The 144,179-nt window shown below is 41.6% G+C and overlaps 3 protein-coding genes across 14 annotated transcripts in view; all 3 read right to left on the reverse strand.

Moving 5' to 3' along the window:
• The window catches only part of LOC121280474, a 27,339-nt gene extending 6,916 nt beyond the window's left edge, over window positions 1–20,423 (reverse strand). The window contains exons 1-7 of one of the 7 annotated variants that reach the window (XM_041192511.1): window positions 20,105–20,423; window positions 14,520–14,657; window positions 10,704–10,924; window positions 8,364–8,506; window positions 3,344–3,500; window positions 3,119–3,193; window positions 1,201–1,340 (exon numbers count right to left, since the gene is read on the reverse strand). In XM_041192511.1, coding sequence (XP_041048445.1) covers window positions 1,201–1,340; window positions 3,119–3,193; window positions 3,344–3,500; window positions 8,364–8,506; window positions 10,704–10,767 — 579 coding nt within the window. In that variant the 5' untranslated portion in view covers window positions 10,768–10,924; window positions 14,520–14,657; window positions 20,105–20,423. Of the gene's footprint in view, window positions 1–1,200; window positions 1,341–3,118; window positions 3,194–3,343; window positions 3,501–8,363; window positions 8,507–10,703; window positions 10,925–14,519; window positions 14,658–20,104 lie in introns of those variants that run through there. The other 6 variants (XM_041192512.1, XM_041192516.1, XM_041192515.1 and 3 more) reach the window with 6 other exon arrangements.
• Window positions 20,424–38,544: 18,121 nt separating this feature from the next.
• On the reverse strand, window positions 38,545–93,294 carry card19 (caspase recruitment domain family, member 19). Of its 6 annotated transcripts, XM_041191334.1 has the most exons (10): window positions 90,473–90,844; window positions 89,439–89,541; window positions 88,838–88,909; window positions 82,667–82,740; window positions 69,291–69,453; window positions 59,783–59,919; window positions 48,926–49,079; window positions 48,146–48,214; window positions 45,148–45,219; window positions 38,545–41,936 (listed from the first exon to the last, which is right to left on the reverse strand). In XM_041191334.1, the coding sequence occupies exons 5-10, from the start codon at window positions 69,295–69,297 to the stop codon at window positions 41,821–41,823; spliced, it is 555 nt and encodes a 184-aa protein (XP_041047268.1). In that variant the 5' UTR covers window positions 69,298–69,453; window positions 82,667–82,740; window positions 88,838–88,909; window positions 89,439–89,541; window positions 90,473–90,844; the 3' UTR covers window positions 38,545–41,820. The 6 variants fall into 6 exon arrangements, with proteins under 6 accessions (XP_041047268.1, XP_041047265.1, XP_041047269.1 ...); XM_041191331.1 differs by lacking the exons at window positions 69,291–69,453; window positions 90,473–90,844 and adding an exon at window positions 93,264–93,294; XM_041191335.1 differs by lacking the exon at window positions 69,291–69,453 and having other exon boundaries at window positions 45,148–45,191; window positions 90,473–90,845.
• Window positions 93,295–116,032: 22,738 nt separating this feature from the next.
• LOC121279681 lies at window positions 116,033–136,369 on the reverse strand. The gene is made up of 4 exons (XM_041190909.1): window positions 135,716–136,369; window positions 126,245–126,392; window positions 125,211–125,372; window positions 116,033–117,126 (listed from the first exon to the last, which is right to left on the reverse strand). Exons 1-4 carry the CDS (start codon window positions 135,798–135,800, stop codon window positions 116,901–116,903), a joined length of 621 nt encoding a protein of 206 aa, XP_041046843.1. The 5' UTR covers window positions 135,801–136,369; the 3' UTR covers window positions 116,033–116,900.
• Between the last annotated feature and the right edge of the window lie 7,810 nt (window positions 136,370–144,179).

Genomic DNA, 144,179 nt, shown 5'->3' on the forward strand with positions numbered 1-144,179 from the left:
TTTGAACACTTGTAAATAATCTTTCCCAGTGGGTCAGCTGGTTTATTCTGTGCAAACATGAGTCATACAACCGGGAAAGTCCCAAATTCATGTCCAGTTTGTACTGAGTTAATGGAGCTTAACTTTGCACTGTAAATTGGCCCATGCACGCTCAGTGAGATCATCTGTGGCTGGCCTTGGGACCTGAGAGTGGGGGAGGTGCATTAGGGGAATGTAGGACAACTGAATAGTGCAGTCTGAGAGGATTGGAGTGTGTGACCATTATCAGTTGGGTCTAAAACTAGTGAGGGGTATGAAATGTGGAGGTTCTTGGGAGTCTGAGGTCTGGCAACCTTTTGATGGATGGGTTGCAGGAGAATGAAAATTATAAGTTTTCATTAATTTCCTGCTTGCCATCCTCTCTCCAAACGTTTCCAACAGTGAGGTTTCTCAAATTTTGCTGGGAATTCAATCACGGATTTTACGATTAGAGGCTCCTGGGCCAGGTCAACATTAAGATGGAAAATAATCATGGCAGGCATCCCAGAGTCCTATTGGAATTCCAGAATATTGCATAAAATTGGAAACATTCCTTTCCCACCAAACCTCCCCCACCTCTCCGGCCACTCCCAGCCCACCACCATTTTGTTTTCTTTCTTCTGGAACTTGTACATGGCAATGCTCGGACAGCCACAGCACAGAACTCCAATGCAATCGGAAGGTGCATTTCTCCCACATCCATGTCATTTACATTCACCCACATGGAACTGGGAGAGCAATTTTCCATTCTGTCTGTCCTAGATCCAGTGAGAAAACATCTGGAGCTAGCCAGAAAATATAGCCATCTTAGTCCAATTAGTGTATTTGGACTGTTCTTTAACTACAAAAGCAAGGCTTTTTAATGCTGAGAAAGCATTTGATGTCCATTTACCCTGCTCCTATAAAGGCATAAATAGCTCTTTTTAGGCCAAGACATCAGGAACCGGCTATTTTTTTCTTTAAGTGTTTACTTTACTTTCTTTCAGTTCCTGGCTCACAACCAACACAAAGCAATGTGCAAGTATAGGGCCAGTGGAAACCTGAATTACTGAGCAGGGAGGAGGAAATGGTACTAGCTCTTGAGAATAATGCTCCTCTCTTTATGAGCATTGCATCTCCTGATTTTCTGTGACCAGTAGTACAGGAAATTCACTAATCCATTAGTTAAGGAAAGTTTTGTACCTTGTCAGCCTCGGTTCTATTAAGTACTGGTGGTTTGTGATTTCGAAGTTCATTTATCACTTGAAGCAAGTTTTCCTCACTGAAGCACCCATCATTTGTAAAATGTAAATGATCAGCTTTTAATTTTTTTATGTAGATGTCTAAATAAAATAAATAACAGACAGCAATGTATTAGCATCGAGTTTCATTATTCAAAGACACTAATTTTACATTTCAGGTTGAGGAGACCCATTGGGGAACTGTGTTATGTCCGCTATCTTTGGCAAGCATGTTTTTAAAATATCTGAACAGGCATCTCCCAACCCAGATAGTGTCAGACAGAGGCGTGAAGGATCATTCAATAAACTTGTATCATCTAATATTTTCTGTTTTCCCTTTGATGATGCTTTATTAGCAAGGTAACACTTTTTATTTATCAAAGATAGGGATATTTGTTCTGGAGAGTAATATACATGACTACTTTAACATCTAGTGTGAGAATCAGCCACTGCCACACTGGGAAGAACATAACCAGATCTAACATACTGGAAGAGCCCTACACCTGTCGGACACTCCAGTTGCCCACGCCAATCCTCTTTGCGCCAATCATGACCAGTGTGGTGTGATAGGCAGACAGTTGTAAGGAACTAGATTAAATTTTGGGCAAATCAATTTACTTTGGGCCTTTCCAGCCTTGGAACACTGAGAAGGTTTATGAATCCAATGACAAGGCCAGCTCTTCATGGTGAATTGATCACTTTTTTAATCTACATAAATAATACTTTGAAAAAAAAAGTATGAATATAGGTTGGCATCTCATCTGTCTATTATATTAAAAATGATGAGTGGCCCAAAGGTGCTGTGCCTGTAGTTAATGCTGTGAGTGTAATACTGTGTACCTAATTTAGAATAAAGTGACAGCAATTAACAGAATGTGACAGTGCCAAAAAGCAGCTTTGGCAGTCCCAGGAAATGACTAGTGACAGAAGAGAGTGGCCCAGAATTTCCTGAAACAGCATAACCAGCACACTCAGCCAAACTTTATGCCAGTCTGTACATCAAAATCTCTACACCACACTTATTGGATGGTATATCTGCTAAAATTTTCTATCAATCTAATTAATTCTGGCAAAAACATAAAAATCAGTGGAAACAACTGTGATCTGAGGGAAAGCACTGAACTTACACCTTCATTAAAAGCATCTTTATATATGAAAATTAAATTTTGAAGCTATCAAACAATCCTTTATGCACATTGGAAACTTTCAATTTTAACACAATTCTTTCATAAAAATGCAAAGATGCAAAATATAAAAAGCAGATCTTAGTGACCAAAAAAATCAGTACATAGCACCAGAAATGTGACTGGATCCCACTGCACCTAATGTTTTGAGGGTAAATTTACAGCCCTTTTAGGATGGTGTAAATACAGGAAATTCTCATTCTCTTGTCTTCTGGCTTCCTTTTGCGCCATAACAATTCTGTGATACTGCATGGGGAGGGGCTATGCTAATGAGTGGCTTTAAAGTTTTAGGCAGATTGATCAATGCAAATAAGGTCAAGGAAAACATGGCATAACAAATGGCAGAAGTTATTCAAGTGTGAATTTCCTGTACCTTTTCACTGAAAATCAGCATTAAGTCACTGTTTCAATGTAAGTTTCATAGAAATATGAGGCTAATAAATCCAAGCACTTTTGCACTACAGCCATCATGTTTACTACAAATCCTAAAGGTTGTGAATTTGTGTTACGTTCCCCTACATGTCACATGCAGTAGCAGACCGAAAAGTCTAGTAGAGACAGTGCAGGTTACCAAATCCACTTTGACCAAATAGACAAACCAAAGAACTGACTAGTATGATTGATCGAAAAATTCTGTAAAATGTGTGAAGCTACCATAAAGGATCAAACTTACAAAGACAGCACAAAATCAAGTACCTTCTCTTTGCACAGGGTGAGGAAATTTTTCAATTTCTGCTGCACTTCGCTTAGTGACATAATGAAGCTCATTACCTGCAATGACATTGGATGACCAAGAAATAGTTTTTCTTTAATCCCCACAATTTTCAAATACAACAGATAACATTTCCACAATAAATCATGCCCTTGAACAGTATGTTAAAAATAAATATAGTTTCTTGTTCAACATTAAGAGCATTTTACCTGTCTTTCTTTGGCTTGGAAGCTGCTGGTACACATATGAATCATACATTTTTAATGCTGTGTAGAAATGACCACAGCTTTCTTCACCTTTTTGTGACAAAAATTGGAGGAGTGTGGCCGAGCGATTGTGCTTTCCCATTTTACTTTTCCCATGTAACTGTAAAAATACAAGAAGAAACTTTACAGGTCACTTGTTAAGTTACTTAATATCATTCATACTCACTTCCCCACTCACCTTGGGGACAAGCAGTTGGAGAGGCGAACACGCAGGAGATACACAGAGCGGGGAGAGAATAAATACATCCCGGGGACCTGTCAGCTGATCGGAACCAGCCCACGCTGAGTTCCAAAGGAGAATGAAAAAAATATTGTGACATCACAGGAAAGATTGGTTGAAGAAGAAGCCAGCTATTTGGTGAGTATCTAATAGGTGTTTAAGGTTCATTCTAATACTAAGGCTTAGAATAAAGTAAGAACTGTACTTTTTGGTAAGGTTTATTGAATAGGATTTAAAAGTTTAGGGTTAAGGCATGGCAGGACAGCTCAGCCAAGCGGAATGCCCATCCTGTGGACACTTCTCGTGACCCAGACTAGCCCATGTGCAGGAAGTGTCACCAACTACACAAGCTTGAGCTCTGTGTTTCAGAGCTTGAGCAGTGGCTGGAGTCACTGAGGTGCATCCGTGAGGCAGAGAATGGCATGGATAGCACGATCAGAGAAGCGGTCACAGCGCAAGTTAGGAGAAAGCAGGCAGATAGGGTATGAGTGACTGCCAGGCAGTCCAAGAGAAACAGGCAGGTAGTGCAGGAGTCCCCAGTCAGGAGTCCCTAACCTATCTATTCTGGATATCGGTGAGGGTGATGGATCCTTGGAGGAGTGCAACAAGATCCAAGCCCAAGACACCAAGGGTGGCCCAGCTGTACAGGAGGGGAGGAAGAAGAGTGGGAGGGCAGTACTCACAGGGGATTCTTTAGTTAGGGGAGCAGACAGGTGTTTCTGCGGCTATCAACGTGACTCCGGGATGGTTTGTTGCCTCCGTGGTGCTTGGGTCAAGGATGTCACAGAGCGGCTGTAGGATATCCTTGTGGGGGGAGGGGGGGATGCTGCGAACAGCCAGAGGCTATGGTCCACATTGGACTACTAACAACATAGGTAACAAGGGGGATGTAGTCCTGCTTTCGGAGTTTAGGGAGCTAGGTAGAAAATTAGAAAAGCAGTCAACTCTGGATTACTCCCAGTGCCACATAAAGTGAGTACAGAAATAGGAAGATAAGATGGATGAATGCTTGGGCTGGAAAGGTGGTGCAGGAGGGAGGGATTTAGATTCCTGGGACATCAGGACTGGCCCTAGAGGAAATGGTGCCTGTACAAGCCAGACGGGCTGCATCTGAACAGAGCCAGGACTGAGTTCCTTGCGGGGCATTTTGCTAGTGCTGTTGGGGAGGGTTTAAACTAACTCAGCAGGGGTGTGGGAACCAGGAGGGAATATTAGAAAGTAGCACCAGGCTGCACGGAATGTTGGGAGAGGCAGATAGCACTAAAATAGAGAATAGTAAGTTAATAGATGCAGTCAGAGTAAGGGAGCAAGCAATGAAGTCTAAATCGGGATCACACTGCATGTATTTGAATGCACAGAGTATAGTTAATAAAATTGGAGTTACAGGCACAGATTACCTTGTGGGATTATGACATTGTGGCGGTAATGGAGACCTGGCTTAAGGAAGGGCAGATCTGGGTGTTAAATATTCCTGGTTACAAGGTGTTCATAAAAGATAGGAAAGGGAAAAAAGGAGGAAGGATGGCGGTTTTGGTTAAGGAGTGTATTGCAGTACTGGAGAAAGAGAATGTGTCAGAGGATTCACGGATAGAATCAATTTGGGTGGAGTTGTGAAAGAAGAAGGATGAAATTACATTGCTCTGTGTAATATACAGGCCACCAGCTAGTGGGAAGGATATAGAGGAACAAATCTGCAAGGAAATTACAGAGAGATGTAAACATAGAGTAGTTATAATTGGGGACTTAAATTACCAGCATATAGACTAGTAAGTGTAAGGGGCAGTGAGGGACAAGCATTCCTAGATTATGTTCAGGAGTATTTCCTATAGCAGTATGTGTCCAGTCCAACAAGAAAGGAGGCACTGCTGGATCTGGTTATTGGGAATGAAGTGGGTCAAGTAGATCAAGTGACAGTAGGGGAACATTTAGGGGACAGTGATCATCATATCAGAAGGTTTAGGATTATGGTGGAAAAGGATATTGGTCAGTCCAGAGTAAGAATAATCAATTGGCACAGAACGGACTTCAATGGGGCAAGAACGGAGCTGGGCCGGATAGGCTGGATCCAAAGGTTGGCGGGAGAGACAGTAGCTGAACAATGGGCTACCTTCAAAGAGGAGATAGTTTGGGCACAGTCAAGGTATGTTCCCTCAAAAGGGAAGGGAAGGACAAGCAAATCCAGAGCTTCCTGGATGACGAAGGAGATAGAAATTAAGTTAAAGAAGAACAAGTGTGCTTACGAAAGGTATCAGGTAGCAAATACAGTTGAGAACCAAGCTGAATACAGAAAGTTCAGAAGGGATGTGAAAAAGCAAATACAAGAAGCAAAGAGGGATTATGAAAAAAGACTAGCAGCTAACATGAAATGAAATCTCAAAGTATTCTATAAGCACATCAGTAATAAAAGGGTGGTAAAAGGAGGAGTAGGGCTGATTTGGGACCAAAAAGAGGATTTACCCAGAGAGGCAAGAGGCATGGCTGAGGTGTTAAATTAATACTTTGCATCTGTCTTTACCTACGAGGCAGATGCTGCCCAGGCCATGGTGACAGAGGAAGAAACTCAGTCACTAGAAAGGTTTCAAATTGATAAGGAGGAGGCATTCAATTAGCTGTCGGTATTTAAAGTTGATAAGGCACCGGGACCAGATGAGATGTGTCCAAGAATATTGAAGGAAGTGAGAGTGGAAATTGCAGAGGCACTGGCAATAATCTTTCAATGCTCCCTGGGTTCGGAGGAGGCACTGGAGGACTGGAGAATTGCAAACATTGCGCCCTTGTTCAAAAAAGGCTGTAAAGATCTGCCCTACAATTACAGACCAGTCAGCTTAACTTCGGTGGTGGGGAAACTTCGAGAAACAATTATTCAGGATAGAATTAATAGTCACACGGAAAAATGTGGATTGATTCAGAAGAATCAGCATGGATTTGTTAAAGGAAAATCGTGTCTAACCAATCTGGAGTTTTTTGAAGAGGTAACAGAGATGGTTGATGAGGGAAAAGCTGTTGATGTGATGTATATGAACTTTTAAAAGGCATTCGATACAGTGCCACACAACAGACTTGTGAAGAAAGGTCATGGAATAAAAGGGACAATAGCAACATGGATACAAAATTGGCTGAGGGATAGGAAACAGAGTAATGGTTAATGGGTATTTTTTCAGGCTGGAAGGAAGTTTGTAGTGGAGTTCCCCAGGGGTCAGTATTGGGACCCTTGCTCTTCCTATATTGTGAGGAAGACAGTGTAAAACTTGAAAAGGACATTGACATACTGGTGGAGTGGGCAGATAGGTGGCAGTTGAAGTTCAGTGCAGAGAAGTGTGAGGTGATACACTTTGGTACAAAGAACCTGGAGAGACTGTGTAAAATAAAGGACACTATTCTAAAGGGTGTGAAGAGCAGAGAGGCCTGGGTGTGTATGTACATAAATCATTAAAGGTGGCAGGACAGGTAGAGAGAGCTGTTTCTAAAGCATACAGTATTCTAGGCTTCATTAATTAGGGGCAAAGAGTACTAGAGCAGGGAGATTATAATGAACTTATATAGGACACTGGTTAGACTTCAGTTGGAGTATTGTGTACAGTTCTGGGCGCCACACTATAGGAAGGATGTGAACGCATTGGAGAGACTGCAATAGAGGTTTACGAGAATAGTACCAGGGATGAGACACTTCCGTTATGAGGAAAGATTGGAGAAGTTGGGACTGGTTTCCTTGGAGATGAGAAGGCTAAGAGGAGACTTGATAGAAGTTTTCAAAATAATGAGGGGCCTGGACAGAGTAGATAGGGAGAGCCAGATGGCACAGTTTTAAAGTGTTTCGCAAAAGAAGCAAATGTGAGGTGAGAAAAAACTTTTTCACACAGCAAGTAGTTAGGGTTTGGAATGCACTGCCTGGAAGTGTGGTGGAGTCAGGTTCAATTGAGGTATTCAAGAGGGCATTGGATGATTTATTTAAATAGAAACAATGTGCAGGGTTACAGGGAAAAGGCAGGAGATTGGCACTAAGTTAAAATGCTCAGAGAACCGGTGCAGACACATGGGCCAAATGGCCTCCTTCTACACTGTAACAATTCTGTGATTCTGTCAATCAAAGGTAAAATTAATCCACTGCATCTGATTTTTCTTAATCAGTTTCTCTATCAAAAAATGAATTGAGTGCATACACAATTCTCCTTTACTTATAATCCATAAAGAGAATTTTTACATAGTCAGGTTGCTTATACAGCATTCCACATAGGACACCTGACACTACACTGCTATTAAATAATCAGTGTAATGTAGTATTGTTTTTTAAATATTAGCTGGATTAACATAAGTGCTAAATGGTATGATTATACTGAGTTGGATTTTGTACAATGAAGAAATGTGACAATGTTTTATATTTGAATAATCAGGTAAGTAAATAATTTATGTACAAATTTATTTTCAAATGATCTTAAGTTTAGTGTACAAGCAACCGGGTGGGACTTTAAACACAAGTAAAATCAGACACAAAGCTGGGTTCTGTTGGGTCCTTATGCAATGTACAGCACAAGAAATAACATAATGTAAAATAGCACTAAATCTGAAATTTCTAAAACAATAAGCTTCATTTTCTTAGTATATTTTAGCTCAATGAGTTTAGTATAATATTTCACCCAAGGATATGGCTTAAAAAGTGGTTACACTGACCCTTAGTGCATCAGTGTCGCACAACAACAACATCCGGGAAGCGGTCAAAAAGGATATAAAACTGATGTATCTTACCATGTCATATTCTCTATTGTTCAGAACAGGGGGGTCTGTTTTAGCCAAATAAATAACAATATGATTTAACAAGATTTCGTAGAGACCTCCCTCATTTGTAAAAAATAATCTGTCATTTTTTAGTGCATCTTTGCAGCTTTTTCCTACAACAGAAACAAAATAAATTGAGATTGTACAATAAACGACATTACATTCCTGGTCATCAGCAGACAATTAAATGTCATGTGATTATCATTAGCTCCATTGTAAAATATCTCACCTTCACTAATCACCAATTAGTCAAAATATTTTCTATTAATTGCTGTTAGACCATATGTAAAATATATGCCACAGCTATGACTTGACAGCTGTTTACTGAAACATATTTTTAAATGATATCTCAAGAAACATTTCCTCTCATTATCACACCATTCTAATGTAACAAACGTGTAAAATTGCACTTTCATTCTTATTTCCATCTTCAGCACAATATAAAAATTCTTCCAGAGAGTTCTGACACATGGTGGTGATTTTTCAACTATTGCCTCCCATTTCACACAAGACAAACGAGCATCCGGCAATTGAAAATCGGGATGGCACATCGGGCACTCTGCTGATGCCCAAAGCCCACCTGACATAAGCCTGTAAATGGACAAGCAGCTGGCCTGCCTTCCTGAAGCAGGCAGGGGTGATTTATATATGCAGGTCCGGGACCTTAACCATTGCAATAGAACGTTGATTGCAATTTTCAAGTACAAATGGGCAGTGTGTAAGCAGTAGTCCTCAGAGACTGCTGGACACAAAACAGACCAGGAAAATAGCAGGAACGCTTTTTCTGGCCCACAAAATCACCCCCTGCTTGCTGTGCCCCATTCAAGGCAACCCTTGTTGGTCGTGTTAGCATGCAGCTTGACGATTTCTCACCATCCAACAACGCATTTGGCGGCTGTCAAACAAGGTCTGCACCAAAAATGATTCTGCCATTCTGGGCAAAAATTGAAGCGCAGCCAAAATTTCTCAAAACTTCTCTCAGTTTCAGTCTCCATATTAAATTTGCAAGGTTGGTGAATGTGGTGGCGCAAAATATCTTTCACTTCACTGACCTAGGTTTGAATCTTTGTATTTTTAAGCATTCTAAGTAAAATATGTGCCAGCAGTAGCTCACCTCCTGTGGAAGAGAACCAATCCTGGTTCCACTTTACTACCGGTCTGAGATTAGCAGGCACAGAGTGCAATTCTCAGAAGGCATGATCCCTGATTGCAATGCCTCAATGCAAACAGGAACATAGCTCATCAACTCCACCATCCAGAGAGATCTCAGCTGATCTTCAACTTAACTCCATTTACTAGCCTTGGCGTCATAACCCTTAGCAAAACATCTATCAGTCTCTGATTTAAAATTAATTCAGCTAGCATCTCCTGCTTCTTTGTGAGAGAGAATGCCACACTTCTACCACCCTTTGTGTGAAGAAATGTTTCCTAAATTCTCTCTTGAATGACCAAGCTCTGATTTTAAAGTGCAAAGCCAAAATACTGCAGATGCTGGAAATCTGGAATAAAAACAGAAAGTGCTGTAAATATGCAGCCGATCAGGCAGCATTTGTGGACAGCAGAACAGAGCTAACATATTCTATTTTTATTTTTGGTTTTAAGGTTATGTTCCCATATCCTAGATTCCCCCACTAATAGAAAAAAATTCTATCTATCCTTTTCCTTTTCCTTTCAACATCCTAAAAACAAAATCAATAAAATTACCCCTTAATTCTCCATATTTCAGGACTACAAGATTAGGTTATTTAATCCCTTCATAATTTAACCCTCAGAACTCTGATAACTTTCTAGTGAAATTACGCCGCATTGCTTCCAAGCCCAACACAGTAATTCCTCGTTGAACATTGCAGTTGTGTTTTGACTCCCCTCTTTCCTCACTCTTCATTTGACCGCAACAGTTTTTTTAAAAACAGGATATGCTTGCCAGTTCAGTGAATGTTTATCTGTTTACATGCGCTGACTAAAAGTCTCAGACAGGTTGCCTGGAGTTTTTTTTTTATAAAGGAACAAGAGGATAGTTTTTAATGTACTTAACCTGGCCTAAGAAACATAAAAATGCTCCACCCTTTACACACACACTCACAGTTACCTGAAATCTCTGCAAAGTTCTTAATTAAATGACCCTGGGTGGATGTGCATTCCCTTGAATGAAAATGCTGAGATTAAACCAGTTGTGGAATTTACACTCATATTGTCTGTGCACTTGCACAAAACTCAAAGTCTAGATTCTGCGCCTGTGCGCAATGCTCAGCAAAGAGAGCTACAGAGGAACCAGTTCATCATATATAGGTGTGAACAGCCACCATCTACCCCATTGTGCAGCAACGGCTTCTAACTTCAAATCATTTATGTGGACAATGGAAGGATTAATCATGTGGCCACATGACCAAAACTGGCTTCAGACACGCTGACACGTAAAATGACGCATGATGATGTCGAACGAATGTCCCAATGCCATTGCGAAGTCCCGCAAATTTCATCTGCTGGGCACACACCAGAATTGGCTGCACGCCTGCTGAAATGTAAATGGCCTATTAAGGCCATTAAGAAATTAATTGAAGTACATGTAAACGTTGCCCATCCAACCTTAAGGTTTGCGGGCAGGCAAATAGCCCAAGCGGCCTTCACATTTTTTAGGAAACCTCATCCAAGAGCAGGATGAAGTTTCCTAAAGCTTTTAATAAATAAATACATTTTCATAAATATAGAAACATGTCCCAACTCATGTGACACAGTCACACGAGGGGACATATTTAAATAAATTTTTACACCTTTTATTTAATAATTTTAATATCGATTCAATCTTCCTGAGGCAGCTCCGTGCTTCTGGGAGATTGAAGCGCTGTTTTGTGTGCATGTGTGAAAGAGCACTGGCCCCGACTCTCCCTCCTCCTCCCGCCTGCACAGGTAGTGCTGAGCGCTACCGGTTCCGTCTTACACTGGGCGGGCCTTATTTTTGGCCCATCTTCACAAAATGGCAGCGTGAAGCCAATCGCGGACGGTGTTTGGCTCCGCACCCAACCCCACGCTCCCATTGAGCCGCCAGCCAAATGGAAAATTCTACCCAATATCTGCTGTTTTTGACTACCATGTGCCACAGGCGGAGATTTTTACAGAACTCAACCCAGCAGCTGCTGCCTCCAGAAGGACAGATAAATCGTCCATCTACATCTTTACACCACCTCTACGCTGGAACCAAAAAGATCACCGAGCTCAGCCTCAATCAACCCAAGTAATAACCTCTCCTTTTGAAAACACTTTAATCAATGTATTTTTGGTACAGAATGGAGGGCCTCACACTTGCAACCTATATCCATCAGCTCTTCCTACTCACTTAATTAGTCTCTGTGTAACATTATGCTCCTGTCCAGGCTACATGCTATATCACCTCCCTTTGCATAATCAGCAAATGTGAATCTTTTGCTCATGTGTGTCATCTAATAGTGAATATTGAGGCCCCAGCAGATCATGGTGGAACACCATTAGTCACTTACTTCGATTTAGAGTAAAAACAGACATTGTTGCTAATTTTTTTTGGAGTGCACGGGCAATTTATTTAGGTGCATTGTCCCTTTAAACCTTTGCACAACCATATATGCCAGCAACTTAAAAGGGCCAACTTGAATATGGCCTTTGTGGGAATTTTGAGGTTGTTGTGTGCTTACACAGCTTAGGAGGAACATTGCATACAAATTATCCCTGACCAACCAATCTTCTAACCAGGCAAATTACTTGCACTCAATTTCATACCCCTAATTTAACATCTGTCATAGGGAAAATGTTAGAAACTATTATTAAAGATGTTATAACAGGGCGCTTGGAAAATTCAAGGCAATCAGGCTGAGTCAACATGGCTTTGTGAAAGGGAACTGATGTTTAACCAATTTTCTGGAGTTCTTTGAAGGAATCACATGTGCTGTGGATAAAGGGGAACTGGTAGATGTATTGTACTTAGATTTCCAGAAGGCAATTGATAAAGTGCCATATCAAAGGTTATTGCAGAAAATAAAAGCTTGTGGTGTAGGGAGCAATAATAAGTGCTTGCAGAAATAGTGGATACATTGGTTGTAATCTTACAAAATTCTCCAGATCCCAGAAGGTCCGAGCAGACTGGAAAACTGCAAACAGAAAATTTTTCAAGGAAGTGGGGGGGGGGGAGACAGAAAGCAGAAAACAATAGCCCAGTTAGTCTAACATCTGTCATTGGGGAAAATGTTGAAATCCATTATTTAGGAAGTAATAGCAGGATACTTAGAAAATCATTATTCAATCAGGAATAGTCAACATGGTTTTGTGAAAGGGAAATCATGTTTGACAAATTTATTAGAGTTCTTTGAGGATGGAACAAGCAGGGTAGATAAAGGAAACCAGTAGATGTAGTGCATTTAGATTTCCAAAAGGCATTCAATAAGGTGTCACGTAAAAGGTTCCTCATGGGGCAGCATTTTCCCCCCCATTGCGGGGGTTGGGGGGGGAGTGGTTGTGTGAGTGTGGGCAAGCAGATTTCCAACCATTTTACGTGGGCGGGCCAATTAAGGCCTGCCCAGCATGACGTCTGCCCAGAAGCTCTGTGCGCTCCCTGTGCGGGTGAGTGGGGGAAGGGGGGGGATTGATTCCCTTAGCCGGGAGTGGGCTCTTTCACGCACATGCGCAAAAAAGCGCACAGAGTGCCGCCTCAGGGAGCTCAGCTCAAGTTTGAAAACTTTATTAGGGGAGGAAAAAATGTTCCTGACAAGTCCCCCTCATGTGACACTGTCACATGATCAGGGACATGTCAATTATTTTTATTTTAAAACTTTATACACATTTTAAGTCCCTCATGAAACCTCATCCCACCCACGGATGAGGTTTCATGTTTTTTTCTGAAGGCCGCCTGGGATCTTCGCCTGAACACCAACCTTAAGTTTGGACGGGCAGGTTCATTAATTGGTTTCATTACTTTTTTTAAAGGCCTTATGTGACCGTTGACAGTTTGGCGGGCACGCAACCGAGTTGGCTGCCCACCCGCTGAACTGAAAATCTAAATGACGCGTGGTGATGTCGGGACATGCAGCCGACATCACTGCGCATCATTTTACATGTCAGCGAGTGAGCCCCACACCCCCGCTCGTCGACGGAAAGATGCTGCCCTTGGTATTCGGGGTGATATGTTAGCATGGATAGAGAATTGGCTAAGTAACAAGATAAATGGGTCATTTTCAGGTTGGCAAACTGTAACTAGTGGAGTGCTACAGGGGCCTCAACTAGTTACAATCTATATTAATGATCTGGATGTAGCCAAATTTGCTGACCATACAAACATAGGTAGGGAAGCAAGTTGCGAGGAGGATACAAAGAGTCTGCAAAAGGAAACAGATAGGCTAAATGAGTGGGCAGACAAATTGGCAGATGGAGTATAGCGTGGGAAAATGTGAGATTGTCCATTTTGGCAGGCAGAACAGAAAAACAGAATCTTGTTTCAAGGCTGTATTTGCTGCCAATGCGGTGCATGTGCAGTTGTACCGCTTTACTCAGTGAAGTCATTGCAAGCAATGGAGATCAGAATCAAAACCAAAAAGAAGTTAAGCCGATTTTCCAAAATAAAAAAAATCAAGCACAGTTTAACAGAAATAAGTTTCCAAAAAATAAAACTTGACACAGAAGTGAGCCAGAAACTTGGTGCGTGTATCACATTCCTCTCAATCTCCAAATCAGTTCAATGCAACAGGCTTGTTGCAGCCGTATATACACAGCCTGCGTCATTCAGGGTTTTTTTTTTAAACTCTTTGCTTATGTTATCGGGAAGGGAAAACAACATTTCATTTATTGTTTTAATATTCCCCTCCCCTCTATCACAGAAGTTTTTCTAGGATGGATTTTGCTGGCACTGTGTCTCCAGCCAAAGACATCATTGGTTTTCAGCTGGAGTGTTGTGTTGGCAGGTGACCCAGTGTTGTTTAAATTGAGAGAGGCTGCAGTACAGAGGGATCTGGGTGTCCTGAACATGAATCACAAAACATTAGCATGCAGGTACAGCAACTAACTAGGAAGGTAAATGGAAAGTTGCCCTTTATTGCAAGGGTAATGAACTACAAAAGTAGGGAATTCCATCTTGCTACATCTAAACAGGGGATTGTTGAGACCCACCTGGAGTACTGTGTACAGTTTTCGTCTCCTTACTTAAGGGCAGATAATCTTGCATTGGAAGCAATTCAGAGAAGGCTCAGTGGCCTGAGTCCTGGGATGAAGAGTTTGTCTTACGAGGACAAGTTGAGCAGGTTCAGCCTATACACATCAGAGTTTAGAGGAATAAAAAGTGTTCTTATTGAAAGATATAAGATTCTGTGGGGGCTTGACAGGGTGAAACAGAGAGCGGGTGAGCGCGGACTTCGTTTGAAGCAGAGAGCGGGTGAGCGCGGACTTCGTTTGAAGCAGAGAGCGGGTGAGCGCGGACTTCGTTTGAAGCAGAGAGCGGGTGAGCGCGGACTTCGTTTGAAGCAGAGAGCGGGTGAGCGCGGACTTCGTTTGAAGCAGAGAGCGGGTGAGCGCGGACTTCGTTTGAAGCAGAGAGCGGGTGAGCGCGGACTTCGTTTGAAGCAGAGAGCGGGTGAGCGCGGACTTCGTTTGAAGCAGAGAGCGGGTGAGCGCGGACTTCGTTTGAAGCAGAGAGCGGGTGAGCGCGGACTTCGTTTGAAGCAGAGAGCGGGTGAGCGCGGACTTCGTTTGAAGCAGAGAGCGGGTGAGCGCGGACTTCGTTTGAAGCAGAGAGCGGGTGAGCGCGGACTTCGTTTGAAGCAGAGAGCGGGTGAGAGGGTGGACTTTATCTAAAACAGAGCAACGAGACTTCATTTAAAAAGAGCGCGGAGAGCAGCTGATTGGTGAGTTGGATTGGTGAGTATTTCTACTAGTTAGATTAAAATTAAGGTCTATAGTAATTGTTTAGATCTCTAGTCATTATTTTCTCTTTCTTAAAAATAACTTAAGTATAAGATTGATACTGGTGCAAATAATTAATTTCAATAAAGTGTAAAGAGCAGGGAAACTAGAGTAATTAATGATTAAATTAAATAAGATAGCAATGGCAGGACGGACAATGTGCAACTGCTGCAGCATGTGGGAGCTCCTGGACACTAAGGTGATCCAGAGCAAACACATCTGTTTTAAGTGTTTGCAACTCAAGAAACTTCAGATCCAAGAACTGGAGTCTGAGCTGCAGACATTGCGCCACATCAGGGAGGGGGAAAGTTACCTGGACACTTTGCTCCAGGAGATGGTCACACTCCACAGGTTAGACAATTCGAATTTAGTCTGTGATCAGGGACAGGAGGGTGTGACTGCAGGTGAGGCAGGTGTGGAGATCCAGGGGGTTGAGTTCAAAGAGCCTTAGCCCTTGAAATTGTCCAACAGTTACAAGGTTCTTGCAAACTGTAGTCCAAGAGCAGGGATTGCAGGGGGGATGAACGAACTGACCATGACACCGTGATACAGGGATTCATTCAAATGGGGGAAGGAAATAGGAACATAGTAGCGGCAGGGGACAGTATAATTAAGGGGATAGATACTGTTCTCTGCAGCCCTGGGCATGAGTCCCAAAGGCTGTGTTGCTTGCCCGGTGCCGGGGTTAAGGACATCTCCTCAGGACTGGAGAGGAACTTGCAGTGGGAGGGGAGGGATCCAGTTGTCATCGTCCAAGTTGGTGCCAACGACCTTGAGAGAACCAGAAAGGAGGTTCTGCTGAAAGAATTTGAACAGTTAGGAGCCACATTAAAAAGCAGAACCTCCAAGTTAATAATCTCGGGATTACTACCTGAACCATGGTCAAACTGGCATAGGGTAAATAAAGTCAAGGAGTTAAATGCATGGCTCAAAGATTGGTGTGGGAGGAATTGGTTTCAGTTCATGGGACACTAGCATCAGTACTGGAGTGGAAGGGAGCTGTTCCGGTGGGATGGGCTTCACTTGAACCACGTAGGGACCAGTGTTCCGCGAATCAAATAGCTAGGGCTGTAGAAAGGGTTTTAAACTAAATAGAGGGGGGGAGCGCGCGAGGGGGTGGGGGTACTGGAGAGGGGATAAGTAGGCTTACAAAGCAAAGGGATATGGTGGCATTACAGAGCAGGTGCTTAGGTAATGATACCCAGAGTGTGACAGGAAGGGGCAGAGTGAACAAACATTAAAAAAAAAAGCAGCAAATAAGGTCAAAGGGGGAAAAATGGTAAAAAGACAAAATTAATGGCTCTTTACTTAAATGCACATAGTATTCAGAACAAAATAAATGAATTAACGGCACAAATAGGGGTTAATGCGTATGATCTTATAGCCATTACGGACTCATGGTTACAAGGAGATCAAAGCTGGGAACTAAATATTTAGTGTTTTGTGACTTTTTGGAAGGACAGGCAGGCAGGAAAGGGTGGTGGGGTAGCTTTATTAATACGAGATGGAACAAGTACAATAGCAAGAAATGATCTTGGATTGGAGGATGTAGAATCCATTTAGGTGCAGGTAAGAAATAACAAGGGGAAGAAGGCACAGGTGGCAGTAGTCTAAAGGCCCCCTAACAGTAGCTATACTGTTGGACAGAGAATAAATCATGAAATAATGAGGGCACATAAAAAGGGCAGTATATTAACCATGGGTGACTTTAATCTCCACATAGATTTGGAAAATCAAATTGGCAAAGGTAGCCACAAGCAAGAATTCATAGAGTGTATTCAGGACAGTTTCCTTGAACAATATGTTGTGTATCCAACCAGGGATCAGGCTATTTTGGATCTTGTAATGTGTAACGAGGCAGGTTTAATAAATGATCTCAGAGTAAAAGATCCCTGAGGAAACAGTGACCATAACATCATGGAATTTAGCATTCAGTTTGAGAGTGAGAAACTTAGTTCTGAAACAACTGTGCTAACCTTAAGTAAGGGCAATTACAAAGGAATGAGGGCAGAGTTGGCTGGAATGGACTGGGAAAGGAGTTTAGCAGAAAAGGTGGTTGATGAACAATGGCAGCCATTTAAGAAAATAGTTCATAGCTCACAACAAAGATATATCCCAGTGAGGAAGAAGGATTCAAGGAAACAGATAAATCAACTATGGTTAACCAAGGAAGTTAAAGATAGTATCAAAGCGAAAGAAAAAACATACAACATGGCAAAGAATAGTAGTGAGCCAGAGAATTGGGAAAGCTTCAAAAACCAACAAAAATGACCAAAAAACTGAGAGAGAAAATAAACGTTGAGGGTAAACTTGCAAGTAATATAAAAACGGACAGTGAGAGCTTCTTTAAATATATAGAAAGGAAGAGAGAAGCCAAATTCAATATATGCCCTTTCGAGAATGAGGCTGGGGACATAATAATGGGGAACCAGGAAATGGCAGAGGAGTTGAATAAATACTTTGCATTAGTCTTCACAGTAGAAGACACTAATAGCATACCAAAAATACTAAATAATTATGGGACAAAAGTGGGGGGAGGGGAGGAAATAAATACAATAACTATCACGAGAGAAAAAGTACTAGGGAAACTAATGGGGCTAAAGGCCAATATGTCACCTGGATCTGATGGGTTGCATCCTAGGATATTAAAGGAAATAGCTGCAGAGATAACGGATGCACTGGTAGTAATCTTCCAAGAATCCTTAGATTCTGGAAAAGTCCCAGAGGATTAGAAAAATGCCAATGTAACACCCTTATTCAAAAAGGAAGGGAGACAAAAGGCAGATAACTATAGGCCAGTTAGCTTAACATCTGTCAATAGGAAAATGTTGGAGTCTATTACAAAGGAAGTAATAGCAGAGCATTTTAGAAATGCATAATATAATCAAGCAGAGTCAGCATGGCTTCATGAAGGGGAAAACATACCCGACAAATTTATTAGAATTATTTGAGGTAACAAGTAGGATGGATGAAGGGGAACCAATAGATGTAATATATTTGAATTTCCAAAAGGCGTTCAGTAAGGTGCCACACATAAGGCTACTATGTAAGATGAGAGACCATGGTGTTGGGGGTAGTATATTAGGAAGGATAGAGGACTGGCTAACTAATAGAAGACAGAGAGTTGGGATACGGTTGGGTGGGGGGGGGGGGGGGGGGACATTTTCAGGTTGGCAACCTGTAACTAGTGGAGTGCACCAGGGATTAGTATTGGGGCCACAATTATTTACAATATATATTAATGACTTGGATGAGGGAAATAAATGTACTATCGCTAAGTTTGCAAATGACACAAGAATAGGTGGGAAGACAAGTGGTAAGGATGACACAAAGAGTCTACAGAGTGATATAGACAGGTTAAGTGAGTAGGCAAAAACGTGGCAGATGGAATATAATGTGGGAAAGTGTGGGGTTATGCACTTTGGCAGGAAGAATAGAAGAGCTGAATATAATTTAAATGGAGAATGACAGGAGAAAGCTGCAGCACAGAGGGATTTGGGGGTCCGCGTGCATTATCCCAAAAAGCTAGCATACAAGTTCAGCAGGTAATAGACAAGGCAAATGGAATATTGGCCTTTATTTCAAAGAGAATGGAGTATAAAAATAGGGAAGTCTTGCTAAAAATATACAAGGTACTAGTTAGACCACACCTAGAATACTGTGAACAGTTTTGACCCCTTATCTAAGGAAATATATACTGGCATTGGAGTCAGTCCAGAGAAGGTTCACTAGGTTGATCCCGGGGATGGAGGGATTTTCTTATGAGGAGAGGTTGACTAGGTTGGGCCTGTACTCATTGGATTTTAGAAGAATGAGAGGCGACCTTATTGAAACATACAAGATTCTTAGGGGGCTTGACAGGGTACATGCTGAGAGGTTGTTTCCCCTTGTGGGAAAGTCTAGGACCAGAGGGTATAATCTCAGAGTAAGGGGGCGCCCATTTAGAACAGAGATGAAAATGAATTTCTTCTCTCGCAGGATAGTCAATCTGTGGAATTCTTTACCACAGAGGGCTGTAGAAGCTGGGTCATTAAGTAAATTCAAGGCTGAGATAGACAAAATTTTAATCAGTAAGGGAATCAAGGGTTATGGGGAAAAGGTAGGAAAGTGGAGTTGAGGATTAGCAGATCAGCCGCGATCTCATTGAATGACAGAGCAGATTTGATGGGCCGAATGGCCTGCTTCTGCTCTTGTGCCTTATAGTAGATGCTGGGAGAATGTTTCCTCCTGTGGGGGAATCTAGAACTGGGGGCACAGTGTAAAAATGGTCTCCCATTTAAGACGGAGATGAGGAGGAATTTCTTCTCTGAAGGCCATCGTTTTTGGAATTCTCTTTCACAGAGAAAGTGGAGAAGGGGTCATTGAATATATTCAAGGCTGAGTTGGACAGATTTTTGATCAGCATGGGAGTCAAGGGTTATGGGAGGCTGGCAGGAAAGTTGAGTTAAGACTAGTCAAATCAGCCTAGATCTTGTCAAATGGTGGAGCAGGCTCGATGGGCTGAATGGCGTACTCCTGCTCTGACTTCTTGCTCTCTCAGGGTGCTGACATACACCAGAGCTGTGTTTCTGCTGTATTAATGTATTCTCTCAAGGCGTTGACGTTCTACCTGAAATACTCGGGGATTTGATCGAGCCCAGAGAAAGGGGGCTCTTCACAAAGAGAGACAGAATATGATCTAACGACAATTAGAATCCCAGTCAAACGTTTCAAACATTGTTTACGGTACAAGCATCAAATGGCAGCAGGAATAAAATTTCTGCCCCTCTACCGTGCACCTATTTTAAATTTCATACCTGCCTTAGATCAGAGCAGTCGTGATCTGATGAACATTGCATTTAACCGGGCTTTCTACTGGTGTGTACAGATAAATAACTTAGCCTTGATGTTTCCAGTTCTTACCCTCCATTTGTTCCACAGCCTCTGGTAAATTTCCCCCGCTTCCTGCTTTTCACTTTAGCCTTCGGACCGCCCTCAATCCCCAAACAGAGCAATCCGTACACAGGCTCAGCCCGAGTGACAGCTGAGGAGGAGCGTGTCCGGGAAAATACAGACATTCCGGCTCAGATGAAGCGGAATTTGGGGCAATCCTCGCGGGCGGAGAATTCCTCTTTGCGCCCCCAGTGGAGGAAATGCGAACGGTTTCTTGTTACTCCGTTTTTGTTAACCTCCCCAGCAGATGAAGTCTCTTCAGACTCATCCCCATTGGTAAGAATTCATGCCACTTTAAATTACCTCTCAGCATTTAAATCGGTTCAGGTAAATTTTGTAAATGCTCAGGAGGTCAATAGGGAAGGGGGAAGGGGGGGGCACACAAACTTTTTAAACTGTGTACGAAATGCAATGGGCCGAATGGCCGGCGCCTGTGCTGATTCTATGAAAATGCTTTCTACCCCCATAGGGCCCTTACTCTCCAGGATCAGGTCAGACGTTGATAGTAAAATTGCAGTATGACATACAGTCCTTAGTTATTTCAGTTGGTGAAACAAAAATAAGAAATAACTTGCCTTTAGCACCATTTACGTCCCCAGGCTGTGCCAAAGTGTTTCACAGCCAATTAATTAATTTTTAAATGTAATTGCTGTATTTTGCTGATGGGCTGCTGCAGTAATTATGGTTTATTTAGTGCGCAATGTACCTTTAAGAATAATATGGCAAGATCACATGATCTGTAATCACCAATAGGAGAGTGGCGTGGGCTACCACAGCAGCCAGTTTAAGTTGGAGTTGAAAGCATATGTGTTGTTGCTGGTGAGTATATTGTAAATAAGTTTAATGTTTCCACGTAAGACATGCCTGTAGATCAACCCTATCATTAATAACACAACTAGGCCACCCCACAACAAACTGACAACAGGGATAAAACAGAAGAAATCAAGTTAGAAAGAAATCGGCTCTGTACCTCACCCAGTGATTGTAAGTAGCCAGCTCTGTCAGAATTGAAGAAGTAATCCTCTCTCAAAATGCCACAATTTGGGAGAATTCATCCTTTTGAACCTACCACTCAATACATAGAACGACTCGTTCTTTTTTTCAAGCAAACAAGATTAAGGCGGAAGAGAAGAGGCGAGCGATCCTCTTGAGTACTTGTGGGAGCAAAACCGACAGTCTGATTTGTAGTTTGATGGCACCCAATGCCCCAGATTTGAAGAATTTTGATGAATTGGTGGATCTTGGGAAGGGTCATTTTCAACCCAAGCCCTCAGTCATGATGCAGAGTTTCAGGTTTAATTTGCGAAATAGAGCCCGAGATGAGACAATTGCATGCTATGTGGCAAATTTGAAGCAGCTAACAGAACATCGTGAGTTTGGTACAACTCTGAACGACATGCTTAAAGATAGTTTAGTGTGTGGTGATGTGAAAGAAGACACTATTCAGAAAAGATTATTGTCTGAAGTGAATCTGGATTTCAGTAAGGCACCAGAGATAGCGCTGGCCATGGGAAGTGCAGTAAGAGATTCAAAAGCAATACAGGGTGCGCAAAATGGCACCGTCCTCCACACCAGGTGGGCAACTTCAACCGAAAAGGGTGCGAGAAAGCGAGACTCTGCCAAGAAGCGGGAACCAGTCCCCTCTAGCTGATGAATAAAGAAAAATAACTTAGCAGCAAAATTGAAGAATAATTTTAAAAGGGGTGGAAACAATCGGACTTTTTGTGATTGGCAGTTTAAAAAAATCAAATGCTACTACTGTCACAGAAATGGAAATATGATGATGTAATGCAAGGAAAGATTCAAGCAGGCTTGTAAATAAAAGAAGAAGCCCAATGAAACCTACAATGTAGAAGAGCCTGAAACAACAAATTCAGGCACTTACTCGTTTAATCTGAAAGTTGGAAAGACAGAACCAATATTTGTCACAGTGAAAGTAAATGGCAAACCTGTTAGAATGGAAGTGAACACAGGAGTTTCCACTCCTGTAATTGGGGAACATACCTTCAGATATTTGAATAATGGTGAACATCAATTAAGTTTAGAAGAAAGAGCCACCAAGCTAAAAACATATACGGGTGAAGACATTCAAGTAAAAGGCATAAGCAGAGTAACTGTATTATGGAAGCCAATCGGCAAAGACACCCTTGATGGTGGTAGCAGGTGAAGGACCAAGCCTCCTGGGACAAAATTGGTTAAAGGAGATTAAGTTTGGCTGAAATTCACCACTTGAGAGCAAGTGGGCTATCAGAGCTACTTAGAAAGTAGGTTACCGTCTTTAAGGATGAACTGGGGAAAATCCAGGACCTGCAGGCCAAGATTCATGTGGATCCGGAAGCAACCCCTCAAGTCATGAAGGCGAGACCGGTGCCATATGCCCTGCAAGAAAAAGTCGACATTGAACTGAACAGACTAGAGAAACTGGGCATTATACAATCTGTTCAGCTCTCAGAATGGGCAGCACCCATAGTCCCCGCCCTTAAACCCGACCAATGTGTCCAAACCTGTGGAGACTACAAACTGACAGTTAATAAAGTAGCTAAAACAAAAACAGAATTACCTGGAAAAACTCAGCAGGTCTGGCAGCATCGGCGGAGAAGAAAAGAGTTGACGTTTCGAGTCCTCATGACCCTTCGACAGAACTTGAGTTCGAGTCCAGGAAAGAGCTCTTTCCTGGACTCGAACTCAAGTTCTGTCGAAGGGTCATGAGGACTCGAAACGTCAACTCTTTTCTTCTCCGCCGATGCTGCCAGACCTGCTGAGTTTTTCCAGGTAATTCTGTTTTTGTTTTGGATTTCCAGCATCCGCAGTTTTTTTGTTTTTAATAAAGTAGCTAAGCTAGACAGGCACCCCACTCCAAAAATCGAAGCCCTATATGCCAAGCTGGCAGGAGGGACAACGTACACAAAGCTTGATATGAGTCATGCTTATCAACAACTAGAGTTGGATAAACCCTCCCGGGAATTTGTCACAATTAATATCCACAAAGGGTTGTACCAATATACACAACTGCCTTTTGGTGTCTCCTCTGCTTGTGCTATCTTTCAGAGAACAATGAAAAGCTTACTGCAGAGACTTCTCCAGGTTGTAATCTATTTAGACGATGTTTTGGTGACAGGATTCACTGAAAAAGAACATTTGGCAAACTTAGAAGAAGTCTTAAAACATTTCTTGCAAGCTGGAGTGCGTTTAAAAAAAAAGTGCACGTTCCAAGTGAGGGAGGTAATCTATGAGTCACCGGGTAGATTCACAGGGCCTCCATCTGGTTGAGGAGAAAGTAAGAGCCAAGAGAGAGGCACCTGCACCAAAGAACGCCCCAGAGCTCAAATCATTCCTAGGAACGATCAACTATTATGGGCGGTTCTTAGCCAATTTGTCTGCAGTGCTGGACCCCCTGAATTCTCTACTCAAAAAGTACCAATGTTGGTTTTGGGAGGCACCCAAGAAAGAAGCTTTCATAAAGGTGAAACAATTGTTGTATTTGTCCAATCTGTTAGTGCATTATGACCAGACGAAAGAATTGATGCTGACATGCGATGCATCTCCCTATGAAGAGCGAGCAGTGCTCTATCATCGGATGGATGATGGCATGGAATAGCCAATAGGTTATGTATCAAGAACGCTCACCACAATGGAAAAGGGATACTGCAGTACATACACGGCAGCCATTTTATAATTGTTTCAGACCACAAGCCATTTCTAGGATTGTTTAGTGAGGACAAGGCTATACCACTCATAACCTCAGCAAGAATACAATGATGGGCTTTAATTCTGGCAGCATAATGAATACACTTTCGTACATAGACCTGGCAATCAAATCTCAAACACTGATGCTCTTAGTTGTTCACCTTTACAAGAAAATGTTGAACAAGTTCCACAGGAACTTGTTTTACTATTAAATTTCTCAGATTCCTCACCGGTATGTGCTCGACAGATCAGAGACTGGACATGTCGGGACCCAGTCCTATCTCAAGTACGAGTATAATGCTATATGGTTGGTCTCAGGAGCCCATATCTGACTAAATTAAACCCTACTTCAACAGAAGACACAAAGTAACCAGCCAGGATGGCATCTTACTGTGGGGAACATGAGTGATAGTTCCTCTAAAGAGGAGGGAGCCACTTTGAATTGAACTACACAGTGCCCACCCAGTAAATTCCCGCATACAGCTATCTATGGTGGCCTGGGATGGATGGCAAAATAGAGAGTTTAGTAAAGCACTGTGTGCAATGTCAGCAACTGCAACAGTTGCCAGTGACAGCTCCATTACACCCACGGGAGTGGCCAGATAGACCCTTAGTGAGGTTACATATTGACTACATTGAACCTTTCCTGGGAACAATGTTTCTGCTCATTGTCAATGCCCATTCAGAAAGGTTGGATGTATATGAGGTAAATTGACCAACATTGGGTGCTACAATTGAGAAACTACGTCAAAGTTTTGCCATTCACAGACTGCCAGAAGTAGTCATTTCCGATAATGGCACGGCATTTACGAGTGCTGAGTTTCAATGGTTTATCAGCCTCAATGGTATCACTCATGTGAAAACTGCACTGTACCACCCTTTCTCAAACAGACAGCCCAAAAGGTCAATTCAAACATTCATGGCAGGCATGAAAAAGCTAACTGGCGATTCCTTGGCAACCAAGCTAGCACATTTCTTTTTCATTACAGGACTACCCCTCACACAACAACAGGTGTCACAGCTGCGGAGTTATTGTTGAAACACTGTCTCAGGACAGAATTGAGCTTAATAATGCAGAATTTAGAGTGGAAGTTGGAAAGGAGTCAGGAAAGTCAGAAAACTAGACACAATTGGCTTGGTTGCGAAAGGAAATTTACCTTGGGAGAGCCGGTATACGTGAAACATTTCAGAGAAGGTTACCGGGTGAAATAAGTGCAGTGACTGGACCTCTATCTTACCATGTGGAGTTGGAAGGCCAGATCTTTCGTAAACATGACCATTTAAGGAAGAGAGAGACAAATCATCAAGACACAAAAACAGAAAATGCTGGGAAAAACTCAGCAGGTCTAGCAGCATCTGTGGAGAAAGAAACAGAGTTAACGTTTCGAGTCCATATGACTCTTCAAATCACCAAGATTTGGATCCACCAGTGACCATGACCGGGTCTGCGTTTCCTGTTGAGGATTCTCAACCCAGGACTGACATGTCAGACACTCTTGTAAGAATTGAGGATACAGAACTGCAAGTGCCCACCGAAGCACCTGATGATCAGGCAACTTTGGAAAAGGAGGTTCCTGACAAAGAATCTGAAATTGTGGAACTGCAACTTTCCACTATTATGATGTCTTGAAAAATATGTACTTGTAAATATAATATGTATAGCCAAGTGAAATGGGGAGGAATGCTAATGGGCTGGTGCAGTAATTATAGTTTTATTTAGTGCGCAATATACCTTTAAGAATAATATGGCAAGATCACATGATCTGTAGTAACCAATGGGAGAGTAGCATGGGCTACCTCCACAGTTAGTGTAGGGATACACTTGGAGTTTAAAGCACATGTGTAGTTGCTGCTGAGTATATTGTGAATAAACTCAATGTTTCCCTGCAAGAAGTGTCTGCAGACCAACTCTATCATTAATAGCACAACTTGGCCACCCCACAACAGCTGGGTACCCTTTGCTTGGTAGGAATAGCAAATAGACATCTACAAAACTTGTTATTAATTCTTATTTTTAAAAATTCTTTCACGAGATGTGGGCATCGCTGGCTAGGCCAGAATTTATTGCCCATCCCTAATTGCCCTCGAGAAGGTGGTGATAAGCCATCCTCTTGAACCGCTGCAGTCCATGTGGTGTAGGTACAGCCACATGGCTCTTAGGGAGGGAGTTCCAGGATTTTGACTCAGTAACAATGAAGGAACGGCATTACAGTTCCAAGTCAGGATAGCGTGTGGCAACTTGCAGGTGATGGCGTTCTCATGCACCTGCTGCCCTTTTCCTTTGAGGTGGTAGAGGTTGACGGTTTGGAAGATGCAGTCAAAAGAGCCTTGGTGAATTGCTGCAGTGCATCTTGTAGTGGCACACACTCCTGCCACTGTGTATCGGTGGTGGAGGGGTGAATGTTGAAGGTGGTGGATGAGGTTCCAATCAAGCTGCTTTGTCCTGGATGGTGTCAAGCATTTTGAGTGATGTTGGAGCTGCACTCATCACCCTCCTGACTTATGCCTTGTAGATGGTTTACAGGCTTTGGGGAGCCAGGAGGTGTACTTATATGGCTAGTCCAGTTCAGTTTCTGGTCAATGGTAACCCCCAGGATATTGATTGTGAGGGATTCAGCAATGGTAATGCCATTGAATGTCAAGGAGAGATAGTTGGATTCTCTCTTGTTGGAGATGGTATTTGCCTTGTGTGGCGCAAATGTTACTTGCTATTTATGCAGCAAGACCTGGACAACATTCAGGATTGGACTGATATGGACACAGACTGTTTCAGTATCTTAGGAGTCATGAATGGTGCTGAACATTGTGCAGTCATCAACGAACATCCCCACTTCTGACCTTATGATGGAAGGAAGGTCATTGATGAAGCAGCTGAAGATGGTTGGGCCTAGGACACTACCCTGAAAAACTCCTGCAGTGATATTCGGGAACTGAAATAATCGACCTCCAACAACCACAACCATTTCCCTTGGTACTAGGTATGATTCCAACCAATGGAGAGTTCACCCTGATTCCCAGTGACTCCAATTTTGCTAGGGCTCCTTGATACCACACTCGGTCAATTGCTGCCTCAATGTCAAATGCAGTCACTCTCACTTCACCTCTTCAGTTCAGCTTTTTTGTCCATGTTTGGATCAAGGCTGTAATGAGGTCAGGAGCTCCCCTGGCTGAACCCAAAGCGAGCGTCAGTGAGCAGGTTACTGCTGAGTAAGTGCCGTTTGATAGCACTGCTGATAACCCCATCCATCACTTTGCTGATGATTGAGAGTAGACTGATGGGGCGGTAATTGGCCGAGTTGGTTTTGGTCCTGCTTTTTGTGTTCAGGAGTCTGGGCAATTTTCCACATTGCCGGGTAGATGCCACCAGAACAGTTTGGCTAGGGCATGGCTAGTTCTAGAGCACAAATCAAGAAATCTTAACATTTTCAAAAGCAATCTATGATTTATTTTTCTTCTGGGTATGATAGTGTAGTGGTTATTAATGGACTGGCATTCCAAAGGTCTGCACTAATTACCCATATTTTGGAGTTCAAATCACACAATGCCAGTTTGAAAATTTGAAATTATTTTTGAAATACTTCAAACAAAATGTTGGTACAAGGAAAGTGACTGTATGTCGTCATAAAACCAAACTGGTTCACTAATATCCTTCAGGGAAAGGAACCTGTCCCATTCTGGACTATATGTGATTCTAATCCACATTTGCACGATTGACAATGAAGTAGTCTGGTAAACTACTGCTTTGTATTACACCATTACAAAGAATAATTCAACACAGACTACAGTGGTTCAAGAAGCAAACCCAAAAGCAACTTCTCAGGGCAAGTAGAATGAGTAAAAATGCCAGCATTTCCACTGAAGCCAACAAAGTGAGAATGTATTAAAAAATTCTCTCTCTCAGAAATCCCTGCTTTTCAACATTCTTACTACCAAGTTTCCTCCTTATCACGGAAAGTGCAGGTTGGAAGGAAGGCTACTTAACATATAATTATTGCACATTATTGTAATCAGGAATCACAGCTTGTCCTCACCATGAATATTCTGCCACAAAACAATTGTAATTTCCAGCAGCCTGCAAAAAAAAAATCTGGAAGATTTGCTCAAGGAAGATAACCAAGCCTGACGCTGTTGCTGTGTTAAAAACACCATCCAAAATTCACCACAGCTTTGGGTGTAAGTCTGTCAGCAAGTTCCTGGTGTACCATAGGGTTTGCTGGAATCTCCCCATTTTATTTCCTTCTACATCAAACAAAATGAGACCCTAAGTTCACCTTCAAATTATGTCAACTACATACAGTAGCTGGAACTGGCATATATCAATGCAATACTCTCAATCCTGTGTTTGGTGTGTTAACCTGATGTTCGTACTGATAGAATGAGATGACAAAGTAGTTCTGTACATCAGGGATAGCAAGGAGCACAAAACACACTGTGGTTCCACTAATTACATAATTGCACTAATAAATTAAAATAAAATTAAAAGCACATTAAGCTGCATGTAGCAGAAAGAATAAATTGACACTGTTTTAACAGTCATTTCTTGGAGTCAATGTTATGATTCTGTTATTGAACTGTAACAAACACATAAGTGCCTTTGGAGCCCATTCTTCATACAAAGGCTCAAGTAAGAAATGGAATACACTAGTGCCAATGCTGTCAAACCTGAAATAATTAAGTTGTTAAAAAGTTAGCAGGGAAAGGTTAGCAATAATAGGCACAGGGGCACCTTCTGTGATTCAAAGACTGATTTACATTATTGTATTAAATGAAAAATATACACTGCAGTTCTTTCTTTCACTTTGATGAGTACAGATTTTCTCCAACAAATGTGTAGCATTTGCAACATGGTCAGCACGTGAATAATATTGTAATTTTGTGCTTTGAATTCACTGCCAATTTAGAAGAATATTTGCATTTAATTGCGTTACAAGAAATGAAATATCACAAAATATGTACATAGATTGGTGTACATAAATCATTAGCTAGGAACTGCTAATAAAAAGTGACAAATGGATTACTGAAAACTAAAGTTTGGCTAAACGAAATTCAAAAACTGAATTTCAAGAAAGCTGCAATAAGTAAGATACATGGGCATACAAACAGTACAAAAGCAGGGAAGTTAGCAGAACCTTTATTAAGTTCTGGTTGGACCACAACTAGGGTACTGCGTCCAGTTATGGTCACCACACTTTATGAAGAATGTGAAGGTCCTTGAGAAATTGCAGGGGAGATATACTAGAATGGTTCCAGGCATGAGGCAATTTAGCTACAGTGTTAGGCTGGAGATGTTTCTGCTTGGAGCAAAGGAGGTTGACGGGAAATCTGATAGGTGTGCAAGATTATAACAGCTTTAGATAAGGTAGACAAAGAAAAGATGCTCCCATTAGCTGGGAAGTTATGCAGAACGTTTTTAAAGTTCTGGTTAGGCCACAACTGGAATACAAGGACAAGGGGATTCAGATTTGGGCAAGAGAAATGTGGAGGATGTGAGGAAGAAGTTATTTTACACGGCAAGTGGTAATGACCTGGAACTCGTTGCCTACGAGTGTGGTGGAAGCAGAGCCACATAACGATTTCAAAAGGAAATTGGATAGACACTTACAGGAATTAAACTCGCAGGGCTACAGGGATAGAGCAGGGAATAGAATTGACTGGATTTCTCCACAGAGAGCTGGCTTGGACGCAATGGACCAAATAGTCTCTATCTGTGCTATTATGGCTCGAGGGGTAGGATCTTATGCTGCTCCCAGGGGCAGGAAGCAAGGCAAGCGGGAGTGGGAGGCCAAAATTCTGCTTCCAGACAGCAGGATGAACTTTTGCAGTTAAGTTCTCAGAACTTTAAAGGCTGGTCAAGCTACCTAATAGCAAGTGTCGGGAAGCTCGTTTGCATTTTTTGCATGTCATGCATGCTCATTAAAAGGCCAGCTTGCCAAAATTAAGTTCCCCTTCCCAATTAAGTTATCAGTGAGTGAGCAACACATGCCATTAGATTTACAACAGCAGGCAAGATAGTCAAATTGCTGGAGTTGGAATGAGTAGCCACTACTTTTCCTCTTGGGGGTGGGCATTGTCCAAAGAGGTGATGGTCGGGTGGTGGCAGTCTAAGAGACACAGCTAGGGAGGTTGGCCGAAGGAGAGAGGGAGTCTGGGGCAGGGATGGAGTCAGAGAGGGAAGAAGAGGGTGGGGGAAAGGGCCTTCATGTTGGATGTGAGGTCCTGTCAATGTGTTGGGGGTGTTTCCGGACAGGGATGGGAGAGAGATGGTCCTCAAGGGCAGGATCAATGCTGTCTATGGTGGGGCCCTGGGGGTTGAACTGAGGGTACTGCGCACCAGAGGGAACAGTCCCATTGAGAATGGATAATGAGACATGGTAGGGTACCGGTCAGGTATTGGATGGTCTCATGGAAGGGGCTAGTCACAGAAATGGATAAAACAGATGGCATAGGTAACGGTTGGGATTAAGGTGGGCATGGGGACGGTAACAGGTGTAGACTCAGAGGGGCAAGAAGGCATAACTAGAGCGATATAGACTAAAGGGTAATGGAGGTTCAAGGGTAACAGTAGAGAGAGGAATGGTTATATTGGGTGGGTCAAGAGCAATGGGGAAAGTTGGTTGGTTACAAGGGGAGGGTAGAAGGTGGTGGAGCATATCTGGAACATTATGCACACCATTTTCTCAAGGCTCTTCACAACACAGTTGCTCTGTACATGTGAATCCTTGAAGTGGGGGGAGGGTCTCTTTGGGTGGATGGAGTTAAAAGTGAGCAAAACTGGCCGGCTAAAGGATCACCCTAATAATGTGTCCACTACATGAGAACCATGCTCAACCGTGTTCTCTTCTCAATGGTGAAGACCACATGGCAGCTAATTTTCTCCCTGACTCATGGGTCTCATAATACTGAGATGCCAGCATGGTGAGGAGCTGCAGTAAAAACTGTGCTGAAGGGCAAGCTGACCACGGGTGGGGTGGGGTGGGGTAGGGGAAGGCGGAGGAGGAACAGAGGAAAGCAGGTGTTAGCTCCCTGAAAGGGGTTGGCATAGGTGGGGGTAGTGACAACAATATGCTGGTTTAAAACCTCAAGGGTCCCAGGTAGTTGGTCATGGCTTATAATGGAGTGGGTGGTACATCTATGATGGCAAGGCAAGGGTCTCTAAATTGTGCCTTGAGGGTGATGGAGGGAAGCCCAATAATATTTGAGGGAGGGTGCACGGACATGGCTTCCATTACCTGGATCCAGGCAGCAGTCTCCATGCACATGGATATACAAACAAGAGAAGATCTCATCTGTGGTCCTTCAGGATGGGCTTCATCATGGTCGGCTTGGGGGAGGCCAGGCGTGGATGATGCTATCTACATGGCTTCCCATTGGCTGAACTGCTGAGGGCCCGAAAGACAGCTTCAAAAAATACGCTGACTAGATGGATTACTGCAGTTTGTTCACCGATCACCTCAGGCATACATGATGCTGGCTCCAGGGAACCCTGCACTTTTACTAGATATGGTCCAGCCGAGGAGGAAGTGGCGGGGGCATTGACTTGCTGTCCGCTCCACCACAAGATCTGCCATGCTCCCCGCACATGCATATCTAATGAGCTGACCAGCACAAGCTACCCAGCTAGCAGGCCATCCCGGCCCCTGAGTGGAAATCACTCTCACGTCCGTGTCCACCTCCCAATTTATACTCCAGACCGGAAGATTCCGCCCATGACTCTATAAACACTGGCAGACAGACATGACCCACTAGTTCATTTAGACCATTCCACATAGTGTGATGTCGTATACATCACAATGTTTATACTCCCCATGTCATCCAAAAGCCCTGAAATCTGCTGGACGATGCAAAAATCCAGGTTAAAAAACTCAGGCCAAATAGAGTTAAAAAATCTGGAATATTTGTCTTTGACCCATTTAGGCAATTGAAACTAGTCCAAGAGTGCACTTTGGCCCTGATTAATGTTATACGGTACCTAGCTCTTGTACATGGTGATCGCCACCCCCGATGGAAACAAGTTTGGCTCTTACTTGAAGGAATTCTGGGAATCAGTTTTCCCAGAAGAGCCGACATCCTGTTTTACAGATCCAATATTCTCTGGGAATTAAAAAAACCTCCAAACATCTAACCTAGGTTTAGCCTCGAGTAATTTGAGAACCCTGACACTTCCTAACCTGTTTAATTGAGATAAACTGCTGTTTGCCAAAACAGATTGGAAAACCTTAGATTAGGTATGAAAGTTAAATATCAAGCAAATTATCCAATGATGGGAATTGCTTTTCACCTAAATCTAGAGATTGGGGTGGAATGCTTGAATAAAGGAAGCTTTACTCAGAAAAAATGACATAGTTGGGATAAAAACCCATAGCAGTTAAGATAAAAATAATAGTGCAACCCTCCGAATATTCCACCATGACTTAGTATTTCCTCTTTAAAATGTGAAAAACTCAACCAAAATAATTTGTTTATAAATTTAATAAAAAATGGCCATTCATGTATGAAATTTTCTATTTTCATTTTAGCATTTTTTCTTGACAATGTATATATTTCAGTTTTTTTTTCTCTTTCTATGAGGAGAGGCTGCACTCTCAATGGCATTTTATAAGCAAAACTGTTAGGCCTGGGGTCCTGCTAATGCTTTTCCACATCAAGATATCCCAAAGCCAAGGTGAGACTGTATCTGTAACTGACGTAATAGTTCTATCTCGCGACACAATTTACCCACTTAGCCAACATAAAATATGTAATTGTTCAGGTCTCATAGAACCATTGAATATGAAACAGATAGCTTTGCCCTTAAAATTGTTTCCCGTGCCTCATCCCCACCTCAAGTGCTTTGGGTTGATCAAGGTGACAGATGCTAACCCTGGTGAGTAGAACATTTTACATGCAGGCATTGAATGTCTATCCCAAGACAGAAAATGTTTATCTGTCAGCAGTAAGATTCCAGATAAGCAGATGTTTCAATTTGAGTCTACGTACATAATAAATGAACATCTGAAAAGTTTCTGGTGTTCAGATCTGCTCATTTTACACACTGATTTATTTTTTTCTTATTCAGCAATCTTCCTCCTTTTTCAAGGGATTGATTCTGTAACTGAGGTATAGCTCAGCAGGTGCTGACATCAGCTGACACCTTGCCAGAGCCATAATGGAAGAACAAACAGGAGTGGGACCGGGACCTTTGCCAATTTTCCCTTCCTTAATCTTGGCACCAAGTTCAACTGCTTCACCCCCTACAGCTGCCTGGCTGAAATGAGCTAACTCACCTTTCAGGCAGTTCTCATGCCTTGAATACGCCTTTGATTAAGAGTTTTGTGTCACTATGATGGTGACCTTTTGATCTCTTTATTTCTGTCAGACGTTGATGAGTGTGAATTGTTGTCCATTGTCAAGACTCATTCATCAAACCCCTGATTTGTCAGGTAGAACACCAGCTGGGACTATAAAGTACTGTGAATATTTTGACTTCACTTACAAATTTTGCATTATGGATTCCAGAAAAGTAAAAACATAATACTACAGAGAACTGTTAAGAATTTCAAACTATTCTATTGTTTGTAATACATTTTGTGAATTAAGTGAAACACTGACATAACAAACTATCATTGTTTAAGGGCATCTGCGGAGAGGAACACAGTTAACGTTTCGAGTCCATATGACTCCTCATCAGAACTAAGGATAAATAGAAAAGAGATGAAATATAAGCTGGTTAAAGGGGGGGCGGGTGGGTGGGACAGATAGAGCTGGATAGAGGGCCAGTGATAGGTGGAGATTGCCAAAGGTGTCATAGACAAAAGGACAAAGGGGTGTTGCCGGTGCTGATATTAGCTAAGGAATGTGCTAATGGTGACATTAAGGGTAGAAAGCAGGACGAGCAAGGTACAGATAGCCCTAGTGGGTTTGGGGTCGGGGGGAAGGGATCGAAATAGGCTTAAAGGTAGAGATAAAACAATGGATGGAAATACATTTAAAAATAATGGAAATAAGTGAAAAAAGAAAAATATATATAAATTATTGGAAAAAGGGGGATCGGAAAGGGGGTGGGGATGGAGGAGAGAGTTCATGATCTAAAGTTGTTGAACTCAACATTATGTTCGGAAGGCGTTAAAGTGCCTAGTCGGAAGATGAGGTGCTGTTCCTCCAGTTTGCGTTGAGCTTCACTGGAACCTTGCAGCAGGCCAAGGACGGAAATGTGGGTATGAGAGCAGGGTGGTGTGTTGAAATGGCAAGCGACAGCGAGGTCTGGGTCATGCTTGCGGACAGACCGAAGGTGTTCTGCAAAGCGGTCACCCAACTGTGTTTGGTCTCTCCAATGTAGAGGAAACCGCATTGGGAGCAGCAGATGCAGTAGACTAAATTAAGGAAGTGCAAGTGAAATGCTGCTTCACTTGCAAGGAGTGTTTGAGCCCTTGGACAGTGAGGAGAGGAGAAGTAAAGGGGCAAGTGTTACACCTTCTGCGGTTGCATGGGAAGGTGCCGTGGGAGGGGGTTGAGGTGTAGGGGATGATGGTGGAGTCACTTCAGATCATGAACTCACGCCTCCATCCCCACCACCACCATCAACACCCCTTTGTCCTTTTGTCCATGACATCTTTCCACCTATCACTGGCCCTCTATCCAGCTCTACCTGTCCCACCCCCTTTTAACCAGCTTATATTTCACCTCTTTTCTATTTTTCCTTAGGTTCTGATGAAGAGTCATATGGACTCAAAACGTTAACTGTGTTCCTCTCCGCAGATGCTGTCAGACCTGCTGAGTTTTTCCAGGTATTTTTGTTTTTGTTTTGGATTTCCAGCATCCGCAGTTTTTTGCTTTTATCATTGTTTAAGTTTTGCTTCTGCAATTTTGTTTCTGAATAGGTCTAACTGGTACTTCCTGAAGTTAGTTATTTGTTTTCTCAAAGTTTAATTCCTCTGTTAGTAGAACATATGGTAGTATCCTGTATTATTTCCCATATGGACCTCAGTGTTCAGCTGCATCACAGTAAGGCAAATTACTTTGTGCATAAGCTACAACCATCATAGAGATTCTTGTGGGAGTGAAACTATGCATTGCTATGAAAAAAAAAAGTATTTGGAGCAATAGTACTCAACTTTTGGGACAGATACTCCATGTACCTTCCAATCAATCCTTTCAAAATCCCCTCTGGAGCCACAGAAACCTACAATGCCAGACCTGGGGGCATCCATTACCATAATTAGTTCATTGTTCAAAATGATGAGTAGATCTACCAACAGCACAATATCATTTAGATACCAAAATTCTTCCAGAAATGCCAAGAACAGACTGTTCTGAGCGATCTCTTATAATAACATATTATTGGGAAAAATGTCAAATAAGATGGAGCACTGAAATGATTTTTTTTTTACTTTGTGCATCATATTTTGGGGAGATAAAAGGATGACAAATATACTTTTTCTCCTGGTTTAGGAAAACACAATGGCCTGAATTTCACAGTCAGCTGACCTCAAAGAAAGCTACCCCTAAAGGTCTAGCGATATCTGTGCATAGATTTCCCTATTCCTGATGTCAGTGTGAAACTGACACCAAGTCAGAAAGTTTTCCAGGCATCAAGCAACAGTGACGTTATTCAACAAGGTGCAATTTTTTCAGGGGCTTTTCAAGTGAGATTAAGTGTAAAGGGACTAAATTTTTGTCAGCTCAGTAATTTCTACTTGATTGGTGAGGGGAGGTGGCACTTCAACAGTGCACCTAATGGGATAGCATGGAGCACTGACAGCAACTTCTGAATCTCTGCATTAAACTGCACATGTCCAGACTCCAAAGTTGCTGTCAGTTTCAAAGGAGTAATAACGGTGAATGCTAACAATATCACCATCATTATTACCACAAAATCCAGACAAATGAAACAGTTTGTTTTTAAACTTTATTTTGCAGTTTTACCTCAGACAATAACACAATATAAGTAATTACATGAAGAAAAAATACAAAAAAAATGAATAAACCAACTCAAAATCACATTGTAAAAATTACAAAATTAAAAGAGGTGGAGGTCATGGAATCCAGACAGAAAATATCAGCAATACTGGTCAAGGTCAAGGGCATCACAAGCAGGAATAAAAGAAAACAGAGTAAATTGGGATGTTCAACCTTACGTGGCATTTAACCTATTCCAGGTTATCCTTGACCATCCTTTAACAAGCGGCGCAATATCATTAGCATAGATCAGGGAAAATATTGATCAGGTGTTCAAAGGGAAAGCAACCAGGAAAGATACAAATAAATAATGGACGAGTGCTGTATTTTGTTGTGGAGTGTTCTAAGTGTTCATTTCCATTGCACAGTTTCTAAGTTATATACATGCTGAAGAATAGGTAGATGGACCCAGTAATAAACAATGAACTTTTGGTGCTGTACTATGGGGATCAATATCTGCCAGTAAAAAACTGATTAAATTTCTGTAATCCCAAAAAGATGGTCTGTATTTTTAACACATAACATACTTAAATCCACAAAGGACCAGAAAAGTAAAACAACAGCCCTAAGTTTCAATGTTGTGGTGAGACTGCACTTTGCCTCTTTGGGATAAATGTTATGGGCAGAATTTTAGGCCTGGTGAGCGGGTGCATGCCCAACCTGAACAGACATGAAATAGCGCGAGATGATGTTGGGCGAGCGTCCCGATGTCATCTTGCACGCGAGCAACCTTCAGATCAGTAAGCACGCGGTTGCCAGACAGGCCAATCGGCTTTTACATTTTTGCTCAAACCTTGATCCAGGGCGGGATGAAATCTCCGTGGCGAGGTAAAAAAGAGATATCTGGGGACTGTTTTTTTATTATGAGATATGCTTTCAGATGCTTGATTGTGCTGCATGGACATATTTTGCAGCATTTTTGTTGTTTTGTTTATTCTGTGGAGGTCTGCAGCTCCCTGAGGCAGCTGTCTGCCTTCAGGGAGCCCAGTGGAAGCGCTCACCAGCACCCGCGGTGATGTTGGTGCCTGCCCTCTTCCCTCCCCCACCGGCAATGCTGAGCCTTCCTCAATGCGTGTTTCACACTGGTTGGCCGTTAATTGGCCAGCCAGCTTGAAATCACAGGGGCCGATCGCATTCGGGGGCCCGTTTCCCACGTGCCTGACGAGCAAAAAATTCAGGCCTATGAGAAATATGGAAGCATTGTACAATTTTCACTTGCTGGATTTTTAACAAGCATCAAATGATTCCTCTTCATAATCCAGACAATTGCGTTTCAGATTCATAATGATAATGTAATAAATCGAGTTGAAAGCTTATTGAAGGCAGATTAATTCAGCAAAAAAACAAACTTGATTCAGAATAATCTGATAATAAATATTTTTCATCTAATTGTGAGATATTGTACAGAGCAAAATGTGGCTTGCCATCACCTTCTCAAGGGCAATTACGAATGTGCAATAAATGCTGGCGTTGCCAGTGATGCTCACATCCCAAGAACAATTAATAAAAAATAAATACTACAGCAAAACTCCCTCCAGTAAAATAGTTCCTGGGGAAATGTGCATTGTACTGCACAGTTACAGTGGCAGACTCAAGAAGTTGCTGTCAGTTTCAGAGGAGTAATGATGGTGAATGCCAACAATTTCACCATCATTACTATCATTAAACCCCATCAAAGCTGTGTTCATGTATCAAAAATTAAAACCCCCAAATTGGAAATGCCACTTGCATAAAACCATCTTTTTGACAACAGTGTTCATCAGAATGTGTATGTTTGTCAGTTCTATGTTTCTTTGGAATTATAAGAATTGAAAATTTCAAGCCAGTCATTTCACACTTCATACTTGTAATGGCACTGCAAAATGTCACAAATGAACTGCCAAATGCTATACAGTATCATTACAGGCTAATGTAATGAAATAAAGGCAGAATCTAAAGGAATATTTCTAATGATTGAGGGATATTTCTAATGATTGAAAATGCAATGCTGCTAACTCCTAGTTGTAACGAGCAAATAATTACAAAAAGATGTACATTTCCTCTCCCAGTTTACTTTTGCTCACGCTGCATTGTGTCCCTTTTTGGAAAAACAGGGCAGTGAATGACTCTCAGGCTTCTCTCAACTACTAACTTCAGTTATCAATCTGCTTCCCTCTATAATGCAACCAGCAACCAAGCCAGTAATCTGTCCCCATATCAAGAAACAGAGAATAATTCCGTTTACCAGCATATTGCCCCACCTGAATAAACATGGCCAGAATTTTTACCTCGTCGGGCGGGACCGCGCCCAACCTGAACAAGCGTAAAATAGGCATGATGACGTTGGGTGAGCGCCCCGATGTCATCGCACACTCATGCAACATTCTGGTGGGCCGCCATGTGTGGGAGTCGGCAGCGCCCCCACCATCAAATATCAGGCCTATTAAGGCCATTAAAGTTCCAATTAAATGTTCTTTTTCACTGCCCGTCCAAACTCTTGGTTGGCGGGCAGGCGAAAAAGCCAAGCAGCCTTTGCACTTTTTAGGAAACCTCATCCACAGGCAGGATGAGGTTTCCAACAGCAATTAAAAATAAAATAAAAATTTTAACATTTCATTAATAACATGTCCTTGCTCACGTGGCAGAGTTGCATGAAGGGACATGTTTTTTTAACATTTTACAATTCTTTATTTTTCATCTTCAAAACTCTTCATCTCCCTGAGGCAGCTCTGTGCCTCAAGGAGCTTTTCCAGCACTCCCTCCTCCGCATGCACAAACTGACACACTCGCCCTCCTCCCCCCACCACACAGGCAGCGCTGAGCACACATTTCAAGGCCCACCCAGTATGAAATCGTGGTCGCAGCCTGATCATGGGCAGCGGTCGGCTTCCTGACTGACTCCACCCACCCCCGCCAAGCTTGCCTGAGAAAATTCTGCCCCATGTGTTTGATGGGCAGTCTTAGTTACTTCTACATCAATGGCAAAGATTAAAATTTTTGACATTATAAGATCATTAGGATGTATGAAATGAGAAGAGCATCTACATTGGTTAGACCTCAGCTAGAATATTGTGACCAATTCTGGGCGCTGTACTTTTGGAAGGATGTCAAGGCCTTGAAGACAGTGCAGAAGGGATTTACTAGAATGGTACCAGGATTGCGAGACTTCAGTTAAATGAAGAAAATAGAGAAGTTGTGACTGTTCTTCTTAGAGCAGAGGTTAAGGAGTGATTTAATGGAGGAAATCAAATGTATGCAGGGATATGACAGGGTAGGGAGAACCTACTTACAGTGGCAGAGGATTGGCATGAGCAGGCGGGTGAGAGTGGGCAGCCTATTTTTTATGGCTTACCTGAAAAAAAGCAGGAAGGAAGTTTGGGGCACCTCAGTCAGGGGGTGCCCTCTGTGCCTTGTTACTTTACCAGGTATACTGCCTTACTGATACTCATTGGTCCACTTTTTTTGCCATTCTCAACATTTAACAACCACTCAAAATAGAATTTTCTTCTACCTCTGTGGCAGCAACTTTTGAAAAACCACATCCTACTGTTAAACACCTCATCACACAATACATCACATGAAGTGACATCAAGAAGGAAACAACCTTAACATTTAAAATGTTAAACTACATTATGGTAAGAAAGAATTATGCACCAGGACAGTAGTTCAAATCATTCAATCTTTATGTTTCAATTTCAGCTTCCTGATATATATCTCCTATTCAAGTCAATAACTATGTGTTCCATGAGAAATAGCAGACTGGTGAAATATCTGCTAACAGTAGATCTCGCTTTTTCAAAATGATCAAAAGTGTTCCGGTATAAACTCCCTGAAGTCACAAAGGCCAATAACCAAAGGTTCTTGCATCTTACAGCTTGGAGTGAGACCATAGTGTAACCATATCCTTAAACAGGATGTTAGTCAATCTGAACCTTTGGGTTTTCTAAATAAGCTTCATAAACTCTTAGAAACAGCTCACCACCATCTTCTCAAGCGTAACTTAGGATGGGCAATAAATGTTGGCCTAGCCAGCGAAGTCCACATCCTATAAGTGAATTTTTAAAAAGTCTACCACATACATGAAATTACAGGTACCACAAAGGAAATATTTCTAACACTGTCATCTTTAAAAATGAGGCTGTTTCATTTGAGAACAAGTTATGATTCTGTCCTGAGAATGCTTACCATTAGGTATATTTATAAAAGTACTAGCATGAAAACTGCTGAATAGTCAAACTCTTTAATATCCTGCATTTAATTGCAGGAACATAATGAGATTTTCATTTGCAAATTTAAATATTAAATTATGTTATTAAGGAAGTACATTAGCTGCTCGAATCAAAATGTATGTCTCAACTTCCTGCTTCCTGGCCTAAATCTTCTGTTCAAACAATGAGTGAAACAGTTTCAAGAAAGACATCAGACAGATGGAGTGTCTACTAGTTGCCAGTCCTTTGAGTTACTGGAAGATTAATAATATTTTCGCAGCAGAAAAATACCCAGCATTTGCAGTTTGTTAAAGTAAGTCTTCAATCCCATTCCTGCTCTGCCAAGGTTGAAGTTGCTGATAAACTGCAAACTGATTGTAAAGAAAGCTACTTGTAAGCCAAGCTAATCTGCAACAATTTTTGAAAACAACTCATTGTACAAGGGCAGTGGTTGGTTGCTGACGTAAGGAGTAACAGTGCTGGTAACTATCAGCAGTCAGAACCTCATTCTAGGTGAGGTAATGTTGCTTTCTAGACATGAAAAAATCAGTAACAAAAGGACGATAACAACTAATGTAAGAGTGAGCCTTTAGAACTGATAATATATCTGACCATTTGCTAATTTACTATGAATAGAAAAAGCCTCTTTAAACTATTTATTACTGTCCAGGTTCAAGTTGACAATGGATAATGGCAATACTAGGCATAAAATCAGGCAGGTACTGCATGGGTAGGTCAGCACCATGTTGCCAGACTTCAGAGACTAAATTCTAAATGGCATTCCCATTCTTCACACATTCAATTAAAGCCTCTTGTAGCTGCATCCATATGATGCTTATTTTGTCTCTCTTTTCACCAAGAGATTAGCTTCTCATGCCATCAGTATACTGCATTTAATCACTAGCAAAGTGCCAGCCTTTGTTTTCTCTATGCTAAAAGTGCAGCTTAACAATCTTTGGCAGTATTGATATAAGCAAATAATAAATTGATTGTTTACCTCAAATAGGTTTCTCACAGATGCACTGTAACTGTAATCACTGTGAATTTGGTTACTTTTGGTTACTTTTGTTAAAAAAATTCTGGCAATACAAAAGGTTGCGTTCTTTTCCAATGAATTAGAATTTGCTTACAGTTTTTTTAAAAATCACTAGTAGTAGAAAATCGCTTCAGCTACCCGAGCAGGTTTGCATGCAGCTCTGCTGTCATTACCTTCACTCTTAGCTACACAAGCAGACGATATATCTGCAGGCATCATTGTTACTTTAATAGTTCTGTCCGTGCACTTGCAGCACTAGTATAATTGCAGATTTTTAAACTAATCTAGAACAATTCAAGAGCTCGCAGTAAGACATAACATTCATTGCAAATCTCTGAACGCTTAGAATTTTTTTCTATTGAATGTCAGTGAACCCTCCCAAATTGCTGACTTAAAGCTTGAAATTACAGTACTTCCAGTCAAGGAAGGATGGATAGCTGAATCCCTGTTTTTGTGTATTAGCTGCTGGCACTGTGTGGGCGCAGGAGGTAAAATCCACATGCTTTTCCTTGATAATGCAGATTATATCATTGTCTTATTTGAGGTTTGTGGCCCACATCAGTGCTGAAAGGCAGTAGTATTATTTCTGGGAAGCACGTTTACTTTAAATACGAAGAGATAAACATAGCTATCTTTGCTATTGGCAGAAGAACTGTCCTTTAAAACAAAAGTTATATGTTTCCCAGTCTTTTGTTGACAAGGCAGGCATGCTAGTCGCTGAAGTGCTGCTCTTTCATTAGTTCCTCTTTGACTGGTCTTCAAAGTACGCTAACAAGTACCTTCTAGCTCGTCTTCCAACACCAAGAGAAGAGAATCCTATGATCTTCTTTGCAGCATTTTCAAATTTAGTATCTGCAGATAGAATTATAAGTAAATCACTATGCAATGCCAATTTCAAATACAGAAATAACTAGTTTGCCTTTTAACTTTAAAGTGTTAATTTTGTGAATCATTGATAAATAAAATGAATAATTCATATTTGTTATAAATCATCAGGCTAGACCAGAATAAATTGATTTGCAGTCAGTTCGTAAGCAGTCACGAGAGAAATTATCGAAAGGCATTTTCTTATGTGCTGCTTGTGGCTCATTTTCAATGCCTTCAATGGAAAGAGACCTGGTTACATTGTTTCTTTCAAAACAAAACTAATATTGTTACATTGCCTTACTGTCAATAAATTTGGACTTCAGTTGAACTGTGTGATGTAGCTAAATTCATTGATTGAATAGATTTAATCCACACAGCTTGATGAAATATATTCTTATCACATTTTAGCTGAATTTGTAGGCTTGCTTCTCTACTGGATATTAAACAAAATAAATACACTGCAAAAATGATTGGCAGCTCAATCTATTGATTGAGTTTTGACCTGGTGTTACAGCGAGGGAGCTCCATAAAGTAGCCTTCCTGTCTTTTGAGTTTATGCATCAGCTTGAGCAGGAGCTTGACAGGGTAGAAACAAAGAGATTGTTTCTCTGGCTGGGAAATCTGGAACACGGGAGAACAGTTACAGGATTAGGGGTCAATCATTTAGGACTGAGATGAGGATAAATTTCTTCACTCAAATGGTTGTGAATCTTTGGAATTCTCTACCCTGGAGGGATGTGGATGCTCCATTATTGAATATGCTTAAAAAAGAGAGACTTGCATTTATGCAGTGCTTTTCATGACCACCGAACGTCTCAAAGTGTTTTACAGCCAATGAAGTACTTTTGAAGTGTAGTCACTGTTGTAATGTATGAAACTTGACAGCCAATTTGCCCATAGCATGCTCCCACAAACAACAAAGTGATGACCAGATAATCTGTTTTGGTGATGTTGATTGAGGGCCAGGACACTGGGGATAATTCCCCTGATGTACTTTGAAAGAGTGCTGTGGGATTTTTTAATATCAGCCTGAGCAGGCAGATGGGGCCTCAATTAAATGTCTTATCTGAAAGGTGGCACCTTCTACAGTGCCACATTGGAGTGTTAGCTTTAATTTTAAGACAGAGATAGAAAGATTTTTGGTCCCTTAAAGAAGTAAGAGGTATGGAGAGCTGGCAGGAAAGGGGAGTGAGGCAGGCATCAGTCATGACTGTACTGAACGGTGGAGCAGGCTTGAGGGGTGGTGCGGTCTACTTCTGCTTCTATTTCTTATGTTAAGCAGCAACCACTGAAATATGTGTGACAAGAGAACAAACAGAGCCATTGACCCTTTCTGAACATAGTTTTTAAAATGATATACAATTACTTGTTCCTTCCCCACATCCATTACCAGGACAACTTCATTCCACCCTTGCAACATCACTGGCCTCTAATCCCACCACTTCCCACCACTACAAAACCCGAATTCTAATTGTCACCGATGGGCTTACATACTTGAATGCTCCAGTAGTCAGCCTCCAATCTCCGCAAATTACAATTCATTCACAAAATCCTATGTACTGATCAATGATGCCCTTGCCAGGCTATGGTGCCTCATGCACCCTGGCAAATAGATTTCAAGATCTTTTTCCTCTTTCCATTTACCTCCGTAGTCTCACCCCGCCCTACCTGAGCAGTATGCTTAAGTCATACAACTCAGTATGCATGCTCCGCTCCTGAATCAGTCATCTACTTTTCAGCCTCTGCTCCCTTAGCTACACCACAAGTAGTTAATCATTTGGTCATCATGTTGCTGTGCTTTATAACCCCTTCTCGAATCCTTCAGACTTGTCACCTCCATCATTGTTGTCAAAATCCAACCAATTCTTTTTGAACTTTCTTTTTGTTCTACCCCACAGTATTTTTGTGTTTCCATTTTCCTTTCTTGCTCACTGTGCTCTGTAGAGTGTTTCATGATGTCTTTCATTAAATAAAGAGCTCTTTAAAAATATAAGTTGCCAGGTACACGGCATTATAGTTCATATCTGCAATGTTATTTTTTGCCCTTTAATGGCAACAGAAACACACGTACCAACCAACTCTGATATTTCAATTGAACGAGGTTTTAAACTTAACTTCTTCAGATGCAAACAGAATCTACACTAACATGTGACAGATTTGCTGTTTTGATCAAATGGATAATGGGCAAATAATGCCTGATAAAAAAAGTAGACCCTGCAACAGTTACTTAGAACATTGGTGTGAAACTAGGAATTCGCTTCATAACACATAAATGCAGAAAAATTCTTAAAAGAGAATTTTCTCCCCGTCAGTTGTGGGGGGGGGGGGTTGAGTGGGAGCGGGCGTTGGCAGGCACGTAGCTGATTGCTGCCCACAATCGGCTGCACACCGCCAATTAAGGGCCGCCCAGCATGACGTGCACATGGAAGCGCTGAGCACTCCCTGTGCGGGCGGGGATGTAGGGAGAGTCGGGGCCTGCGCTTTTTTGTGCATGCGTGCAAAAGAGCACAAAAATGTCGCTGAGGCACAAAGCTGCCTCAGGGAGGTCAGTTTGATATGTAAATATTTAAATAAAGAAAAACATTTTTGAAGACGTCCCCTCATGTGACAGGGTCACATGAGCTGAGACATGTCAATCAATTTTATTAAAATTTTTTATTAAACTTTAAAAACCTTCATGAAATCTCATCCCGCCCGTGGATGAGGTTTCACGATAAATGCGAAGGCCGCCTGGGCTCTTCACCTGCCCACCAACCTTAAGGTTGGACAGGCAGCTCAGTTATTAGTTTAACTGATATTTAATTGGCCTTAATAGGCCTTTGATAGTTGGCGGGTGTGCAGCCGACTGTGGTGCGCGCCCACCGAACTCAAGGTCTGATATCGGGACACACGCCCAATGTCACCACGTGTCATTTTACGCGTTGGTGAGCAGGCCCCACCCATGCTCACTGACCCGAAGATTCTGCCCTTAGTTTTCACTATGATGATATAGGGCCAGAGGTTTACTCACACTCATAACTCAAGTTAGTAAACTATAAAACACTGTAACTGCAAAAAAGCTATGCACTCTTCAGTCTTTTCTGCCATCTTCGTTAACCTAATAATAAAAGTAAAACCTTTATGTCCACCTAGGGAAGACCTGACATTTTAACGTGAGTTTAATTCATCACTTCCTTAATTCATTATACATTCTTACCTTCTTTGCAGTAATACAGAAGGAAAGCCAATCCTGCTGCCACACTAAAGCAAGCCAGAAAAAACACAGGACCTGAAAAGAATGCAACACTCAATGACACACACTTTAGTATGGATTTTAGATCAAGTGTTTGAATTAGATTATTGGGCCTCTTTACTCAATTTATAAAGTAGGCTCGAGAAAGGAAACAAGAGCTCTGAAGCTTGTAGTAAGTAAAATTAGGGATGGACAATAAATGCTGGCCCTGTCAGTAATGCCCACATACTACAAATGGAAAAATAAAAACATTTCTATGCCTTTAGTTCATGGAACCAGAACCATTTCACCATACACACATGGAATATATTTAGGCTCTCCAGGGTCTGCACATTAAGTTATGTCAGAATGGAAAACATTAAGAAAAAGTAAAAATATATTTGCACAGGTTCAGTTTGAATGTTGGAACAGAATGTTGGTGCTTCAATTTACTCTGACATACAGCTCACCCTAATAGCTATATAGTGAGTTACTAAACTCAGCAGTGCTATTGAGAAGGGAGGAGCACAGAATAAGGGCCACAGTCTGCAATAAAGGCAAAAACAAGCCATCATAGGCATCTCAAGCTACAGGCTGACATACCACCAACATTTGCAGAGTTTGTTGCTTGGCTGCTCTTTTAGTTTGAGAACAAGAGGTACAGTAAGTTGATTTTAAAATAACTTGGGGCTACAAAGGGAAATCGATTTCTCAGCCTAAAATGCCAATAGGAAATGAATATGATGGAATACATGTAAACATAAGATTGTGGTTCGATAACATACAGAACTGGCTACAGTATTCATGTATTAAACATCATATTTGAGCTGTACAAAGCAGATCACTGTATTTGCAGTGTTGGGTAGAGTTAAATGACAGTGAATCTTTTAAACCTTTTTTCCCCATTCAGGACAGAGAAAACAAGCCAGGAATCACTAATTACAAAAAAAGGGAATGGACAGGAAAGGATTAACCATTTGCATATGAGTCAGGTAAAAAATTCAGCCAGTTCCACTTGTGGCTGTTTCGTTCTTCACACAGAGGTGCTAGAATATCCATCATCAAAGAAATTGAATTTCCTCAAAAATCCACAGTGTAACTCATTCCGCAATTTAATTGATATATAACTGCAGTGAATAAGCATTCTGTTTCAAAAACACCAGGGAAAGGTGTTCCAACTCCACCCTGGTTCCTTCATTCTTTTTCATCATAGAAAGCAGGTTGCAGTTAACGTTCGTGAAAGGTTTCACATCTCAAAGTGATTAAGATCAGGTGCACAACATTCCAGACACAGCAGCCAACATTAATCTGATTATAATGATCAGTAAAACATGAATAACGCACTAAATTAAACATTTTGACAAAGCTGCCATATTTTTAATACAAACCCTTTTATTGAGTACACTTCAAGCATTCAACAAAAACGTAGTCTTTCATGAAAGAAAATGTCGAGATTTATTAATAGACGAATTAAATACTGAGAAACTGTCATGCGCCACCTTCTCTCACCCACAGCTGCCATACAATATGGAGTGGAACTGGGGAGACCACTGCGGGTAACACACGTAAGCCTAGAACTTCTGAACTTCGGGGGATTGTACCCCGGAGGTACGCGCTGGTGCAAACCCCCCCAGAAGTCCCCATGCAAAGACTGCATGGGAATTGTCCAGGAAGTTTAAGCTTCTGACAGGCAATTATCCTGGATAGGGAATCATCTGTTACTCTGGTTTAAATCAGAGACTTCAGACAGCTCCAACTGTCTTAGCAGAATAGTTACCCAGGCAAAGTTAGGAGTAAAACCATTCTAACTCCTGCGGAACTATAGTACTGACCGCCCAATGCCCCATCATCCTTGCACCCCCGAGTACTCTCCCAACTCCCCTTGACTACCCTCCCAACCTGCCCAACTACCCCGACTCACCCCCATTCGACTATCCTTCCAACCCCTCCTTCACCCCAACTATCCTTCCAACTCTGCCCCCACCCCTCCCCAGCGGCACCACCCACCCAACTATCCTCCCACACCCCACACCCCTGACTGTCCCCCAACTTGCTCCCCATCCTGGCACCCCGTCCTCCCCCATGCCCCCGACTACCTTCCACACCAACCTGCCGATCACCCAGCCACTCCCCCCACCCCCATCCCCTTGACTGGCCACCCAAAACCTCCCTCCACTCTATCCCACCGACCACCAGCCCCCAGCCAACTCATTCTCCCTTCCCTGGCTCATCTTACCCATCCGACCTATCACCCCCTTCCCCATCATCCTACCCATTTACCTTCTCTTTGGCTTCTCAAAGTGGCTGGGGCCTTTAAACTTCACCTGCTTTACGGCAGCTAGTGTCGTAAAGAGGGGGCATGGCTTCACTTCCCCTGCCGCTGCTGCCTTACCCTGGAAGGCCTTGGGAAGCCACTATACTGCACATTTCTCACCAGGTCTGGGACAGAAGGTTGGGCGAGAAATGTATAGCTCCTGGCTAAGGTAGAGAAAAGGAACAAAGTGGCAATCCAACTGTGACTGCCACTCCTTGGAAGTTGATAGTTAAAATAAGGCTATGGTTAAATCTAGCACCAAGCTCCATGATGGAAAATGAAGAAGTCAGTGTCCATCTCTCCCACATAATCTCACTTCATATCAAAACACTTTAGCACTCTGAAAGGGAGGGACAATTCCAATTGCTGCACAGACTTTAATACTGACATAATTGCTGGTGAAATAAAACCTTTAAACGGACGGAGATGTAAACTTACTTTAATTTACATAATTTTATTCATAATTACATATTGTTAAAGTATATGCTCTCGAAATGATTCCTGTGAACTTTCTCCACAGCACTCCTTCTGGTGAAGCATTCACCTTGACACGATACTAATGTGAATCAAACACAGTAATTATATAAAACAGAAGTTCAGAGTGTTCTTACACATTTTTATATCAACTGCTCATTTACCTTCAAAAAATATATTTTAAAAACAAATTACCCCTGTCATTGAGTATGTATTTCTCCCTACTGTAGGTATCCATGTTAACTCCCACTGATCCTGTTGTTTCTGCAAAAGAAATTAATGCATTTTATTTAGTTTCACTTTCGAGCACTATGTATATTATCCCAATATAAAGAGGTGTATGACAGAACTGATTAAGACATCGCAAACTCCAAAAGGTTGCTTATATTGAACTTACGAGCAACCACACCATGCAAGGCTTTAAAAGGTAGCCTGGTGGTCATCACGACAACATTTTTGGGCTAACCTATTTTTTGTTTTAGGGAGGAAAGTAATTAGATGTGCATGACTCCCGTCATGATAAAATCACAAAAAGTGAAATCATAATATGGTAATTTTCTTCATCTTCAGCTGGATTCGTAATCCTGTCCGATATCTCATGTATTTTTACAGAGTCTGCCCAATTTTCGTTCCAATTAAATCAGCCAAACCCGATGCTAGGCTCAACCAATATTTAGACATCCTTACTTGCAGGTCACTGGATAGTGATTAAAACTAAATGTAGACCTGCAACTGTAATCAGGTTAAGATTATTATTGAAATATAGCACAAGGGCATTAAGTCATCAAAAAATGACTGGTCAGCACATTCCGGTTTACATCAAAATTAACTCTGATGTGGTCCATGGTTTGTGTCATACAGAAAAAATTGCTTTGTACAATTAACTCGTGTTAACTATTAGAGTTTGCATAAAATCCAGTATTACAAGTAAATCCAACCACTTTACTTAATATTTTCATGAAATCAAAAACTTACTGGCCAGACATTTGCTTGGCAGGTTTTGATATATCTGTGCATCATTTGTCTCTAAAGCATTGTAAAATTCCTTACAGGCTCTGTTGTTCTTGTTCTGCAGATGTAGGAGGAGCTCAGATACTCTTGCACTCACTGGAGTGTTTACATTTCGGAACTGTTGGAAGAAACTGCAAGGTTCAGCATGGATATTGTAAGATGAGCGACATAGAAGGACACATAATTTACCAATGTTTGACACTGGACCATTTATCCTAATGATGTCAGCCATGGGTCAGTGGGTAGCACTCTCACCTCGAGTCAAATCCCACACCAAGAAACTGAGCACAAATGGAGGCTGATACTCCAGTCAATACTGAGGGAGTGCTGCATTGTCAGATGTGAAGTCTTCCAGATGCAGCAATAAACAGAAATCCTATTTTCCCTCTCAGGGACATAAGAGATCCCATGACACTAAGAAGGAAGAGCAGGGGAGTTCTCCCTGATGTCCTGGCCAATATCTAGATCTTAAGCAAGACTTAAAAAACAGATTATGTAGCCTTTGCCATAATGTTGTTTGTGGGACACTGTTGCATGCACATTGGCTGCTGGGTGTCCCACATTCCAACAATATCTGCACTTTTTTTAAGCTGTTCACAGGACGTGGGCATTGCTGCCTAGACCAGCATTTATTGCCTATCCCTAATTGCCCTTGAGAAGGTGGTGGTGAACCACACTCTTGAACCACTGCAATCCATGTGGTGTAGGTACACCCCACAGTGCTGTTAGGAAGGAAGTTCCAGGACTTTGACCTAGTAACAGTGAAGGGATGGTGAAATAGTTCCAAGTCAGCATGGTTTGTGACTCGGAGGGGAATTTGCAGGGGGTGGGGTTCCCATGCATTTGCTGCCCTCGCCTTTCTAGGTGCTAAAGGTTGCAGGTTTAGAAGGTGCTGTTGACTCTTGGTGAGTTGCTGCAGTGCACCTTGTAGATGGTGCATTCTACTGCCAGTGTATGTCAGTGGTGGAGGGAGTGAATATTGAAGCTGGTGGATGAGATACCAATCAAGCAGGCTGCTTTGTCCAGGATGGTGTCAAGCTTCTTGAGTGTTGTTGGAGCTGCACTATTCCAGGCAAATGGGGAGTATTCCATCACACTCCTGACTTGTTCCTTCTAGATGGTGGACAGGCTTTGAGGTGTCAGGAGGTGAGTTACTCTCTGCAGAATTCCCAGCCTCTAACCTTCTCCTGTAGCCACTGTATTTATATGGCTAGTCCAGTTCAGTTTTTGGTTAATTGTATCCTCCAGGATGTTGATAGTGGGGGATTCAGCGATGGTAATACCATTGAATGTCAATAGGAGATGGTTAGGTTCTCTCTTGATGGAGATGGTCATTGTCTGGGGCTTGTGTGGTGCAAATGTCACTTGCCACTTATCAACATAAGTTTGAACGTTGTCCAGTTCTTGCTGCATATGGACATGGACTGCTTCAATATCTGAGGAGTCACAAATGGTGCTGAACGTTGTGCTTGAACATCATCAGTGAATATCCCCACTTCTGACTTTATGATGGAAGGAAGGTCATTGATCAAGCAGCTGTAGATGGTTGAGCTTAGGACACTACCCTGAGGAATTCCTGCAGTAATGTCCTGGAGCTCAGATGATTGACTTCCAACAACTACAACCATCTTTCTTTGTGCTAGGCATGACTCTAACTAGTGGAGAGTTTTACCCCGATTCCCACTTTAAAAGTGCAGTAAAGCACTTTGGCTGTGAATGGTGTTATATAAATGCAAAACATTCATTTTAATTTTCAGCCGTGTCCTGATATTTAATTAGGCAAAATGAAAATTAAAGTTTACACACATTCCTGTGCCTCTGTCATTGATGGCTGCAGTGCCATCTTTAAGTGAAGAGATCTTGTGGCTCTAAGGGTAGTGTCTCTGTCCCTGAGCCAGAGCTCCAGGTTCAAGCCACATTCTGGGACTGGATGGCTAAAGAAGGTGCATTCACAACGCAGCCATATAGGCTGGATATGGAAAAATGTAACGATTTTGCTTCCAATTTCACCCCTCTCTCACCTTCACATGTTCCATCTCCAACAGTTCCCTTCCCTTCCTTGGCCTTTCTGTCTCCATTTCTGGTGATAGATGGTCTACCAATATTCATTACAAGCCCATCAACTCCCACAGCTACCTTGACTACAGCTCTTCACACCCTGCTTCCTGTAAGGACTCAATCCCATTCTCTCAGTTCCTTCACCTCCGTCATATCTGTTCCAATGATGCTACCATCCAAAACGGCGCTTCTGACATGTCTTCCTTTTTCCTGAACCGACGGTTCCCCCCACAGTAGTTGACAGGGCCCTCAACTATGTCAAGCCCATCTCCCACACCTCTACCCTCACCCCTTCACCTTCACTTGTACCTCATTCAATTTGGTCTACTGTATTCACTGTTCCCAGTGTGGTCTCCTCTAAACGCAGACTCGGTGAACACTTTGCAGAATACCTTTGTTCAGTCTGCAAGCATGACCCAGCCCTTCCTGTCACTTGCCATTTCAGCACACCATCCTGCTTTCATCCCCACGTGTCCATCCTTGGCCTGCTACAATGTTCCAGTGAAGCCCAATGCAAATTGGAGGAACAGTATCTCATCTTCCAATTAGGTATGTTACAGCTTCTGGCTTTAACATTGAGTTCAAAAACTTCAGACCATGAATTCTTTCCTCCATCTTGACCCATTTTTTAAATCCAGTTATTTTATTTTTATTCATTTATCTTTATATATACAATATATATTAAAACATTTTAAAATCATTTTTCTCCCAACTACCCCCTCCCCCGCCCACCAACAGGGCCATCTGTCACTTGTTTCTATGTGGTGCTTTCACAAAGCACTGACCCTTGTTCTTCTATTAACACATTCTGCTATCTTACCTTTATGCCACTATCAGCACCTTCTTTAGTCTTTAACATGACCATTTGTCTTGTGTCCATGACACCTATGTCAATCTCTCCTGAGCTACCACCTATCACTGCCCCTCTATTCTGCTCTGCCTGCTTCACCCCATCTTAAACAACATAAAATCCATCACGTTTCTACTTCTCTTTAGCTCTGAAGAAGTGTCATAAGGACTCGAAATGTTAATTCTGCTTTAATCTCCACAGATACTGCCAGATCTGCTGAGTTTTTCCAACATTTTCTGTTTTTATTTCAGGTTGAGTATCAACCTGCAATTCCTTCCATCACAGGCCAATGGCAGGAGGTAAGAGTGGGAGAGATTCCTGGTCAACCATGTGATAGAAACAAAGTTGGAGCCTCTACCATCACTGTCTGTGGCTCCAGATTACAACAGGCATGTAAAAGTGCATGTTGCCACAACAACTTGAACTCCCTGAGTGAACTGTAACACACCCCTACCTGTATGAGAAGCTATGCTTCACCTCCATTGTGCAGTTAATTTCTCGATCATCATTTTGCTGACAGATTTTCAGAAACCTTGCTGACCTTAAAAGAAAGGCCTTAATAAACAAGGTAATCAATTGTCATGAAGCTATTGATGTATATAATATTTTGGAAAATATTTTTCTTTTAAAATAGAGGTTTAGTCTGTGGGTGTGTCCTAATTGGATTAAAGCCAGCTAGTCTGAGTGCTTTGATGTGTACTAGTTTTTATATGTAAGGAAGATAGTGTGCATCTGCATTTTTTGAAGAGCATTCAAGAAGTGGGATGAAAAATGACACCTATCTAGCAGATACCAAGCCATATGTTTATGTTACTAATAAAATTGGTACTATGAAAAGGGGTTTTATTGTTAGAGAGGTTTAGTTCAGAGGTTGTTAATACAATGAGAATTAACAATCAGTGGGAGTGGTAGGTATAACTTCAGCAGTTTTTGGATGTGCAGAGCAGAGGTAATGTGAGACCAAAAGGCAGCTGTAAGCCTCCAACTTGCTCCACAGGAACCAAAGTGAAAAGAACCTCATTTTGAATTCATAAGGTGAAAATGCTTTGCCAGGTGTCTTGTTAAGCCTATGGGTTCTGTTGCCTTAATGGAGATTAGTTTGGGAATTTGTTAAAAGTTATGATAGTAGTAATTTGTAGCCATGTGTATATATATTTTAACCTGTGTAAATTAATAACATGGTTCATTTAGTTTAATGTAAAACCTCAAACTGGTGGTCTGATTCCTGAATTTAGAGTTGCATTTCAAACATAACATTTAAAATTATAGGTTATGACAGTTGTTTAAAGTTTCCCTCTGGGATCTTTAAATAACTCCGCTTTATCAATTGCACCAGTCAGTTAAGAACCCCACAACAGAAGGAAGATGTTAAAGCAAAAGTAACTGCTCACAATTAGCATTTAAAGATTTAAAGTGCCTCTTCATTTATGTTGAAAATGAACCAGGACTCTAACCAGGCAATTGTCACTAGTTAATGTATAATTTGGAAGGCAACCTGAATTGAAGAATATAAAAAAGAAGTTACTTGCACTGACAAGAAATTTTAATCTTAAATGGAATGATGCTTTAATCTTAATAAGCAAGATTCATGCAAATGAATGTCATGCCATTTTGTTCATCAATCAAACTTCTCAAGGGGCAATTAGGGATGGCAATAAATGCTGGCCTAGCCAGTGACACCCACATCCCGTAAATGAATAAAATAAAACAAGAGTCAGACAGTTTTAATTCAGAAACTCAAGTACCAGAAAGAAAATAGTCTGTTCCCAATGGTATTAGGTTGTATTTAAAATTGAGTAGTCCAACATATGTAATACTCTCCTCCGTCTGGCTGAACTTGTTCTCACACTGAACAATTTCTCCTTCAACTCCTCTCACTTCCTCCAAATAAAAGGTGTGGCTATGGGTACCCGCATGGGTCCCAACTATGCCTTTCTCTTTATGGGGTATGTGGAACATTCCTTGTTCCAGTCCTCCTCCGGCCCCCTTCCACAACTCTTTCTTCGGTACATCAATGGTTACTTCGGTGTTGCTTCATGCTCTTGTCGGGACTTGGAAAAATTTATTAATTTTGCTTCCAATCTCCACCCCTCCATCATTTTCACGTGGTCCATCTCTGACACTTCCCTTCCCTTCCTTGACCTCTCTGTCTCAATCTCTGGTGATAGACTGTCCACCAAAATCCATTACAAGCCTACCGACTCCCAGAGCTACCTCGACTACAGCTCCTCACACCCCGCTTCCTATAAGGACTCCATCCCATTCTCTCAGTTCCTTCGCCTCCGTCACATCTGTTCTGATGATGCTACCTTCAAAAACAGTTCCTCTGACATGTCCTCCTTCTTCCTTAACCGAGGTTTTCCACCCACAGTCGTTGACAGGGCCCTCAACCGTGTCCGGCCCATCTCCCGCGCATCCGCCCTCACGCCTTCTCTCCTCCCTCCCAGAAACATGATAGCGTCCCCCTTGTTCTCACTTATCACCCCACCAGCCTCCTCATTCAAAGGATCATCCTCCGCCATTTCCACCAACTCCAGCATGATGCCACCACCAAACACATCTTCCCTTCACCCCCCCCGTCGGCATTCTGTAGGGATCGTTCCCTCCGGGACACCCTGGTCCACTCCTCCATCACCACCTACTCCTCAACCTCCACCTATGGCACCTCCCCATGCCCACGTAAAAGATGCAACACCTGCCCCTTCACTTCCTCTCTCCTCACCGTCCAAGGGCCCAAACACTCCTTTCAAGTGAAGCAGCATTTCACTTGCATTTCCCCCAACTTAGTCTACTGCATTCGTTGCTCCCAATGCGGTCTCCTCTACATTGGAGAGACCAAACGTAAACTGGGCGACCGCTTTGCAGAACACCTGCGGTCTGTCCGCAAGAATGACCTAAACCTTCCTGTCGCTTGCTATTTTAACACTCCACCCTGCTCTCTTGCCCACATGTCTATCCTTGGCTTGCTGCATTGTTCCAGTGAAGCCCAACGCAAACTGGAGGAACAGCACCTCATCTTCCAACTAGGCACTTTACAGCCTTCTGGACTGAATATTGAATTCAACAACTTTAGGTCTTGAACTCCCTCCTCCATCCCCACCCCTTTCTGTTTCTTCCCCCTTCCTTTTGTTTTTTCCAATAATTTATATAGATTTTTCTTTTCCCACCTATTTCCATTATTTTAAAATCTTTTATGCCCCCCCACCCCCACTAGAGCTATACCTTGAGTGCCCTATCATCCATTCTTAATTAGCACATTTGTTTAGATAATATCACCAACTTCAACACCTCTGTGTTCTTTTGTCCTTTTGTCTGTGACATCTTTTGATTATCTGCTTCTATCACTGCTTGCTTGGCCCTACAACCAGCTCCCCCCACCCCCCCCCCCCCACCTTAAACCACTTATATTTTACCCCTCTCCTTGGATGCACCTAGTTCTGTTGAAGGGTCATGAGGACTCGAAACATCAACTCTTTTCTTCTCCGCCGATGCTGCCAGACCTGCTGAGTTTTTCCAGGTAATTCTGTTTTTGTTTTAGATTTCCAGCATCTGCAGTTTTTTGTTTTTATATATGTAATAAGTTACAAGAAACTATAAGCCTATAACAAATATTATCTTTAGTAGAACACTAACGGAAGATAATTAAATTGCACCAAATTATGTAGCAATTGTTAAATGTTTTCCATCAGGAAATTCAACATCTTGGACCCACGGTGACTCATTTCAAATCAAAACCTATGTTGCAGAAGTCTAGACTCAAAATGCATTCGGATCTAAGAGAAAATAGCTGAAAACTTAGCCTCAGACTGTCCATTTCACAACAGGGGTATATTTTGATTCATCCAGTTATTATGTGATGCCTGATTGAGGAAACATTACATAATGGTTTTACTAGTGCAGCACTCAGTTTATCATTTTCATCATATTCACAAAAATAGGTTGTCATCAGATTCTCATTTGGACTTTGCTCTAATCCTAAGGGAGTTCAGGTGGTTAGCAATGATTGAAAAGGACCTAGAAAACAATTATAGTGGAATGAAAAGCAGACATCTCATGAATATTTTCTTAAAGAGGATGACAAAGAACATTGACAAAGGCACCCAAAGAATATGCTTAATGCAATATAATTCATAAGGGCTAACTCAATCATGGAACTGTATACTCAAGTATGTCTCCATTTGCGTCTTTATACAATAATTTTCCAATCTCAGGCTAAGGGATCCTAGGCCACATATTCCCTACTTGCTGGTAGCAGATCTAGAGATGAGGACTGGCAAGACAGGTCCAATAGCAAAGAGGGGATAAAGATTGTATGAAGGAGGAAACACTAAGGCCAGAATCTTAGGGTCAGTCTGCGGGGATGGGCCCCGTTCGCCGACGTGTAAAATGACATGCGGTGACCTCAGGTGTGCGTCTCAAAGTCACCATGCGTCACTCAGATCCTCAGTTCAATGGGCACGCACCGGAGTCAGCTGCACGCCCGCCGAACTGTCAAAGGCCTATTAAGGCCATTTAAATATCAATTAAAATACCTAACTGAGCATCCATCCAACCTTAAGGTTGGCGGGCAGGCGAAGAGCCCAGGCGGCCTTTGCATTTATCATGAAACCTCATCCACGGACAGATGAGGTTTCGTGAAGGTTTTTGAAGTAATAAAAATTTTTAATAAAATTCATTGACATGTCCCAGCTCATGTGACACTGTTACATGAGGGGACAGTGTCTTTAATTTTTTTTTCTTCTTTATTAAAATTTTTAAAAATCAAACTAATCTCTCTGAGGCAGCTCCGTGCCTCAGGGAGATTTCTGCGCTCTTTCGCGCACATGCGACTCAGTTTACTTCCCCCGGCCGCACAGGGAGCGCTCAGCGCTTCCGAGTGCACGTCACGCTGGGTGGGCCTTAATTGGCCTGCCCACATTAAATAGCGGCATTCAGCTGATCGTGGGCAGTGATTGGCTGCGCGCCTGTCGTGCCAGCTCCTGCCCAACCCCCCCATCGACAGGGAGAAAATTCTCCCCTAAGAGAAATAGAGAGTTATACGGATTTCAGATCCTGCAAAGAACGAGGTTAAGAAGGAGGCCATGCAATAGGTTGGAGAAGGGGTTGCAATTTCTTTCCCAGCCTTGTATTCAGCATGTTTTTTTTACACTTTCCCTTCTTTCCTGACCTAATCCCCAACAACTGCTACATTCACTGTAACGCCTCACAAAGAATGCCACTTGGTTAAGATAGCAGATTGCTCCCTTCAAAATATTTGTTCAGTGCAGATAAATGTCAAAGTTATACATTTTGAAAAATATATATAATAAAGTACACCCCAAATAGATTTTTGACAGAGTGGAGGAACAGAAAGATCTAGCAATGCAGTTCAATAAACCTGTAAAAGTGTGCAGATCGAAAAGACCATCAAAAAAGCAAATGGGATTTATGGTTTCATGACTTGCATTGATAGTGAATTCTCACTGGGCACTGAGTACTGCATGCAGTTCTGGATACCCCATTATGGAAAGGATGTTAAGTATATAGGATGGTTACAACAAAAATTCTTCAGAATGATACTGGGGGGCCAGAGTTTCAAAAACTGTGGCTTTTTGCACTGGAACACAGAAGCTTAGAAAGGAATCAAATGGAATTTTTCAAAAGCGTGAAAGCTTTTGAGAGAATGAATATTGAAAGTAAAAAGAAAAATATTGCAAAAACAGAAACACTGGAAATATTCAGCAGGTTGAACAATATTAGTAGAGAGAACAAGTGAATGTTTTAGAATTTGTTTTTTCCTCTTGTGGGGGAGACTAACACTGGGGGACATAATTTAAGAATAAGAAGTCTACCTTTTATGACAGAGTTGACGTGAAACTTTTTCTCTCAGAGGGTTGTTAGTCTGTGGAATTCTCTTCCCCAGAAAGTAGTGGAGGCTGGATGTTTAAATTTATTCAAGGCTGAGTTAAAATTTTGATGGACAAGAGAGTCAAGGGTTATTGGTGGGGTGGTGGGGGGGCAGGGCAAACAAGAAAGTTTTGCTGAGACCACAATCAGATCAGCCACGATCACATTGAATAACGGGGCAAGCTCAAAGGGCCAAATGGCCTACTCCTGCTCCTAAGTCATATGTAATTTAAGGACCTACACACATTTGTCTGTTCTATCCACAGGTGGTGTGATTTGCTGAGTGTTTGCAGTATTTTCTGTTAATAATATTTTCAGCGATTGCTCAATCAGTGCTAAAGGGGTGGGGGTGGGACATAAGCTCAGCTTTATCATGAGAACAACAAATGGAGAGGTTAGAAACATTTTTTTGTGCACAGTTATTTGAATACGGAATGTTCCACCACAAAAGCCAAATAAGGCATGGACTAACATCAGTTAAAAAGGAATTAGATATGCATTTGAAAAGCAAGTAGATTAAAGGATATAGCTAAAGGGGAGAGTAATGAATTTGATTAGCTAACACCTCAGCTGGAACTATCTAAAGTGTCAACACTAGCACAGACACAATGGACCAAATGGCCTCCCTCTGTGATGTGATCTCTATGATTATCTCTCTCTTTCAGTTCCCTCACACCATGCCCTAATCCCAGGCCGTTGCTCTCCTGTTACAAAGCTGTTTGAAAGCACCCAGAAGGTGGTGACAAAAAGTGCTCTGGTTTAATTTACCTTCTGATGTTTCCTCCCTGCATTGCCACTCCGGACAATATGAGAGTCACAGAGAGTTGCAGATATTAATTCTTCTAACAACTGTGAGAATGGCTGTTATTTTTAAAATATTTTTGGGGACTATTGTGTTATTGTGTGTGTATGTGTGTGTGTGATTTAATTAAGCTGGGCAGAGTTTAATAGGAGCCAAGTTATCTGGGGTGTTTAACACCTCTATCCTTTTCATGTTTTAAGTTTGAGGTACAAGTAATTAGGTTAGATCTAACGTTTGCATTTTAGATAAGTTGAGAATTTGTTTCAATATCAAAGGGGAGTCAGATAACAAGAAATATATTTGCATCTTGCAGGAGTCCATCGTTAAATAATAATAGGGATATTATATTTTATTGACCAGAAAGCAAAGAAGAATAAACAAAGAGACATAAAATATTTTATATTTGGAAGAATTTGAGTTTCAAAGAGGTGTGAGAACAATGGAACCAGAGATGAAAGGAAAAAAGGTATTTTAGAGTTACTGTGGAGAGCTTAGTTATGGAGAGATAGCTGGAGCTGTTTCAGTTGCTGAGCTGTAGCTGGAACTATGGGCTGAGAGGAGGTGCAGTCTGAATCAGCCATCCAGTCAAGCCAGAAAAGTCTCGGGCTGCAGCAAGCAGTTTTATTCTGAAGTGGATTCCACCGCAGAGTGGAAGAAGGAAAAGTCATGAGGTCTGTCCTTATTGAAGCTACAACAGTTTGCCTTATGTAACACTACTGGATTTCTTTATAGTTAACTTATAAGGGATTGTTGCCTGGAGGTATGTACTTGTGGGTCTGACCAAGTGGAGAGTCTATTTGGGGAATGTTTTGTAAAATTAACCTTAATTGTGTAACTGTAATTTTGTGTGCTTAAGTTTTCTTTTATTCTTGTTAACAAAGCTTTTACTTTTAATTTTAAAATCCCAAAAAAGTGTTACTGAGCCTCTTACTGCTGAGATTGGTACATCATCTCTTTTTCAGAATACAAAAAAAAAGGGCATGGCCTATAAGTCAAGTTTCCCTCCGGGATTTCATTTGCGAAGCAATTAACACTGGGTGTGGTCACAAAACAACCCTGCGGCAAATAACACAATAATGAGCTGTGCCATCGAAATACCACTGTACTTTAAAAAAATTGTTGAGCTCACAATACACATTCACCAATAACACAACAAAACGATTTAGAGGGTTATAAGCTTGCATGTTATTAGCACGTAGTAACATAATATAAATACTTCTCCTACCATTTCAGCTTCTGCATTATTCAGAATTTGGGGATAGATTCTGTAGAGGTGAAGAACGATTTTGTCCACCAGTTTCTCATTGAGCGTACCTTCCTTCGTCAGAAACTGTTCATCCTTTTCCAGCCGCTTGCAGTAGTCTGTAAAATACCACAACATCAGCATACATCTGGATGACACCAGTTAATAAATCAGAGTCAGATTTCGCATGTTGTTGTTACTGTTTTCCACTCCCGATGACCCTAAGTATCAGCTGGGTGTTGGAGGTTGTTTAGGGGTTTTGCAGTTTATCCACTATACGCTCCCCCACCTTACCACCCCACCATCACAATGTGATAAACAACTACTGAAAACGTTAAGACTATTCATTGTTCACTTTTTCAGTGCAGGCAAATCCATTTCATTGCAACCACTCGGAAGAACTTTGCAGATTGCAATAAAATAAGAGTTTCTATAAAGTGAAAAGCAATTTCACTGCCACATAAGATTGGGAACAAAGTCAAACTGTTTTTTTGGCACATCTTGGGCACACGGCCATGTTAACTCACATTGCTACTTGTAATGATTTGTGAATCTGTACCCCTAAATCTCTTTGCTCCTCTATCCCATTTAGAATTGTTCCTTTTCCCCCGCAGGTGGTGTGTGATATTAGGCACATTGACCAACAAACCTACATTCATACATTAAAACCATTACGGTTCACATGTGCAGAAAGCCTTTAATATTCTTGCACCATTTTCAAACAATGTATGAAATGTAATTTTGTACAGTGTCTATTGCCAGATGATGAATTAAGATGGGAGATGTTTAAAAAGAAACGCTCTATGGAAAAGAGCTACATTCAGTAATAGCAATAGGCAGCTGTGGTCAGAAACTTGGCCCCGTTTCCGTGCAAATATTCCCCCTCCAGCTTTGACAAAGGTTACTACAGCATATGTGCTTAACATTGGAAGCCACCGATATTGGCAAAATGGCATTAACCGTTTGTCACCATCAAATTACAAAGGCGCTGCTTAAAATGTATTTAGTGCTCTATTTTGTGCAGTTCAATTTAGCAGTACCATTTTAAAGCTCTGCTGATTTCAAGCAAAGTCAGGTCTTCCAACAGTTCCAAGAAGTTGTTTACACTGTTAACAATTATGGGCTGATTATTGCCTCAAAGTACATCAATAAAAAAATCTTTGATGGGGTCCTTGTAGCAATCAATGCAAAACCCCAACATATTTTCCCCTTCTTGTCTGGTGCATTGATCAATTAAAGTCAAAGACCATTGGTATTAAAAGTGGCTCCTGAAAATGTTCTCAGCATTTCCAACACTACTTTTCCATAGAGCGTTTCTTTTTAAACATCTCCCATTTTAATTCACCATCTGGCAATAGCCACCGTACAAAATTACATTTCTTACATAGTTTGGAAATAGTGCAAGAACATTGAAGGCTTTCTGCACGTGAATTGTAATGGTTTTAAACTGCAGGCTAAAGGTAGGATAAGTGGTGAGGCACAGCATAGGGCCTCCAGCACAAATCCCACAAATCTCTATTTACCACATGCAGCATGTTTTTCTGCCCAAACGATGCAATTTTACATAAAAAGACAGAGGCTGAGAAATTGCAGCTCCACAGGCAGAATTTTTCGCTTGGCGGGTGTGTGTCCGACCCACTCGAGTGTGAAATAGCACATGATGTCATCAGGCCAGTGTCCCGATGTCATCATGTACTCATGTGATATTTTGGTCGGCAGGCACACACGAGAGTCAACTGTGCACCCTCCGACAATTAAGAGGCCTATTAAGACAATCGACGTAGTGATCTACGGTGATTTTTTGTTGCCCATCCAACGTTATGGTTGGCGGGCAGGTGAATCAGCCAGGCGGCCTTTGCCTTTTTAAGAAAACCTCATCCAAGGGTGGGATGAGGTGTCCGATATTAATTTAAAAAAAGATTAAAATGTTTGGACAGAATTCACATCAACCACATGTTCATGTGACTGTCCTGATGCGTGGACGTTTCTCTTGGCATTTGAAAATCTTTATTTATGGCCTTTTGAATTTTTCAGATCCCTGAGGAAGCTCTCTGCCTTCAGGGAGCCTTCTGTGAGTGCTCCCCTGTGCATGAGCTGACTTCAGCGCTCACCCTCCTCCCGCTCCTGACGCAGCAGCGCTGAGCATTTCAGCGCGCCTTTCACGGTGGCTGGCCATTAATTAGCCAGCCAGCGTGAAATCACGTTTGAGGGCCAATCGCAGACGGTGGCCTGTTTCCTGGCCACTTCTGGGCCCACCGTCCGTGCCTGCATGCCGAACTCAAAATCCTACCCCATGAGTAGATCAGAGTGATAAAATCATATGCCACCCAAATCATTTGCCTTGCCAGGAGCACGGAAAATGAATCACGAAGCTCTCCTGCTTACCATGTTGCTTAAGGCAGTGACTAGCTAAGGTCTACGGACCACAGGTTAAATCTGGCCTGTGCCAAAGTAGTTCTTTCCAGTGAGGATGACAGTAGGGTTGGTATCATTGGAGTCAGTACTTTGAGTTAGTGAGGAGAGAACTGTCCAGTGTTCCCACTCCTTATTGCTATCCAGTGACTTCTGCTGGAAATGCACGTGCAGACACGAGGTAAAAACAGGACTGGACTTAGCTTTTCCCCCAAAGTAAATCAGCTTGTCAACATTCACCACCCTCACTCATGAAGAACAATCATCCGTGCAGTAGTTTCTCAGCTAATGTCAAGTTGTTACACTCCCTCCAAATACTGCTCTCCAATACCTGCATTTGTGAAATTACCTGAAACCATGTTCAAGAAAATCTTGAACATTACACGAAAAATGGTGCATTCAGGCTCATTGTACTACTTTGTAGTTGATGATTTTTAATCTATTGAAACATTTTGAGTAAACGTGTTCAAAGTTGATCACTACAGTACTTTAAATCAGATATCAGGGTTTCAGACAGGCTGGTCAGATGGGCAGAATAGTGGCAAATGGAATTAATCCTGAAAAGTGTGAGGTGATGCATTTTGGGAGGATTAACAAGGCACGGGAGTACATGACGAACGGTAGGACCGTAAGAAGTACAGAGGGTCAGAGGGACCTTGGTATGCATGTCCGAAGATCCTTGAAGGCATCAGGACAGGTAGGTAAGGCGGTTAAGAAGGCATATGGGATTCTTGTATTCAATGCCTCAACTAATAAAGCTAAGTGCTAGGAGGTTATGCTGGAGCTGTACAGAACATTAGGCAGTGTGTGCAGTACTGGTCACCACACTATAGGAAGGATGCAATTGCATTAGAGAGGGTGCAGAGGAGATTCACCAGGAAGTTGCCTGGGCTGGAGCTTTTCAGCTATGAGGAGAGACAAGATAGGCTGGGGTTGTGTACTTGGAGCAAAGAAGGCTGAGGGGGACCTGATTGAGGTGCACAAAACTATGAGGGGCATTGATAGGGTAGATAGGAAGAAACTTTTCCCTTTAGTGAAGGGGTCAATACCAGGGGGCATAGATTTAAGGAGAGGGGCAGGAGATTTAGAGGGGATTTGATGAAATTTTTTTCACCCAGAGGTTGGGGGGTATCGGGAACCTACTGCCTGAAAGGGTAATAGAGGCTGGAAACCTCACAACATTTAAGAAGTATTTAGATGAACACTTGAAAAGTCATAGCACACAAGGCTACAGGCCAAGTGCTGGAAAATGGGATTAGAGTAGATTGGGGCTTGAGGACATGATGGGCTGAAAGGCCTCCTTCTGTGCTGTAAAACTCAATGACTCTATTTAAAATTATAAGAGAAAACGTACTCCAATAGAAACAGGACATACAAGTACTGTTACAATGGAATTAAGTATTTTAGTACAAATATTTCATGCATTTCACTATTTAACTGTGGTAAATCCATTCATATGACATTGGTGCTGGCCAGGAGTTTGCAGTTTAATTGTAAAATATATACAGGTTGAAAGCATGTAACACATAGGGTTTAAAATAACCCTCGATAGTCCAAAATAACTACCGGCTGTTCTCATGGTACTAATATTTCCGAGCCCTTGGCAATATCCACATAATCATTTGAGAAACAAACCAGAGTAAATTTTCTCCCAGCTGCTTTTGGTGCATTAGCAACAGCAGACAACGTGGATCACGTTTGTTAGCCCACCCACTATAGCACTATTCACAAAATCAGTCAGGGTGCAGGATGTGGACCTTCCCCTAGGTCGAATTACAGTTCTGATTCCCTCCGCCATTTCCGCAACTCCAGCACGATGCCACCACCAAACACATCTTCCCTTCACCCCCCCCGCGGCATTCCGCAGGGATCGTTCCCTCCGCGACACGCTGGTCCACTCCTCCATCACCCCCTACACCTCAACCACCTCCCACGGCACCTTCGCATGCAACTGCAGAAGATGCAACACCTGCCCCTTTACTTCCACTCTCCACACTGTCCAAGGGCCCAAACACTCCTTTCAAGTGAAGCAGCATTTCAACTGCACCTCCCTCAATTTAGTCTACTGCATTCGCTGCTCCCAATGCGGTTTCCTCTACATTGGAGAGACCAAACACAGGCTGGGTGACCACTTTGCGGAACACCTTCAGTCTATCCAGAAGCATGATCTAGACCTCCCTGTCGCTTGCCATCTCAACACTCCACCCTGCTCTCATGCCCACATGTCTGTCCTTGGCCTGCTGCATTGTTCCAGTGAAGCTCAACCCAAACTGGAGGAACAGTACCTCATCTTCTGACTAGGCACTTTACAGCCTTCCGGACTGAATATTGAGTTCAACAATTTTAGATCATGAACTCTCTCCTCCATCCCCACCCCCTTTCCGATCCCCCCCCTTTTCCAATAATTTATATAGATTTTTCTTTTCCCACCTATTTCCATTATTTTTAAATGTATTTCCATCCATTGTTTTATCTCTACCTTTTAGCCTATTTCGATCCCTTCCTCCCACCCCACCCTCTACTAGGGCTATCTGCACCTTGCTCGGCCTGCTTTCTACCCTTAATGTCACCCATTAGCATACTCCTTAGATAATATCACCACCTTCAACACCTCTTTGTCCTTTTGTCTATGACATCTATGGCTATCTCCACCTATCACTGGCCCTCTATCCAGCTCTACCTGTCCCACCCTCCCCCCTTAAACTAGCTTATATTTCATCTCTTTTCTATTTTTCCTTAGTTTTGTTGAAAAGTCATACGGACTCGAAATGTTAACTGTGTTCCTCTCCGCAGATGCCGTCAGACCTGCTGAGTTTTTCCAGGTATTTTCATTTTTGTTTTCTTAATATGTAGAGTTGGACTTATCTCCACGATGGTCTGCTCCTCCCATACTTTCATTATCTATATTGATTCCCCTTTCTCCACACCCCATTGTTTTTCTCAGTCTCCCCCACTCACTATTTTGTTTTTATTGGAAATGTTGGGAGCTAGTGTTGTAAAGTTGTTTAATAATGACTATATATTTCTCCAAAGTACAGCCCTGCCTGGGTGCTGACTCCACTCTGGCTCTTTCCAGGCTCTGATACACAGACTTCTATCATATGATTCTACATCATACAGTGGACTGTACTGTTCTCCAGTCCCACATAAACTCTTGCTCTGCCGAACACCCTTATACTACAATGGCATGCTGCTATCCCTTAAAGGCATATTACAAAAGATGTGTGATTAAAAAATTGAGACACGATTTGCAGATGAATTGAAACACACTGAGCGTTGCATATTTTAGTGCAAGTTATTTCAAATTGTGACAATTTTCAAATAAAATGCAGTGTCCTTTTTTTTCAAATGAGTAAGATTTTACAGGTTTGATCACTTTCTCAGCATGTTTTCTTTCCCTTTTTAATTACTTCTCCCTTCTCATATTTACAATCTCAACATGGCTCCCATTTCATGTTCCAAACCTTCAGGAAGATGTCATCACATGACCTCCAACTGACCCCCCCCCAGGCTCTGATCTTTAGTCACAGTGTCAGACATTTGTGACACAGCCTTCTCATGCCAAATGGAAAATGAACAACCTGTGTTCCCTAATTGGCTGATTCTTGATAGTCAGTCAAAAAACCTTTATCTCCCCATCTCTGATTTTTAAAAATATCCCTGTGTTTCTCCCTTGGGTTGCTTGCATCAGTCTATGGGATATTTAACTTTAATTCCTGAAGTCTCCAAGACAATCCTGGAAGGCTGGCAAGACGACTTCCAATATCAGCTTTCCACCAAAACTGGAACACAGGCCTACCTCCTTCCCAACCCTCAACAAAGAATGGCACATGAACAGAGGTAACAGTGGACAGAGCGCTCAGGCCGTCCTCCAGAGCTGTCCCACACTATCCTCGTCCTATTCCTGTTCCAGCTGAGGCAGAGGGTGCAACACACTCCCACATAAAGTGGAGGTCACTAAAGGTCAAGTTTCTTACTTTCCCAGTCTAACTAAAACCAGAACTTCTGTAGTTGAATGTCAAATAATCTCTAGGAGAAAAGGCTCAGTTGTCAAGCCCAGATAAGAGCTCAAAACCTGATAAACTATGAGCTCCTTTAGGCAAAACATTTTCTCTCAAGGGTTGCTCTAGAATTACAAACACAGACTCCAAAACGTGTCTGGCATAAAAAAAAATTAGCACATTTGCATAGTGCCAGGCTGCTCTGGTCAAGGTACCAGAGGTGCTTGGTATTCATTAAACTGTACCCTATCGAGGAGTCAACCCTCTTTCAGAGGAGGAGAAAGGAGAAAACTTAGAGGTAAAGTAAAAAATTGTTATGGCCCAGGACTTGCTGGCAAAATAACAGCAGGTTTAATGCACATGAAGTTCTAAATGTTTAAATAACACAGCAATTTGTGACAAGGAAGTGATATGCTGAGAATTGCTGGATGGTGATGGACGATTAGCACTGCTCTGCCATTAGCTTCGCAAAAATGGGAGCTTGCCACCAACTTCCCATGTGCACCAAAGAATTGGGGTATTTTGCTCTGTTACACAAACTAAACTTGCCACAGAAACTTAGGGCTGGCATTTAACAATGTAAGCAGCTTTTTTAATGATGACATTTTTGTTTCCACAGTGCCACATAACCCCTCTGGACCAAAAACAGAACTACTGAGACTGTGGACTGACTCATTCCTGAAGGTAGCAGATGGTACCTAAAGGGTTTTAAAATATTTAATTTTTATGTTTTTCCTTTCTTTTTTGTCTCACTCTTAATTGAATCTAATTTGACCCTAATTCACCCCATTTCCTCCTCCATTGTTCCTGTCTTTATATTTAAACTTCATTGGTTAAGGGGACCTGATCCCCAAGGTCACCCCGTTAACTTTGGACGATATCAGCTCATATTTTCAGCATTTGGCAGCACAATTATTTTTCAAGCTAAATGCAGAGATGAAAATTCTAACAAATGGGGTCTGCTCCAACAAATTCTGGGCCAATGTGTCTCTCTCATGGCCGATTTAAACTGTTGTTCTCAATTCAGACTGCTTGCCTGTTTCTGTTCACAATCCAATTTTTAGAGGGCAGGATAGCCAGTTCAAGTTCTTCCCGAATGGGTTCAAACCAATTTCCGTTAGTTTCCATTGACTGAGAACCTGCTGTCAATTTGTGGAAACAGTGAATGCTGCGAAAACATAATTGCACTCCTTTAACAGTTTTTCTGTCCTGGTTTGTGACTGTAATGCGTTCCAGATTGACCTTAGCAAACATAATTATAACCATGGAATCACTGAAGGTTTAAAAGAATGTCTTTTATATGGAAAAATGTGCCTCCTACCCCAGCTCCCAGTTTGTCCATTCATAATCTGTATACACTTACACATTTTGTTACAAAGCATTACATAGGCCCGTAACTTCCAGTGGAGTGGCAATTGAGTTGGATTGCCACTCAGCTTGTAGTTATTTACGCTGAAAGTCAGTTGCTCCCAGCTTGCCCAGCCTTCCGACTCAGGCTGGGCGGGATCTGTAGCGCAATAGGTTCCCAAGGCCTAGAGGCGAGCGCAGCTCAGTCAAAGTAAGCCATACCCCCTTGTTTACAGCAGTAGCTGCCGTAAAGCAGGTCAGTTTAAAGGTCCAGCCAGGGAAGAAGTGTATAAGGTAAGTGGGTAGGATTTGGGTTGGGGAAGGGGTGGGGTGTGTTAGGAAGTGCGGGTTGGGTCAGGTGGAGCCAAGAGTGGGGGTGTTGGGGGGCTGTCCATGAAGGGTTGGGGGTTGGTAGTGGGATGGTGGGGGTGTCCTGAGGAGTCCCATGGGGAGTTGAGGGGGGAGTCCCTCGGGGGGTAGTTGGGGTGAGGGAGGTGGGGCGTTCCGTGATGGGATTGAGGGCTAGTAGCGGGATTAGGGGAGACCCATTTGGGGGAGGGGTTGTGGGGGAGGTCAACACGATAGTTACCCAGAAGCTAGAAGTGGTTTTAATTCTTTTAACTTTTTCTAGGTAACAATTGCTGTATGACACTCGGAGCCTTCTGAAGTGTGCAATTTAAATCACATTTTCAGGTGGTTCCCAGTGCAGGGCAATTGGGAAGTTTGAACTTCCCAAGCAATTGCCGTGCAATCCTTACCTGGGAACCTCTGGGTTGGGGTGTAAAGGCGTTCCATAGTCCATTTTCAGGGTAACCCCCAGTTACACTGCCCTAGAACTTGGAAATTACAGGTAATGTCATTATCCACATGATCCACACATATAAACACTTTTAATTGAGAAAGAGTTGTCACTTCCTGGCGTAAACAGAGCATAATTGGAATTGGCCTGGCTCCTGGACTGCTAGTCTTCATTCATATGCAGTGGAGTTAACCCCAGTGTCCTGGACAATATTTAGCCTGTTTTTGTGATGTTGATTGAGGGATAGCTGGTCATTATCACACTGCTGTTTGTGGCTGTTTGCTGGATGCATCTTCGCTGCTGTGCTTCCCACATTGCAACTGCCACTACTCCAAAAAGCAGTTCACTGGCAGTAAAGAGCTTTGAGACATCCAATGTCGTGAAAAAACGCTATATATAAATGGAAATTTTCCTTTATACATGACACAAGAAGATTGTCCAAAATGAAATCCAATTGCTCCCGGGATTGACGTTAAAATTTAATCCAAAAAAGCATAAGAAAGGTAGTTTCAAGGTCTGTGACTACCTGAATAATGTGCAATTACAGAGCAAACGCCGCCTGATAAAACGCCAATTTTGACCAATGCCAAGGTTAGCTGGCTCCGCTCTGACGCTTCATGTGGTCCGGTCAAATAATGCAAGGACAGGCTTTGGGAGCTGGGACCAGGGATCACGAACAGCAGCGAAATGGAGAAATGTCAACAGATCGCGAGGAAGTGGCTAGGCGGCGCCACGAATGCCCCCAACCCCCCCGGGTGAAAATGAAACAAATGGAGCGGGGTCCTGAGCACAGCCGCCGGACGGATGCTAAGCGGAGAGTATGCAGGTACCTGGAGGCTATGTGCTACCAGACCTGACCGCTCCGCCAAGCTCCCGCCCCATGGAGCTTGACGCTGATTTTTTGCTGTGTGACTGGGCGGTGAGCACTGACCTGACATGGCGCTGCTGCTTGATCCTGTACTCCGCCCCGCTTACTGACTTCCGCGGTCTCTTTCTCCTCTGCCGAAGGCAGAGCCCCAGCTCCAGCTCAGTGTCAGATTACAGGCGCAGCGGAACAAAGTTCCCTCAGTCAGAGGCTCAGAACAGGATCAGACCTAGTAAGGGTGAGGGGAACAACAATGCCGTTTAAAGATGATCAACATCTCAGAAACATGACTAAGAATTGGTAGATATGTATGTTTAGGAGGAGGGGAAAAAATGAGGATTTTATTTAATAAGCTAAGCTGCTAGAGGGCGACTGAGTCAGACGTTGCAAGACTGCGGGCACTTTTAGATTTGGGCCTGTACAGGGCGGGTGGTGGATTGGGAGTTTGGTTGAAGAAGAAATTAATATAGTAGGGAGAGAACATTTAGATAAAAGGCAAGGGGAGAGGCAAAGAGATACCGAGAAAGGAACAATAAGGAGTATGAGAAGATATAGCATAAAGCAAGGGCTGGTGGATAGTGTTGCAATAGAAGGGGTAGAAACTGTAACATTGTGACTACAAATTGATGCAATAAACAAGTGAAGAGGGCACTCAGAAGAGCGCATACCTCCACCACGCTGTGTTAACTCAAGGTTATTACAATTACACAGCTCTTCCTTGGGGCATTTCCCTGCTGGTTTGATGCTCTGTAGCTAAAAGCTGAAAAAAGAAATATTTTTTATTCAGAGCTTTCATCTCACTGAGGAGGCTCCAGGCAATCCACATCCAACAACCTGTTCTGAAAAGTCTGCTCACATTTTGACAGCTGTGTAAATTGCACCATAGAAGCTGAGAAAATCCACAACATTCTAAAAGAATCAATAACATTCTAAAAACAACCCACAACATTCTAAAAGAAAAGTCAATTTGCCCTATCTCCCAATGTTAACAGATCCTTTAAAAAATTCCAGGATCCAGATCTGTATCTTCAGATCATGGCCCATACCCTGAGTACCGAGTTTCATTGAAATCCATCTTTGGGATGTATCACTTACAGACGAACAGACAGGGGTGAAAACATTACTTCCATCCACTTTCAGTGGCAGAGATAACAAACAGATCAGTGTTGGGTATAGGGGAAGTCGATGTCTTAGAGCCAAGAACAAAATAGGATACCTGGGGCTTCGTTAGTTGGGATGATCTCAAGCATCACAAAAACTCTTCGATACAACAACTTACATTTATATAGCACCTTTAACATAATGAAATATTCCAAGAAGCTTCACTGTAGCATAATAAAACAAGGTGTGACACATTAGGAAATATTAAGTCAGATGACCAAAAGCTTGGTCAAAGAGATAGGTTTTATGGAATGTCTTAAAGGGAGAAAGTGAGGTAGAGAGGCAGAGAAGTGTAGGGAGGGAATTCCAGAGCTTGGGCCCAATGCAACTGATGTCATTACCACTAATACTGAAGCAATTAAAATTGGGGATGCATAAAAAAAAATCGAAGGAATGCAAATATCTGGGAGTTGAGGCTGGAGGAGATTACAGATGTAGGGAGGGACAAGACCAAGGAAGCATTGAAAACAAGGATGAGAATTTTAAAATCAAGACATTGCTTTATTGGGAGCCAGTGTATAGCAGGGGTGATATGGGAGTGGGACTTGCTGTGAATTAAGACAAAGATAGCAGAGTTTTGGGTACCTCAAGTTTATGGAGAGTAGAATGTGGGAGACCAGGAGTGATTTGGAATAGTTGAGGTAACAACGGCATGAATGAGGGTTAAAACTGCATGGGAACACCACCATATGCAAGTTTCCCTTCAAGCCACACACCAGCCTGATTTAGAACTACACCGCCATTTCTTCATTGTCACCAGGTCAAAATCCTGGGGCTTCCTAAGAGCACAGTTGGTGTACATGTACCTGATGGACTGCAGCAGTTGAAGAAGGCAGATCATCACCACCCTCTCAAGGACAATTAAGAGTGGGCAACAAAATTCTGGCCTTGTCAGCAACACCCACATCTCATGAAAGACAAAGAGTTGAGACATGGTTGAAGTTATGGAATGGAAATTGGTGGTCTTGGTGATGGCACAAAAATTAGGTCAGAAGCCCACCTTGGGATCAAATATGACATCAAGGTTGTGGACAGATTGGCTTCATCTCAGACTGTTACCAGGGAGAGGGATGGAGTCAGTAACTAGGGAAGCCTTCCCAATATTTCATTGGAGGAATTTTCTGGTCCTCCAATATTGGATGTAGGATAAGCAGGAAGATAATTTAGCAGAAGTGGAGGAGCTGAGCGAGATGGTGGTGAGGTAGACAACAGTGGCAGGGGTTGGGTAAACATGAAGTGCAGATTATAAAATACAGATTGCTTGATAGAGATACAAGTGGTGGTGGTAGGGGAATTGTTATGGTACAGTGGATGGTAAATGCTGAACTGTTCAAATCCCTGAGTGAAACAGCTACCACAATTGTTTTGCAATTTGTATTTTATTTCGAGATGCATGCCTTGAACTCAGTAGTACAAAGTCCACCAAGAATTAGAGATTTTTTTACAAAACTAAATTAAACATTTATTAACAAAAGAAAAGGTTTCAAGCACATACATAGGTCTACAAATTACTATTATAATAACTCCTAAATGCCTAATTAATCTGGCTCCCAGTTACACCTCAGTTAAGGCAACAGTAAAAACAAATAGATTTAAATAGACCCAGCCGAAGCAACACAATACCCTGAACAATTGTACTCAAAATGAGTTTACTCAGCTTCAGTTCCTGTAGACAGCAACTTGATGTACAGGGGCTGGAGGCTTTTCACACTTGTGTTAGATCTTAGAATGCCTTCTCCCCTGACACATAGACTCACCTCCTTTATACATGTTTCTCCCTTTTTAATGTAAATTCCATTGTTCCAATATGTCTTTGCGACTTTACTTTTCTCACAATACAAATCTTTCATCATACTAACTTTATCAGTCACCTTTGGGGTAAAAAAAACACTGCTTGGCTTAGATTCTTTTAGCTAGGTGTAGCATCTTATCGTCTCTTTGAAATTCAGACTAACCTAATTTAACTATAAATGCAAATTTTCCTCACATATCACATTCTAAAATTTAGCCATGTTTACATATTTAGCATTTCAAACCTAGCTTCTTGTTTGATGTCTCAAAAAACTCCAGGCCAGCTGTCTCCAATTCAACTAAATCCCACCCCCCCCCCCCCCCCACACATCCACACAGAGAAACTAATCCAAACGCCACTATTAACCCACTTTTACAATAAATCACAATAATATTATGAAAATTATATTTTCATGACACCCCCCCTCCTTACTGGAAAATGAACCATGCAAATTTAAAAAGATGACTTCATTTTCTTAACCCATCTTACAATACCTGCTATACTTATCTACATACTTACATTATTACATTACCAGATACATGCACTAACATAACTATATACAAATCCTTCATTTCAACAGAAATCATTCCAGTCCAGGGGGAGAAGGCATTCTAAGATCTAACACAAGTATGAAAACCCTCCAGCCTCTGTGCATCAATTTACTGTCTACAGGACCCAAAACTGTGAAAATGCATTTTTATTGTGACTGTCCAGGATATTGCATTGCTTTAGCTGAGTCTGTTTAAATCTATTTGTTTTTACTGTTGCCTTGATGGAGGTGTAACTGGGAGCCAGTGTCCAGGTTTTTAAATGTCTAATTTTCCCTTTCGAGCTTCAAATTCTTGACAATGACCTACAATTAAATTTTCTCATCCAGCCACATGTATAATCTAAAGATTAAATGGTCGCAGTAATAAACTCCATCTGAATAGCCTTGCACTTCGGTCTTGAAATTTGTCCAGAAGATTTAAATGATTGTGGTCTGTATAAACAATTATTTCTGACAAATTATTTGCAACATAAATCTCAAAATGCTACAACACTAACACCAGCACCCAGAGTCTCTGTTTGATCGTTGAATATCATCTCTGTTGTACTTTCAACTTCCATGAAAAATACCCAATCGGTTTCTCAATTCCAGTTTCATCTTGTTAAAGTACGGCCCCAATGCCTATATTGTTTGCGTCAATGGCCAACTTAAATTGCTAGGCATAATTAGGTACTGCCAAAACTGGTGTCATAGTCAATACAGTTTTCAAAAAATGTCAAATGCCTTCTGAAACTCCTGTGTCCATTGAAACATCTTGTTCCTTTTTAATAGTTCAGTCAGTGGAGCAACCACACTACTAAAATTTGGTACAAATTTCCGGCTAATCTCACTCACGCCCAGAAATCTCAAAACTTCTCATTTTTTTGTAGGCATGGGGAAATCCACAATAGCCATGACTTTCACATCTCTTAGAGCCACCTTACCACGTCCAATGGTATGGCCTAGATATGTAACTTGCGCTTTTGCAAATTCACTTTTAGCTAAGTTCATCAGCAATATGGCTTCTTGTAGTCGACTAAATAATTCTTCCAGATGTTGCAAATGCTCCTCCCATGTTTGACTGAAAACTATCAAGTCATCAATATAAACAACACAATTGCTCAGTCCTGCAATTATTTTGTTTGCCAGTCTTTGAAAGGTTGCAGGTGCATTTTTCATACCAAATGGCCTGGCATTAAATTGATATAGTCCATCTGGCATCACAAAAGCCGATGTCTCCTTTGCTCTCTCCAATGATGGTACTTGCCAATATCCTCTCAGCAAATCAATCGTTGTGATAAACTTTGATTGTCCCACTTTTTCAATGCAATCTTCTAACCACTGTATAGGGTACGAATCCACTTTTGTCATTGCATTCACTTTCCGATTGTCCACACAATCTGTGCTCCATCAGGTTTTGGTACTATCACAATAGGCGAACTCCAGTTACTGCAGCTAGACCCAATGATGTTGTTTTGAAGCATAAATTCAATTTATTTCTGGACTTGTGATAACTTCGCCAGATTTAATCTATAAGGATGTTGCCTTATCGAAGATGAAACTTCTACACACACATCATGTATAGCTAAATTTGTCCTCCCCAGCTTATTCCCACAAATAGTTTTGTGTGACTGCCATAGCTTCTCCAAATCATTGACAAAAACAGAACTACCTGGAAAAACTCAGCAGGTCTGGCAGCATTGGCGGAGTAACTTTGTTCTTCTCCGCCAATGCTGCCAGACCTGCTGAGTTTTTCCAGGTAATTCGGTTTTTGTTTTGGATTTCCAGCATCCAGTTTTTTGTTTTTATTCAAATCACTGATGTTTGTCTGGAAGGTAACTCAATATTACATTTAAATTTTTAAGTACTGCCTCATTATCCAATTTGGTTAGAGGAAAATAAATTTCAGAATCCTTCATTTCTACCTCTTTCTCTTTAACTTTGACCACTAATACCTCCTTTTAGTTCTCTTCCCTGCCAAAGTACTTTTTAAGCATATTTACATGACACACTCTCAGCTTCTTTCTTCTATCTGAAGTATTTATTAAATAATTTATTTCACTCAGTTTCTTTTCAATCCTGTAAGGCTCACTAAATCTTGCCATTAATGAGTCACCTAGTACCAGTAACAGAACTAGCTTTTTTATCCCCACAGCAACAAAATTACGAGCTGTAGCTTTCCTGCCTGCCTTCAGTTTCATCACTTACCGTGATCTCTTTAAATGTTCCCTAGCTAACTCTGTCCAATCTTTCTCTGAGGTTTGATGCATAATCCAGGGGGGTAATTTCTGAATTTTGACCCACCAAATTCTCATGAATTAATTTCAGTGGCCCCTTTACCTCATGACCATAAACTAATTTGAAAGGACTAAAACCAGTTGATGCATTAGGAGCATCCCTAAAAGCAAATAACAAGAATGGAATTCCCCAACCCAGTCCTGTGGATAGTCCTGAATATACGCCCTCATCATAGTTTTTAAAGTTTGACACCATCTTTCCAAAGCCCCTTGTGATTCAGGATGGTAAGCTGTTGACTTAAACTATTTTATCCCCAAACTGTTCACTATTTCTATAAACAGCTGTGACATGAAATCTGAACCCTGATCTGACTGTATTTCTTTTGGTGAACCATATCTTGTAAAAGATTTAGTCAACTCTTCCACAATTCTCTTTGTTGTAATATTTCTCAAAGGTATCGCTTCAGGAAACCTTGTAGGCACATCCATCATTGTAAGTGCTGATTTCCACTCTTAGTCTTAGGGAGGGGTCCTACACAATCAATCATGATCCTAGTAAAATGTTCTTCAAATGTTGGAATTGGAATTAAAGGTAACAGTTTAATCCCTGCTTGTGGTTTTCCTATCACCTGACATGTAAGACATGTTCTGCAGAATTTGACTACATCTCTATGCAATCCAGGCCAATAAAATGTTTTTGTATTTTCACTTCAGTCTTTCTAATTCCTAAGTGCCCCACCATTGGAATTTCATGAGCTATTCTTAGGATCTCATTTCTATATCCAAATGGTATAACAATCTGATGTACTTACTTCCAGCTTTCATTTGCTGAAACATGATACGGCTGCCATTTTCCCATTAAAACATTACCCTTAAGGTAATAACATTCTGGAATATATTCTGCCTCTGTTTCTGAGTAAGCTGTTTGATTGAACTGTCTTATTTACATATCCTTTTCTCTGTAACTCTATCAACTGCCTTGAGCTAAATACCTCAACTTCATTATCTTACACTCTTTATTCCTGAACAATCTTATCAAAAACAGTGTCAGCTAACTGGATTTCCACGCCTTCTCCCAGCCTTTTTTAACTTCCCGTTCTTCCTGTTTCAACCTGTGATCTTGTTATCACACAAACTGGAAGCAATCCAGGATATTCTTTCTGCAGCACTTCTGTTGAAAACCCCTCTACAGGCATAGGCATCACCCACATCTATGACCCAGCTATATATTTAACCAAAATAAATTGAACCCTTGCAATGGGCAATTTTTCCACTACTCCGACAATCATCTCACCTGTTTTCCCACTTACTCTTTAAATTTACCTTCCACAATGGAATAGGTTTAGCATCTCAATGAACCCCACTTATTATCAACTGTTCCTGCAATACTCACTCAGAACAACAAATATCACTATCCCACAACATTAAGGATTGACTAGCCCCTGTGTGTTCAAAATTTTAACATATTTACCTCCTCCACCCCATACACATGGAAAGACTTCCCCTTAACATACAAAATCTTTAAACATTTCTGCAACCTGCTCCTCAGAGCAACCTTGGGTAAATTGTGAACACATCCCCACTTCTTTACGTATCACTGATTCTTCTTGTTTTACCTGTACACAAACCACTGCTTTTTCCTGTGCCTGAACCTCAGAACCCACAGTACTTTTATTTCCAGAGCTTTTCTGCATTCCAATAATCCCAACAGATTTTCTGTATAATTTACAACACACTGATTTTGTGTGTCCAACTTTATTACAATGAAAACACCTCAATTTTCAAGTGTCAATTCTACCCTCAGCACCTTCCTTTTTAGTTTGAGAAAAAACTTCCTGGGAATTTCTACCTACTCCTCTTCCCTGACCACCCACCTTCCTTTCACCTACCCACTTTCTATCCTGCTTGGATTTAAAAGGGTAACCAAAGAATGGTTCAGATCTATGAACCAGCTCATAATCATCAGCGATCGCTGCTGCTTGTCTTAATCCTCAGTTCCTCCACGCATTCTCAACTGAAGGATTTGGATCTTTAAATTCTTCCAAAAGAATTACATCTCTAAGAGCTGCATATGTCACCTCTATCTTTAATGCCCATTTCCACCAGTCAAAATTACTTCATTTTACTCTTTCAAACTCAGTATAGATTTGCCCAGGCTGTTTTCTCATATTCTTAAATTTCTGATGTATAGCTCAGGAGCCAACTCATATGCACTCAAAATAGCCTTTTTGTTACCACATAGTTCACCAACATTGCTTCTGACAGTGAAGGATAAACCTCATGTGCTCTACCCACCAATCTAGATTGCAACAACAATGTTCAGTTTTCCTGTGGCCATTTCATCTGTTTAGCTATCTTTTCAAATGAAATAAAAACTGCTTCAACATCTCTCTCTTCAAACTTTGGAAGAGCTTGTACAAGTTTAAACATCTCCCCACCAGGTTCTGATCTGGAAATAAATCCTTCCTCACTTTCCTGTGTCTCTTTTTTAACTGCCAGCATTTTAAACTGGAATTCTCTGTCTCTCGCTTTTTCTCTTTCCTGCCTTTTCGCCTGTTCCCTTTGAAGTGCTTTTTCTCTTTTCTTTTTCTTCTGTGTCTAGCTCAAGTTTTTTCATTTGCAACTGAATTTGAGCCCATTCCAATGACCCACCCCTCGGAGAACTCAGTCTCTCAGGTATTCCTTCCAATTTCAAATGCTGTGCTATACCTTCCATTATGACTGATTTCCTTACCATTGAAGTTAATCCTAAGTGTAACTTATCGGTCAGTTCCACTCGCTTAGCTTTATTTACCTTTTGTAAACCATCCAAAGTTATAACTTCAACTCCCAGACAAGTCTTAGCAACTGCCAAAGCCATATTGCAGTCTCGCCACTTTAAAAATCCCTCACACCAACTCCTGAATTCAAAATGCTTCTTGTACTCATAACCTTAAGATTCACCAACTCCAAACCAATCAAGGAATTTGAAATTTTTCCCACAAAGAGCCCCCAATTTTGTTAAGGCACAGTGGATGATAAATGCCAAACTGCTCAAATCCCAGAGAGAAACTTGAAACAGCTGCCAAACTGTTTTGCAATTTGTATTCTACTTCGACTACCATGACTTCAGAAGTTTTTAGAAAACTAAATTAAACATTTATTAACAAAAGAAAAGATTTCAAGCACATACATAGGTCTACAAATTACTACTATAATAACTCCTAAAACCACTAATTAACCTGGCTCCCAGTTGCACCTCCGTTAAGGCAACAATAAAAACAAATAGATTTAAATAGGCCCAGGCAAAGCAACACAATACCCTGAACAGTCATACTCAAAATGAGTTTTCTCAGCTTCGGTTCCTGTAGACAGCAACTTGATGCACAGAGGCTGGAGGCTTTTCACACTTGAGTTAGATCTTAGAATTCCTTCTCCCCCGACACATAGCCTCATTTCCTTTATACATGTTTCTCCCTTTTTAATGTAAATTCCATTGTTCCAATATGTCTTTGCAACTTTACTTTTCTCATAATATAAATCTTTCATCATACTAATTTTATCAGTCACCTTCGGGAAAAATAAACACACTGTTTGGCTTAGCTTCTTTTAGCTAGGACTAACATCTTACCATCGCTTTGAAATTCAGACTAACCTAATCTATCTACAAATGCAAATTTTCCTCACACCTCACATTCTAAAATTCTGCCATGTTTACGTATTTAGCATTTCAAACCTAGCTTCTTGTCTGATGTCTCAAAAAACTCCAGACCAGCTGTCCCCAATTCAATTAAATCCCGACCCCCCCCACCCACACACATCCACACAGAGAAACTAGTCCAAACCCTACTGTTTACCTATTTTTACAATAAAGCATGATAATATTATGAAAGTTATTATATTTTCATGACAGGAATGCATTGTCCTTTTATTAGAAAGGAAACCTAATTAATAAAGGAGATTAACCTATTTGGACAGGCTATGTTCCTTAGGTAGGGCAGAAACCTCCATTTGAAGGTTTACCTATTGTTGCCCAAGTACAACTAGCCTATCAGTCTTCAGTCATTAGGCCATTGACTGTATTGAAATTTGAATTTTGCCACACAAAAAGTGAGTAATAATTTTCAGGGATCTACTGTTGTTAAAATATAGTTGAGTCTTTGTTTAACAAATAGGAGTAACATATTTTTCAAATACCTGTATATCAAATATTCTTAGCTCTGCCTGTTGGCTTATAGCCTAAATCTTGATCTGACAGAGTACACAATCAACCTACTGAAGTTCCAGTTAAGTCAGTGTCCTTTGGCAAGGATTTAGAAAAGCAGATAAAGATATAATCTGGATCATAAGGGGTGCAAAATCGGTCTGTCTCAGTCTCTCTCTCGTGATGCGGTACCAAATGTAAAAACATGATATGAATCCATGAGAGCAGGGTGATTATTGGACCAGGCTTTAAGCAACAACCAGTAAGTAGTAGAGGAGGTCAGAGTTCACAATAACAACCAGAATACAGTAGGAGTGTAAGGTTGTGCTTATAATGGCAAAGACAATAACTACAGTCGAACAGCATTCATGGTGGATGCTGCAATTAGTTGGAAACCAGTATTTTTTTTTAAAAGGACCAAAAATGGATCTTTGGACTCAGGCAGCTGATCTGAGCTACTGGGTCACCCTAACCAATATGGTGCTCACCTGGCATGAAATGTACATGCACATATGCCGTATTCCATATCGTACCTTTCTGTGCTTGTTTTCACTTGGAAAATGGGTGCTGCATGATCAAATTTCTAGGCCAGTGGTCCTAAAGTATTAAGCTGTGAGTAGCACAGTGAATCAAGACAAATATACAACCAAGATAACAGGGAGGCAGGATAACAGGGAATTTTGAGTACAGTTAATCATGTCTATAAATGTATTTTAAGCAAGCAGGTTAAAAAAAAGCATTGCGACTATTGAAAGAGCCCAAAGATGACATGATAGCAAATGAGCAAAGATTAGCAAGCATACTAAATTAATCCTTCCTTTCTGTGTTCTTGGAAGAGACTGGCACAGCAGCTAAATATATAATGGTAACAGGAAGCATTGAATGCAACAGGACACTCAAACACGTATAATAAAAACAAAATACTGAGGATGCTGGAAATCTGAAATAAAAACAGAAAATGCTGGAAAAACTCAGCAGGTCTGGCAGCACCTGTGGAGAGAGAAACAGAGTTAACGTTTCAAGTCTGTGTGACACTTCTTCAGAACTAAAGAGAGGCATAAATGTAATGGATTTGATACTGTTTGGGGGGGGTGTTTAGCAGGTGGAACAAAATAGAAGGTTGGGGTAGGCAGGAGCTTAGGAGAGATTAGATGAAGATGTTATGGACACTAAGCAAAGGTGTGTTAATGGTAGCATTAAAGACTAAAGAAGGTGCTGATAGTGGCATAAAGGTAAGATATCAGGATGTGTTAGTAGCAGAACAAGGGTCAGCACTCCGTGAGAGCAAAACATAAGAACAAGTGACAGATAGCACTAGGTGAGGTGGAGGGTTGGGGGGGGGGGGGGGGGGGGGGGGGGGGGGGGGGGGGGTGGTCGTGGAAAAAAATTGGATTAAGGAAGGGGTCAAGATGTAGGAGACAGCTCATGGTCTGAAGTTGTTGAACTCAATGTTAAGTCTAGAAGGAAGTGCCTCATTGGATGATGAGGTGCTGTTCAAGAAAGTTTGCGTTGGGCTTCACTGGAACATTGCAGCAGGCTAAGGATGGACATGTGGGCATGAGAGCAGGATGGTGTACTGAAATGGCAAGCGACAGGAAGGTCTGGGTCATGCTTGCTGGCTGAGTGAAGGTGTTCCGCAAAGCGGTCACCCAGTCTGTGTTTGGTCTCCCCAATATAGAGCAGACCGCATTGGGAGCAACAAATGCAGCAGACCACATTGAAGGAGGTACAAGTGAAGTGCTGCTTTACCTGAAAAGAATGTTTGGGACCTTGGCCGCTGAGAAGGGAAACAGTAAAAGGGCAGGTGTTGCGCCTTCTGCAATTGCATGGGAAGGTGCTGTGGGAAGGGGATGAGGCATTGAGGGTGATGGAGGAGTGGACCTGCGTGTCACAGAGGGAGTGGCCCCTATGGAATGCTGACGGGGGGCTGCTAGTGTTTGGTGGTGGCATCATGCTGGTATTGGTGGAAATGACGGAGGATGATCCTTTGAATGCAGAGGTTCGTGGGGAGAAAACTGAGGACAAGGAGGAGCCTATCATCATTCTGGGAGGGAGGGGAAGGGCTGAGGGCAGAGGTGCGGTAAATTGAGGGCACTGTCAACCACGGGGTGGGGGGGGGGGGGGGGAACCCTCGATTAAGGAAAAAGGAAGACATGTCAGAAGCATCGTTTTGGTGGGTAGTTTCATTGGAATAGATTCAACAGAAGCGTAGTAATTGGAAGAATGGGATGGAGTCCTTACAGGAAGCAGGGTGTGGGGAGCTGTAGTCGAGGTCGCTGTGGGAGTTGGTGGGCTTGTAATGAATATGGGTGGACAGTCTATCACCAGAAATGGAGACAGAGAATTCAAGGAAGGGAAGGGAAGAGTCGGAGATGGACCATGTGAAGGTGAAAGAGGAGTGGAAATTGGAAGCAAAAATCGATGAATTTTTCCAGGTCCAGACGAGAGCATGAGGCAGCACCGATACATTCACTCAAATAGGTGTATTACTGAAATCGTAAAGAAAGATAGATGGAAGGATACAGGACAAATCTTAAGAGTTGATTGTAAATTTGTGCAAGGCACTGGTTGTTCACAACTTATACATTACATACCATTTTGTTCAACACATTTTAACAAAGGCTCAGTGAATGTATTATTCTCGTAAGCAAGATTTTTAAGGGAATAGACTAAATGAACTTAGATAATATGTTTTATATTGTCAGAAACCTTAGGATCGGGGACATGAATTCAAGCTGAGAAGGGGGAAGGTGCAGACAGTTTGGATTTAATTACTTCACACAAAGGGTGAGAAATGTGTGCATCAGATTGCCCATGGAAGCAGTGGAGATGGATCACAAGAAACTTAACAGCGAATTGGATCACTTTGAGGTAGTAGACGATTGAGGTTTATTAGTTTTGGAAACAGTTTGATAGACTGCAGAGACTTTTGTGGATCTGCACTTTCCTTTGCTGAATTTATTTGTATTTTTACACACCACCCAAAAAAAAAACCATAAATATCAAGTGAAAATGCATTGACATCTAATTTCTCAAATTACTTAGCTCAAAGGACTAAGTAAAATACTTTTTGTTTAATGCACTAGCCCTAATAATGTAATATTCTTCCCAGAAGTTCATTTCATTTTTTTAAACATTGATTTCAGCTTAGAAATGGAAATCCTCAAACAAGGCCTCCCCCCTGCTTGGATGTAGTCAGATTTTCCAGCCTGCAACATGATTTCCAGGCATTTTGGGAGCTTTTAGTCTGGGCCCATAATTAACATCAGTGGATCAGCTAGAAGATCGTTAAATCCTATGGAAGAATCTTGGGGGGACAATAAGACATTCCTAGTGAGTAACCCTTTGTACTTTGGACCAAAGTATTCACTCCTACAATTTCCTTCCCATTTAATATATTTAAAGAGGCTTATTAGATTAATATTCAGAGCCCTTTAACAATAAGCTTACATATTTAACTCTGCTCTTGTGAAGATGTGCAGAGTAAAACCAAGAAAATGAAAGTGTGATAAAGTAGTCATCTGAAAATAATGTACTTACTCAATAACTTCTCCTCATAGAGACATGAAGCTCTCACTCTCCAGTACAGCAGCTTCAAGGTATTCATCCTCAGCCTGAAATAACAAAAGCAGATCTCACAACATTTCAATTCAGCTCACTTTGGAAATGTTTCAGATATTCCATAACAAAATGCACGTTCATTGGCTGCTGAATTACTTTTCTCAATTACATCATTTACTGCAGGATGTGAAGAATTTAAAAATGGATTCCTCAGAATAATGCTTTTGTGCTGCCAAATATTCTGTTATACATTCAGATCGAGATTTTTTGGCCCTTTTGTTGTTTTACATAGGGAAACAAAACATAATGCAGCAGAACTAATTTAATGAAGTCAATGCCCACTCTAGGTTCGGAATGTTTTTTGTATAAAGCCATTCCCAATGTAAAAATATTGTTAAAGATCAATCAGTTCCATATAGGTTAAGTTTATTTATATTGTAAATATATTAGCAATCTAGGTATTCAAATTAATTATATATATATATATATACACACAGGATATGCTATTCTCAAAGGAACAGAACATAACGAAAGATAATGTATTAATCTTCTGAAGTGTAGATGTTTGTCCCCTTTTTAGCTACAAAACATATATTTTCAGCATTTTTGAAAACTCTCCTTTAAAAAAGCATAAACGCTTCATTAAATTTAAAGTGTGTTTTGCTTTCAGTTAGAAATGTCACTTTACTTGAGCGGAGACAGGATTTCCTAAAGGCGTTCCCCACACTAGCTGATTGGGGAACCCCGCCTATTCAAACTGAAAATATGAAATTCAAACTGATATTACTGTTTATACAATAGATTTTCCAGCTACTATTGGAAAAACCTTTTAAAACATCTTGAGATGGAGAGGCAAAGGATTCAAATCTCTTCGCACCCAGTCCAATTCCCACTCACTCTTCCCTCTCTGCTCTCTCCCATCCATCCTCTATCAGCTCTGAGCACCTTGTTTCCTCCTGCAACTACACCCCCTTTACCATGCAGTCAAATGTGCTTCCTTTCACTGCCCCACTGCCATGCATTTTACCCTATCATTGCTACTCTCTGAACCCAAGGACTCACCTTTATAGACCATGCTATTCCTACCTCAACATGTCAGAGAGCTGCCTTCACCTCACCCACTTGACTGCAAAGGCAATACCAAATCTGCTGCAGGCCGATATACAGGGAACCTCAAGGAATGGGATGGCTATTTCTGTAAGTTACTGTGGCAATAAGCTTCCATGCAATAGGTTTGTTCCAAACCATTGCAGTTGACAGCTTCAGGATAATCTTATTTGCATTCAATCTTGAATAAAGCAGGTGACTGAGATCATATTTGCCAAGCAATACAACTTTCATCATTTTTCAAAAGGAAATACCATCTGTAGAGGGCACAATCTTTTCCAGATGGTTTCCCAAGAGTCAAGGGAATTATACATGGAACCTAATTGGAAACCTAAATCCTGACATGAACAGGAAAGAGGGGGATATCTAACCACAGAAAAAGAGACATCCACATGATCAATATCCAGGGAGCAATGATGATGCAACAGCCCATCATACCCTCTTTGAAAGTATCAAGAGATTTAACGAATTAAGGTCTTCAATATCATTTGCTGCATGCTGCACAATTATGAGTAAACAGCAGGAGTTTTAAAAATATGTGTTCATGGGCTTTGGGCATTGCTGGCTGGGCCAGCATTTATTGCCCACCCTTACTTGCCCTTGAGAAGGTGGTGGTGAGCTGCCTTCTCGAAACGCTGCAGTCCATGTGGTGTAGGTACACCCACAGTGCTGTTAGGGGGTTCCAGAATTTTGACCCAGCGACAGTGAAGGACCAGCGATATGTTTCCAAGTCAGGATGGTGAGTGACTTGCAGTGGAACTTGAAGGTGGTGGTGTTCCCATGTATCTGCTGCCCTTGTCATTCTAGATAGTAGTGGTCGTGGGTTTGGAAGATGCTGCCTGAAGAGTTCCTGCAGTGCATTTGTAGATGGCACACATTGCTGCCAATGTGCATCAGTGCTGGAGTAAATGTTGTGTGTGGGGTGCCAATCAAGTGACCGTTTTGTCCTGGATGGTGTCAAGCTTGAGTGTTGTTGAAGGTGCACTCAGCCAGGCAATTGGCGAGTATTCCGTCACACTCCTGACTTGTGCCTTGTAGACAATGGACAGGCTTTGGGGAGTCAGGAGGCGAGTTATTCACCACAGGATTCCTAGCCTCTGACCTGTTCTTGTAGCCACAGTATTTATGTGGCTAGTCCAGTTCAGTTTCTAGTCAATGGTAACCCCCAGGATGTTGATAGTGGGGGATTCAGTGATGTAATACCATTGAATGTCAAGGGGCGATGGTTAGATTCTCTCTTGTCGGAGATGGTCATTGTCTGGCACTTTTGTTGCATGAATGTTACATGCCACTTGTCAACACAAGCCTGGATATTGTCAAGGTCTTGCTGCATTTGGGCATGGACTATTTCAGTATCTGAGGAGTCACAAATGGTGCTGAACATTGTGCAATCATCAGCAAACATCCCCTCTTCTGACCTTATGATGGAAGGAGTGTCATTGATGAAGCAGCTGAAGATGGTTGGACCTAAGACACTACTCTGAGGAACTCCTGCAGTGATATCCTGGTACTAAGATGATTGACCTCCAACAACCACAACCATCTTCCTGTGTGTTCGATATGACTCCAACCAGCAGAGAGTTTTCCCCCTAATTCCCACTGACTCCAGTTTTGCTAGGGCTCCTTAATGTCACAGCCTTGATGTCAAGGGCAGTCACTCTCACCTCATCTCTGGAGTTCAGCTGTTTTGTCCATGTTTGAACCAAGGCTGTAATGAGATCAGGAGCTGAGTGGCCTTGGCAGAACCCAAACTGGGCATCAGTGAGCAGGTTATCGCTAAGCAAGCACCACTTGATAGTACTGATGTTGATCCCCTCCCATCACTTTACTGATAGAGAGAGTAGACTGATGAGGCAGTACTTGGTCAGGTTGGATTTGTCCTATTTTTTGTGTATAGGACATACCTGGGCAATTTTCCCCATTGCTGGGTAGATGACAATGTTGTAGCTGTACAGTTTGGCTGGGTGCAGCAAGTTCTGGGACACAAACCTTCAGTACTATTGCTGGAATATTGTCATGGCCCATAGCCTTTGCAGTATCCAGTGCCTTCAGCCATTTATTGATGTCATGTGGAGTGAATCGAATTGGCTGAAGACTGGCAGCTGTGATGCTGGGGACCTCAGGAGGAGGCCAACATGGATCATCCACTCAGCACTTCTGGCCGAAGATGGTTGCAAATGCTTCAGCCTTATCTTTTGCATTGATGTGCTGGGCTTCCCCCATCATTGAGGTTGGGGATGTTTGTGCAGCACCCTCATCTAGTGAGTTGTTTAAATGTCGTTCACTGGATGTGGTCGTGATTGATGATGAGGACGAGGAGGAGAACTACAGGGCTGCAGGATCACAGAATGAGGATGAGATAGTATGGGGATTGAAATTGATTCACCAGTTGAGATGGGGCAGTAGATGATAACCATGAGATTTCTTAGGTTTTTTTTAAAATCTGAAACCATGACACTTAATGGGATCTGATGACAGTGTTGAGGACTCTCTGATCTAAATCTATTCAATTATATACCATTTTGGCCTCACTTCTGGAGTGTCGACCTTGCCTGTAGGACAGGGTATACCCTGTGTTAGAGGCATCTGGGAAGTTAGCTGATAAATGTAATGCTGCCAGGCTGTTTCTTGAATAGTCTGTTGGAATTTGATCAACATGAGTGCAAATCCCCAGAGGTTAGTGACAAGGATTTTGCAGGGTCAACTGAACTGGGATTGCTCAAGTATTGTTCAGGTCTGATGCCAGGGTCATAGTTAATGGGTCATTCTGATATTTTTATGATTCTCTTCTATATTAATTGATTAGCTTGCTAGATCACCTTAGAGAGCATTAAGAACCAATCACACATTGGAGTTACATGTATATCATATAAAGGTTGGGGTAGCAAGTTTCCATTCCTGAAGGACCTTAGTGAGCCAATTGGGTTTTGTTGATAGTCCAGCAGCTTATGATCATTTGCTAGGTTTTATTATATTCAATTTGAACTGTCAACCTCTGAACTCCTAGCCCAGTACCATACCACTACACTTCAACTGCTACACAATGTACAGGTGGTTAGGAACAAGAGAGCAATATCCTAATTGATTGGAAGGCTTTGCTTTAGAATGCTAATAGCACTTGCTCAGCTTTCAAAGGGAGGATGATAATGGAGTATCACACCCATGTGCAGCCACTGCAGAACGTAGCTGAATTGCTTTCTCCAACACATCATTGTGTAGCTTTGATATATTCTCTGGTTTACTAATATTTTGCGTCTAGCTATGTTCATCACACTCCAGATGTCAAATTTTGTTACAGAAACAAAACAATTCAAAATGAATCATTAAACCTAAACCAGAAATTTATAATTACTTTCCAACTTACAAATGCATCAATAAACAATAATTAAAATCTAATTAACCTATAGACCTTATTAGGTTTAAAAAGACATTGATTCAGTTAATAGTAAAATAATACATTATGATTTAAATAGTTTAGCAAATCGTGAAAAGCTCTAGTAATTATAAAAGATTAAGTATTACTGGGATCAATGTGTTTGGGTCAGAACTTGATTGCAAGGTCATGTTTCATTAAATTCCTTTCCATACCACAATAACCAAGGCCACTTTTTACAATGGATAAGAAGTTAATTTTATTAGGCAGTTTGCATTCCATAATTCCATCCACCGGTTTATGAAAGATCAGTAAATCAGTTTCCACCATCTACATAAGGTTACAAGACCTTCCAGAATTTTAGCTGATGCCTTGGAGATCATGTTCCGTGATTTGTCAATTTCTCTTTGAAACGCCAACTCATTGCCTTACAAGATTGTATTCATTAAGCTATTGTATGATTAATAGACATTTTTTGAAATGTTGAACCTATCACAGTAATTCAGCTTTTCTTCAAAGCTTTGAGGCAGAAACCTTAACTAAGATCATACACTTCAATATATTTACTGGTTGGGAGATTCTTTATTAATTCTATTTTGAGGTTTGTACATTCGCATAGCATTGGTACAAGCAATATTGATTACTTTAAAAAGTTCCTGAACTGTTTGTGGCATTGTTTTACTGCCAGAAATATTGTTCAAATTTGTCAGGCACAAAACTGACAGTATACCGTCAGCCAGCCATTATACACACGATTGATTTTTTTTTTCCCAACTGAAATTGACTGAATTACAAAAGGCAGCCAATCCAATATCACCAGTTTTACACCTACACTAAAGATAAATGTTCACCCCAGTTTGTTATCTGTGAATGCGTCCAAAAAACTGGCACTCTGTCAGACTGACTGATTTTTGATATTGATTAGTGCATGCAGTGATAATGAGGCTGAGTGTTTAGAGGAGCAAAGGAAGACAAACTGGACCATGTGAAACAGGAGCAATTATTGCACAAAGGACCAATTTCTTTTAGAGGTAAGAGTGCTTGTGGGCCAAGCTACTGCCACATGTGGACTTATTCTTTTTGAAGATGGATTAAAAATTGTTCAGCGTGAAAACCTTGTTGCACTTTGGAAAACTATACTCCATTTGTCAAGGTCATGGGTATTTAAACTGGATCCCACTGGCTCTTACATCAGCTTTGAGAACTGGTTGCTACTTAGTCCTACTTGCACTGATGTTTCTCACTCTCAATTTTGTCTTGTTTGTATTCTGTGACCTGAAAGTTTGGAATGAATTGTTCTTGTTGCTGTTGCCTTTTGGTGGGTAAATCTTAAATAAAACACCAAGATTGTCAGAATCAACAACTTGATATATCAAGCAAATTAATGGGAATATTTGATGTAAACTTTATATATACCCCCAAATAAACAGCTTGGTCATCCCACCCAATTTTCCAATTAGGCTATTTAAATAAGGCTGAATTCTACATCCGTCCCTCACCTTACAATTGTTATATTCTTTAGTCCTAGGATGTATAATAATATTTTGTAAAAGGGCTATATATTTGCCCTCATAACTTAATGATTAACTTTATAATTAATATTTGTGACTTTAAAATGTAATAAAGCTCACTTCTGCATACACAATTTAAATTTATGATCAAAATCTCACCGTAACAATGTACAGCCTCCAGTGATCAAATACATGGACTGGCATCAGAAAAGAAACTGCAGATTCAAAGCACTGAAAAATAGATCCATGACCATTTCATATCAATAATTTTATATTAAACAAACAGAAGAACAGAGTTAAGAAAGGCTTCTCTGTTTATGCAGTACACATGATTACTGCCTCACCACGTCTCTGATTCTTTTGTCTTTCCAACTGGACTCTAATTGCCTAAAGATTGTCAGAACATTCCACTCCCCCACCCATAAACTTACCTCTGTCAAACCATGGGAACTTCCACTTTTCATATCAGAGTTACTGCTATATATTCAAACAGGCTGTCAGACAAAAATCCAGCAATAATCTAATGGCAGCAATACATTCAAGATCACACAATCAACATTGACTTTCATTCCAGTGCTGCAACGACCTTTGGCAAACCCCATGACAAACAGCCTCTGATGAATCATTGCTTATTCACTATGTATGAAATCTTAACTGGAAATTTTCACCTGACAGAGAATTACTATAACCTTAACCAGTGTACAGACCTAACTAAAAATCTTATAGGCAAATCTTATAGGCTTGATAATCACAAACTCACCTAACCAATCCATTTTATTTTCCCAAAGTTCCATTCTGAAAGTGCTTCCCGTGATGACATTGCCACAGTAATAAATGTAGTAGGATAATGGTACATATTGGCGCTGTTAAATATACAAGGAAATAAATGGCTCATGAAAAACAGTAGGTGACTCTTGCCCTGCTCTTTTGCTGAGGAAATGCAGTACTATAAAAACTCAAAACAAAAACAGAATTACCTGGAAAAACTCAGCAGGTCTGGCAGCATCGACGGAGAAGAAAAGAGTTGACGTTTCGAGTCCTCATGACCCTTCGACAGAACTACTATAAAAACTCAGCAGCTCTGGAGCACGTGAAAAGAAATGTCATAATTAGCATCCTGCTCTAAAAATCCAAGGTTACAACAAATTATCTTTAACAATTAGTTAATTCTCCCAGTATGTTTTATCCAAAATACCAAACGTTGGTAAGTATTATTTAGGGAACTGGCGGCAAGATTTACCGAGCTTTGAATGTATCTGTGGGAGGTGAATAGAAATAACTCAGCAATTTGTGCTGATAACGAGAGACCCGGTGACTTGCGAGTCGCCGCAAATTTCTGGATGATCTGTGCCTTTCTCGCTCAGCACAGCGGAAATGGGGGCATGTATCTGAAACAGAAATCTTCTGGGTTAATGATTACAGTATTCTGGGTTAAAGGTTACGTTTATTCAGTTACCTTCACACAACCAAGGTCAAAAACTCTTCCAAACTATTTTCCCCTGATTCTGTTTAAACCGAAATATTCATGCCAAGTGAATAGAAATAAAGAAAAAAAGTGTTAATCACAATTCGGTAAGCAAACAATATTTCTGTTACAATCACATTTTAAAAATTGCATTACAATTGTAACTGCTTGCTGCTGAACAATGTCAACCTTATTTATTATTGGGCTCTGATGCAAAGTGCTTCTTTGCTGAAGAAGGTAGCCGAATTGGCAGGATTGAAAAATACAACTCCTGAGTGTGGACCCAGGACTCTTTCTACCAAGTTACCGCTTCACTATCAACAACTCACTCCTCTATTGTAAGAGCATAACAGAAGCAGCAGTACTCCATTCAGCCCTTCAAGCCTTCTCCATGACCTTCCATCTAATTCCGCCTTCCGCACTCTTCCGATATCCTTTATTCGCCTTGAACAAAATGACCTACAGTCTTGTCTTCGGTCCAACTGGTTGGGTAACGCTGCAGAAACATGACCCACGTCATGAAGTGCAAGCCCGTCCTCCTGTTGAGTGTTTGGCTTGTTTTAAGTGGGCAAATGCAACAATTTCTTGAAACCCAGGAAAAGATTAAAGGCAAACTCCCATTATGACAATGCTAATGGCAGAGCTGTGCAAATCCTTCCAGAATTTGGTAGCATTTTGCAATCCACAACTAGCTGACTAATCCCCGCCCATTGCCACGCAAGGCTCGGTCTTTTTAAACACCACGCATGCGCGGCAGCGCAAAACAAAATCTAAAGGGGCCACACAGTCAAGTAAATTACCACCCCCCCTAAATTAAATGGATCATTGCCCTTTCTCACCACAAATTGCTGAGTTATTTACGCGTTAATAATTTTAAAAATGCATTTTTTATTCATTCATTGGATATGGTGTCACTGGCTAGGCCAGCATTTATTACCCATCCCCAATTGCCCTTGTTCAGAGGGCATTTTTTTTGAGTCAATCATACAGCTGTGGGTCTGGAGTCACATGTAGGCCAGACCAGGTAAGGACTGCAGATTTCCTTCCCTAAAGGACATTAGTGAACCAGATGGGTTTTTACAACAATTAACAATGGTTTCATGGTCATCGTTAGACTTTTAATTGCAGATTTTTATTGAATACAGATTTCACCATCTGTTGTGGTGGGGTTTGAACCCATGCCCCCAGAGCATTACCCTAGGTCTCTGGAACAATACCATTATGGCACTGCCTCCCCTTTATGAGTTGAGAGCATCGCTGGCTAGGCCAGCATTTATTGCCCATCCCTAATTGCCTTTGAGAAAGTAATGGTGAGCTGCCTTCTTGAAATGCTGCAGTCCATGTGGTGTAGGTACATCCACAGTGCTGTTAAGAATGGAGTTCCAGGATTTTGACCCAGCGACAGTGAAGGAACAGCGATGTATTTCCAAGTCAGGATGGCGAGAGACTTGGAAGGGAACTCGCAGGCGGTGGTGTTCCCATATATCTGCTGCCCTTGTCCTTCTAGATGATAGCAGTCATGGGTTTGGAAGATGCTGCCTAAAGAGCCTTGGTGAGTTTCCGCAGTGCATCTTGTAGATGGTACACACTGCTGCCACTGTGCATTGGTGGTGGAGGGAGTGAATGATTGTGGATGGCGAATACTTTGTCGAGCTTCTTGAGTGTTGTGGGAGCTGCACTCATCCAGGCAAGAGAAAAGTATTCCATCATGCTCCCAACTTGTTCCTTGTAGATGCTGGACAGGCTTTAGGGAGTCAGGAGGTGAGTTCCTTGCCACAGGATTCCTAGCCTCTGACCTGTTCTTGTAGCCACGGTATTTATATGGCTAGTCCAGTTCAGTTTCTGGTCAGTGGCAATCCCCAGGATGTTGATAGCAGGGGATTCAGCGCTGGTAATGCCATTGAATGTCAAGCGGCGATGGTTCGATTCTGTCTTGTTGCCAATGGTCATTGCCTGACACTTGTGCGGCGCGAATGTTATAAATGGCATATGTATTACAATCTCAGTTATTTTCCCACTAATTTTTGGTGCATTGTCACAGCTACCTAAGGCTATGCAATCTGACGTCAGTATACTCACCATGACCCCTTCCAATAGACACTGATGTTTTTAAACCAAGAATGTTCATTGTAATGCATTGAATCAAAATAATTTGTACTGTAAAGAAGTCCTCATTACAGAACACATCCGGTAAACATGCAATTAATATAATTTAAGCTATAAACCTCAAGTATTCGACTGTGTGAATTTGGTATTTGTTACTTAAAGAAATTCAATAGTTTTACTACAAAAATCACACAAAGTAATAATGTATCTACATTGATGTCTTTTAATTAATAGATATGGTGAAAGGATAAGATTGTTATGTCAAACTGCCCTCATTCTGCCATCAATTAGCAGCCTTGAAGTAAATGTTTATATTAGCAACAAAAATTAATTTGTTCAAAATTAAAGTCTTAAATTTTAAAACTGTAACACTCAGAAAAAAGTTTCAGTTTGAGAGTGACTTAATAAAGATATTGATCTGTTTAAGGCAATTAAGGATTCTCAATGTTCAATTTTTTCCTCATTTTTTTCCACTATCTCTCCTGAAGGCACTGATCCTTTTTTAAAAATCTGCACAGCGTTTATCTTGTCAAAACATCTCAAGTGCTTCACAAAATAGTGCTTTTGAAATGTAGTCGCAGTTGTTAAGGAAAAATGGGAGACATTCTGCAGCAGCAACATCCCAAACACAACCATAAAGATAAATGGTCAGTTAACCTGTGTTTTTCTTGTTGGCATTGGCTGTTGGCAGGGATACAAGGGGAACTCCTTGACATTTTCTCAAATAGAGCCCTGCAATCTTCTGCATCATCTGAACCAAAAAAATCAGGCAGCTTGGGCCTTAGTTTAATGTCTCATTCAAAGGACTGTACCTTCAGCAATGCAACATTCCCTTCCTATTGCACTCAAGTGCTAATCAGATTACAACTCAAAATCATTAATGTTTCCATGGACCTGTCATTCTCAGTCTATTTGCTCAATGGGAAATCATTCAAGTGTGAATCCTGACAATAATTGTTGACAAAAACAAAAAAACTGCGGATGCTGGAAATCCAAAACAAAAAACAGAATTACCTGGAAAAACTCAGCAGGTCTGGCAGCATCGGTGGAGAAGAAAAGAGTTGACGTTTCGAGTCCTCATGACCCTTCAGGCTGTGACAAATGTCACAGTTAAACTCAATCCCATCCTACCTGATGTCATCACATGCATACTACCAGAAGAGGTAGCATTCAAAAAGCTACAACCTGTGCCAAAAGTACTTGTTTCCTGCCAGAGGAGCTAAAGTCGATTATAGTTTTAGTATTACTGCTGCTCAAGCCAAAATCAGCATAGATCAATAATGAATGTACAGCCATTCTAATCTGCATGGTCTAAATTAAGTTACTGTGCCATCAAGGGTGCATCTGCAGCACAATCCATATCGCTTCTACTATACTTCACCAATGTTATTTGTATTCTGAAATGAGAACATTTCTAAAAACTTCATTGGGTTACTGCACTGCATTGAACAAGCAGGGAATGAGAGTATTAAATCCATTGGTTGAAATATAAACCACTTTATGGCACTATGTAAAAAACTGTGCTTTGGGATAACACTATTTTCATCTACTCTAAGGAACAAGAGGCTACAATTTTGAATCCTGCACAAGAATCAAATTGATGCAGCCTCCTTTTTTGCCTATGAGATAATCAGGAATCAGATAGATAAGCCACCAGAACATGGTCATCAATCACACTAATTTTCTAGGTCACAAGGGAACAGGATGATGCACCTCAAAAGAAAGACCATCTAGTGAAGATAATTTTATGATCAATTGCTCCAACAGGGTGGGTACACTCACAGTGAACACACCTCAGGAAATCCCAGGCATTTGTAATTGCCAATTTGAAACAATGGGTTGGACATCACTCCTGCCAGCCTTCTTGCGAGATCAATTTTAAAATTAAGGAGTTTGTTTCTTGGCTTCAATGGCCGAGATAATAGTTTGAAAAACATTTGTTTTTCCAGTTTTCATACATTTTCAAGGTAAGGGCTTCAGCTGTTCATTGCATTGCAGCAAAATGGATGCTTTGCTGGGTCTTTTTTTGAAGCTACAGGAGGAGGATCAGCAGCTGCTGTTACAAGAGGGCAGGGTGCAGGACAATGCCTTACATTATGCTGGTCTTCTGCAATAGAATCTTCTAACAACTTCAGTGAGGAACACTGTGTCCAGTCTTCGACAGGGATGCTGTCACTGAGGTAGGTCACCTGTTGTTACAACAATTGGAGCCCAGCAGCAAGCCATGCATAGCATGCCTGTGCCACTTAAAGTAACTGTGGTGCTCAATTTCAATGCTTTGAAGATTTTCCAGTCAGCAAGAGGAGAGTTCAAAGGATTAGCAGAACACTGCATCTGTTTGCCATTTTTAAACTGCAATGGGCAAGTACTCATAATGCACCTATCCTTTAAGAAGTGCAGACTGCCTTTAAATGGCGAGACTGGCTGATTTCTTGCTGCCCAAATTGATGAGATGCCAAACAAGAGTATGAGGAACACTGGCAGCTTATTACAATGAGGCATGGGTTCCAGTTTCATGCATGCCTCTTTAATTTGAGTTATTGGATGCACATTTTCAACATGACATTGATTTTGTGTGGTTCCCAGTGATAACTGAATTTATTCTAATTAGTCAGCTTATCCCATGTTTTCCTCCTAATGCTCTTCACATATAAACATTGCAACCCTGACACAATTAGACTTTTCAATATACTTCACCCTTCAATCTTCCATCTTATTTTGCCATCACGATCTTTCTCCTTAATTGTTTTCCTAACTGTTCTAAGTCATCTCTCCATTTCCTTTGAACAGACTATTTAAAGTCACATTGTACTTACTTTATACTGGTTCTTAATCCCTCACCTATACTTTCCCTTTTCTTTGGGTTTTTTAAGTATAAATCCTCCCTTTTGGCTTTTGTTGTTGAGAACGTGGAATTGGTTCAGCTTAGATGAAGCGCACCTCAGCTGTACTGCTTCTCCTTGCCCCAGAACTCATACCAATGTCTTAAAAATCTAAGATCCTTCTAAACTATCTTCAAATCATATGTTGGTAGCTAAACTGGCTCAACTGGCCTAGCACTTGGTTTTAGGAATAAAATGCAATTACTATCCTCCAGGTTGTATTTTTTAAATCTCAGGCTAACTCCTGAAGTTCCCCATGTAAGAACTTCATCACATTGACCCCACCCACCCTCTCCCCACATGTCACTGGTTTAAATGTGAACCACGACTTTGACCTGTTCACCCTCCTTTCCAGACTCATCTTCACCCACTCCATTATATTCATTAACTAGGGAATCATTGCTTCATGGTGCCATGTGATTATCCCTTCCCTGTGGCAATGTCCTGGTTTGCATAATAATTATCCAGCACTGCACATCTATCAAACAACTCTACACTCCAGTGGTTTGCCACAGTATCTCCAGCCCTTCTTCTCCCTCCTCACTGTAGATGGTCATTCATTTCCCTTCTTTCTCAATATTTCCCTTTTATCCGAGTGATCTCCTGCAGCCAGGAATCCTCCCTCCTTCTATGCAATCTGTAATATCTCCACTTCTCACGCTTGGTTCAATTGAGCTTCAACAAATCCACCCAGAATCACTTCCTGCACCTATGGCTGTCCTGGACACTCATAGTTTCAGATGCTCCCCACATCATGTAATTTTCTGAAATAGCATATTCCCTAAAATGTTAACTTTGTAATTCTATTTAAGCAATACCATAATATTATGTAATGTTACAACTTACAGGAATCAGATGTGAAATATTGTAATAATTTAACATAGCCTTGATTGGCTGCACTGCAGTGGATTAGGGCATATTTAATAAGACCATAAGACGTAGGAGCAGAAGTAGGCCATTTGGCCCATCGCGTCTGTTCTGCCATTCAGTGAGATCATGGCTGATCTGATAATCCTCAACTCCACGTTCCTGCCTTTTCCCCATAACCCTTGATTCCCTTACTGATTAAAACTTTATCTTAGCCTTGAATATGCTTAACAACCCAGCCTCTACATCCATCTGTGGTAAAGAATTCCACAGATTCACTACCCTCTGAGAGAAGAAATTCCTCCTCAGCTCTGTCCTACTCTGAGATTATGCCCTCTGGTCTTAGACTCTGCCCAAAGGAAACAACCTCACAGCACCTACCCTGTTAAGGCTCCTTAAGAATCTTATATGTTTCGATAAGGTCACCTGTTATTTTTCTAAACTCCAATGAATACAGGCCCAACCTACTCAATCACTCCCCATAAGAAAATCCCCCCATACCCTGGATCAACCTAGTGAACCTTCTCTGAACTGCCTCCAATGCCAGTATATTTTTTTTAGATAAGGGGACCAAAACTGTTCACTTTATTCTAGGTGTGGTCTAACTAGTGCCTTGTATAGTTTTAGCAAGGCTTCCCTATTTTTATACTCTGTTCCCTTTGCACTGAAGGTCAACATTCTATTTGCCTTACCTATTACCTGCTGAACTTATATGCTAGCTCTTTGTGATTCATGCACGAGGACCCCCAAATCCCTCTGTGGTGCAGCTTTTTGCAGTCTTTCTCCATTTAAATAATATTCGGTTCCTCTATTCTTCCTGCCAAAGTCCATAACCTCACATTTTCCAACATTATAGTTCATCTGCCACATTTTTGCCCACTCACTTAAACTCTTTGTGTCATCCTCATCACTTGCCTTCCCACCTATTTTTCTGTCATCCACAAACTTGGTGATAGTACATTCTCTTCCCTCATCCAAATCATTAATATGTATTGTAAATAATTGTGGCCCTAGCACTGTTCCCTGTGGCACTCCAGGATGCCATCCTGAAAATGCCCCCCTTATCGCACCTCTCTGTCTTCCATTAGTTAGCCAATCCTCTATTCATGCAAATATACAACCCCCAACACCATGGGCTCTTACCTTAAGTAACCTTATGTGTAGTACCTTATTGAACGCCTTTTGAAAATCCAAGGAAATTACATCTACTGGTTCCCCTTTATCTGCTGGTTAGCTCCTCAAAGAATTCTAATAAATTTGTTGGGCATGATTTCCCCTTCATGAAGCCATGCTAACTCTGTTTGATTATATTATGTATTTCTAAATGCTCTACTATTACATCCTTCATTATTGACTCTAACATTTTCCCAATGACGGATGTTAAGCTAACTAGCCTATAGTTACCTGCATTTTGTCTCTCTCCCTTTATGAATAAGGGTGTTATAATGGCAGTTTTCCAAACCTCTGGGAATTTTCCAGAATCTAAGGATTCTTGGAAGATTACTACCAGTGCATCCACCATCTCTGTAGTTACTACCTCTAATATCCTAAGATGCAGCCCATCAGGTCCAGGGGACTTAATGGCCTTTAGCCCCATTAGTTTCCCTAGTACTTTTTCTCTAGTGATAATTATTGTATTTATTTCCTCCTCTCCCCCCTGCCCCCACCCCCTGCCTTTTGCCCCTTGATTATTTAGTGTTTTTGGATGCTATTAGTGTCTTCTACTATGAAGACCAATGCAAAGTATTAATTCAACTCCTCCGCCATTTCCCGGTTCCCCATTATTAGTTCCTTACCCTCATGCTCTAAGGGGACTATGTTCACTTTGGCCTCTCTCTTGTTTTTAAATATTTAAATAAGCTCTTACTGTCCATTTTTATATTACTTGCTAGCTTACCCTGAAAGTTTATTTTCTCCCACTTCATTTTTTTTTGGTCATCGCTTGTTGGTTTTAAAAACTTTCCCAATTCTCTGGCTTAGCACTAATCTTTGCCACATTGTATGGTTTTTCTTGCAATTTGATACTATCCTTAACTTCCTTGGTTAACCATGGTTGGCTTATCCCTTTCCTACAATCCTTCTTCCTCACTGGGATATATCTTTGTTGCGAGTCATAAAGTATTTTCTCAAATGTCTGCCATTGTTCATCAACCATCTCTTCTGCTAAACTCCTTTCCCAGTCCACTCCAGGCAACTCTGCCTTCATTCCTTTGTAATTACCCTTAATTAAGTTTAGCACAGTTATTTCCAACCCACGTTTCTCACTCTCAAACTGAATGCTAAATTCCATCATGTTATGGTCACTGTTTCCTCGGGGATCTTTTACTCTGAGACCATATATTAAATCTGCCTCATTACACATTACCAGATCCAAAATAGCCTGATCCTGGTTGGATCCATGACACATTGTTCTAGAAAACTGTCCTGAATACACTCTATGAATTCTTGCTTGTGGCTACCTCTGCCAATTTGATTTTCTCAATCTACATGAAGATTAAGGTCACCCATGATTAATGTACTGCACTTTTTAGATGCCCTCATTATCTCCTGATTTATTCTCTGTCCTACAGTATAGCTACTGTTAGGGGGCCTATAGACTACTCCCACCAGTATCTTCTTCCCTTTGTTATTTCTTACCTCCACCCATATGGATTCTACATCTTCCAATCCAAGATCATTTTTTGCTATCGTACTTATTCCATCTCATACTAACAAGGCCCCACCACCTTTTCCTTCCTGTCTGTCCTTTAGAAAAGTCACATACCCCTGAATATTTAGTTACCAGCTTGTAACCATGTCTCTGTAATGGCTATAAGATCATACCCATTAACTTCTTTTTGTGCAGTTAATTCATTTATCTTGTTCCGAATACTACATGCATTTAGTAAAGAGCTATTAATTTTGCCTCTTCACCATTTTCTCCCCCTTTGATCCTATTTGCTGCTTTTTTGTGTTTGTACACTCTGTCCCTTCCTGTCACACTCTGGGCATCATTACCTAAATAGCTGCCCTGCAATGCTGCCATATCCTTATGCTTTATAAGCCTACTTATCTCCTCTCCAGAACACTCCCCTCCTCAATTAGGTTAAAGCCCTCTCTACAGCCCTAGTTATTCAATTCGGCAGGGCATTGGTCCCAGCACAGTTCAAATGAAGCCCGTCCCACCGGAACAGCTCCCTTCTACCCACGTACTGGTGCCAGTGCCCCTTGAACTGAAACCCATTCCTCTCACACCAGTCCTTGAGTCACACATTTAATTCCTTGACTTTAATTACCCTATGCCAGTTTGCCCATGGCTCAGGTAGTAATCCCGAGAGTGTTACCTTGGAGGTGCTGTTTTTTAATTTAGCTCCTAACTGTTCAAATTTTATCAGTAGAACCTTCTTTCTAATCCTATCAATGTCATTGGTACCAATATGGGTGATTGCAACTGGATCCCCCTCCTCCACTCCAAGTTCCTCTCCAGCCCTGAGGAGATGTTGTAAACCCTGGCTCTGGACAGGCAACACAGCCTTTAGGACTCATGTTCACAGCTGCAGAGAGCAATATCTATCCCCCTAATTATACTGTCCCCTACCATTACTAGGTTCCTATTTCCTCCCCCCACTTGAATGACACCCTGTACCATGATGCCATGGTCAGTTCGCTCATCCTCCCTGCAGTCCCCACTCTCGTCCACACAGCTTGCAAGAAACTCATAACTGTTGGACAATTGCAGGGGCCGAGGCTCCTCGAACACTATCCCTTGGGTCCCCATACCTGCCTCACCTGCAGTCACACCCTCCTGTCCCTGCTCACAGGCCAAATTTGAATTACCTAATCTGAGGGGTGTGACCATCTCCTGGAGCAAAGTGTCCAGGTAACTTTCCCTCTCCCTGCTGCGGTGGAATGTCTGCAGTTCAGACTCCAGTTCCTCAACTCGGATCCGAAGCTCCTTAAGCCGTAAACACTACTACAGATGTGTTCGCTCTGGATCACCTTAGTGTCCAGCAGCTCCCACATGCTGCAGCAGCAACACATCACCCATCCTGCCATCACTGTCGTTTTTTGCTTATTAATTGATTACCCTAATATTCATGCTCTTTACGTTTGAAGAATGACCCCCTCTTTACACTCTATTGTAATTAATTTTTTACACCAGTATCAATCTTATAATTAATAAGCTATTTTTAAGAAGAGACAAAAAAAAGACTAGAGACCTAAACACAAACTAAAGACCTTACTTTTATTTTAAAGACTAGAAATACTCACCAATCCTACTCGCCAATCAGCTGCTTTTCCTGCACTCGCATCACGTTGTGCTTGATGATGTCACTCCACCGTTGGTCTTACATGAAAGCTCCCCCCTCTTTTTAAAATGAAGTCTCCCCGCTCTTTTTAAAATGAAGTCTTCCTGCTCTTTTTCTTTTCATGTTTGGCACTCAAATTGAAAACCAGTCATAATGATGGGACGAAAATCTTCTCTCTGTCTGCGAGAGACCTTATGTGCAGGTTGACAGTACAAAGTTGTTCATAATTCAGCACTAAATTGCTAATATTACCCAGAGAGGGAGAAATAGGAAATTTGCAATGGTACAGTGCCAATGCCTTTCAGACATTGAGATTAGTACATGCTGATGGGGCAGAATAGTGAGAACTTAACATCAGGCCTGTGCCACATCTGGCCAGGGAGTGCTTGATCATTCATCTAAAGGAGAAAATGAGCTAAACAGTTTCTCACAAAGGTCTGAAGTGAATGCTAATTCCAACCACCCAATCCTAAATAAATAGAGTAGAAGAGTAACATTAAGATGATCCCTATTAATGTTACTTTCAAACACATATCAGTATTTTAAGGATATCCTTTCATGCTTCATCCTTTCTATATCAAAACTTTATCAAATCTTTGATACATTGCCAGATTCAGATTAATATGGGCTGTATGACAAATCACAAGGGAGTGCTGTACAACATAATACATTGCAGACACCTGTTTAAAGGGTTGATGTATTATTTACAAATTAATCGTGTTTATGCATAAACCTGGCACTTTATGTAGCAATTTTAATTAGTTCATGATTGTATGTAATGAATCCATTGTTCATGGATAGAAGACTGGCTGTCTGGCAGGAGTCATAGAGTGGGGATAAGGGGGTCCTTCTCATGGCGGCTGGTGACTAGTGGAGTTCCGCAGGGGTCAGTGTTGGGACCACAACTTTTCACTTTATACATTAATGATCTAGATGAAGGAACTGAAGGCATCCTGGCTAAGTTTGCAGATGATACAAAGATAGGTGGAGGGACAGGTAGTATTGAGGAGGCAGGGAGGCTGCAGAAGGATTTGGACAGGTTAGGAGAAAGGGCAAAGAAGTGGCAGATGGAATACAACATAGGGAAGTGTGAGGTCATGCACTTTGGTAGGAAGAATAGAGGCATAGACTATTTTCTAAATGGGGAGAGAATTCAGAAATCTGGAGTGCAAAGGGACTTGGGAGTCCTAGTCCAGGATTCTCTTAAGGTTAACTTGCAGGTTGAGTCGGTAGTTAGGAAGGCAAATGCAATGTTGGCATTTATTTTGAGAGAACTAGAATATAAAAGCAGGGATGTGCTGCTGAGGCTTTATAAGGCTCTGGTCAGACCACATTTAGAATTTTTTGAGCAATTTTGGGCCCCATATCTCAGGAAGGATGTGCTGGCCCTGGAGAGGGTCCAGAGGAGGTTCACGAGAATGATCCCAGGAATGAAAGGCTTAACATATGAGGACCGTTTGAGGACTCTGGGTCTATATACTGAAAGGCCTGGATAGAGTGGGGAAGATGTTTCCATTAGTAGGAGAGACTAGGACCCAAGGGCACAGCCTCAGAGTAAAGGGAAGACCTTTTAGAACAGAGATGAGGAGAAACTTCTTTAGCTAGAGAGTGGTGAATCTATGGAATTCATTGCCACAGAAGGCTGTGGAGGCCAGGTCACTGAGCGTATTTAGTACCGAGATAGATAGGTTCTTGATTGGTAAGGGGATCAAAGGTTACGGGGAGAAGGCGGGAGAATGGGGCTGAGAAACTTATCAGCCATGATTGAATGGTGGAGCAGACTCGATGGGCTGGTTGGCCTAATTTCTGCTCCTATATCTTATGGTCTAGTGGTAATTGACTGATTAGATTAACAATCATAAAGAATATCTCATCATTAAAAATTAGTGATTATTGGTCTCTTATAAATATTCTGTCATTTATTGAAACTGTGACAATCCAGTATTAACTCAAATGATGCAACTTTGGCAGAATATTGCGATCCGGCATTTCACTTCACCCAAGATTGTGCAATGTAATCTGAAAGTCAGTTCCAGCCTATTTGTTCATTTAATCTAGCCCCTGAAGTTTCCTCTACATTGTCCTGGCAATCACGTGTTTTAACCTCGAACTCAACAGAGCATTCACCATAGTTCCAGTCTCATTTCCCATATCAGCTATGGACTCTTGGAGTAACCCTGACAATTTGTATTAAAGTTTGGCATTTGGAAGTTAGACTCATGATTACAGGGAACCAGAGTGAGTTACTTTGCTTCGTCACCAAAGAGAGGTTTTAGTCCATATCAGACAGGGTTACATCTGAGCCCCGGTCCCAAAAATAAAAGTTCTAATCCACTTTACCTTCAATTTTTCAGAAAAAAGTTCATTGTACCTAAAGTTTTTGATTTTTATATTTGATTTTATGCTAATGTTAGTGTACTGAGGATAACACCATATTTTGAATGTGATCAGAAAATATGAAAAAAAAGTAAGGTCATTTAGCTTGTTGCTTGCTACACTATCTACTCCATCATACATTCTAACTCAGTCATTTAACCTCCTGGACCTAAGTTCTGTATATTTTCTCCTGAATTTCAAATGTGAAACATTCCAAATTAGATTGACCATTGTGCATCTCTATTCCTCAAGCCTGGTCTTTTGCTTTTCAACGCTGTATAATTCATTGGGCCGAATTTTTTGCTTGGCATGCAGGCACATGCCCGACCTACTTGAGTGTGAAATAACACGTGATGACGTCAGGCGAGCACTCGTTTGACGGGCGCACTCAAGAGTCAGAAGCGCGCCCGTCGACAATTAAGAGGCCTGTTAAGGCCATTAAGGTTGTAATTAACGGAGATTTTTCATTGCCCACCCACTGTTACAGTTGGTGGGAGGGCAAATCGGCCAGGCGGCCTTTGCATTTTTCAGGAAACCTCATCCACGGTCAGGTTGAGGTTTCCGTTATTAAATTTTTTTAAATGAATAGACAGAATTTTAACCTGGTATATATTCAGGTGAGTGATTCTGATGCATGGGCATTTTTTCCAGATTTAAAAATCAGTTTTTATTGCATTTAAATTCTTCAGCTCACTGAGGCAGCTCTCTGCTTTCAGGGAGCTTTCATTCCACGCTGACTTCAGTGCTGACCCTCCTCCCACCCCTACCCCGGCAGCATTGCGCATTTCGATGTACACTTCACGCCGGCTGACTGTTAATTGGCCAGCCAGCATGAAATCGCAGTCGGGGGCTGACTGCGGGCAGCAGTCCATTCCCCACCACTCCCGGGCCTGCCAATTGTGCCCATACACTGACCTAAAAATCCTGCCCATCATGTTCTATGCTGCCCAGTAATTATTTTTGTTTATACTTACCTTTAACCTTCGACCTAATTTCTCACCAGATAATTATCCAGTTAACAATAAAATATGCTCATTATTTTAGTTAGAAAGTTAATGTATTTCTGTTTTATATCAATATGTTCTTTTCTCAATGAAGGTGTTACATACCATTGGATTATCCGCACAAAATGGCACATCTGGAAAAACTGCTTGAGGAACAGAAACTATTATGAGTTACTTATACGGAATCAACTTTCCTCATCAGCCATCTGCTGTGAAGGAACGGCATCTCCGGTTGCGACAATATATCTGGTCGTTCACCATCACTGTGTACCATTGAGGTAACAATTGCTTTACACAGGTTCCAAGTTACCAAGTGACTTTTGTTGAGTGTGTTGTATGTTTGCACTCTGACCAGCTCTCGAATTCTCAACTCTAGCAATGATTTGGCCACTTTATCGAAGTGAAATTTTGCTGTCGTTTCACTTTGATTTTGTCACTCACTCCCATTACTACTTCTGGCTTCAGTAGTTTTTTAGCTATTGAAAGAGTAGTTTGGGTGCAGCGTGATATTATTCACTGGACTGGACTACTTTCCACACCTTCAGTATGTGTGTTTCTCTACTCTAAATTCATCTTTTTCAAAAATTCATTCACGGGGTGTGGGCTTCACTGGCTGGGCCAGCGTTTATTGCTCATTCCTAGTTGCCCTTGAGAAGGTGGTGGTGAGTTGCCTTCTTGAACCGCTGCAGTCTATGTGGTGTAGGTACACCCACAGTGCTGTTAGGGAGGGAATTCCAGGAATTTGACCCAACGACAGTGAAGGAACGACAATATATTTCCAAGTCAGGATGGTGAGTGACTCGGAGGGGAACTTCCAGGTTGTGGTGTTCCCATCCATCTGCTGCCTTTGTCCTTCTAGGTGGTAGTGGTCATGGGTTTGGAAGTTGCTGTCGAAGGAATCTTGGTGAATTCCTGCAATGCATCTTGTAGATGGTACACACTGCTGCTACTGTGCATCAGTGGTGGAAGGAGTGAATGTTTATGGATGTGGTACCAATCAAACAGGCTGCTTTGTCCTGGATGGTGTCAAGCTTCTTCAGTGTTGTGGGAGCTGCGCTCATCCAGGCAAGTGGGGAGTATTCCATCACACCCCTGACTTGTGCCTTGTAGATGGTGGACAGGCTTTGTGGAGGCAGGAGTGAGTTACTCGTCGCATGATTCCTAGCCTCTGACCTGCTCTTGTAGCCACAGTATTTATATGGCTAGTCCAGTTCAATTTCTGGTCAATGGTAACCCCCAGGATGTTGATAGTGGAAGATTCAGTGACGGTAATGCCATTGAACATCAAGGGGTGATGGTCAGATTTTTTGTTGGAGATGATCATTGCCTGACACTTGTGTGGCGCGAATGTTACTTGCCACTTGTCAACCTAGGCCTGGATATTGTCCAGGTGTTGATGCATTTGGAATGGACTGCTTCAGTATCTGAGGAGTTGTGAATGGTGCTGAACATTGTGCAATCATCAACGAGCGTCCTCACTATTGACCTTATGATGGAAGGAGGGTCATTGATGAAGCAGCTGAAGATGGTTGGGCCGAGGACACTATCCTGAGGAACTCCTGAAGTAATGTCCTGGAGCTGAGATGAATGACCTCCAACAACCACAACCATCTTCCTTTGTGCTAGGTATGACTCCAACCAGTGGAGAGTTATCCCCCCGATTCTCATTGACTCAAGTTTTGCTAGGGCTCCTTGATGCCACACTCAGTCAAATGCTGCCTTGATGTCAAAGGCAGTCACTCTCACCTCACTTCGGGAGTTCAGCTCTTTTGTCCATGTTTGAACCAAGGCTGTAATGAGGTCAGGAGCTGAATGGCCCTGGCAGAACCCAAACTGGACATCAGTGAGCAGGTTATTGCTAAGCAAATGCCTCTTGATAATACTGTTGATGATCCTTTCCATTACTTTACTAATGATCGAGAGTGGACTGATGGGGCAGTAATTGGCCAGGTTGGATTTATCCTGCTTTTTGCCTTGTATACATCTGTGCTGGATCTACTTGACTTTTTGATGATCCCTTTGGCAATTTTCTCTGCTGCCTCAGCCTTTCCATTTGATCGGAGGTACCGTGGAGATGACGTGTTGTGCTGAATTCTCCAATCATTCATGAAATGTCTGAATTCTTCACTCCTGAACTGAGGGCCATTGTCGCTCATCACCATGTCAGGAATACCATGACGACTGAAGTGTGCTTTCAGCCTTTCTACATTCTCACTGGCAGCTATTGATGTCAGCTTGTCTAACTCCTAGTAACCTGAATTGTAGTCAACCATGACAAAATAGTCAGTTCCAAAGAGAGTGAAGAGGTCAACTCCAAGCTTCATCCATGGTCTGTCTGGGATGTCATGAGCCATGAGCAGCTCTTTAGCTTGCTTAGCTTGATGTCCATTACAAGCACTGCACTGGCTGATGTGGTCCTTAATTTTATTGTTCATGTTTGGCCAGTAAAGCACTTCTTTTGCCTTTCTCAGACTCGACTCAATTCCAACTTCACTTGCTAGTATCCATCCTTCACATCTAAGGTGGTAAAGACCTTAGCAAGTTGCGGCAAAATTTCATCAATTATTAGAATGGGATAGTGAGATCCCTTCAAAGCTTTATTGAGGTCCTTTGGATCCAGGTAAGCTCTCAGCTTTCCAGGTTGTTTCACTGTTACCTTGCTGCTAATCCAGTCTGTAGGAGTTATCATTTCCTCGGTTACTCCCATCTTTTCAAGCTCCTCTAGCTTGTCTTTCAGGGTGGACTTGAGGGCGGTTGTAATTTGTCAGGACCAGTTCAGCAGTCAATGGCTTGGTGTCATGCAAAACACTGCATCTCCTGGTATGTGGAGGGTTACCAGTTCAAGCTTTTGACTTGTTTGGACTGAGATGAGATGATTTTCCTTAGTGTCTACTAAATGGAACTGTGGATCTTCTTTCTTCCCATTGCATTGGGCTCTCAGCTTAGTTTGTTTTCTTGGCATGAGCATCATTCCATCATATAGCCTCAACTTTACCTTCAATGCCTTCATTTTCAGGTCACCATGTTGAGTAACTTCATACGGGCCTGTGAGGCTCATGTTGTTGCACGTATCACTGGTGTCTATCTGATACTTCGCATTAGCTTGATGCTTTCCATCTGCAGTCATCATTCCACTAGTTGTGAACCATTTTTTACCTTGAGACTTGATGGCGTCAATCTGTTCTTGGGTATAGAGTGAGTCATCAGAATCATCATCCGACATCTCTCCAGCTTTATTGCTTTTGCTCTTGCTTTTCTTCTTTCCAGAAAAACACTTGTGTACAAACAGTTTCAGCTTCTTGCTGTTAAAGCACTGCTTTCCCCATGCTGGACACGCTTCCTTTTCTCTTTTGTGGTGTCGTTCGCAATATTTACATCCTGTACTCTGGCCTTAATCTTCCTGCTGGCCCTTCTGTAAATAGCTCTTCTTTTATTCCAATGTCTTGTGTTTGAAAGGCCTGCACTGCCTCTCTTCAGAGTGCATAACTCATCAGTTTTCCCATCAATACCCTTCAGCTGATGATTAATCACTTCAGAACTTCTGCATGTCAATAGCGTTCTTGAGAGCAAGTTTCTCTTCTCTCAGCAGATGTGGTCTCACAGCGGGATCTCTTGCTCCAAAGAAAATCCTTTTTTCTGATTAGATCATCCTTCAGTTGCTCAAACTCTCAAGATTCAGCTAGACGTCACAGTGCAGTAACATACTGATTAATATTGCCCCCACCTCTTTCTAAGCTCCAGTGTTGAACATAGAGCGTTCATAAATAACATTAGTAGAAGCTTCAAAATGGGTCTTCAAGGCCTCCAAAATTTCACAAGGCTGGCTTTTCTGCTTCTCAGTGAGGGTCTAAGGTGCAATGCACTTTGTAGCCCTCTTTTCCCAACACTGATAACACAGTTGCTACTTTTATTTGTTCGGGCATCTCCTTTAACTTTGTGACAATTTCATAATTCTGCCATTGAGACTGGAAGAATTTCTAATTGATTCTCAAATCTCCCTTCATCTCCATAGGTACAGGAACATTCAAAGCCATACTAACTCACCCAACAGTCAATGTCCTGTACAAAATTGCAAACTGAAGTTTTAATTATGCTCTGGTGTTTCTTACAGTGGATGGCTCTCTTCCAGCGATCAAAATCCACTCAATTTCAGCTACACACTTCTGACTGCATGGGGAGGATTTTCCTCTCGCTGGGTGGGTGCGGGGAGCAGACCCAGGAACAGCCACGAGACTGATCACTGTACGGGTTCTGACTGCGAGTTCACCCTGGCTGGCCAATTAACAGCCACCCAGCATGAAATTTGCACTCAGAGCCTCAGCGCTGCTGGGGTGGGGGTGGGAGGAGAACAAGCGCTTAAGCGTGCTCATGAAGATATTAAGTTATATAATGTTATTGGAAACTATTTTAAATTGAATTTGTATTAGGGTCTGTGCCTGTGGGTGGGTGTGTGTCTTAATTGGATTAAAGCCAGCTAGTCTGGCTGTTTTGATGTATAGTAGCTTTGAGATGGTGAAATGGTTAAGGTAAAGAGTACATTCGCATTTTGTTGAATAAACCATTCAAAGATGTGGGATGAAATCTTGCACCTAGCTCAGAGACACCAAACAACATCCTTATATTACTAATAAAACTGATACAATGATAGGGGTTTTATTGTCAGAAGAGGTGGAGTTCAAAGGGCCTGGTGATACAATGAGAATTTACATTCAAAGGGAAGGTTAGGGGTTTTTTTTATTCATTCACGGGGTTGGGCTTCGTTGGCTAGGCCAGCATTTATTGCCCATCCTTGATTGCGCTTGAAAAGGTGGTCATGAGCTACCTTCTTGAGCCGCTGCAGTCCATGTGGTGTAGGTACACCCACATTACTGTTAGGGAGTTCCAGGATTTTGACCCAGTAACAGTGAAGGAACGGTGATATATTTCCAAGTCAGGAATGTGAGTTACTTGAAGGGGAACTTCCAGATAGTGGTGTTCCCATTTATCTGCTGCCCTTATCCTTCTAGGTGGTAGCGGTCGTGGGTTTGGTAGCTGTCTAAGGAGCCTTGATGAATTCCTGCAGTGCATCTTGTAAATGGTACACATTGCTGCTACTGTGCGTCGGTGGTGGGGGCAGTGCATGTTTGCAGATGTTGTACCAATCAAACGGGCTGCTTTGTCCTGGATAGTGTCCAGCTTCTTCAGTGTTGTGGGAGCTGCACTCATCCAGGCAAGTGCGGAATATTCCATCACACTCCAGACTTGTGCCTTGTAGATGGTGGACGGGCTTTGGGGAGTCAGGAGGTGAGTTATTCGGTCACATGATTCCTAGTCTCTGACCTGCTCTTGTAGCCACAGTATTTATATGGCTGGTCCAGTTCAGTTTTTGGTCAATGGTAACCCCCAGGATGTTGTTTGTGGGGGATTCAATGATGGTAATGCCATTGAACATCAAGGAGCGATGGTTGGATTCTCCCTTGATGGAGATGGTCATTGCCTGACACTTGTGTGGCATGGATGTTACTTGCCACTTGTCAGCCCAAACCTGGATATTGTCCAGGTCTTGATGCATTTGGACATGGACTGTTTCAGAATCTGAGGAGTCACGAATGGTGCTGAACATTGTGCAATCATCAGCAAACATCCCCGCTTCTGACCTTATGATGCAAGGAAGGTGAAGCAGCTGAAGATGGTTGGGCCTAGGACACTACCCCAAGGAACTTCTGCAGTGATGGCCTGGAGCTGATATGACTGACCTCCAACAACCACAAACATCTTCCTTTGTGCTAGGTATGACTCCACTCAGTGAAGAGTTTTCCCCAATTCCCATTAGCTCCAGTTTTGCTAGGGCTCCTTGATGCCACACTTGGTCAAATGCGGCCTTGATGTCAAGGGTAGTCACTCTCACCTCACCTTGGGAGTTCAGCTTTTTGTCCATGTTTGAACCAAGGCCGTAATGAGGTCAGGAGCTGAGTGGCCCTGGTGGGACCTAAACTGGGCATCAGTGAGCAGGTTATTGCTAAACAAGTATGGCTTGATTGAACTGTCAATGGTCCCTTCCATTACTTTCCTGATGATCCAGAGTGGACTGATGGGGCAGTAATTGACTGGGTTGGATTTGTCCTGCTTTTTGTGTACAGGACATATCTGGGCAATTTTCCATATAGCCAAGTAGATGCCAGTGTTGTAGCTGTACTGGGACAGCTTGGCTAGGGGTGCGGCAAGTTCTGGAGCACAAGACTTCAGTATTATTGCTGGAATATTGTCAGGGCCCATTTGCAGTATCCAGTGCCTTCAACCATTTCTTGATATCACGTGGAATGAATTGAATTGGCTAAAGACTGGCATCTGTGATGCTGGAGACCTCCGGAGGAGGCCGGGATGAATCATCCACTTGGCACTTCTGGCTGAGGATTGTTGCACATGCTTCAGCCTTATCTTTTGCACTGATGTGCTGGGTTCCTCCATCATTGAGGATGGGATTATTTGTGGAGCTTCCACCTCCAGTGAGTTGTTTAATTGTGCACCACCATTCACGACTGGATGTGGCGGGACTGCAGAGCTTAGATCTGATCCGTTGGTTGTAGGATTGCTTAGCTCTATCACTTGCTGCTTATGCTGTTTGGCAGGCAAGTAGTCCTGTGTTATAGCTTCACCAGGTTGACACCTCATTTTTAGGTATGCCTGATGCTGCTCCTAGCATGCCCTCCTGCACTCTTCATTGAACCAGGGTTGATCCCCTGGCTTGATGGTAATGGTAGAGTGTGGGATATGCCAGGCCATGAGGTTACAGATTTGTGTTCGAGTACAATTCTGCTGCTGCTGATGGCCCACAGCGCCTCATGGATGCCCAGTCTTGAGTTGCTAGATCTGTTCAAAATCTATCCCATTTAGCACAGTGGTAGTGCCACACAAAACAGTGGAGGATACCCTCAATGTGAAGGCGGGACTTCGTCTCCACAATGACTGTGCGGTTGTCACTCCTACCAATACTGTCATGGACATTTGCATCTTCGGCAGGCAGGTTGGTGAGGATGAGGTCAAGTATGTTTTTTCCTCTTGTTGGTTCCCTCACCACCTGCCGCAGACCCAGTCTAGCAGCTGTGTCCTTTAGGATTTAGCCAGCTTGGTTAGTAGTGGTGCTACTGAGCCACTCTTAGTGATGCACATTGAAGTCCCCCACCCAGAGTACATTCTGCACCCTTGCCACCCTCAGTGCTTCCTCCAAGTGATGTTCAACATGGAGGAGCACTGATTCATCAGCTGAGGGAGGGTGGTACATGGTAATCAGCATAAGGTTTTCATGCCCATGTTTGACCTGAGACCATGACACTTCATGGGGTCCAAAGTCAATGTTGAGGACTCCCATGGGAACTCTACCCCCCACTTCCCCCCTCTCTCCCCCCCACCCTCACCCTCCCCCCCCAGCTGTATACCACTGTGCTGCCACCTCTGCTGGGTCTGTCCTGCCGGTGGGACAGGACATACTCAGGGATGGTGATGGTGGAGTCTGGGGCATTATCTGTAAGGTATGATTCCTTGAGTATGACTATGTCTGTTGGTTGCTTGACTCACCTGTGAGAGAGCTCTCCCAATCTTTGCACTAGCCCCCAGATGTTAGTAAGGAGGACTTTGCAGGGTCGACAGGGCTGCAATTGCCGTTGTCATTTCCGGTGCCTTGGTTGGTGCCAGGCCGTCTGGTATATACAGAAGAGTTTTTTGTGTGGGTCAGAGGCATGTAAGATCTAAGCCAGTAAGCCTAACACTGTGTCTGCAAAGGAATACATTGAAAGGAATCTCATTTTGAACTCGTAAGTTAAAATGTGCTTTGCCTGGTGTCTGTTTAAGCCTATGGGTTATTGTTGCCTTGGGGAAGATTACCTGGGAGTGATTAATTTGGGGATTTGCTTAAAAGTTATTATGGTAGTAATTTGTAGACATGTGAACATGTTTAAATTTGTGGTTAAATTAATAAATGTTTAATTTTATTGATATAAAAAACCTCTGGAGGCTTGGTGGTTTCATTTCTGAATTCAGAGCTGCATCTCAAACATAGCAATTGAAAACATAGGTTATGACAGTTGTTTAAAGTTTCCCTCTGGGATTTTAAATAACTCAGCTTTACCAACTGATGTGTCATAACAGTAGGGGAGCGCACACTGACAGCTCCCTGAAGGCACAGAGCTACCTCAGGAAGCTGAAGGATCTTAAAATGAAAAATAAACTTTTTACAAATGATATAAATATGTCCCCAAATGTGACTCAGTCACATGAAGAGGGACAATTAAAAATGGTAACTTTTTTTTAGTAACCTTTGGAAACCTCATCCCGCCCATGGATGAGGTCTCGTTAAGAATGCAAAGGCCGCTTGGCCTATTTGCCCACCTGCCAACCAAATAGTGAGTGGGCAGCAAAAAACGCAACTTAATCAATTACTTAGGCATCTTAATTCTCGGTGGTTGCGATGCCACCTCTCACCTGCACCTGCTGACCAAAAGATTATGAGAGTACGCAGTGACATCAGGACCCTTGCCTAATGTCATCGCGCACTATTTCACTCTCATTTGGGTTGGGCGCATGCGCACCCACCCACAGGACAAAAAGTCCTGCTCCATGTTTATTGTGATGGATAAAATGGCTTCTGCCTGAATTCTTTACTCAAAAGGAATTACATCAGAGGTCACATGACTCAGATGTCATATGACAATGCAAGCCACAGTACACAACAGACCACCATGCACAAAGGCATTTCTCCAAAGAGGACCATTGGAACCTCCTCTCACTGGCCTAATGAAGAAGCCACAAGGATGAAAAGACCACAGCTGCGGTCACAATCAGTTCTGCGAAGGGGTACTCCCTCCACACTGATGGCCCTAACAGCTATGGGCATTTGAAGTGCCCTCGTGCTCCCATTTCTGCCTCAGCAGCACCCACTTCTCCTGCCAGCCGTCCAGTACTGCAGACCCTCTGATCGGGCCTCCCACATCACAGTTCCATCCGCTGTCTTTAATCAGGCAGCAAACGTGGAGATGGCCTCTCAATTGGTGGCCTCACTTAAGATCACACTTGGGGTGGGGGGAGGGCAGACATCAGACACCAGTGGGTTTGGGTCCTGGAAATGATCCCATCAGATTTCTGATCTTTCTCCACAGGAAAATTCAGCTCGTGGAGTCTACCAAGATTTGTTAGGGCAGGAGAGCTGCTCTGCCACCATTAAACAGACTACTCCCTCAGCATTTCAGTTTAAAACGCAGAAATTATTGATGATAAATGGCTTTTAGATGTTCACAAGATCTCTAAACTCTGCACAAAAATATAATGTATTTGAGATGAAATTATTTTTAAAATGAAACCTTGAAATTTGGTGCTAAGTTCCTTAGTGAGTCACCAATGAAAACATTTCTATTCTGAACCTTGTAAAATTCTACGTTACCGTGCCTCTTATTTGCAAACTTTTCAGTAGTGGCACAATGGCAGTTTTAGAAATAAATATATGTACATTATGAAAAGGATTTATTTTCTGAAGTAAAGTCCCCTAAGAAAACTTAGAGATTTAACAGCCTATTTGATGCTTTTCCACCATTTTGAAGTAGACTGTACAGACATTGATGTGGAACAAACTCGGGATGTGCAAAAATCCTTTATATATTTAAAAATCATAAGACAGATTTCTCTGACGGCCTGCTGACTGAGTAATACAGCCAAGGCAACCACCCAACCACCAGGAAATAGCTATCATTATCAATCAGCCAGCAATGGGCCCATCTGGAACATCTTGCATATCATCTTCATTGTGTGTGTCCTGGGGTTTTAAAAAGAGATCAAATTAAATACACCAGTAAAAGAACCAAAACAAAAAAAAACAAAGGCAACTTGGGCATGGTTTTCACAAAGCAACAGATGAAATTACATAGTCTGATGCTCAAAAAATTGACAAAATTTCTGGAACATATAATGCAGAATTTGACTCTTTCCAGTCACTTAGGATCTTTTATAATGATAGGGGCTTAATACTATCTGCTTACTCACCATGAGCAACTCCGCAGATATTTATTTACGATTTTGAACGCATACACACTTTAAACAATCCCTTTCCATAACTTCAGCTCATCTTGATTGCAGAATGAAATCCTTGTCAATATTTCTAATGGCCCACATGTTGTGCTGTCTGGCAGTAATGACTCAGAAATCAAACATTTATTTGATGACACATTCCCACTGAAACCATCGGAAAGAATGCACCCCCTACTCCTTGTGAGCAATATCACTTCTGGTAAAATATGAATTAATTACACACTCAGGTCCATTTCCTGGATGTTTTTCATAAATTGCTCATTTGAAGTGCTGATTTCCCTGCCTCTAACATTCTGCCCAGAATCTGTAATGTAATGCCCCTTGTTAGCAATCCAAATTCCACATAGTTCCCTATTCTTTGCATCGGGCATTTTGCCCTGACTGACTCCAAGAGAAAAATTAAAGTCATTGACTTTTCCAGGGAGTAAATAACAAATGAATGCAATTAATAAGAAACCACATTAAAGATGCTCCCTATTAAATACTCCAATGTTTCTTTAAAAAAAAATTGCTTTGTGAGAGATGAATGTCATGATACTTCCTCACTCTTAACTCACTCGTATCTGATCCTGAACACAACAAAGATTAAAATAACACATTTCCAGAGTGTCTGAGCAGATGGAGAAATCCAATCATGCTTTAAAAGATCCTACAGCATTGCAAACTTGATTTAAAGAGTCCTGTGTCACATTAGTTTCAGATAGGATGATCTTATGGGGTACTTTGTATTCTGTTTAGTAACAATGGAAAGTGAAAGCCTCAGTATCATTTACCAGGATAGACTTCTATCTTTTCAAATGTGAAAATCAATACTGGCTCTGTGTCTAATATAAAATCTACACAGGCCACCAAAATAATTGCAGAAAACAGATTTAAATTTTTGCCAAAATAGCCAACACACCAAAACAAATAGAATGCATACTTAGTATGAACGAGTATGGAATTTATCAAGATGGGGGTTAAAATGCAAATTTGTTTGATATTTGGAACTCTTTAGGCAATAGGAATTACTCTGATTTGAAACATCACAATCCAGCGAGGGCAGGACAATAAATGAAGCCAAATGGCAACTTCTGTTGTGTCTTTGATTGCTTTCCAACTTTCAGACATCCAAGTTTGAAAGTTCACAGGAAAGACTGAACAATAGTCAAAAGCTTGAGACAGATATTTTAGTATCATGATTCTCGTAAATAACACTGCCACAAGCAGTTTTCATAAACTAAGATTAAAGCACATTCCAGAACCTGAAGAAAAATGAGAAGCCACGTTCCCTTAAATCACTTTGCTGTTCAGATATAAGAGACAGTGAATAAAGAAAGACAAAAGCTAAGAACAGATTTAGATAAATCACAAAAACTAAAGAAGACAGCCGTGCTGAGAAGACAAACAGACTAAAGAAGAATAAGATGAAAGAAATCGAGAAGAGAGTTAGACTAAAAGAGAAAAAGGCAGAGGGAGGAGAAGCTAAGATTCAGATGAGGAAAATCCAGGTTGGAGTCCAATATATTTTGATCAGTAACCGAGTAACAATTAAAAAGAAACAGAGGAAACAGGTGCCACTGAAACAGGAATAAACAAATGAACAGTGGGGACTCTATGAAGATATGATTTAAATATCTTTACAATGCATGAATAGAGAGATAGAACCCAATCTTTGCAGAAGAGGGTGCAACTTTAACAGTCAGTGCAACTATTTCTGGTACAAGGGGCAGAATTTTCAGGTCGGTGGGCGGGTGCGATTGGCGGGTCCGGGAGTGGCCGGGGAATGGACTGCCAACCCGCGATCGGCCCCTGACCATGATTTCACGCTGGCTGGCCAATTAACAGCCTGACCTGGAAACTCTGTCCAAGGAAATGAACCACTTCTCCTTACCTCTCCATTGTCTTTGTGTTGTCAGGTTGCTTGTCCGACATCTTGAGTTGCAATTTGCTCCATCTAAACATTAATAAGACTGCAGTATTGTCTTTGATCCCTGCCCCAAACACGCTTTGCCAGTTCAGTGTCCGGTTTGATCCTGAGCTAAGCTTCTGTCTTGTTTTGTCTCCACTACAAAGGCTGGCCTCTTCCCTCTCAATAACATCTCCTGATTCTGCCTCTACTTCAGCCCCTTCCATTACAAATGCCTCCAGGATGGGAGATCAGCCAGGAAAGCATTGAATCATCTGCAGGTGACAAAGGATTCATTTTCAATGATCCCAAGTCCCTGAATGATGTCATCACAGAGCAACATGTAGATAATGAGGAGAGTGGGCCAAGGATTGATCTTTGAGGGACTCCAGAACAGTACATTTACTGCAGAGATGCTGCTGAATACTGGTATAATCAAGTTTAATCTGGCTTCAAGCAATATAAACAGTACAGGCCAGCAATCCAGCTTTCAAACAGCTGTGTACAGATCTTTCCCAATATTAGGAAAATATCATGGCAAAAATAAAAAATCACAAAGACATCTTGACAGTAACTGCACATGTATGAGCTTCAGTACGAGTTATTTTCAAACCTTGATTTTTGACTAACCTCGTACACAAATTGTATGAATGCAGTTATTCAATGTTAACAGGATTAGTTCAGCACAATAGGGATTGCATTAGATCACCAAACTACTTCCAGCAGAAGTATTAAATTAGCCACTCTCACTCCGAAACTTGTCCTAGCTGTGGAGTGGCTGGATGAAAAAAACTCAAGGCAAAAAGCAGCTGCACATGACCTAAATACACAGCACACCTGAAAGTAGCTAGTGCAATAATGGTTTAATTACCTCAGTTTGGAATTCTGTTTTATCAGAGAACGCTAATAATAATGAAAATAATTAATTTAACAAGTACATTATTCAGCCTTTAAGACAGGCATACAATTGTTGTATGCTAGTTACTGTGGAGTAAACAATAATTTACATGCTTCAAATATTGTACTGTGGTAAATTGCAATTAAATTATTAATGCCACAGCCAATGATTTATTCATGATCTTTGATAGGATTTATAAAACATGAACCCCTTGAAATAGTCAATTATCATTGGTGAACATTCTTTTGAATATAAATATTTCCTCAATAAAACTTTAATAAAACCAGGTCTGCTGATATGTTAATCATAAGGCACATGTCACTCCCAAGGTTATGTTCTGTGGCATTTCTGTTCAGTTGAACACTATACCAACAGATGTTCAGTGGTTCCCGTGTCAAGGATGGTGTCTTGGAATATGGTGTCCATGTTTGTCTTGAGATTGATGAGACTCGTGCGTTTGAACAACGTGCCTGTCAGTCAGTGAATTCAATAAAATCTCTGATTCAGTGAATCCGTATTTTCTAGAAACTTGTGGATTCCGTGGCTGAAAAATTACTTGCAGACCATTTTCCCTGCAACAAGCTGTGATTTCAAAATCCGTTATAGTCTTCTCTTGGCACCTGCATTCAATAAAATACACTTTAAAAGCTAACAGTGCTCACAGTAACCAAAATTATTAAATATTTGTCATAAAGCACTTTTTGTAGATATAAAAATAATTGGTCAGTTCAGCTTTCTGCAACCATTTTGTTCCGCAACCATGGGTGTGCATAATGTCAGCAAGCAATTCCACTGTTAGAGGGCAATATAGTCAAATCTTGTCCTCACCTAATGCAGACACACATGGGATTCCCTATGAGGTTCACTGATCAGAAATCCTGCCTAATACTTGTCCTCTTTAGTCCAGGTAGTAGAACCAAGTGTAGTACTATCATCCTGGCTAAGGGATCTAAATCAGAAACAGTGGGGATCAAAACTGGAACCTAGCAAGTTATATAGCTCACTGCCACATTGTACAATATTTCACTGAGGCAGGCTTGAAAATTTGTTTCAAAGCACATGGGATTCAAATAGTTCCATGCAGTAACATTATTATGCAACTCTTTTGCTCCAGCATCAGATGAACTTTGTTTGGTTCAACTTGACTTGTTTTTTAACTCCAGTTCCCTTAGTCATTGAGTTTTGCTTTTTAATTATGAGGCCGCTACACTGGGGAGAACCATCCATCCATAATTAGCCATATTCGAGAAGGAGCCATAGGCATCTCTCCCTCTTCATTGCAACTCTGCACACCACTGTTATTCCTCCCTCCATCCAAATTCTGATGTTGTCCACCCATCTTGTCCTTCTCTAACCTGGCCTGTTCTTTCCTGATTTCACCTTCTATTGTTGCCAACACCAGATGCTCACCCTGCCTTTTCCAATGGTCACACTTTCTCAATTTCTTCTTTTTCTCTTCAACTAAATGCCCACGAGATGCTAGGACTCTGATTTTCTGCAGGCAAATTCATTGGTTCGTCACTCTGTCCAGCTGACACTAAAGGAGTCTTCACCAGAGCCACATTTCAAAAGCTGCAATCCTCTTCATATCAGACTTATTGAGCATCCAGCTCTTGCACCCATATGTGCAATGCTCCAAACCACGGATTTTGCAAGTTGCTTTTTCAAATGTAGGCTGTTCATACTTTGTTCAGCTGATGAGTATAGTGGGCAATTGCCTAAATTTCAGTGCTGATATCCACACTTATGGTCACTTTCAAACCCATAAGTTTGAAATTTTAATTTCTACAGAAATTAAAATTGATCTATGTTCACAATGGTTGTAGACTGAATCGTCACACTGCTCTCACTGTGAATTGTCATTGAGTGCTTCTTGCCGTTGATGATGTTCAACCTAAACATCAAACTTGACTTTCTCAGCACTTCAGCTTTAATGGATAATTGTTGCTTGTCCTCGGCTATTAGGGTAATGTTATCAGAAAGTCCAATATTCCAGATTTTGTGGCCACCAATACTGACCCCATGATGTATTGGGAGAGCAGAGCTGATTTAGCTCATGACCTTTTCTCCTATGGCATTGAAAAGTAGTGGTGAAAGAAGGCATCCTTGACTGGCTCCTTTGCCAAAACTGAATGGCTCTGTCTTGTCTCCAAGTACACGCAACACACATTTTGCCTGTTCATAAAGTCTCAATGAACTAGATTAAGTGATGTAGTAATTCAAACCCATGTCAGGTTTTTGATAGCTCTTCATGGTGAACTGAATCAAAGGCCTTTGCGTAGTGTGCAATGAGTATCCATAATTTCTTGCCATTTTGCTTTTTGACATAATTCTCAATTATGTTGCACAGCACCAGAGGCATCAGATGTCCCTCACCTGCAGTGAAACTGAACTGTTCCTTGTTGAGATGAAGTATGAGAGACTTTGATCATTTCTAGGAGGCATGGCTTATCAGGCTAATCGTTCTATTCCTCCAGTAGTTTTGGCTGTCATGAACCTTTGGCAACATCATCAGCTCTGAAACTAGCCAATCATCTGACCAAGTTCCACTTCTCCGTATCAGTTTAATGATTTCTTTCATGGTTTTGACTGCCATCATTCCTCCAGCCTCAGCTTTAGCAGGTTTGTCATCTAGGCCTGTGGCTTTGCTTTTCTCCAGATTCTTGACTGCATGTTCAACTTCACTAATCAGCACTTCTGGTTCCAAATCCTCCCAAGATACAGGCTGTGTAACGAGCTGCATTCAGATCTGGACCACAGAGCTGGGTGCAGTATTGCTGCCACTGTTAACTACCTTTATCTAATCAACCTCGTAGATCATATTCCTGTCTGCCCCTTTCACACCAATACCAGTTATTACACTTCTTTTCTTTGACAGAGCCGTGACAACCTTGTATACTTCTTTGGACTGCCCTTTACAACTTGCATCTTCTGCTGCCTGCACCTTTGCTTTCAGCCAGGTCCTTTAGGCGGCTTACAAGTATTTTTCACTGTTTTTGAAGAGATTTTTGCTCTTCAGCGTTCTTCCATCAGCTTCAGACATTCAGTTAATATCCAGTGTTTTTTTGCCACTCAGCTTTTGGCTACACTTTATTCAATGCAGTTTTTGTAGCAGATGAGCATCTTTCCCAAGTTGGTTTTGCTTCTCCATTTGAAACCGCCTTCTGCCGTAAGACTTGTTCAAATGTACTGGAGTTCTTGTGTAAACAATCCACCTGTCATTTGGGAGAGTTTCCCTTTATATGTTTCTGTCTCCACTACATGCCTTTAACATTGGCTCATACAAGCTCATGGTCAGACCCACAATCTGCACAACTCAGCTTTCTGGAATCAATACATTCTGCTCAATTACTATCATTAAAATATAATAAATCATGTTTCTGTTCTATCCACTGGGTGATATCCACACCTAGCATTCTTTTTCATGGTGCTGAAAGCATGTATTTACATAAGCTAGTTTGTTGTTAGCCAATCCTTCAGCTTTTCTCCTCTATCATTTTGTTCACCTAAGCCAAATTTTCCACGGCACTTTTGTTTCCTTTTTTTGCATTAAAGTCTCCCATTACTATTAATCTCCCACGTTTGGAGATGGCATTGACTATTCTTTGAAAGACCACAAACACCTCCTCAACATCATCTTCAGAGAATTCTATAGTTGGCAGTATACTTGGCTGAGGTTCACTGCTCTTGGTTTAACCTCACTTTGCATCACAATTGCTCTGTTGTTAACTAGTTTCAAACATGTGATGGCGCTCCACAGCTTCAGGGACACCAGAAACCCCATACCATATTGATCATCAACCCCACCAGAATAGTACAGCTTCTACCTTCCTCTATGTTCAGTTGTCCTGAACCTGGCTATCTAATCTTAGCAACGTGAATGTCTTTCACATTCCATCTGGATCTACTCATGCTGGCCAATTTGTTCTAACATCTCAGGTTTCTATGTTCAGGAGTCTGCGGCTGTCCGGGTAGGTTTGACATCTGCTTTCAGAGTCTGACCTCCCTTGAGGGTTTAGGTCACCCTAGTCATCCATTGTCCTGTGCCTGGTCAGGCCTTTTGCCAGTCGCATTTAGGGTTCCACCAACCCTGGGTGCCTTAGCCATTGGCAACTCACTTGTGTTCTTTTCACCTTGTACTTCCTTTTCATAGAGGGAGAGACAAATGGTTATGGCTTGAGATCACTACTCTGCATCAAGCTTAGCTGACTGGAAACCTCCAAAGCGCTGAGGTCCTGTTTTACCATCTGCCATGCCATGGAAATGTACTCTTGTGTCTTCACTGCCATCAGAGTCATCAACTGTCCCCAGTCAGCTCTACCGCTAGAGATTTCAGGCACTTGAGTGGTAGGTGCCCCCATCACCCGTCCGGGGAGAATGGATACTCCAAATAATACCTGTCATTAATACTTATGGCTCAGCCATATATCATAGCAGCGGCACTATAAATTCAATCCCTGCTTAAATCATTGCAAGTTTATAAAAATAATGGGTGTGGTTTTAGCACTGAGCACAGCCCCTCACATGAAGGTGGTTTGATCAGTTGCTCAGCTGTTTATGGCAGAAAACACCAGCGTTGATCAGTAGAATGAGGAGCTGGGGGTGGCTACAGGAGAAGGCTATGGCAGCAAAGTCCAGGAGGGGGCTGTTGCAACAAATCTATTTTACATTAAACTGGTAATTAAACAATACCAATAAAAGTAGCACATTTGAAGTACTTAAACCCTTTACTAAACTCAAAATGTCAAACACAAAAATGCTTCCTGTCCACTAACATTCAATATTAAAGAGACCCTAGAAATAAGTATCCGGGAATCTTTTGCTGCCATTAATCCACTTCCAACTTGGCTATACATTATGAAGGACTAGCTGACCCACCCATTGCCTTTACTGGTTATAAATGAAGTCAATAGGAATCGGGGGGAATCTCTCCACTAAAGGAAAACAGTTTTGTTTGTTGGAAGCCAATCATCTCAACCTCAGGACATCCTGGTGGGGTTCCTCAGGGCTGTGTCCTAGGCCCAATCATCTTAAACTGCTTCATCAAGGACCTTCCTCCAACATAAAGTCAGTAGTGAGAATGTCCACAGATGATTGCACAGTATTCAGTGCCATTTACAACTCCTCAGATATTGAAGTAGCCTTTGCCTGCATACAGCAAGATCTGGAAACATTCAGGCCTGGGCTTTTTTGTTTTTTAAAATTCTTTCATGGAAAGTGGGTTTGCTGGCTAGGCCAGCATTTTTATTCCCCATCCCTAATTGTCCCTGAGAAGATGGTGGTGAGCTGCCTTCTTGAACCGCTCCAGTCCATATGGTGTAAGTGCACTCACAGTCCTGTTAGGAAGGGTGTTCAGGATTTTGACCCAATGACAGTGAAGGAACGGCGATTATAGTTCCAAGTCAGGATGGTGTGTGGCTTTGAGGGCAACTTGTAGGTCGGGGTGTTCCCATGTGTCTGCTGCCCTTGTCCTTCGAGGTGGTAGAGGTCGTGGATTTAAAAGGTGCTGCCAAAGGAGGCTTGGTAAGTTGTTGCAGTGCCTCTTGTACATGGTACACAACACTGCCACTGCAGAGAAGGGAGTGGATGTTGAAGGTGGTGGATGGGTTGCCAATCAAGCGGGCTGCTTTGTCCTGGATGGTGTCAAGATTCTTGAATGTTGTTGGAGCTGCCCTCCCAGGGAAGTGGAGAGTATTCCATCATACACCTGACCTGTGCTTTGTGGATGGTGGACAGGCTTTGGGGAGTTAGGAGGTGAGATACTCTCTGCAGAATTCCCAGCCTCTGACCTGCTCTTGTTGTCACAATATTTACACGGTTGATCCAGTTCAGTTTCTGGTCAATGGTAACACCTTGGATGTCGATAGTGGGGGATTCAGTGATGGTAATGCTGTCGACTGTCAAGAGGCAATGGTTAGATTTTCTCTTGTTGCAGATGATTATTGCCTGGCACTTGTGTGGTGCGAATGTTGCTTGCTACTAATCAGCCCAAGCTTGAATGTTGTCCAGGTCTTGCTACATATGGAAACGGACTGCTTCAGTATCTGAGGAGTTGTGAATGGTGCTACCATTGTGCAATCATCAGTGAACATCCTCACTTCTGACCTTATAATGAAAGGAAGGTCATTGATGAAACAGCTGAAGATAGTTGGGCCTAGGACACTACCCTGAGGAACTCCTGCAGTGATGTCCTGGAACTGAAATGATTGACCTCCAACAACCGCAGCCACCTTCTTTTGTGCTAGATATGACTCCAACCAACGGAGAGTTTCCCCCCTGATTCCCATTTACTCCAGTTTTGCTAGGGCTCCTTGATGTCACACTCGGACAAATGCTGCCTTGATGTCCAGGGCAGTCACTCTCACCTCACCTCTGGAGTTCAGCTTCTTTCTCCATGTTTGGGCCAGGGCTGTAATGAGATCTGGAGCTGAGTGGCCCTGGCAGGACCCAACTGAGCGTCAGTGAGTAGGTTATTGCAGAGTAAGTGTTGCTTAATAGCACTGTCGATGACACCTCCCATCACTTTGCTGAAGATTGAGAGTAGACTGATGGGGTGGTAATTGGCCAGCTTGGATTTGTTCTGATTTTTATGGACAGAACATATCTGGGCAACTTTCCACATTGCCGGGTCAACGCCGGTGTTGTAGCTGTACTGGAACAGCTTGGCTCAGGTTACAGCTAGTTCTGGAGCACAAGCCAGAATGTTGTCAGGACCATAATCTTTGTAGTAGCCAGTGCTGTAGCTTCTTGATAGCATGTGGAGTAGTGGAGTGAATCAAACTGGCTGAAGCCAGGCTTCTGTGATACTGGGGACCTCAGCAGGCAGCCGAGATGGAACACCCACTTGGCACTTCTGGCTGAAGATTGTTGTGAATGCTTCTACCTTGTCTTTTGCTGATAGGTGGCAAGTAACATTTGTGCCACAAATTTGCCAGGCAATGGCCATCTCCTACAAGAGATAATCTAAACATCTCCTAATGTGATCAATGGCATTACCATCATTGAATCTCCCACCATCAACTTCCTGGGGTGACTGTTGATCAGAAACTTAACTGGACCAGCCATATAAATACTGTGGCTACAAGAGCAGGTCAGAGACTGAGTAACTCACCTCCTGATTCCCCAAAGCCTGTCCACCATTTACAAGGCACAAGTCAGTAGTGTGATGGAATATGCTCCACTTGCTGGGAGTGCGCAGTTCCAATAACACTCAAGAAGCTCAACAGCAATCAGAACAAAGTGGCCTACTTAATCAGCCCATCCACCACATTAAATGGTCACTCCCTTCCCCCCCAATGCACAGTGGCAACAGTGTATACCATCTACAAGATTCACTGCAGCAATTCACCAAGCCTCCTTCGGTAGCATCTTCCAAACCTAGAAGAAAAAGGGTTACAGACTCATGGGAACATCACTACCTACAAGTTCCCTTGCAAGCCACATACCGACCCTGACTTGGAACTATTCTTTCACTGCCACTGGATCTAAATCCTGGAATTCCCTCCCTAATATTACTGCGGGTGTACCTACACCACATGGGCTGCAGTAGTTCAAGAAGTTGGCTCACTACTACCACCTTCTCAAGGGCAATTAGGAATGGGCATCATATGCCAACAACGCTCACATACTAAGAAAGATTTTTTAAAGTTTCATGCGACATCGACCAAGACATAATTCCACATTTTTCTGAAGACATTCCAGAACAAAAGTAATTAAAACAATTATTCTTAACTACATTATATGGTCAGTCATTTACAGGATTCTTGTGATTAAATGGAATTGCTTGACCCCTTCCTGGAAAATCACTTGCATTTGTTTCAAAAACTTGGAATGATCTTTGAGCTGGATTGCTATCCGAGGACAATGGCAGCAAAAGATGCATAGGACTATCATCATACCACACTGCCACACAAACCCTTTACAGCCAGCAGAAACTGCTAGGAGTAGCCACTTTTAAACCCTTTGTGCTGTGACCATCAAGAAAGAATCCAATAAATGACCCATCATAGACAAAAATCACTTAACTTCTTTGACACTGCTCCCTATAAATATCTCAGTGATCTATGTAACAGCTAATAAAACTTCCTGACTGAGCCAAACTGCAGTGCACAGGGCTTTCTGCTTCACAGGAAGGGGACATTTCACTTCCAAAGTACTATAACGTTAGTACTGGAAAACCAGAAAATAAAGAAGCAAGCAGCAAATTATTATTGAATATTAACGTTCGTATGCATCCTTTCAGAGTAGCAGTATCATGGCATTTTACTACATTTTATCCCCCATCCACTAAAAGCTCTGATTCATACTGCTCTGTGATCCCACAGGTGCTGATCAACCTCCAGTATTTCACTTCAGCAGCCATTAGTGCCACCTGATCTTTGATACTGAGTGTTGGTTACTTTGCTGCAAGACATGAATTGAAAGCAACACTCAGGCCATACTTCTTTCTACCAAAGGGCACTGAAAAAGGAGTGAGAACTGATTTTACTCTTCTCCTGTGATTCATTACCTCAGCGTGGACTTAGGTTCACATGTGGTATTTTCAAGGATCTGTGTAGCTCAGTTTCGTATCAGGCAGTGATCAATTAAGTTATCAGGGACCTCTGTTTTATTGTGTGTTAAGGAAAGGTGTATTATTCTTAATGCAATGTGGCTACTTACATTCAACAAGTTCTCTGGCAATCATAGATTCAAACAACTTTACCTGCAAAGTCCTTTCTTGTCCAGTGCACTCCTTTCTAATTCTTTAGTTAATATATTATCTTCGAGTTTGTTGTTGTTATTGTTTCTGCCTTTATAGCCACGATAAAAGTCTCCTGACTCTCCCATTACATTACATTCAATCTGGTACCAAGTTTGCAATCCTCTGAAAAAAAAATACAGGATTTAGTTAAAATAATGTTTGAAACAAAATTACTTTGTCCCCCTAATTAGCCTGCATGTTCTTCTGGTTTTGACCTCTCCCGGAAGATTACATGGCTTTGGCTGGGTAGAAAGTGATTGCATAAGGCATCACAATTATGCAAGTGAGGTTAGATGGAGCAGTTGGTCTTTTCCCGTCTGTCAGTTTTATAAATTCATATATCATAGACATTCTCCTCCAAATTTTTGAAAGCTTTCCTTCTCCACTTGCAAACAATTTTGTGCCATTAAGGAGAGGAAGAAAGGCTCAGCTGTGCAACCGGATACTGAAAAGGTCTCAGAGGTTTTCTGGCTTGACTCACTTTTCAAGCCCCCGCTCCTTTCCTGGGGAAGCATGTAAAGTCTCATCTCTTCACAACCCAGCTCACGTTGGTAACTAATGCTGCAGGAAACCACTCCCCAACACTCAGTGTGCTGACCCATTTGATTTTTATAACAAGGCATTGCTTCGCTTTGTGAGCCAAAGCAAGAATCTTCTGAATAAATATATAACATCTCTAGTCTGGGCTGAGTTAGTTGATCTCAATTGATGCAACAGTGGAGGTATTGTCAACATTTCTGGATCAGGAAAGCGGAAACAGGGAGGATTCCCGTTGCTGGTGGCTATCCAGTGAGCCTTATTGAAAGTACTTGTACGTGGGCATAATCAAGCTTGGTTGTGCTTCCTCCCACAGTAAGGCTTGTCTGCCTTCACTCACCATCTAAGTTCATGCACGAGGCGTGTTTACCTGGCTGATGGGAGAAAATTGGCAGCGAAGAAACAACAATCCTCATAACATCACAATTTAACACATTCTTCATTCACATCCTTCTTACCTCTGTTGTTTCCTTCTTTCATTCTTCTTCACACATTTGATAAGACAATTGGTTAAAAAAGCCATGCTCATCAATAAAATTACAGCTGTGCTGACAATGGAAGCAACCACTGCAACTTTAAAACCAAAATCTTCATACTTCGAAACAGCTGAAATAAAACAGCAATATTTCAGTATTCAGTTACCTTCCAAAATCTGCAATATTTGTATTTTAAGGTAGAGAACAACATTCTGTAAAATTTAAAAAAAACAGAAGGACAATGCTACTTCTCTGTTGCGAGTTCAGGAAAATCTTTTTACAACTTTTAAAATAGTGAACATTCTAGAAGGAATTATGCAAATTGGGAGTAGTACGCAATTGGGAACAAACTCAATGAATGAATAAATATCCTTGTTTTACATAGTCGTATGAAGGTTAGAGATACTAATAATTGGAATAAAACATGCAGTAAATATTTGTGGTTGGAAGTCCAGTTCATAGCAGACAACAATTTCAGAAGTGAAACATTGCTCTGATGAAATAATAACAGGAACACAAACAGGCTATGGGTCTTGCTGAAGTAGAATAAGGAAGCACGTGTGGCTAGCTATGACCAATAAACCAGAGTATTCAAAAGCTTGTGCTACTTGTCTCTACAGAAACAGAACAGCATATTGTAATGCAGTGGATATCACTATTGGAAATTTGCAATTTCCAGCTTTGAAATGCCAAACAGTTTCTGTGCCCATGTAGGAGGTCAACATTAACACCAGTACAATTAAACTCCACTCCAGTTTTTCTCAAGCCTAGCATTCTGATCTTTTAGTTAGCTATTTCATAAGAAATTGCCTGTTTAAATTATGAGCATAATTGATTAACAAAATATGATTTTGCTGTTCTCCAAATTAGCATACTTAGTTGTGGTAAAGGTGATTACTCAGATCAGGCCTATAGACTAAGAGGATTTAATTGATCTTCATAAGTGATTTAGATGAAGAATATACAGCCAAGCCCCTTCAAAATGATGTTTGAAAGTATTCTTACCTGTCTCCACTTTCTTTAACACACCATCACATCAACAGCAAGAATAAGAGAAAGTGTAACATTCACAATCAGTTTCTTTTTTCCCCAAAGAACTTGGTAATAGAGAACCTTTAAATTAACTCCATCTATTGATATTTTCTGAAGTATGCATCTGCTGATTCTTAGCAATTTTACACAAGGTCTTAAAGGAGAGCCTGGGTGACTGAAAGCACAGTCTGACAGCACAGAGGCAGGTGGCGTAAAGGTGGATGTTGTTAGCTTCTATGTGGATGATGTCACCAATACCAGCATGTTAATGAGGGAGGTACAATACAGCATCAGCCAGGAAACAGTACTCGCCCTACCACCAGATAAACAAAAAAACATGGCAAAGTAAACAAATAGCTAGACACCACTACATTTGGATCCTACTAGGCAGTGATGATGGAATTAAGGTATATGGGGATAGGGTGGTAAAGTGGAGTTGAGGGTTGAGGTAGATGATCAGCCATGGTCTTACTGAATGGCAGCGCAAGTGGGGAGCTGTATGACCTACTCTTGCTTTTATTTCTTACATTCTTTGATGATGTGGAGCGTTATTTGGCTATTCACAAGGTACTGTAGGTTGCACAAGCTGCTCTGTCTGCTGCTCATCAGAGCCCAGCTCCATTCATTGTTAAGATGATATTTACATATATGCATAAGTGGTGCCAATGGTCTTGCAGCAGCATTATGCCAAGCACACTTTAAAAATGTATTACTTTATTAGACTCTTGAGACAGTCTCAGCTTCAGTAAAAATAGAAGTACCAGCATTATACTGAGGGCACTATTAGAACATTGTCAAAGTCAAATTGACATTTGACACCTTAGGATTTATACCTACGATACGTTCGGGATCACTTACATTTTTGTTAAGATTAAATTAAAAGAGTTTTCAATTGTAACTTCTGTTCAGCAATTTCTGTACTTTTCATGCATGACTCTGAACATTTTCATGATTCAGTTGCGTTTACAACAGGAAAAAGATCCAGAAGTCTTGAAGTACTGTGCTTATAGCACATACATCGCAAGGCTCATATGTAGAAATAGGTAGAAATCTGATGATCTTACGGACCCACTTGTGGACCATCTATGGATGTCAGTTTAAAAACTGAGCACATTAGAACAAAGAATTTCATCTGGAAATCCAACATCAAAACTTAGAACTTATGAAACTGACATTGGAGTAAAGTCATGTACAATTAAGGTGTTTTTTGCAAATAATTATGCTCAATTAACTGGAATGAATAATAATGGAATGAATTAATAATGCAAGATTTTATCCATATGAAATGAAATATAAGCATGTAATTCAACCAAAAAGTGCAACTCATTTAATTCAATTTATGTTTTGATTACGCACACAACTTTCATGGGCACAATTATAATATACTTTGAAAATTAATCTGATTAATACATACTATTCTTGACAGCTCAGATTTTGGATGAATTATTTAAGAGAATTATAATGATGCAAATGAATGAAACTATAAATAAAAGCATGTTAGAAATGTTCAGCAGGTCAGGCAGTATCTGTGGAGAGAGAAACAGGTAATGTTCCAGAACAATGACATTTCATCAAAACTGGAAAAATTCTGATGTGACAGGGTTTAAGCAAGTAGAGAGGCAAGGAACGTGGGAGGGGAGGAAAGGACAAAAGGAAAGGTCTGTGACAGGATGGAAGGTAGGAGATATTAAATGACAAAAGGGGTGGTAATGCAGCAAGTAAAGAAAAAGATGGGTCTAGAGGAGGTGTAAATGGCAACACCAACAGCTGCCAATGAAAAAAGGGGAGCAGACGTAATGAACTGAAATTGTGAACTCAGTGTTGAATCCAAGGCTTCTGTTGAGCATATGGTATAATGATTCCTACTGCATATATTCTGCAGTGGTGCATAATAGATAGGTGCTCATCAAACAGTTTTAAGTGGGATTGATTATACACCTCCACACAGTTCTTTAGGGACTAGATAATGGGGAGTATAGTGGCACTGGTATTCCAGTAACTAGTAATGCTCTGGGGACCCAGGTTCAAATCCCACCATGGCAGATGGTGAAACTTGAATTCAATAAGAATCTGGAATTAAAAGTCTGATGATGACCATGAAACCATTGTGGATTATTAAATATGTGAACAATCTATCTTAATGTGAATATCTTAATAGTGGTTCACAAATGTCTTTTGGAGCAGGAAATCTGCTGCCCTTACTTAGTCTGGTTTGCATGAGACTCCAGACCAGCAATGTGGTTGACTCATAACTGCCCTCTGAACAAGGGCAATTAGGGATGGGCAATAAATGCTGGCCCAGCCAGCGATGCCCACATCCCACGAACAAATAAAAAAAATGTGAATATTTAAAGCAGTAAGTAATCCACTATGTTCAAGGTATGAGATAATATCTCCATGTTCATTTTGGTCTGCCTAATTAATACTATGTTGCGCAGCAGACTGCAGCAACATACAAATCAAGTTAAATGGCTCTAATCAAATTAATGCTTTTTGTTTGAATATTTAAAATTTTGCAAGTTTTAGCTGCATAATTGTTTATTTGACCATATCTTTTACATAGAGTTTAACATAGAAACTTGGAAACTAGGAGCAGGAGTAGGCCCCTCGAGCCTGCTCTGCCATTCATTATGATCATAGCTGATCATCCAACTCAACAGCCTGCTCCTGCTTTCTCCCCATATTCTTTGATCCCTTTCACCCCAAGAGCTATATCTAACTCTTTCTTGAAAATGTACAGTGTTTTGGCCTTTCTGTGGTAGCGAATTCCACAGGCTCACCACTCTCTGGGTGTAGAAATTTCTCCTCATCTCAGTCCTAAATGGTCTACCCCGTATCCTCAGGCTGTGACCCCTGGTTCTGGACTCCCCCACAATCAGGAACATCCTTCCTGCACCTACCCTGTCCAGTCCTGTTAGAATTTTGTAGGTTTCTATGAGATCCCCCCTCATTCTTCTGAACTCCAGTGAATAAAATCCTAACCGACTCAATCTCTCCTCATATGTCAGCCCCGCCATCCCAGGAATCAGCCTGGTAAACCTTCGCTGCACTCCCTCTATAGCAAGAACCTCCTTCCTCAGATGAGGAGACCAAAACTGCACACAAATATTCCAGGTGTGGTCTCACCAAGGTCCTGCATAATTGCAGCAAGACATCCCTGCTCCTGTACTCGAATCCTCTCGCTATGAAGGCCAACATAGCATTTTCCTTCTTTACCACCTGCTGCACTGCATGCTTACCTTCAGCGACTGGTGTACGGGGACATCCAGGTTTAGGTGCACATTCCCCTCTCTCAATTTATAGCCATTCAGATAATAATCTGCCTTCCTGTTTATGCTACCAAAGTGGATAACCTCACATTTATCCACATTATACTACATCTGCTATGCATTTGCCCACTCACTCAGCTGGTCCAAATCACACTGAAGCATCTCTGCATTCTCCTCAAGGCTCACCCTCCCACCCAAATTTGTGTCATCAGTTTACACCACAGGAACAGGCCATTTGCCCCAAATGTTTTATTCTGGCTCCACATGAGCCTTCCCTTGCCCTACTCCATCTAACATAACTCTTCATTCCTTTCTCCCTCATGCACTAGTCTAGCTTCCCCTTAAATGTGTTTTCTTTAATCGTCCTCATTGCTCTCGCCAGAGTATTACATTAAATATGCAAGTTTTTTTGGAGATCAGGGAAGATGAGATTTAAGTCAGCTCGTTTGAATACTGAGACCAGTGCATAAGGTGGATTGACCCAGAGGTAGAGGATCTGAAAGCATCAGATATCAACTGCAGAGTTAGAGGTTCATCGCTCTCATGTCCCAGAAGCCAACACCAGTGGCCCAGGATAAACCACTCAATTTATAACTATGAGGTGTATAAATTCTAGAACATTGTTAACCATCAGCACATTGAAACCAGCAGACTGCTTTCTAATGCTGTTAGACTTATTACATAGTTGACAAGCTAAGTGTAAATTAATCTCACCAGTTTATATGAATCTTAGATATTGATTTCAACTAGAATTTGACAATCTGAAAACTAATTAAGGTGGAGTTAGTGTGGTAGAATTGGACTGCCATTATAAGCTCTCATTACTCGAAAGAGTTACATCTTAAAGTAAACTCGGAAGAGTTATAAGCTCTCATTTATTTGGTAGTTAACACCATCTATTCTTTTAAAAACATACTCAGTATTGCCAATCATGATCTTGAAGTTAATAAGCAATTAGTGCATGACCTGCATTAGCAGTGGATATTCTAATTGGAGGTTGTTGAGGTAAAAATGAATACAAACTAAACAAGGTTGGCATAAGAAACCTTTGCAAGCCAAATAAAAATATCATTCACTCCTAGGTGTAGACCAGGTGGTAAACTGGAGACAGTTCCTTGACAAGAATTTATGGTGAAGGGGTTAAGGATTTGTCTTCTGCTTCCTTGACGAAAATATATCTGAATACCCACCCCAGGTTTCTTACACTAGCCTTTTCTGTGCGAGCAATAGCTTTGGCAACATTTCCCTATAAGTATTTCTAACCATGTTATTATATCCCTCAATCTCGGCACCTGAGAGGCAATACATGATTCAAAGTCATAGCTGCAATAAAGATTGCCTTTTCCTCTAATTAATCAATACAGCTACCACTTGCCTGTTCTCACCGGTACTTTTACCAGCTACCCCCACCCACCATGTGAAACAACTTGCTTCAAGAGTCGAGATGCTGCTTGTTATTGTTCTTCTGTTTCACTGGCACTTATCATTGCAGGCATACAGTTCAGCAAACTAGTTAGATAATTCCAAACAAGGGAATCTCCTCTACATGCTATTCCGATCTCCTCTTCCCTTATTGATCAATGATCAGTTGTTGCCCATTCTCTACTTCACTCCTCCTTTCTATCTGAATGTACACAAGCAACGTATGTTATGGAGTATTTTCCATTATGCATAAACTTTTACTGTTTGAACTTCTTTTCTCACTTTTGCACTACTATGGAATGTCTCCAGCTATTGCTCAAGGCTGTTTACTTTCAGCAGGAAGAAGTCCAGCTGCGCTTTACTATTCCTGTAGGAATGAACTGAAGAATCGGTCTCTTGTGATCTGTCATGTCCTTTCTTCAAAAGCACTCATTAAACAAAGTTTCAGAGATGTTATGGTTACATACTGCTGACTGACTGCTATAAGGCACCAAAACTAAACTATGGTTAGGACTCAAGCACAGCAACTATCAGCCTTCAACAAGCAGTAGCTGTGCTGATGCCAAGAACACGCACTCATCAACTGGCAATAACAGATCATTAAAAATGCAAGAACATAAGAAATAGGAGTAGACCATATGGATCCTCAAGCTTGCTTCTCCATTCAATATCATCATGGCTGATCATCGGCCTTTACTCCACTTTCCCACCCGCTTCCCATTTCCCTCGAGACACCAAAATGATCTGACTATCTTAGCCTTAAATATATTCAACGATGGAGCATCCACAACCCTTTGAGTGAAGAAATTTCACTTAATTTCAGTTCTAAATGAACGGTCCCTTATTCTGAGACAGTGCCCCTGTTGTCTAAATTCCCCAGCCAAGGGAAACGACCTCTGTGTCTACTCTGTCAAGCCCCTTCAAAATCTTCTTTGTTTGAATGAGATCACCTCCCATTCTTCTAAACTCCAAGGAGTATAGGTCCAATTTACTCAGCCTGTCATTATAGGACAACCCTTTTATCACAGGACCCAAGCTGGTGAACCTTTGCTGCACCACCTCCAACGCAGGTATATTCTTCCTTTAATATGGAGACCAACTGTGCACACAGTGCTCTAAGTGTGGTCTCATCAAAACCCTGTACAATTGTAACAAGACTTCCTTATTCTTGCACTACAATCCCCTTGCAATAAAGGCCAACATGCCATTTGACTTCCTACTTGCTAGCTGTACCTGCTTGCTAACTTTGTGTTCCTTGTACAAGTAGACCCCAGGTACCTTTGAACAACAAGTTTCACACCTTTTATAAATATTCTGCTTTTTTATTCTTACTATCAAAGTGAATAACCTCACACATCCCCACATAGTATTCCATCTGCCCCCTCACTGCCCATTCACCTAACTTGAGTTTAAAATACCTTGTGTTTCCTTCTCACAGCTAACATTCCCACCTAGCTTTGCATCATCAGCAAACACCAATACATTACTCTCAGTCTCTTCATCTAAGTCATTAATATAGATTGTAAGTAGCTGAGGCCCTAGTACTGATCCTTGTGACACTCCACTTGGCACAGTCTGCCAGCTTGAAAATGCCCCATTTAACTCCACTACCTGTTTTCAGTCTGTTAACCAATCCTCAATTGATACTAATATATCACCCCAAACTCCATGAGACCTTACCTTGTATTTTCACCTTTTGTGAGGTACCTTATTGTAAATATCACAATGCATCAATAGTCATTAACTCCAGTGCTGACCAATTTTGTTAGTCTACTTTGGACACTTTGCTCAAGAATCCTCAAATGCCATGGTTAACCAAATCTTCTGTGCCAAACTGCAAAATTGAAGGATCATAATGAAGACCAAATGCTTGCTAGGCTGGTCAACAACTCAAATTTGTCAGAAACATTATTATTCTACAAGTCACTTAATCAACCTCACACCGAATAGTATCATCCAGTATCCAGTTGTTTCTGAATCCACTTTAACCATATTGCCCATGTGGAACTGATAGACAATATCTTATATGAGCATCATGCATATACAGCAGTCCATAAATGACTAAATAAATCACACCGACTAAGTGATATTTTATTTTCTTTTTCCTCAATGAGATTTGGGGCTATTTTGGATTGCTTAAATAATAAAGTGACCTTTGAAAGATCAATGTCGAACAAACTCTATTAGGTAAAAAACTTAATTTTAAATCCATCAAACCCAAGTATTTTACCTCACTCCCAATGAATCAAGTTAGACTTGAGATAAAACCTTCTATCCCAAGCATCTGCAGTAAGCAAGAACTTTTGTGTAGATTCACAGCAGGCAAAAAAAATAGGCCACATGGTATGGAATCGTGCAAAATTTAAAGGATACCGCTGAGTTTTATCCTCCTATACAAGCCAAAGTTTATAAAGATGATCAAGCATCAAAGCCTGCATTCTCTCTGTCGGTTTCGGGGTTCTCAACCAGTGCTAGCTCCTTAAAAGCAATGTTATTTTAAGTTATTAACACAGGAACCTAAACCAAAGCATGTGTTAAAAACTGCGCGTGTTTAAGTGCAACAAAAGGAAGTGAAGATCTTAGTTCCGTACAAGTGCATGAAATATTGATCATTCGACGTTCCGACAGACTGTTGGCGGAAGTGGTCGCACACTGGGTTTCAAGAACAAGAGAATGTACAATTTCAATTATTCCTCTATTTCAATGTTAAATTGATCAATGAGAAAACAGTTATCATGCAGAATGCAAACACTACAAACAGACTTAGTTAAGCTCAAAATAAAGTTGCACAAGGAAACGGGAAACTATCTGCAATGGCTACAGTATTTTAATAAAATCAGAGGAAGAGGCGTAAACCTATTTCGTTTCGAACCTGACATTACTTCTCCAAAAAAAATAAAGCGTTCAAAATTATTGCACAAAAACAGGGCATTATTCATACAACGAATATCGTTCACCCTTCATAAAAGCTCGTAAATCTCCAGAAAAATAACTCAGAAAATATTTCCATGAGAAAATGGATAAGGGATTCAATTAAGCCTTGGACCAACCTCTGCATTCCCCCAGATTAATATAGCGGGGACCGGACTGAGCATCTTCAGCCTTCCTCCATCTGATCGGGAGGGGGCGCTCACCACGCTCCACCGCCAATGTACCCAGAAGATAAAGATGGGCAAGAAACTAATTTCTCAAACCAATTGCCGCGATTGAACAATTCTACCGAAACATCCCTCAAGCCCAGTCTTCCAGTCACTCATATCTTTTTCCTATTTAAGTAATTTGACCTACAACAATTTGAAGCCAAATCTAGTATCCTTTAAGTCTCTATAATTTTACCTTGTTTAAAAAGTTAAACTCAGGTTTACAAATCTGACAGACGATTGTGTTTGTAATGGGATATTCAAACGTCCCCTTAAATTCCTCTTAAATGGTAAAACGAGGCAAGTGTGAATAAGTGAGATTTACTGTCCTGCCCTTCTAACAGTGCTGCTGGAATCTGTAGTATTTCACCCGATGACAGCGAGTGGATTATCTTACTGCAGGAAATTTGTACCAGAATATTTAAGTGACCGGGCTTCTGTCCCAGTTAACACTGTGCAAATACACTGATTCCAGGTATGTATTTGCAATGGCGTCCAAAAAGGGAGACATGCCATAAAAATGCAGCACCATCAGCAAGAACTGTCGTATCTCTCAGTTCAGACAATTCAAGGCGGCAAATTCCCCTCACCTTTATGATTCTGGACGCTGTTTGCATCTTCCGAGAATACACCTATTCCTGAGTTATTAAAGGGCGATTCGGTAGCTGTTTGCATATCCGAGGTTACAAATTGATCGCCTCAATTAATCCTTGTTTTTAGTTTTAAGATGGATCACTTTCCTGCCTTTTGTTGTCGAGACCTGAGACTCGGTTTTTTTTTGTTTCTGAGCTTTCAAAGTCTGATCCTTTCTGGTGCTTTGTCTTCCTGAGCCTTGTGTTGGAGAAAATTACTGATCCCCCGCCGTGTTTGTAATGCACGACATCACAGGGAGACGTTTAGTGGCGGATGGTCCATTTGTGTCCCTTTCCTCGGTCACTAATTCGAGGCGATCGAACCGTCACAGCAGTTCCATCAGCAATCCGAAAAGTTGCGTGACTGCCGTTATACCACACATAAGTATCACTTCCTCGTTAGCTTTGCTCCCCCTGTTCTCAACCTACGAACTGTGGTTTCAGTATGAAGCAACGCTTCACTTTGAACAGACATTCCGGTCTCTCGATGGGAATGGTAAAAATCCGCTTCGGCGGAGGATTTGCACCAAGGGGTGCATTTTGTCAGCTTTCAAGTGATAACAGGTTGAAAAACGGCGAAGTGCACAATCCTGCACTAAGCAAAGAATCTGTTAGAATGGGGTGGGCGGAGGGTGTACCTATCATGGTTTTTTTTTATACCGGAAAAACAACGCTAAGAGAAAGATAAGATCGATGAAGTTTACAGTTCTCTGCAGCAGACCTCATGACCTAAATCCTTACTACCAACATTTAACGAACAATTTATCATCAGCCTAAAATCTGCAATTGAAATTCTTAATGCTGATTTATAGATTCGCTGTTCAATGCTGAATTAGCGACGTGACCATTTTTCAGGTTAGTATCTACACTGGATTGAAAACTGCCCCAATTATGTCCATTTCTGCAAATTCCAAACACGTGCAAACACACTTCATTCTGAGGCGGTGGTGTTTTTCCACCTATTTTGTGCTTGCATCAATATCATGGTTCTACTCGTTCTCATGATATAACAGAAAAGACATGACTAACTTAAAATGATAAAGAATCAATTTTATTTTACTTGGATATAAATTCACCAGTGTGTCAATTATATGGGTGCATTGGTATTTACTCTTTCATCAACTCAGTGCACCAACCACAATTTAAAGATCAATTTCAGACAATAAGTGTAAGTCTATATTCCAACACTTTGCAACCATCTAGCTTTTGAGTAGATGTCACATCTCAGATGACAATTGCCAGGGGGAAACACTACAGCTCATCATCAATCCACAAAAACAGCCAAAAACGAGGGATCGTTTTGGGTTTGCTTTCTTCAAGTTCACAGTGCTATTCACTGGACTCATTGTCATCAGGGCAATGCAGGACCAGCCAGAAGCTTTTGTTAACTGCAAGAGGTTTAATTCAATTAATGCCCAGCTAATATGTAATCACACTAGAAGGATCATGCGGATCTGTGACAGGTAACTGCTATGATTCACCATCCTGCAGCAATTGAACACACACCCCCACTGACCCAATTCTTTTCCACCAGGGCATGAACAAAAGATGACTACTTGGGGACAAAGGCTAACCAAATTAACACCCATTCAAAAGGCCATGACACCCAAGTTGCTCAGCTATATCACTCATCCACGCCTTCATTACCTCTATTCAAATGCACTCCTGCTGCTCTCGCACAGTCTATCCTTCACAAATTTTGCGGTCATCCAAAAAATCTGCTCCCATTCAGACATCACCCCTGTTTTTGCTGACCTACACTGGGTTCCCATTCAAGCAATGTATTGATTTTAAAATTCTCATCCGTGTTTTCAAATCCCTCCATGGCCTCGCCACCCCTCATCTCTGTAATCTGCCCCAGCCTCACAACCCTCTTAGATATCGGTGCTCCACTAACTCTGGCCTCTTGTGTATGCAGTTGCCTGAGCTGTCAAGCTCTGGAATTCCCTCCCTCTACCTTGCCATTTTGCTTTCCTCCTTTCTTTGGTCAAGCTTTTTGCTATCTGACCTAATATCTCTTTATGTTGCTCAGTGTCGTATTTTGTTTTATAATGCTCCTTTGAAGCATCTTGACACGAATCAGTACATCAATGATGATAAGCTGTTGTTGTTGTTGTTGTGGAGCCATGCCATGAGGAGGATCATCTTCAAGCTCACTGCAGGTCTCCTAAAAACAAATGGTTTAGGTGTCTTGATAGGTCCAGGGGCTCCATGTAATATGCATTAGAGTCTTGCACCTGAGACCTCTTGACCAGAGAAGATAGCAACTCCCTGGTGTGCCTCATGCATTTTTCTTTTCATGGCTTGATACCAGATGTCTGAATCCTTGTTCTTCTTTGCAGAGCTGGCAGAGGATGTCAACCGATGCTGAGCCTTATTCCAAGCTGGCCTGCCACCAGTACCTGATACTATACTCACATATGCTGTGCCTTTCACCAGGTGCAGGCCCCTCTACCTCGCTGACTACCCAAACTGAGGATCCAATCTCCAGGCCGGTGCCTGGAAGTGTTGTAACATGTGACAATGCTTCCTCAGGAGAAATGTCATGCTCTGGGGTGTCTTCTTCAGCAAATTGGGGAGCAGGTTCTTCCCATTAAGAGGGACTTAAAGAGAGGAAAAGAAGCATCGAGAGGCTGGATATTCCAAAATGAAAAGCTTGCCCATTACTGGTTGAAGCTTTTACATTAATAGAGCAATTGCTTGTGGCTCGTAAAAATGTTCAAGTCATCTTGGTCAAAGGAGCTGCCAACCTTGTCACTCTGATGCTGTGAACGTTTGTCACTTATTGCCAGTGCCATCTGCTCCATGCTGATGATGCTACAATGATAGGGTCCTCCTCGAATAATAAAACTTCCAGGAAAATGTTTGAAAATTTGGGGAAGAATTCCAGTCATCAGAAAAGTCAAATGCATTTAAAATAAGAAGTTGGCAAGTTTTGAAAGTCCATGAATGCAATCTTCCTTTAAAAGGTACATTCACCCTTTTACAAGTGTCATGTCAATAAGATATGAAAAGAAATCAAAACTGTGCACATCAAACTTATTTTTTGCTGTTTCAAAATTGACTTTTGCTGAACCAAAATATGGCTGCTACAGGTCACATAACTCACAGTTTGGCCAGCTTTACTGGAAGCTTCCAACAGTTACAAGAACAAAAAGGTTTCCCTCTCATTCCTTGTGGAATCTCGCATCCCATTGTAAGGACGTTATAATCACAAAACCAGAGGATTCGCACGGGTCAAAATTTGTTATCCTTGCAGAGTTAACAGGCCCATCTCACACTTGGAACTGTCCAGGTCCATTTCAAAAGGGGACCATTGAGGCGACAATGGATCTTGATAAGCTTACCCTAGTGGAGTCACAGGGTCTGCCCAGACAATGATCCCCAAAACAAGGTCCTCAATATGGATGGTGACTCTTTCAGAGGCTAAAGGCTGGGACATTATAAGACATAAAACAAATGCCAGACCCAGACACCAGATAAACATCCCTTTGAAATCTTTGTGGTGAAAGGAGGTCACATGACTTGTGACCATTTTGAAATCTCTATATTCAGTTGAGAACCAAGAAACAAGCAATCTTCTGATTAATTCCAACCTGAAAAGAAACAGCAGCAGATCTCCTGGCTGACCAAGCAGCTAGCCATCATCTCTCAACTCCTCAAAGCCAGTTTTATTTTAAAAGCATCCTCATTCGCTTTCAAGGATTTTTGAGCTGCTGTCTCCAACCAGTAATGATCTGAACTGAACTCTGCCACAAAGGAAACCCCCTCTGGACTTTGACTTTCTGGACTCAGGAAATCACATAATATTCATTTGTGTGGTTCTTTTACTGTTGTTATCCTAGTTGTAAAAAGTCCCTCTCTTCTATCTCTCTTTGTGTGTGTGTGTGTGTGTGTGTGTGTGTGTGTGTGTGTGTGAGTGAGAGAGAGAGAGAGAGAGAGAGGTTGCGAACATCCCATCCTACCCAGGCTTGAACGTGAAATAAATTAACCTTTTGAGTTAATCATAAAGAGAGTTTGCTGCATGTTATTTATAAAAATTGGACCCCACAAACTGAGGGTTTAAGGGAAACCTGCCACAGCTGATTTTAAAAATAATTCAAAAACGCCTCTGCTTACGGACAGACAGTGAGAGGATAAAGAAGTTCAGATTGCCTCTCTTACCTGTCCGTAATACAGAAGAAATTACACAAAGTAGGTGGGCTAATGTGATTCGCCTGGCAGCCTACCAATCATACGAGGCCCAGGCTATTAGAATTGCCCATGAGAATTGGAATTCATGTCTGTTGCTCACTTTGTACTTCCTGTGCTCCCATCTCCCTGAGAAATCAGCCCCTTTATCTTTCTACCTTATTCCAATCTGTGCCTTTGTTTTTGTCCCTCTTTCTATTTAGATCTTAAAACATAATCATATTACTGCGCTTAAGATGCTCACTCACTTTGAACTAACTTACACTGTCCATTTCATTATTGGTAGCAACATCGAGCAATGCTATTGATTATATGGACAAGTATGTTACTTGAGGAAGGAGACCCGCACATATTTTAGTATTCTACTCCTTTTTTGTGTTTAATTCTCCCCTTTCTCAATCAATAAGTGAATAATTAAAATATCCTGGAACAATGATCAATGATTTGTTATTCCCACTCATTTCCCTGATCTCTATGCGCTCTCCCCCTCTGAAGTTTCAGATCCTTTCCAACTTGTATCAGAGGAGCTGATAGAAATTATTAGATACTAGAAGAGCTGAATATTATTTCATTATGAGCTGAATGTTATTTTATTTACAAGATATTAGAGGAGCTGAATATTATTTAAATGGAGAAAGACTGAAGACTGAAGAAAGATGCAGCACAGAAGTATTTGGAGGTCCTCGTGCATGAATCCCAAAAAGCTAGCATACAAGTTCAGCAGGTAATAGGGAAGGCAAACAAAATGTTGGCCTTTATTTCAAAGGGAATGGGGTATAAAAATAGGGAAGTCTTGCCAAAACTACACAAGGCACTAGTTAGACCACACCTAGAATACTGTGAACAGTTTTGATTCCCTTATCTAAGGAAAGATATACTGGCTTTGGAGGCAGTTCAGAGAAGGTTCACTAGGTTGATCTCGGGGATGGAGGTATTTTCTTAAGAGGAGAGGTTGAGTAGGTTGGGCCTTACTCATTGGAGCTTAGAAGAATGAGAGACTACCTTATAGAAACATACAAGATTCTTAGCGGCTTGACAGAGTAGATGCTGAGAGGTTGTTTCCCATTGTGGGAGAGTCTAGGACCAGAGGGCATAATCTCAGAGTAAGGGGGTGCCCACTTCAAACAGAGATGAGGAGGAATTTCTTTTCTTAGAGGGTAGTGAATCTGTGGAATTCTTTACTGCTGTAGAGGCTGGGTCAGGAAGTATATTCAAGGCTGAGTTAGATTTTAAATCAGTACAGGAGTCAAAGGTTATGGGGAAAAGGCAGGAAAGTGGAGTTGAGAATTATCAGATCATCCATGATCTCTTGGAATGGCGGAGTAGACTTGATGGGAAACGAATGGCCTACCTCTGCTCCTATGTCTTATGGTCTTAACACAGCCTAATGTTCTGAGCTCAAGTATTCATTACAATTTTCATAGATAATGTCCGAGTTAATATTTGCTACTTGAAGATTCCACATCCTGTAGGAACCCCATGTCATTGTCCCTTCCCGTGCTGCTATTCCTACTATCACCATGACCCTTGGATTCAGTGGTACAAGGTTTCAAATTGAACCTAAGCAGTCACATACTAGGCCTGTAGTTCCCATATTTAAATAAAGTACTCTGGCAGGTGAAAAAGATCAAGCAATTGTGGATACAGATCTCCAGATAAATACCCGATACACTGGCAATGGGATAATTTCAAGATCAGTTCCAAAATATGATCTGCAGACAGTTCCATGCTGGACTGTTATAAGGCAATAAAAACAGCCATTACTCCAATGTCCTTCATGAGGAACAACAGAGTAATATATACTGTGTTGTGGGTAAGACAATGATATTGAACACATTATTGGCTGAAAATTGATACAAGATGGTCATGTACTGTTGTAGTGTGGCCTGCAGACACTTCTTGAGTGGAAACATTAAATTTGGTTACAATATTCTCAGCAGCAACTACACGTGTGCTTTCAACTGCAACTTTAACACTTCACTGACTGCTGAGGTAGCCCTCGCCACTCTCCTATTGGTTACTACAGATCATGTGATCTTGCCTAACACCTATTATTCTTAAAGGTACATTACACACTAAATAAAACCATAATTACTACATGTACTACAAATCTCACCAAACTTTAGTAATCCAACTAACTGAATTAAAGTGATACATTAAGTTAACTACCTTTTTTTTATTAGTTCACGGAATGTGAGGATTGCTGGCAAGGTAAGCATTTGTTGCCTATACAAAAATTAGCCCCGAGAAGGTGGTGGTAAGCTGCCTTCCTGAACAGTGTTGTAAGGAAGGGAGTTCCAGGTTTTTGAGCCAGCAACAGTAAAGGAACAGCAATAAAGTTCCAAGACAGGATGGTGTGTGGCTTGAAAAGGAACTTGTAGGTGGTAGTGTTCCCATGGGTCTGCTGTCCCTGCTATTCTAGGCGTAATAGGTCATTGGTTTGGAAGGAGCAGTCAAAGGAGGTTTGGTGAGTTGCTACAGTGCATTTGTAGATGGTACACATTGCTACCACTATGTGCTGGTGATGGAGGAGGTAGTCAATGAAGAGGGAGCCTGGCATGCCAGTGCAAAGTACAATGCTGAAGCATTTTCAGTCATCTTCAGCCAGAAGTGTCAATTGATGATCCACCTTAGCCTCCTCCTGAGGTCCAAATCACAGATGCCAGTCATCAGCCAATTTGATTCACTGATGATATAAAGAAATAGCTGAAGGCAACGGAAACAGGAAAGGCTATGGGCCCGGACAACATTCCAGCAGAAGAACTTAAGACTTGTGCTCCAGAACTCACCACACACCTAGTCAAATTGTTCTGGTACACAACAATTCTGACATCTACCTGGCAATGTGGAAAATTGCCCATGGGAATGTCCTATCCACAAAAAACAGGACAAAGCCAACCCGGGGAATTACCACCTCATCAGGTGACTCTTGATCATCAAAGTGATGGAAGGTGTCATCAATAGTTCAATCAAGCGGCACTGACACTGCAACAACCTGCTCACTGACGCTTAGTTTCAGTTCTGCACTGCAGCCTTGATACAAACATGAACGATAAAGCTGAATTCATGAGGCGAAGTGAGAGTGACTACCCTTGACATCAAGGGTTATTATTGACCAGAAACTGAACTGGACCAGCCATATAACTACTGTGGCTTTAAGAGCAGGTTCTGAGGTGCGTAACTGACCTCTCGACTCCCCCATGTCTAGCCGCCATTTACAAGGCACAAGTCAGGAGTGTGTTGTAATGTTCTTCAGTTATCTAGGTGAGTGCAGCTCCAGCAATGATCAAAAAGCTCGACACTGTCCAGGACGTAGCAGTTTGTTTGATTAGTAGCTCACCTACCATCTTCATCTCTTTTGTCCATGTTTGGACCAAGGCTGTATGAGGTTTGCAATCAAGTGACCCTGGTGGAAACCAAACTGAGCATTGGTGAGGAGGTTATTGCTGAGTAAGTGCCACTTGATAGCATGCTCATTGACACTTTCCATCACTTCCCTGATGATTGGTAATTGATACTCCGGTGGATTTATCCTGCTTTTTGTGGACATGGCCTAGATGGGCAATTTTCCCCACTGTAGGGTAGATGCCAGTGTTTTAGCTTGGTTAGAGGCATGTTCTGGTGTACACATTGTCAGCACTACAGCCGGTATGTTGTCAGGGACCATCTCCTTTGCTGTACGCAGTGCTTTCACCCATTTCCTGATATCACATGGAATCGAATTGGCCGAATACTGACATCTGTAATGCTGGGGACCTCAGGGGCAGGCCATGATGGATCATCCATTTGCGCTTCTGGCTGAAGATGGCTGCAACAGTTTTAGCATTATTTAATTGTCCATCAACATTCAGGATAGGATGTGGTAAGGCTGCAGATCTTTGATCTGACCTGTTGGTTGTAGGATTGCTTAGCTCTGTCCATTGTATTCTGCTTTGCATGCAAGTAGCCTGGTGTTGTACTTCATTAGGTTGGAACCTCATTTTTAGGTATGTCCTGTGCTGCTCCTTGCATTCTTTGTCGAACCAGTGTTAATCCCTGGCTCAATGGTAATGGTAGAGTGAGAGGTATGCCAGACCATAAGATTACAGATTGTGGTTGAATATAAGTCTGCTGTTGCTGATAGTCCACAATACCTCATGGATACCCAGTTTTGAGCTGCTGGATCCATCTAAATCTGGTTCCAAACCTATCCCACTTAGCACATTGGTAGTGCCACACAATATGATGGAGG

Source organism: Carcharodon carcharias, chromosome 7 (assembly GCF_017639515.1).
Source record: "Carcharodon carcharias isolate sCarCar2 chromosome 7, sCarCar2.pri, whole genome shotgun sequence".
NCBI classification, from domain to species: domain Eukaryota; kingdom Metazoa; phylum Chordata; class Chondrichthyes; order Lamniformes; family Lamnidae; genus Carcharodon; species Carcharodon carcharias.

Coding starts and splice junctions, on each gene's coding strand:
- card19 (XM_041191331.1), bottom strand. CDS start 88,872: ATGTATTTGATCACTGGAGGCTGTACATTGTTACG. Junction 82,741..88,837: donor GGAGGCTGTACATTGTTACG/GTGAGATTTTGA, acceptor TTGTTATTTCAG/GCTGAGGATGAATACCTTGA. Junction 59,920..82,666: donor CTATGAGGAGAAGTTATTGA/GTAAGTACATTA, acceptor GGTATTTTACAG/ACTACTGCAAGCGGCTGGAA.
- LOC121279681 (XM_041190909.1), bottom strand. CDS start 135,800: ATGCAAACAGCTACCGAATCGCCCTTTAATAACTCAGGAATAGGTGTA. Junction 125,373..126,244: donor GAAAGAAGGAAACAACAGAG/GTAAGAAGGATG, acceptor TTTTTTTTTCAG/AGGATTGCAAACTTGGTACC. Junction 117,127..125,210: donor GACAAGAAAGGACTTTGCAG/GTAAAGTTGTTT, acceptor TATTGAATGCAG/GTGCCAAGAGAAGACTATAA.